The 144,179-nt window shown below is 32.4% G+C and overlaps 5 protein-coding genes and 1 long non-coding RNA gene across 6 annotated transcripts; 3 read left to right on the top strand and 3 right to left on the bottom strand.

The window, feature by feature from the left end:
• Positions 1 to 2,700: 2,700 nt before the first annotated feature.
• LOC133186097 (uncharacterized) lies at positions 2,701 to 4,510 on the bottom strand. The gene is made up of 3 exons (XR_009721001.1): positions 4,416 to 4,510; positions 3,604 to 3,705; positions 2,701 to 2,880 (listed from the first exon to the last, which is right to left on the bottom strand). It is a non-coding gene; the product is annotated as an uncharacterized LOC133186097 (long non-coding RNA).
• A 15,797-nt stretch (positions 4,511 to 20,307) lies between these two features.
• On the bottom strand, positions 20,308 to 23,526 carry LOC133185629 (uncharacterized). The gene is made up of 4 exons (XM_061320941.1): positions 23,488 to 23,526; positions 21,658 to 21,789; positions 21,189 to 21,290; positions 20,308 to 20,447 (listed from the first exon to the last, which is right to left on the bottom strand). The coding sequence occupies exons 1-4, from the start codon at positions 23,524 to 23,526 to the stop codon at positions 20,313 to 20,315; spliced, it is 408 nt and encodes a 135-aa protein (XP_061176925.1). The 3' UTR covers positions 20,308 to 20,312.
• A 7,835-nt stretch (positions 23,527 to 31,361) lies between these two features.
• On the bottom strand, positions 31,362 to 35,680 carry LOC133185628 (uncharacterized). The gene is made up of 4 exons (XM_061320940.1): positions 35,669 to 35,680; positions 33,278 to 33,409; positions 32,882 to 32,983; positions 31,362 to 31,505 (listed from the first exon to the last, which is right to left on the bottom strand). Exons 1-4 carry the CDS (start codon positions 35,678 to 35,680, stop codon positions 31,371 to 31,373), a joined length of 381 nt encoding a protein of 126 aa, XP_061176924.1. The 3' UTR covers positions 31,362 to 31,370.
• A 3,343-nt stretch (positions 35,681 to 39,023) lies between these two features.
• Positions 39,024 to 50,118, top strand: LOC133185512 (thymidine phosphorylase-like). Its single transcript, XM_061320790.1, has 8 exons — positions 39,024 to 39,181; positions 42,015 to 42,220; positions 42,425 to 42,653; positions 43,359 to 43,477; positions 44,783 to 44,945; positions 46,481 to 46,708; positions 46,802 to 46,942; positions 49,747 to 50,118. Exons 1-8 carry the CDS (start codon positions 39,052 to 39,054, stop codon positions 49,881 to 49,883), a joined length of 1,353 nt encoding a protein of 450 aa, XP_061176774.1. The 5' UTR covers positions 39,024 to 39,051; the 3' UTR covers positions 49,884 to 50,118.
• A 32,442-nt stretch (positions 50,119 to 82,560) lies between these two features.
• Positions 82,561 to 100,463, top strand: LOC133185627 (thymidine phosphorylase-like; the record flags this gene model as incomplete). Its single annotated transcript, XM_061320939.1, has 8 exons — positions 82,561 to 82,747; positions 96,028 to 96,233; positions 96,327 to 96,555; positions 97,555 to 97,673; positions 97,980 to 98,142; positions 98,374 to 98,601; positions 98,702 to 98,842; positions 99,625 to 100,463. Coding segments are annotated over 8 exons (1,410 nt in total), but the record flags the coding sequence as incomplete, so codon positions are not given.
• A 12,230-nt stretch (positions 100,464 to 112,693) lies between these two features.
• LOC133185626 (uncharacterized) lies at positions 112,694 to 128,412 on the top strand. Its single transcript, XM_061320937.1, has 6 exons — positions 112,694 to 112,701; positions 114,146 to 114,288; positions 116,087 to 116,122; positions 116,331 to 116,387; positions 124,683 to 124,749; positions 127,410 to 128,412. The coding sequence occupies exons 1-6, from the start codon at positions 112,694 to 112,696 to the stop codon at positions 127,828 to 127,830; spliced, it is 732 nt and encodes a 243-aa protein (XP_061176921.1). The 3' UTR covers positions 127,831 to 128,412.
• The last annotated feature ends 15,767 nt before the right edge of the window (positions 128,413 to 144,179 follow it).

The raw sequence follows: 144,179 nt of genomic DNA, 5'->3' as shown, positions 1-144,179 counted from the left end.
TCTTCATAAATGTATTTGTTGCTATGTGGACAAGTTCTGTTGCTATGGATGAATTAATTTAAAAATACTTTTTTAAAAAACCAGTTTGACAATGCCTATTCTGGGCAATAGCGATTCAATTATTAGAATCAGATAATCTTTTAAAAACTTAGATGAATATGTGCTAAAAATAACTTTCAATGCTCCATTGCTTAGAAAAATTTGCTGTTGCCATGGAGATAGCTTATTGTAAAATAGTCTGTAGTATACAAGGAAGAATATTTCATATTTTTATTATTTTAAAATTTGTTTTTGGTACTCAATAATTACAATTTATCCGATTTTTCTTCCAATGCTTTACATTTTCCCCTTTTTAAATTTTTTAAACCATCCATTTTTGTTGCTCAGCAACAGATAGAAATTTTAAATTTGCAAAACTTTTTACTTCAAATTCTTAGAGAGGCTTTCATGTGGTTTTACATGAAATAGATGAAACAATTGTATTAAGATGGTGAAATAAATAATATCGACTTGAATTTTGCTAAAATCAAGCAAAATGCTGAATCAGCAAAAAATTTGAAACATGTATCTTTACCTGTGTCTATAGCAAATATATTAGAGAATGTAATTTCTTTTTATTACATTGACAGATCCCTTTAAACGTGTATCTTTCTTATTACACTAAATAAGAATAAAAATACTTTATTTACATTTCGTATAAAACCTTCAAAATGATTGAAATTTCGTTAATCTTTAAAGGAGAATTGCCCAGTTGCTAGGGAAATTTCTTTGTCCAGGTTTCCATAGTAACAATAACCCAAAATATTTCTCCTTCCACATACATGGTTTATAGCCCAAGAAAAAAATTTGAGTGAAAAATCATTAATTTCTAAGAACCCCGTGTATCACTTACTGCCTGATTGCTACGTGGTCCTGTACTTAAATTCTAGTCTTGAACATTATTTTTCCATGCAAAACCTGGAGCCACTCACCCAACCGATTTAAACAAATGTGAGTCTACATTACCTGAGAATGCTTGTATATTAGTCCTCTTAATAGTTCTTGAAAAGATAATTTGGATTTTCTAAGTAAAACAAAACCTGGGACCAACATGTATATATCAGGCACGTAGCATCATTTTTTGTTGCTGTATGTTCAAATAAGGATTATGTAGGAGTGTATGAATAAAAATTGTAACTGAAAAAAGTTGGGACCCTATCACACACGCACGCACGCGAAATAAGTTTCTCGAGTTTGGACAATTTTCCTTTTCTTTCTGGTAAGTTGAAATTTTTTCTCTGACTGCCCCCCCCCCCCATTTCAAAAACGTTGCTATATCCCCATATATAGTTTGAACCTTTAGCCATTGAGGAAGCCTTCATTTAGGTTTTGTCTTTTTTGCGTCAATAGTTCCCATTTTCACGGTTTTTCCTTTAATGAGGGCTTTTTTCTTTTTACCCTCCGAAAAATAGGAATATTTTATGCCATGTTAGTTGATGTTAGTTGAAGTTAACCCAGTGGTTTTGAGCAATTGAAAATATAAGAAAGTTTAATTGTAAATGACAGCAGGCGAAAGAAAAAACATGAATAAAATAACACGTGAGCAGAGAAGCCCTATGAATGCTCAGGTGAGCTAAAACGTGATCTAGCATATGTATGTAGCAAAAGGAATTCGAACATAATATGGTAAGAACTCAGTACCTTACTGGCTACTCTCTTTAGAGAAGTGGACAGGCTCTAGCCTACAAAGGTGAAAGCCTGTCCACTTCTCTAAAAAGAATACCTTCCGGGCCAGGTTAGTTGCAGTTAACTCCGAATAAGACAATTGACCATGATCTTTTGTGAAATCGAAACATTATTATTGGCTGTGTGACCGATCAGTTTGGGAATGTCAACAATTTGGCTTTCTACAATAACTTGCAACCCTTAAATTTAAAATCCAGTGCTCTGCCCATCTTCGCTAGCCAAGGTTTCTTAGTGCTCTGCCCATCTTCGCTAGCCAAGGGTTTCTAATACGCTACTCTCTTCATAAGTTTATGAGGAGAGTAGCTTATCAGAAACCCTTGGCTAGCGAAGATGTGCTCTGCCGAGCTAAATGATTTAAACCCACAAGATAGTGCTCATAGGAGCTTGGCCTCACTATGTACTTTTAAATGTACACCTTTTTAAACTCTTTCGTGAGATTTGTAACCCCTAAGAAATCTTACACACGAGGTACCACATCTCATGTTAGTTTCGATACTTCAGCAACAATCTGACCGATTTACTAGGGTTGTCCACAATGTGTCTTGAACCTACAAACCTCAGATATAAAATCCAATGTCCTTCCAACTGAGCTTAATGGTGACCCACAAGATAGTTCTAGTAGATTTTTTTCAATATGTAATTTAATTCTGTTACATTTCCCCCCTTTTTCTTGAGATTTCTTACCACTAAGAAAGCTTTGCACACGAGATTCTACAAACGTCACATTTTATGTAGCTTTCTGTACTTGTGTGCAGCAATATGACCGACTAGCTAGGGGGCGTCTAAATGTGGATTTAACCTAAAACTTATCTAAAAATCTGAGTTAAAGGTTTATCCTACTAACTAGTGCTAGTAGGAATGTGGCCTCACTATATCCAACAAATAATGTATTTATCTCTGTTACAGTTTGTTCTTTACTTTATAGATATGAAAAACAAAACATGATTTGTTGGAACTTTTATATCATGAATCATTTATTAACAAATAAATGAGTAGAGTCCACTTATTTGCTGTAGCGAACTAGTTAATCTGATAGATATTGGTGTAGTGCTTCGGGTTACATATGTGTCCAAGTACTGCATGCATGGCAACCAGAGCATCGTGTGTTATGGAGACCATAGTTGGATTGGAGTCGATGATATCAATGACATTTTTCTGAGGAAAATAAAAATGTAAAACATTTAAACAAGATGGATTCCTTCAAGCGTATTAAGTTATGAGTCTCATGCAAGTTTTTAAAGACAAAAAATATAATTTTTCCCTTTCTTTTATGTTGATGATCGGTTGCGGCGAATCTTTATTATGTGTTACACACGTACATAATGTACGAAACATTTTTTTTTATCTGTGTCATATAAATGTTTAATTTCATTTTCGAGTTAAAAGTGGGAGTTATTTTACATTTTGTAAAAAAAAAAAATCTTATTACAGGTTTTAAACAACCAAAAAGGTCTAGGTTTTCCAAATAAGTCGTTTACAGTTTTATGTTCTAAAAAAATGAATATTTTTACGTGGTATATTATTATTTGTTTTTTAAACTGTTCATGAAAAAAGATGTTTGTGAAACATTGAGTCATTCCAGTGAAGCCAATTTCGAATTTTAAATACTCTGGTAAAAATGTAAAAGGGTTATTTAGTCGAGGACTTTCTCTGTTTTGTGTCGTTTGCAAAGCAGAGAGACAATCCTGAAACAATTTGTTTGACTCTTTTTATCTATCTGTAAATCCATTAAAGCCCAAGTTACCAATTACGTAACTCAGTTCTCCAATAGTGTCTTCACTTTTTTCTCACCAAAGGAAAAAGCATCGCGCTTTTGGATAAAAACTAAGTCGTTCATTAACATGATATCATTTTTTTTTATTTTATTATTTTTTTTACCTCAATTGTATGAAGTCCATGTGAAGAATGAACGTCCATCTGTTCCTGTGGACTTGTTTTATACAGATAACACGTATGTCCAGATCTTACTGACAAAATATGCTACAATGAAAATGAACAAAAAAGATACATCATATATTTGTATATTTCACTACCTATTATACGTGTATCAGGAAAAAGAGTTCACTCCAAATATATGATAAACTTGTCTCGCAACCTAGTCTCTCTACTTCATTCAGTATAGTTTTCTTTTCTGCTTGAACTTTCAGTAAGGCGTGACATTCTCGGCGATACGTAATAAGCGTTTCTCAAATGGTGACCTACATTCTCATTGGTTATAAAATGAATAACATTAATTAGCAACCTTAGATTGTTGTTAACAAACGATGAGATGACATAAACCACACCTCTTTATTGTAAGAAACGATGTAATTGGTTCCTTGCGTCACTCGTTGACGCCACTTTTATCCAATATGCATTTCATCCGTGAATGAAAGCTGTGTAAATTTCAGTATTGATGAGCTAATCTGGCAATCAATGAAAATCTAGTTCACTACTTGAGAGACGCTAATTACATGTATGTATAGCCGAGAATGTCACGCCTTACTGATAATTCAAGCAAAAAAAGAGAATTGTACTAAATCACGTCTTGTCAAAGTAAGCAACTTACATCATACTTGAAATAGCAGTAAATGTGCTTGCAAGATATGAAAATAAAACGTGGTTTGCTTCAAACTCTTGCAAAAATTACCTGCAGGTCATTAAACAAAATCATTTTGTTATTTGGGTTAGTAGTAAAGAAATTTATTTACCGTGTGATAGTCGTAGTAGAATGAGAATGATTCTCCCACTGATGCCTCGTGAGTTGGGCGCGTTCCATGAGAGTGTGGACGGTGGGCATGGGTGGAATGCTGCGGTCGGTTTGTTGTTGTTGCAGCCATAGCCTTGAAAAAAATATTTTTACCGAAATGATGCACAAGTGAATTGTGAAATTCTGGTGATAGTAAATCAGTTTGTACAGAGATGAACTTCTAAAACTCATCTTTTAATTTTTTTTCCAAATTACACTAAATTGAAAGTTTGAGGATTTTTTGATATCGTGAACCAAAGGGTCCAGTATAACTGATCACTAGGAGTACACAATATTATCGTTTCTTAATTTGTACCGCATATACATTTATTTTATTATTAGATTTTGAAAACTTTCACTTTTGCAAATAAGACAGAACTTTATTGAAAAGCATTAGCATGATTCAATGCGTCATTGTCACAAGTGGAGTACGAGTTCATTTCGAGCACCTGTCAATTGCATTTAATTTCGTAGACTGTACACATGTACATGTAAGTAGACTTAGTAACATATTATCCAACAAACAATTTCTAAACTCGAAATAAATGAAAGTATTTTTGAAATGTATTTCAATGCTGTTCATATTTGTGATGATCTTTGTTGATAGCATGATGATATCGTTACATATTTGTGGGCTCCAAATATTCTTGAAGAATTCCCCTAAACTCAAAATAATTTTTTGTAAGATTTTTGTACTCGCTCGTTATTCAATACGCTTGCTTATTGCATCATGTATAAAATGACCTTTAATTCTGTTACACCGTATTAACATGACATAACTTTGTCTGGAATACTATTTCCAAGCAGAAATTTTTCAATCAAGTATTGTGATAGAATAGTTAATGAAGGTTACTGATCAGAGAATCCAAGGAATTTAAAAAAGTGGAAACTTGAAATCTGTTTAAGAAACACAAATTAGATTACTCTAAGAAGCAACTCAGAAGAAAGAAATATTTTTATGAACATGACATTTTGAAAGAAACACTATTTTCAGCGGATTTAATTCGATTAGAAATAAAATATAACAAATTTTCCAAATTCATTATATCTTGAATTTTCCCAACCAATATTAATCAATTGCAAAGTACTCATCCAATATATATAGTTTTGATATGGTTATTAGATATTTTGGATACTTGGTCTATTCTACAAAGTATGAAATGTAAAAAATCCTTAGAGTGTTTATTTTACAGAACAATCTTATTTAAAAAATATGTAATAATTAAAATTAGATTATTGGTGAAAATTACATTCACAATCATAACAAAAGAGAGAATTCAAAATCATTATTTGAATGACTTCATCAATGATCAACAATTTATTTGAAATAGAAGAGGATAACACACAATCAATGTCAAATTTAATGATACCTTTTTTACAAAACAATCTACAAGCTAGCAACAAAGATCATCCCAGATCAGGTATATCTATCAAAGATTATTTTATTTTTTTAATTTGCTTTGTATTTAGAAATAATTTGGTTAATGAGATCTAACTCCGAAACAGTTTTAGAAAATCATAAACTCGACTCGTAATGACGTCTAAATGACGCTGATGCATTGATTTATATCAATAAATATATAATTATATATTTCGATCATTAAAATTTTTTATCTTTAAAATAAAAAAATGCGTTAACATGCAAATTTAATAAGACACTGTGTAGTTTACAGGTAGTACTCAATTCTTTAGAGGACCTTTCATTCACAATATGATTAGAACTAATTTTAGATATCCTATCTAACTCGTTATTATTTAATCGCTCAATTATATCTTAAATAAAATGTTTATCTCATAAAATTTGATAAAGCATTACCAGAGAAGTTGAACTCTGTTTACCAACAATTCAATTACAAAATCTTCAGATAAAATGTTTCCTTCCACATACTTTGTCCACGGCAATGTAATGCATTAAATTACAATTACTTTGAAATTTTTACCATTACAATTATACCATTACCATTACTCTCATTCAGAAAAGTAATTAATTAAATTACAATTACTTTGTAAAAACATTACACATTACATTTTATAAGAGAAAAACACAAATTTTATGACCACACAATTTATATCTATTCTTTTCACACTTTGTGCTTTCCCTCAGGTTTATAAGTCAGAGTGGTATTTGGATTTTGGATTCATCTATCATGTTCACGTAGTTTACCAATCTACAGTTGACAAAGAAAGAAACAGCTAGAACACTTTTAATGTTGTAGGTCTGTTCAGTCTCTGATGTTAGTTCCTCGGTTGGTATTTTTTAAATAAATGATAAACATATCATACTACATGTTTTATGTAAAGTGATATTTAATTAACAGATACTGCTGTAATTGTAAAATGAGTAGTTTTTAATAATTTGATGAATTAATCAGTACTTGTAATTAGCTGAGCAGGCAAAATAAATGAAGCTATAAATTGTAAATAGATGAAGATTTGAATTTTGAGGTGACTCTTAAGCTACCAAAAATGAATGATGGACAATATATCAATATTTATATTTGACCTAAGTTTCCCTTCATGTCTTAAAGTAGATCATACTGATCTTGTATCTTGTTACCAAGTCAATTTTACCAAAATGAACTTTGTGAAAAAAAAAAAAAACCAACAAGTTGAAAAATATAGTTTGTATCTTAATTGGTAGACTCAGTATACATGTATTAATGTCATTTGTTTTGCGGCTTTCTTTGAAACCTAATTATTTCTTTAAAAAAATAAATTCTGGCTCTCTTCAATTGATTTTATAACTGTCTTGTCAAGAAGTTTTCTATTAACACAATTATTTAGTATGTCTATCAATCACCATTTAATAAACTTTTTTTTTAAAAGTAAGATGTAGGATTTTGATTTTAAGACTTTAACATCATAAATAAGAAAAAAATCTCTAAGTGACCTTTATATGTTTCAGATTCAATAATAAAGAGAGATTAAAAACCAAAATGTAATTGAAACGTAATTGAAAAGTAATGGTCATTACTGTCATTTTTTTGAAAGTAATACACTACATTACAATTACTTGTAATTGAAAGATGAATCCATTACACATTACATCCAAGTACTTTGAAAAAATGTAATGATTACAATGCATTACCATTACACATTACCATTATCCCAGGTCTGATCTGAAAATTCATATACTTTAACCTAATTGAAGTTGCATAGGGAAACAATGTGACCATGTCTTTTTATGTGAAAGGTGAAAATAGAGATCAGGGATCAATCTCGTGAATCTAATAAAGAATACAAATCGGAAACAGGGCAAAAGAATGGATCCCTGGAACCATCACAAGTGGGATCAAGTGCAATGGAGGAGAAAGCATCCCCTGTCATCGGTCAAACCCACCGTGAGCCCTATGTATTGATCATGTAGACCAAGTAAGCTTTTTATTTTTGAAAAAAAGTTTGAGGTTTTAAATTTGCCAAAATTTCTTTGGAAATTTTCAGAATTCACACTGAATCTACGCCACGTCTTAAATATGTTGTATCACAATTCGTCTCAAGTTTCTCATTAACAGCAGTTAATATTTTAGTGAGGAATAAGGATAGGGGTTTGTTGAACATTTAATGGACGTTGCAAAATATCTTTGTTTGTAAGATTTTGGAATCCAGTATAGGTACAGTATATCATACAGACTTCCATTATCTAGAATGATAAAAATAATAAAACTAGTACTGCATGAAATGTGATTTTGAAGAATTTCATCTTTTGAAAGGGAAATGTTGGTATAATTTGGATTACTAGAGGTGGAATTAAAACCGAGTTCTTCTAAAATGCAGTTGTAAAACTGTGCCTCACAAAGGCAGTATTGTAATATATTATATGAAATATGGAGATAACGAACAGTATTCAAGCTCAAACTCCATAAAAACAATACAAATCGAGAGCAAAACCACAGACCTTAAAAAATATCAGAGGTAGGATAAGGTGCCATGGAGGAGTGAGCCTCCCCTGCCGACCACCGGTCACACCCGCCGTGTAGTCCTTTTCATGATCGGGAAACAACGGAAAAATCCGTCGACAATTCAATGTGTAAATAATGGCCTAACAATTGACATGAAATTGTCAGTCAGCAAATGACTTAATGATAGATTGTATTTGCTAACAAGATGATTGTATCGACCATAGAACTTACAAAATGATGACTTTAAACCAAACTATTGATATTCTTGTTTCATCAACTTGTTTGTCAATTATATGAGATGTTATAATATCAGAAGATTCAAAACATAATTTTCAAGCAGTTTTCATATTTTCGCATACATGGAGTTTGCATGTTTCCCTTTTATTTTTGTAATGCGATTCTTTAATATATTTCTAAGACGTTTCATCCATTCTGACAACCTTTTCATTTTTAGCCCATTGTCCAGGATACTAGTAATCTTCGACGTAATGGAAGTGATTTTGAAGTACACTTACATCACAAGTAATTATATTCCAAGCTGGAATATACATGTAGCTAAAGGAAGAGGAAGAATAAGAAAACGTTTGAGGATTTTGGTTAAACTGGCCAATATCTAGGTAGCGTAGACTTTTTGTTTACGAGTGATTTAAATTACCTCCAGTTATCAATAATTATATTATAAAATTGAAGTTCCAAACAATTTTGTCTTCCTTTCAGTATCAATATCAAGCTTTGATTACGCCTTTGCTTGGGATATCTATCCCATTAGGACACTTTAATTATATTTGTTGAAAAATTTGATTCAGAATAAGGACAAATCGATATGTGAAACTTTACAGAGAACATAATCAGGAAACCGCCAGCACTTTAAGGTGGAGCACTTAATGACTGCCAGGATAAGAAATTTGTAGTAAGTCTAAATGTACTCATATAAAACAAGGACCTGGTCAACCACGATTCACACATTTCTAGAGAATTTTAGAAGAAACAAATAGAAAAAAAAAATACAAACTTTGATTCGGTTTACTTTCATATGGATAAAGAATAAATGTATGTCAGTTAGAATATCTGTAAAGTATTGAAGTCTTTTCACGATAACTGTGGTATTACTCTTTTGCAGGGGAAATAAATAACTTTAGGCGATTTTTTGGACAGATAATTAAAGACATACAACACACTGGGGGAGATAACTCTTGCGATTTCAATTAAACGTTTAACATAACGTAAAATTTGACGTTAAGGAGGTTGGATCCTGCCATAAAAAGTAATGAGAATTTTTTATCAAGTATATTTTTAGAATTTATACACATAGCTTAATTAAAAATCAAAACAAAAAATGGGGGTCAATGCGCTTCTTTTGGCGCTACAAAGCATTTAGTTTTACCTTTTTGCACTGTAAATACGTCTTACACATAAATCAATTTTTAAAGTTTTTCCTCCAATATTTTTTATTCAAATAAGTTATGGGAACAAACACAGTCTTATTGCATCTTGAATAGACCCATTAGAATTTTTGACAACGAAAAAATTTTCAAATTACTCCGCATGTTCAATTATTTGACCTTTTTGCACTCAAAAAATTTCATTTTGCTAGCATTAATAATTTAACAAGCAAAAAAAAAAAAAAAAAAAAAAAAAAAAAAAAAAAAAAAAAAAAACACATTAAAAAGTAGTGACAGTTTACTGAATTTAAGAAGAATGGTTAAAAGTATCTTATATATTCAGAAAAAAAAAGTTAAAAGTGGGGGTCAGTGATGTTAATTTTTAGATATTACTAAAATAGTGCTAATTTTAAGCTTAAATTACTCTAGAGCCATTCTTTTTTCTTGATTTTCACAATATATTTGCTATATTTATCAAATATGATGATAGAATTCATGACAGTTTATTAAATATATAATTTAGGACCAGTATAAAACAGTTCACTGCACAAAATAACTCTGTGTGCAGACTGCATGTAAAAATAGGAATCCAAACTTAACATATTTTAAATACTTCGAAAGAGAAAAAAATGATCATTTTCTTCTAAAAAAAACCCTTCCGCCACAAACTATAGTTCCTCACTTAATACCTTTGGTATGGAATTAAATCATGGAGTTTTAACTGAATATAGTTTATTTGGCATTGTAGAATCCAAATTTATTGTAAGAATTAAAACATTATCCAGAATTTCTTCAATATAGGTAAAAATAAAAATCTGCGCTCAAAAGCTCAGGAGCGAACCTCGTTAATTACGAAGCGTCAAAATGATGATCGATATGATCCCGATGTAATTAATGTAAAAAAAAAAAAAATAGAATAGAGATTTTTATTGTGGTTTCTTTAGGAATACCAATTCCTTTCCTTGATCATTTGCGCAATTTCAATAAATTGCACAATTGCAATAAATCTCCACCCCCTTCATAAAAAGGAAAAAAAAAGACAGGTTCCTAAAACTTCTTTAATTTAAATTTAGTTAATTAATTCTTTAATATTGTATTTATGATATACACAAAGGCAATGTTTTAATCTAAAAATGTTAATACTCTACATTGCTTTTTCCCGTTACAATCGGCCGCATAACGTTGAGAATAAATATTACCGGTATATCTCAATACTATCATATTACGAAAATAAATATTTTCTTGCTTTTCTTTTCTTTGAAAAAAAAATGAAAAAGATTAACCGTTTTCAGAAGGTCACTGATCAAAGAGAAACAACTCTAAAAATGTAGAGGTGTATTTCTTTCCTCCCCTTAGCTGGGTTATTCCTCCTGTTTTCCGTAGAATTATGTTTTTCCCCTCACAAATACACAGATACATTTACAGTGTGTTGCAAGGAACACAAGAACTGAAAACCAAAGTTTATACAAATTAAAGTATCAACAATAAAAAATTATTTACTGAAATTAATATCACGGTTGCATCCCACTGAGAAAATCTTTTACTGTAAACAGTTTCAGTTCGCATTTCCTCGAATAAAAACAAACCGATTGATAACAATGTAGATGATACCATTGTAGATGATTCAGACACATGGATAATTGTAATATAGTCACTGAAAAAACACATAGAATAAGGTGTTTTTTTTTTTATTCCAGGACATTAGTAGATAAACGAAATTTAGAGATAATAGACTGTTTCACGATAACTGCAGTTCTGCTCTTTTGCAGGACAAAATGATATATTTTGGTGAAATATGACATAAAATCAATTGTTTAAAATACGTTATTTTTTCAGTGACACATTTTTTTGAGTAATTTATCACTATTACTGACAAAATATATTTTGAGTATTATTCCGTATCTAAAATACTGTATTGATTTGGAGGGGTTAAACCGGATGCCATGGGCTTACTTCAGGCTACGCATGCGCGAGAATGCTAGAGAGTTCGCTTCTAAGACATCTTGCCCTTAGAACAATTCGCCCCTTTCGAATTAGAATATGCCAATTATTGGCAAACCTCGCTCTAAAATCTGCACATCGTTTATTCTTTGGCGTAACCAAGATCTGAATTTCTCTTTAATACATGTATCCTTATATACAAACTAAATTCTATGGTACAAGCATTTTAAATAAGTAGGGAAAACTTATATAGATAGCTTAACAGCTTGAACATGTTTAATTAAAAACTTAATTCAACTACTAAGTTTTAAAAGATTTACCGGCATTCATTTTGTGCATTAAGGTTCGCAAAATAATTTGATTGACAGCAATCCAAATATAGCTTGATAGAGGCCTGTAGTGCTCAACGTTTTTCCATGTGGGGGAGAGGGAGAAACATCAAAAAAAAAAAATCTGCGTACTACAGATCTTTCCAATGATAGGATATCTTCCGTATAAATCTAGTGCAGATGTCAAGTCCCTTACATGTATCGAAATAGCACGATTTTTTAAAATGATAAAACTATAGGCCAATCGGGAATAAAATTTTAACAACTTTGCTATGAAAGTACAATCACTCAAAATAGGCAGTCCATTGTAGAAAATGTTAACGAAAGGTTGACCTGTGTCACCTTTCAGAGTAAGCAATGAACTCGTCCATGGATACATTGACGGTTGTTGTAACAAGAATAGATATGGGTTACCCCATATCCAAGATATTCGACTTTTAATTTACTCCAATTTTCACTAAAAACTAGAACCCCCCCTCCCCTTTCCTGGATCCGCTAACGGAATTGCAATTCAACCATTACAACACCTGCACACTTAGGCCTCTTTTAATTCTGTTGTTAATTTTAAAGGATACTTTACCAGTGTTTACAATTGTGATAGATACCTGGATCAACATTTCACAATCTAACTAAAATTAGATGTTCCGAATCCGCTACTGCTTCTTTTGAGATTCGGAACATCTAATTTTAATTAATTAGATTGAACATTTCATATTCACATAGTTTCAAGGTCATGGTTTTTTATCATTACAGCATAACTAAGCAGACTTAAATAGCGATGAAAATTACAACATGCACGTAAAAAAATTAAATTTAATTACACCTTTGTAAAATCACTAAATCTAGAAATTTTCTTTGAATTTTGTGTAGAAACACATGCATATGGTCCACGTATTGCAGTCCTTTTTTAAAGGACAGCAACTTGTCTGTTACAATACGAGGGTTGTCCCAGAAAAACGCAAACATTTTCAATATCTTTTGTTTCACTAATACTATAAAGTTAAAAACAGGCATACACCATAATCAACATTTTTTTTTAATAATGCATACAAATATCAATAAGATATCTCTATAGATAAGATTTTTCTCTTAGGTAAACGAATCTTACGGAATAGCTGTCGGCGCAACACTGACGACGTCAAAACGTAACTAGTGGCGTTTGTGAATTTATTATTGAATCATGCTTCTGATTAAATTCGTCTGGAGCATAAATTCGACACTGTATTTAACCTCTTTTAATTACCAAGTTATCAATATAAGATATTAGCGTTACCAAAAGATCGTGGAATTAATTCCTTTAATCTATTAGAAAGTTTCCCAACCCCGATCATAAATCTAACTGCTCGTTTAGTTGAAAGGGGGTCGCCTTGTATGACGTTCAGCTCCTGACTATTCAGTTTGTGTTCATTTCTATTCTATCAAATGCTTCTTCCATTGAATAACCAGTCAAGCCATCCTCGAACCTCTGCAACTAGGTATAAATCTGTGTCCGAGACATACGTTTGTGTCGTTCCGGCGTTAACATCTCTTTTCCCGCTCACTACAGTACTGCTTGATAATATGGTGCTCCACATTATCGCCCGACGTCATAATTTTTGACAATATCGAACTAAAAGTGATTGGGAATTTAACGTCAAATTTTTGTCACTAATGATGCCAAATTAATGATTTTTTACTTAATGTAATGAGTACTCCAGATCATAGAGTTTCTAAGGAGTTAATTTTTTTCATATTATATTTACGTATAGTTGGTATTAAAGACAGTTTCATTGACAATGATATTTCCTAAGCTAAAGAAAATTGCAATGCGCCGACCACCGATGTTTGACACACTTTAAATGCTGTTGTTACATGATCATGACATTACAACAAAAATATTCTGTCAAAATAACGAAAATATCACTTCCCAACAAAGTGCAAAAAATTGTTAATTTTGGCTGAATAGTTTTTGAAATATTTAAAAAGTTCACGTTTTCTGGGGCAACCCTCGTACAAATAAATAAAAAAATGCATAGAAAAATAAACTTAGATAAATGTCAAATACGTTCTATTTCCATTAGTGAACTCTTCAAAATTAGAGGCGCGTTTGGTCGTGGGACTGGGACAGCATGGCGTTGCGGATAATACAAAACGTGCCAATCTCAATCCAATTTTAAATGTTAAATGTATTTGTCATTCCAGTTAAAGAATAGAAGAACTAAAAGACATATGTAAGAGAGCGAGAACCCTAAATTTATCATCCATTAATAAAAAATACGACATTTCCGAGGCATGTGTATTGTATTTAGATGTACCATACGATATATAGATACGATCAACAATAGATACAAATTGTTATCGTTGTCATTCCTACTCTTGATGTTTATGAAGTCCACAATAATAAAATATTTCATTTGCATTTTCTTAGGATTTGTTCATCGACATTCAACATATTGTTTACATGTTTATGTTACGTTTGTCCCAGAAATCCCGCGAGATTTGTACATCTTCCGACTTTTTCACAAAAGAGCGCACTAAGAAGTATAACTCTTCCATAGTAGAAATAGAACGTATTGACAAACAAATGTGCCCAAAGCCTATAATTCGCATTTTTGAAGTAAATGATTCATGACTGTTCAATTTTGTTTACGGGAATTTGATGCTGTGTCGCACAACGTCAAAGTTTGAGCCTGTAATCCTGGACGTAGCGAGGATGGCTGTTTCTGCTTATTAATGACATTCCAAACGAGTTCATGAATCGCTGAAAGAACAAAAATTACGTAGCGTATTGCTGAATTCCTCCCGAACTAAACCTAGCGCCCTATCTGTGTACCCATAGGTTGTTGAAACAGAAAATGTTACCGGTCGGCAGGGGACGCTCATTCCTCAATGGCACCTGATCCCACCTCTGATATTTTCTGAGGTCCATGTATGCCCTGTTCCCGATTTGTATTGTTTAAATGGACTTTGAGCTTGAATACTGTTTGTTGTCTCCATATTTCATTAATCAGCGACTTTCGTCGAACAACATCTTTTCTCCTTTACAAAGACCAAAAACACAGGTGGATAACTCTCATTTCATTCCTTGCAATTAAAATACGAATTCACTGTTTTCAATATTTTTTTCAGTATAATAATATGCTTTGCATAATATTGTCTGTTTTAGTTATATGACATAAACCACACCACACTTGTGTTTTGATCTCGGCCCTGGTATCAGTCCAAGCCCGGAGTGTGATATTCTATATTTATCGAATAATTGATTCTTAATTGTTCCTAACAACGTATTAGTTATTTTAAATCTTTCTTTATTTCTCATTGACAACATTTATATAGTCTTTGGAGACCAGATCTTCCAGAAACTGTTTGAATTCTGATGAGCTCGTTTATTAACCGACCTGATTTGTATTCTTTTGAAGCAAAATTTATTCAAAAACTTCTACATGAGAAGGAGAAAACTATTTGATTGGCCTTCAACTCGACATTCAGATATGTGTATATAGACGACGTTTGATCATAATCAATAATTACTTCCATTCAGATGTAGATATATCCTAACGAACTAACTCGTTTTAAAACACAAGAATCTGCCACATCTGTTTTATATTTGGATGTTATACTGACTTTAAACGATAAGGGGCGACTAACAATTAAATTGTATGACAAATAAGATGATTTCAGCGATTCCTTCTAAATTTCTTACTTGAGTAGTAATATTCCACCTTCACCTACATATGGTGTTTTCTTTTTCCACTTATTCGATACTCAAAGCATGTTCTGAGTTAGATCAATTTTTAAACCGAGACAGGCTACTTATAGATAAATTGATGCTACAGAGATTTCAACAACCTCATTTATTGTCAACATTTTGTGAATTCGATGGTCGTTATAATGACCTCGTTAGAAATATAATCTTTCATTGGGTCGTAATTTGGATGAGCCTTCGTTTTCAGACTGAATTTCAATACGGAATGTTCAGTCTACCTGACTTATACATAGCGCACACAGCGGGTTTGACCAGTCAACAGGGATTGCTTACTTCTCCTAAGCAACTAATCCCATCTCTGGAATTTGCAGGGATCCGTTTTTATGCCCTGTTTACGTATTTGTATTGTTTATAGATTTTTTCTAGATCGATCAGTGTTCGTTATCTTCACCTTTTTCATGAAATATGTGGAGATAACGAACAGTATTTAAGCTTAAAAGTCCATTTAACATTACAAAATAGGAGTAGAGCAAACACGGACCTCTAAGACATCAGAGGTGTGGAACAGCTGCCATGGAGGCTCCTTGTCATGATCGGGAAATAACTGGAAAATCCGCCGACAATTCATAGAGGAGTAATACAAAAATATATGGGGTTCTTGAAAAAATACACATTGGGCTCTGCTTATGCCTCGCCCAATATGCATTTTTTCAAGGACCCCATACATTTCCGTATTATCCCTCTAAGTATCTACATAACTAATATTGAGGGCTCGGCAAGCCTCACCCTCTATCACATTTTCTTACCCTCGCCCAAATATAGCTTATATTTAAACACAGTAACCATGTATTTCATTTATAACCTGGGTTGGAACAGTTTATGCTTTTTTATTAACTGCTTCGCGATTTATAAAGCGTAAACTGTCTCAACCCAGGTTATACAGTACAACCAGCTATTAAATTCATTCCTTAAATGATGAATTAGTTACCCCCATTAGAATGGACTTCTTATCTTGTTTTTATAACAAGTTAGTATCATATTATAATATTTTTTTAATCTCATTCTCCAAGAGTTAATAGTCTCTTTACAACAAGTTTGATATCATATTAAAACGTTTCAATTAGTAAGTCGTCTTTTTATCATTATAATTAATTAGCTATCTTGTTCACGACTTAGTATCTCACGATAATATGTTACATATGTAGCTATTTCATCAAAATAGGTCTTTTTTATCTCGTTCTTCAGGAGACAGTAGTCTCGCTAGAAAGAGTTTGTTTAATTGGGGTTTCCGTCTTGGCCAATCTTGATAGCTTTGCTTACATTTTTATTAGCTAGTCAAATTGCAGACTCCAGTATCAAACTGTCCAAACTCCTTATAAGTAAATGGATAATTTATTGTTTTAATAATATTTATTTGAATATTTATTCTTTTAACATATTTTCTCCCACCTTTGTTAAACAGTTTAAACTGTTGAAATATAATTATATCTTGCTACAAAACAAAATACTAAGTATATTATGGTCATTTATATATTTGATGGAGAAAATAGGTGAATTCTGAAAAAAAAAAGTTAGAATTCCTGATAATTTAGAATACAGTTTTTGAGTTCTGAATTCTGCCTACTTGATACTATACGGACTTTGTCAGGAACTGATTAGCCTCAGCCTTTGGCCTCGGTCAATCAATTCCTCACCATGTCTGCATTCTCACAAGTTGACCTCATCAAAAGTAATTTTTTTTTCTTAACGAGATTACTGTATTTTTAAAACTTGACAGAAATTAGACTATCCAGTTTTCGTTGCAAATATTGGTCATGATGCAAAATTTTCAGAAATTCGAGTCTCAATAAGCCACTAGTATGAATAGTAGGTAATTGATTTACCATTTAAAAGTGTAAAAATACCACAGTCATAAGTCAAGTAAATGATTTTTCATTTCCGTAAGTAGAATGTTTTTGCCTAGTTAACATCCTAAAAGACACTGATTTTTGTTGAGGAATTGCTACATACTGATTCTTCATAAATGCATTTGTTGCTATGTGGACAAGTTCTGTTGCTATGGATGAATTAATTTAAAAATACTTTTAAAAAAAAACCCAGTTTGACAATGCCTATTCTGGGCAATAGCGATTCAATTATTAGAATCAGATAATCTTTTAAAAACTTAGATGAATATGTGCTAAAAATAACTTTCAATGCTTCATTGCTAAGAAAAATTTGCTGTTGCCATGGAGATAGCTTATTGTAAAATAGTCTTTAGTATACAAGGAGGAATATTTTATATTTTTATTATTTTAAAATTTGTTTTGGGTACTCAATAATTACAATTTATCCGATTTTTCTTCCAATGCTTTACATTTTCCCCTTTTTAAATTTTTCAAACCATCCATTTTTGTTGCTTAGCAACAGACAGGAATTTTAAATTTGCAAAACTTTTCACTTCAAATTCTTAGAGAGGCTTTCCTGTGGTTTTACATGAAATAGATGACACAATTGTATTAAGATGGTGAAATGAATAATATCGACTTGAATTTTGCTAAAATCAAGCAAAATGCTGAATCAGCAAAAAATTTGAAACAGGTATCTTTACCTGTGTCTATAGCAAATGTATTAGAGAATGTAATTTCTTTTTATTACATTGAAAGAACACTTTCTTATTACACTAAATAAGAATAAAAATACTTTATTAACATTTCGTATAAAACCTCCAAAATGAGTGAAATTTCGTTAATCTTCAAAGGAAAATTGCCCAGTTGTTAGGGAAATTTCTTTATCCAGGTTTCCATAGTAACAATGACCCAAAATATTTTTCCTTCCACATACCTGGCTTATAGACCAAGAAAAAAACTGTGAGTGAAAAATCATTAATTTCTGAGAACCCCGTGTATCACCTCCTGCCTGATTGTTACTGGGACCTGTACTTAAATTCTAGTCTTGAACATTATTTTTCCATGCAAAACCTGGAGCCACTCACCCAACCGATTTAAACAAATGTGAGTCTACATTACCTGAGAATGCTTGTATATTAGTCCTCTTAATAGTTCTTGGAAAGATAATTTGGATTTTCTAAGTAAAACAAAACCTGGGACCAACATGTATATATCAGGCACGTAGCATCATTTTTTGTTGCTGTATGTTCAAATAGATTATGTAGGAGTGTATGAATAAAAATTGTAACTGAAAAAAGTTGGGACCCTATCACACACGCGAAATAAGTTTATCGAGTTAGGACAATTTTCCTTTTCTTTCTGGTAAGTTGAAATTTTTTCTCTGACTGCCCGCCCCCCATTTCAAAAACGATGCTATATCCCCATGTATATAGTCCGAACCTTTAGCCATTGAGGAAGCCTTCATTAAGGTTTTGTCTTTTTTGCGTCAATAGTTCCCATTTTCCCGATTTTTCCTTTAATGAGGACTTTTTTTCTTTTTAACCTCTGAAACATATGAATATTTTATGCCATGTTAGTTGATGTTAGTTGAAGTTAGCCCAGTGCACGTGGTTTTGAGCAATTGAAAATATAGGAGAGTTTAATTGTAAATGACAGCAGGCGAAAGAAAAAAACACGAATAAAATAACACGTGTGCCGAGAAGCCCCTTTGAATGCTCAGGTGAGCTAAAACATGATCTAGCATATGTATGTAGCAAACAGAATTCGAATATAATATTGTAAGAACTCAGTACCTTCCTGGCTATTCTCTTTAGAGAAGTGGACAGGCTCTTGCCTACAAAGGCGAAAGCCTGTTCACTTCTCTAAAAAGAATACTCAGTACCTTCCGGACCAGGTTGGTTGCAGTGAACACCGAATTAGACAATTGACCATGACCTTATGCGAAATAGAAACATTCTTATTGGCTTTGTGACCGATCAGTTTGGGATTGTCAACAATTTGGCTTTCTACAATAACTTGCAACTCTTAAATTTAAAACCCAGAGCTCTGCTGAGCTAGATTGTTAAAACCCACAAGATAATGCTTATAGGAGCTTGGTCTCGCTATGTACCTTTAAATCTGTTACACATTTTTAAAACTCTTTCGTGAGATTTGTTACCCCTAAGAAATCTCACACACGAGGTACCACATCTCATGTTAGTTTCGATACTTCAGCAACAATCTGACCGATTTACTAGGTTTGTCCACAATGTGGCTTGAACCTAAGACCTCAGATATAAAATCCGATGTCCTTCCAACTGAGCTTAATGGTGACCCACAAGATAATTCTAGTAGAATTTCGCCCCAATATGTAATTTAATTCTGTTATTTAACCCATTTTTCTTGAGATTACTTACCTCTAAGAAAGCTTTGCACACGAGATTCTACAAACGTCACATTTCATGTAGCTTTCTGTACTTGTGCAGCAATATGACCGACTAGCTAGGGGGCGTCTAAATGTGGCTTTAACCCCAAAACTTATCTAAAAATCTGAGTTAAAGGTTTAACCTACTATCTAGTGCTAGTAGGAATGTGGCCTCACTATATACAACAAATAATGTATTTATCTCTGTTACAGTTTGTTCCTTACTTTATAGATATGAAAAACAAAACATGATTTGTTGGAACTTTTATATCATGAATCATTCATTAACAAATAAATGATTGGAGTCCACTTATTATTTGCTGTAGCGAACTAGTTAATCTGATAGATATTGGTGTAGCGCTTCGGGTTACATATGTGTCCAAGTGCTGCATGCATGGCAACCAGAGCATCGTGTGTTATGGAGACCATAGTTGGATTGGAGTCGATGATATCAATGACATTTTTCTGAGGAAAATAAAAATGTAAAACATTTAAACAAGATGAATTCCTTCAAGCGTATTAAGTTATGAATCTCATGCAAGTTTTTAAAGACAAAAAAATATAATTTTTCCCTTTCTTTTATGTTGATGATCGGTTGCGGCGAATCTTTATCATGTGTTACACACGTACATAATGTACGAAACATTTTTTTATCTATGTAATATAAATGTTTAATTTCATTTTCGAGTTAAAAGTGGGAGTTATTTTACATTTTGTAAAAAAAAAAAAAAAAAAAAAAAAAAAAAAAAAAAAAAAAATATTACAGGTTTTAAACAACCAAAAAAGTCTAGGTTTTCCAAATAAGTCGTTTACAGTTTTATGTTCTAAAAAAATGAATATTTTACGTGGTATATTATTATTTGTTTTTTTAAACTGTTCATGAAAAAATATGTTTGTGAAACATTGAGTCATTCCAGTGAATCCAATTTCAAATACTCTGGTAAAAATGTAAAAGGGTTATTTAGTCGAGGACTTTCTCCGTTTTGTGTCGTTTGCAAAGCAGAGAGACAATCCTGAAACAATTTGTTCGACTCTTTTTGTCTTTCTGTAAATCCATTAAAGCCCAAGTTACCAATCACGTAACTCAGTTCTCCAATAGTGTCTTCACTTTTTTCTCATCAAAGGAAGAAAGCATCGCGCTTTTGGATAAAAACTAAGTCGATCATTAACATGATATCATTTTTTTTTATTTTATTATTTTTTTACCTCAATTGAATGAAGTCCATGTGAAGAATGAACGTCCATCTGTTCCTGTGGACTTGTTTTATACAGATAACACGTATGTCCAGATCTTACTGACAAAATATGCTACAATGATAATGACAAAAAAGATAATCATATATTTGTATATTTCACTACCTATTATACGTGTATCAGGAAAAGGAATTCACTCCAAATATATGATAAACTTGTCTCGCAACCTAGTCTCTCTACTTCATTAAGTATAATTTTCTTTTCTGCTTGAACTTTCAGTAATTCAAGCAAATTCAAGCAAAAAAGAGAAATCACGTCTTGTCAAAGTAAGCAACTTACACTATACTTGAAATAGCAGTAAATGTGCTTGCAAGATATGAAAATAAAAAGTGGTTTGCTTCAAACCCTTGCAAGAATTACCTGCAGGTCATTAAACAAAATGATTTTGTTATTTGGGTTAGTAGTAAAGGAATTTATTTACCGTGTGATAGTCGTAGTAGAATGAGAACGATTCTCCCACTGATGCCTCGTGAGTGGGGCGCGTTCCGTGAGAGTGTGGACGATGGGTATGGGTGGAATGCTGCGGTCGGTTTGTTGTTGTTGCAGCCGTAGCCTTGAAAGAAATATTTTTATCGAAATGATGCACCAGTGAATTGTGAAATTCTGGTGATAGTAAATCAGTTTATGAGATGAACTTCTAAAACTCATCTTTTAATTATTTTTCAAATTACACTATACTAAAAGTTTAAGGATTTTTTGATATCGTGAACCAAAGAGTCCTGTATAATTGATCACTAGGAGTACACAATATCATCCTTTCTTAATTTGTACAGCATATAAATTTATTTTATTATGAGATTTTGAAAACTTTCACTTTTGCAAATAAGACAGAACTTTATTGAAAAGCATTGACATGATTCAATGCGTCATTGTCACAAGTGAAGTACGAGTTCGTTTCGAACACCTGTCAATTGCATTTAATTTTGTAGACTGTACACATGTACATGTAAGTAGACTTAGTAATATATTATCCAACAAACAATTTCTAAACTCGAAATAAATGAAAGTATTTTTGAAATGTATTTCAATGCTGTACATATTTGTGATGATCTTTGTTGATAGCATGATGATATCGTTACATATTTGTGGTCTCCAAATACTCTTGAAGAATTCCCCTAGACTCATAATAATTTTTTTGTAAGATTTTTGTACACGCTCATTATTCAATACGCTTGCTTATTGCATCATGTATAAAATGACCATTAATTTTGTGTACACCGTATTAACATGACATAACTTTGTCTGGAATACCATTTCCAAGCAGAAATTTTTCAATCAAGGATTGTAATTGAATAGTTAATGAAGGTTACTGATCAGAGAATCCAAGGAATTTAAAAAAAGGGGAACTTCAAATCTGTTTAAGAAACACAAATTTGATTACTTTAAGAATCAACTCAGAAGAAAGAAATATTCTTATGAACATGAGACATTTTGAAAGAAACACTATTTTTGGCGGATTTAATTCGATAAGAAATAAAATGTAACAAATTTTCCAAATTCATTATATCTTGAATTTTCCCGACCAATATTAATCAATTGCAAAGTACTCATCCGATATATAATCTTTTGAAATAATTATTAGATATTTTGTATACTTGGTCTATTCTACAAAGTATGAAATGTAAAAATCCTTAGAGTGTTTATTTTACAGAACAATCTTATTTGAAAAAAAATGTAATAATTAAAATTAGATTATTGGTGAAAATTACATTCACAATCATAACAAAAGAGAGAATTCAAAATCATTATTTGAATGACTTCATCAATGATCAACAATTTATTTGAAATAATAATAAGATAACAAACACAATCAATGTCAAATTTAATGATACCTTAGGTACAGTACATCTTAATTAGCTTCATTAAAATTTTCAATATATACGTTGGAAAAATGTTAAAAATTCTTTTCGGGGATTATAGTATTTTTTTTTTATAGTTGTTGTTCCTAGGCACTGATTCTTCTTTTCAATCTCTATAATAATTTGTTTGATCAAATAATGACAACAGCACATCCTTTTGACTTTGTAATTCATAATGAATGAAGCTGTTGACATTTTTATCATTGATGCAATCTATAAAAGGAAATGGTTTACTATTTAGTTTTTGTGAATTACAATTCTTTATAGAAATTACTAATAATCTCCATTTCTTTCTTAAACAAATGAACATAAAACTAAATATGCCTGATTTAGAAAATGATCCCCTACTAAAATGCATTTTATTCTTCAAATTATTCATTCGATTTACTCACCATATAAACGCAGCAAACAAGTAGTAACACTCTCTGCATTTTTGTTTCTTCTGCAGTTCTCTGTAGAAATGTGAAACGTGATAGTACATGTACTTGTCCTATATATATATATGCTTAAACTTATCATAAATTTCTTATCCTGACAGTCAATAAGTACTCACCAAGAAAGTGCTCAAGAAACATATGTTCTCCGTGAACTTTCACATATCAATTTGTCCTTTCTAACCAGAAAGTTGCCCTAGAGGAACCTATATCTTCAGAAAGGGCAAAATCAAAACATTACAATGACATGAAATTCAGAAATGAGACAAGATTGCTAAGAAACTTTAATTTCACAAATATGATCGAACTTGCATCAATGAAAGATGACTTGATGCCTCTATTTTCCTTGCACTGTTCTAAAGATAACTAGCTAATCTGATAAATTTTTAGTGTTGTACTTCTCATTGCAGACGACGTCCCTATATGAGTGAAAAATTCTCGAACGGACGTTAAACACCATACAATCAATCAATCAATCTCATTGCAGACTTCTCCAAGTGTGATATACATAAACAAAGTGTCATGTCTTGTGGAGACCATACTGGGATTGGAGTGAATGACATCAAATTAAGTTTTGTTTTAAAATTGAAATTTATAAAAAAAATAATGATAATGAAAACAAAATTATTCATTTCATTGCCTGTTATAGAGCCCATTTTTTTTACAAAACAATCCACAAGCTAGCAACAAAGGTCATCCCAGAAGAAGTATATCTATCAAAGATTATTTTATTTTATTTTTTAATTTGCTTTGAATTTAGAAATAATTTGGTTAATGAGATCTAACCACGAGTTTACTCCAAAACAGTTTAAGAAAATCATAAAGACGTCTAAATGACGCTGATGCATTGTCGATACATATACATGTATAATTATATATTTCGATCATTAAATTTTTTTATCTTTAAAATAAAAAAGTGAGTTAACATGCAAATTTAATAAGACACTGTGTAGTTTACAGGTAGTACTCAATTCTATAGAGGACCTTTCATTCACAATATGACTAGAACTAATTTTAGATATCCTACAATGTATCTTACTCGTTATTATTTAATCGCTCAATCATGTCTTAAATAAAATGTTTATTTCACAAAGTTTGATAAAGCATTACCAGAAAAGTTGAGCACTGTTTATCAACAATTCAATGAGAAAATTAGAATATTCAGATAAAAATATTTCTTTCTATGCTGTCCACAGCAATAACAAAACAATGTTTTTTACACATGCCCACCAACATCACTCTAAATGACCCGAGGTGTCAGTGCATGGAACATATTTTTGGATTCTCTTCAGTATTGCAACCACCATACTGTGCTTCGAATTCTTATATTTCCACATGAACGTAAATATTGAAAATTTAATGAGCTCTAAATGTCTGTTTTGGGACATTCGCAGGAGATCATATTTTGTTGTTTGTAATTGACAATTATTGATTGTGAAAAAAAAATATTTTAATCTTAAACACCCTTTTAATTATTCTGATTTAAATGAAATAATAATACATGTACTATGGAATCAATTTAATTCGCGCGCGCGCGCGCGCGCGCGTGTGTGTCTGTGTGTGTGTGTGTGTTTGGGGGGGGGGGGGGGTATGTGTTCTTGGGCAATCCAAATTCTTACTGTTGATAAGGACGTGGTTTCTTGGGTAACTGATTTATACAGGAGATTCAATAAACTGACACGTTGATAGAGTTGTGTTGGGTCATATTTTGGCTTACTTGATATATACCAATTGTTAGGCTTTTGTTTTTGTACTGAATAGACTACGGATAGTCCCCTCTACCTGATCTATACATAGGGCACATGGAAAGTGTGACGGATAAACAGGGGATGATTACTCCTCCTAGGCACTTGATCCCACCTCTGGAATTTCCAGGGGTCCGTGTTTTATGCCCCCTTCACAAATTTGTATTGTTTGTAGATTTTTTTTAATATCAATCACTCTTTGTTATCTTTACCTTTTACATTTGTAAGGATAGGAATCAGCGAACAATGCACCACCAGGAACAATGATGACTCCACATTAATTTATTAGCAATTACCTTATATTTTTGAGGCAACTTGATTTCAGGTTTATGATCTGAAAAAGTAAATCCCACTCTATAATATGCTTAGTTTACCCAATATTGTTTCGAAATATGGTATTATGGAGAAAGATTAAGTGTCCTTGAGAACGGTTTGTAAAGTTTTCAACAATTAATTAAGTAATAACACACTGAATCGGAAAGATCTTATGCACAGCCTGCTTTAGGCTGATCCCAGTTTTCGGGTAGAAACATCTCTGAAAATTCATAGACTTAAGCCTATTTGAAGTTGCAAAGGGAAACAAAGGTGACAATATCTTTTTATGTGAAAGGTGAAAATAGAGATCAGTTATCAATCTCATGAATCTAATAAAGAAAACAAATCGTGAACCGGGCAAAAGAACGGATCCCTGGAACCATCAGAAGTGGGATCAAGTGCAATGGAGGAGAAAACACTCCCTGTCATCGGTCAAACCCAAAAGTAAGCTTTTTATTTTTGAAAAGATTTTAGGTTTAAAATTTGCAAAATTTCTTTGGAAATTTTAGAACTCACACTTGATTTACGCCACGTCTTAAATATGTTGTAGCACAATTCGTCTCAAGTTTCTCATTTACAGCAGTTAATATTTTGGTGAGGAATAAGGATAGAGGTTTGTTGAACATTTAATGGACGTTGTAAAATATCTTTGTAAGGTAATGGAATCCAGTATAGGTAGAATATATCATACAGACTTCCATTGTCTAGAATGATAAAAATAATAAAACTAGTACTGCATAAAATGTGATTTAGAAGAATTTCATCTTTTGAAAGGGAACTATTGGTACAATTTGGATTACTAGAGGTGGAATTAAAACCGAGTTCTTCTAAAATGCAGTTGTAAAACTGAGCCTCACAAAGACAGTATTGTAATATATTATATACATTGTATATTATATGAAATATGGAGATAACGAACAGTATTCAAGCTCAAACTCCATTAAAACAATACAAATCAGGAGCAGAGCTAACACAGACCTTTAAAAAAGATCAGAGGTGGGATAAGGTGCCATGGAGGAGTGAGCATCCCCTGCCGACCGTGTGCTCCTTTTCATGATCGGGAAATAATGGAAAAATTCGTCGACAATTCAGTGTAAATAATGGCCTAACAATTATCATGAAATTGTTAGTCAGCAAATGACTTAATGATAGAATGTATATGCTATCAAGGTCACTGTGTCGACCATACAACTTACAAAATGATAACTTTAAACCTAACTGTTGATATTCTTGTTTCATCAACTTGTTCGTCACTTATATGATATGTTATAATATCAGCAGAATCAAAACATAATTTTCATGCAGTTTTCATATTGCAAATACATGGAGTTTGCATGTTGCCCTTTTATTTTTGTAATGCGATTCTTTAATATATTTCTAAGACGCTTCATCCATTCTGACAATCTTTTCATTTTTAGCCTATTGCCTAGCATACTAGTAATCCTCGAAGTAATGGAAATGAAGTTCTGTCACCATTTGAAAGTTCTTTTGGGGTCTATGAATTTAGGGCTTTAAAAAATTAGCTTTAAGGTTGTGATTTTGAAGTACACCTACATTACAGCTAATGATATTCCAAGCTGGAATATAGCTAAAACAAGAGGAAAAATAAGAAAACGTGTGAGGATTTTGATTAAGGTGGCCAGGGTAGACTTTGAAATTGAAAATTTTGGATGCAACGGTTGTGTAATATCTTTAGGAGATGCAAGGTGTAGAATTCTAGTTAAAATATGGTTGAATACAAGACTAAATTATTTTATGATTAAGAATGTTGCTAATGTTTAAAGAGTGCAAGTGATTTAAATTGCCTCCAGTTATTTATTTAATTAAACATGATTAATAATATTTATAAAATTAATAATTCCAAAAATTCTTGTCTTCCTTTCAATATCAATATCAGGTTTTGATTACGCCTTTGCTTGGGATATCTGTCCCATTAGGACACTTTAATTATATTTGTTGAAAAATTTGATTCACAATAAGGTCAAATTGATACGTGAAAGTTTACAGAGAACATAATCAGGAAACCGTGAGCACTTTAAGGTAAGCACTTACTGACTGCCAGGACAAGAGATTTGTAGTAAGTCTAAATGTACTCATAAAACAAGCACCTGGTCAATCACGATTCACATATTTCTAGAGAATTTTAGAAGAAATAAATAAAAAAATAATAAATAAAATCAGAATCTTTGCATCAGATTGCTGCATATGCATTTATAAGGCAAAGAGATTAAAAACAGAATTTGAAAACATTTTGTATTATAAGATTTATAAGATTTTCTCTTAGGGAAACGAGTCTTAAAAAAGCTGTCGGTGCAACACTGACGGCGTCGAAACGTAGCTTGTGGCGTTTGTGCATTTATTATGGAATCGTGCTTCTGATTAAATTCGTCTGAAGCATAAATTCGACACTGTATTTAATCTCTTTTAGTTACTAAGTTATCCATATAAGATATTAGCCTTACCAAAAGATCGTGGAATTAATTCCTTTAATTTATTAGAAAATTTCCCAACCCCGATCATAAATCTAACTGCCCGTATAGTTGAAAGGCGATCGCCTTGTATGACGTTCAGCTCCTGACTTTTCAGTTTGTGTTCATTTCTATTCTACGAAATGCTTCTTCCATTGAATAACCAGTCAAGCCATCCTCGAACCTCTTCAACTAGGTATAGATATGTGTCCGTGATATACGTTTGAGTCGTTCCGTCGTTAACATCTCTTTTCCCGCTCAGTACAGTACTACTTGATAATTTGGTGCTCCACATTATAGCCCAAAGTCACAATTTTTGACAATATCTAACTAAAAGTGTTTAGGCATTTAACGTCACATTCTTGTCACTTATGATGCCAAATTAATGAATTTTTACACATGAGTACTCCAGATCATAGAGTTTCTACGGAGGTAATTTTTTTTCATATTATATTTCCGTATAGCTTGGTAATAAAGACAACTTCATTAACAATGATATTTCCTAAACTAAATAAAAATTGCCGTGCGCCGACCACCGATGTTTGACACACTTTAAATGCTGTTGTTACATGATCATGACATTACAACATAAAAATATTTTGTCAAAATAACGAAAATATCACTTTCCAACAAAGTGCAAAAAATTATTAATTTTGATTGAATAGTTTTTGAAATACTTAAAAAAAGTTCGCGTTTTCTGGGGCAACCCTCGTACAGATAAATAAGAAAAAAATGCATATAAAAATAAACTAAAAACAATACTGATTTTAACCCTAATTCCTTGCAACTAGATAGTATTGTAAAATCAAATACTTCTTTGATGTGTTACATCTTTCTGACCACCTACAAATATCTAAATCTTCGTCATTTAGTTATTTATACATGATTAATCATATTAACAAAATAAAAAGTTCCAAACAATCTTTTCTTTTAAATTCCATAACCATGCTTTGATTTTGAAATTGCTTGGGGTATCTATTCCGTTAGGACACTTTATTTATATTTGCTAAAAAATGATTCATAGTAAGGACAATTAAAATGCGAAAAGTTTAAAGAGGACATAACCGGTACTTAAAGCACTTTTAGGTGAGCACTAATTGACTTTCAGGATAAGATATTGTGATAAGTTTAGATGTACATATCATATATGGTCAATCCCGATTCACATTTTTTTCCCGAGAACTTTAAAGGAAATAAAAATATGCTCAGAATCTTTGCATCATTGTGCTGCATTTATATGGTTAGTAGATAAAAAACGATTTAAAAACATCTGTACTCTTTATTTTAAGTTAGTTACCAAAGTTATAAATAAAGGCATTAAAATTTTGATTCGGTTTACTTTCACATGGTCAAAGTCAAAAATGAATGTTGGTTTGAGCTTATCTGAATTTATCTATATATAGCACTTACATTTGATTTTTTTTTGTTACCCCGCTGTTTCTGTTTAAAGTGAGAAAATTGTAAAAGGAAAAAATCATGTAATCCCATATATAACTTGATAAGACTCAATATTGCCGCCCAACATTCCCCCCAGGATTCTAGCTTTAGCGGTTATGGTTTGAATAAAACTTGTTTCTTTTGCCTGGGAATTCTTGCAAATTAGCAAGCTTTTTTTTTGTTTATTTTACCCAGGTCAAACTTAGATCTCATAATGTTGCCCCAACCAAGCATACATTGTAAGCCTGTAAATGAGCACTGTCTGGTAACATTTATATATAAGTATTTAAGTATTTAAGTATCTAAGATTGTAACCCTGAACGTATTTCTTGAGAAGATCATCTTATTTTTCCTTATTTATTTCTATTTAAACTTTTTCGCATAGCGTTTTCCCCACCTTATCACGTTATGCTACAAACAGAATAAACTTTTAATGCGCAATCAATGAGAAAGCTTCTCTTTAAATTTCACTTTTGGTCTATTCTGACCTTAATTACATAAGCAAGAACAAGAAGGCATAAAACATATTTTCGTCAATTTAAGCCCAAGCCATAAAATACACTGAATTGAAATTCTTCACATCGCAATCTATACGTTGATTACTCTATTATAAGGGTTTCATTACTATATCATAAAATATAAGGATAACGAACAGCATTCAAGCTCATGGTCCATTTTAACAATTCCAATCGGGAGCAGAACAAACACGGACCTTCAAAAACATCATTTACCATGGAGGAGTAAGCGTCCCTGTGTCAATCGGTCACACCCACCGTGTGCTCCTTGTCATGATCGGAAAAAAACGGAAAAATCCTTACAATTTCAGTGTGTAAAAAATGGCCTTACAATTAGTATGAGAAATATCAGTGAGCATTTCGATTGAAAAATTGAAGTCATCACGTTTATCATAAAGCTTTGTTGTTAGATTACCATTAACGTCTTTTTCTAATTAAATATCCAAATATGAAACAGATGTGTCAGACTCTGAGGTATCTTTTATCTTAAGCTCACCGGGATATATCGTGTCGACATAAGAATGGAAATAACCATTGTTAATTGACAATACGTCGTCGATATATCTAAATGTCGAGTTGAAGGCCACAGCAAGTGTTTTCTTCTTTTCACGTAAAAGCTTTTGAACAAATTCTGCTTCATATGAATACAAAAATAGGTCTGCTAATAACGGGGCGCAATTGGTACCCATGGGAATTCCAATAGATTGTTGAAGACCTGGTCTCCAAAAACAACTTTGATATTGTCAATCAGAAACTCGAGCATCTTTTTAATGTCAACTTCAGAGTATTTGTGTTAACAATCAGATTGTTTTTTTAACAAATGATTTTGCAAATGACCAATGACAAGGTGAGTAAATTTACGAGTTCCATTTTTATTGAAAAAGCAGTTGTCAACGATGTCAAAAAGTCTGGACCTTAATTTATCGTGAGGAATAGTTGTATATAAAGTTGAAAAGTCGTAAGTTTTTATGTTGTTGATTTTGGTAAAATTTTGTGATTTCAAAAGTTCCAAAAGTTCCTGGAATTTTTTAGTATCCATATGTGATTTACACCACTTCTCAAATATATTGTTGCACAGTATTCTCGGAGTTTCTCCTTCACTACTGTTAATATCTTAGTGAGGAGTAAGGAAATAGTTCTTGCACAATTGTCGTTTTATTTGAATCAGATCACTGGCCCTAATTAATTACCTGGAGCAGCGAGGCCAAAATTTATTTGTATTGCTAGTGTATTTTATAAATTAAAAAAAAAGAAGACAAACTTTTTTGACACTTTAATTCTATATATGCATGCAATAACTAATGTGTTTACAAATAAATAACTGGAGGTCACTAAGTTGCTTTGCAGTGGTTTGTAGCAAATTAGTTAATCTGATAAATATGGGTGTAGTGCTTCACATTACAGAGCTGTCCAAGTCTTGCATTCATGGCCACCAGAGCATCGTGTGTTGTGGAGACCATAGTGGGGTTTGAGTCGATGATATCGATGACATTTTTCTGAGGAAATTCAGAATCAAAAACATATAGACAAAAACATGTAACTTTGATTTCAAGATCTTTCAATACCAAGAGAAAATATCTTGCAAAGGGGGGGGGGGGGGGGGGGTTACGACAAATCACAGTTGCTTCTTTTGGATGTATCTCCATGCATCGAAAAGAATATCGTATTCCAATATAAACATTGCACTATAAACTATAACTTAGAAATTTAGACAAATTACCAACTCTATGTTTGATTTGCACATTATTTTTTTTCTCTTTCGTAATAATGAACAAAGGGGAATGTTTAAATATATTATAATTTTATGCATATATCATGTGCTACAAAGGTACATGGTATATATAACAGTTGTTTTAATTTATGTTTTTGAAATGTTTCTTCACTTTTGCAGTAAAAGCGGAAGTTATTTTTCGCCTTGTAAAAGTAAGATTGTTCTTTTACAAAAGTGTTTTGAGAAAAGGTCACCCTCAAGAGGTTTCCTACTTTTTTGTACATTTGTAAGCAATTTATTTCAATCTAAAGGTTGAGGAGTAAATAGATTAAATATTACGATACCCCGACAATTCTAAAAAAGGAATTCATTTGCAGATTGTATACATGTACCACTACAAGAAACTTTACGTGTTTACTTGTTTTTTACTTGTTAATAAACTTGTAAATTGTTACTTGTGAACTTGTAAAAAAGTAAACTTTTAAGTTGCTAGTAAAACACTATTTCATTCCAGTTAAGCAGAATTCCAGATTTTTATAAATATTTCCCAGTAAAGTATATAACGTAGTAAGGAACCAATGTACTTGCTGTTTTCAGCAGATCGAGACTTATGTTTGTTCGGACTCTCTATATGTGCGTCTGTCATAAACTATACCTTATGAAATTTAAGATTCAAATATTTTGCACGTGCATTGGTTGGTATCGAAGAAAAGCAAAATAGCCGATTCCTTAAACTTGAGGGTTGACCTGCACATTGTAATGGTGTCTAACTATATATATTTCTTCAACGTGGAAGAGCAGGGTTTATTTTCTTATACATGTGCAGTGTTCGTTACAAGACCTTTTATAAAGTATTGAGTTTCATGACCTTGTTTTCTTGAAATTATCTATTTAAAGTATAAAGTTTTTATAATTTTTTGTCATTTACTCTTTTTTTCAAAAATTAGTTTCTTTTTTCTAATCTTTTCTACAAAAAAGCAAATGCACCTTTCAAGTAATTTATAAAAATATGTTGGGTTTCTTTAATTTTCTTTACATAGTAGAGACAGTGACAACATATTTAACTAACAAAAGATCCTGCTTTAACTAAATCTCATTTCATTTACCAATATTGATAAACCTTATCAACGATAATATCATTTTTATTTTAGTTTTACTTACCTCGACTGTATGAAGTCCATGTGACGAATGAACATCTATCTGTTCCTGTGGACTTGTTTTATATAGGTAACACGTATGTGCAGATCTTACTAACAAAATATGCTACAATGTAATGTTTATAAAAAAAATCCATCAGAATAGAATTCATCTTTATTAAAATACTTCAAGTTCACAAAATGCGAAAATGTCAGCAACTTTTTTTTCAATCAATTATAATAGGAAACGGTTAACTTAAAGTCAATATAACAAAAAATAACCCCTATTGAAATTTTATGGCGTCACAGAATCCTTCTACAAAGCACTTGCTTTCAATTTTTATTATCGTGTAATATTTGTAAAAGAATATTAATAACCGCCCATGCGATAGCCGTACTGTGTAGAAAAATATTTATTTACCGTGTGGTAGTCGTAAAAGAATGCGAAGAACTCTCCAACTGACGCCTCGTGTGTGGGATGCGTTCCATGAGAGTGTGTTTGGTGGGCATGTGTTGAGCGGTGAGGCCGATGTGTTGTACTTTCGGCTGCAGCCTTAGAAATAAAATTTTCCGTTTTTAAATTGCATCATTGGAAAAGAAACACAATTTATCTGATAATGGTAAAAGGGAAGCGGGACACACTTCATATGACACAAATGACTACGTCATAGTCCCTGTTAAGATGCTTAACATTATTAAATTCATGAAAAGTTGTGTAAGTTTTGTTCAATTTCTTGTGCTTCATCATCTAATATATAACTGAGGCAAGCTACTGACATATAAAATCATGCTACAGGGATTTCAACAACTTCGTTTAATATCAGCATTTCGTAAGTTCTATGATCGTTGTAATGACCTTGTCTGCAAATACAATTTATCAATCAATATGGGTCGTATTTTGGATAACATATTTCATACCAATTGTTAGGTAACTGGATTTTAAACTAAGCTTGACTGCAGATTATTCCGTCTTCCTGATCAATACACAGGGCTAATGTTAGATGTGATCGGTCATCAGGGAATACTTATTCCTGCTTGGCACCTGATCTCATCTCTGGAATTTCCAGGGGGCCTTGATTTTCTGCCCTGTTCACAGATTTGTATGATGTGTAGGTTTTTTGAGATTGTTCACTATTCGTTATCATCATGTTTGTCATAAAAATAGTTCAAATTTTTAAAGTTAATATTTATATTTACAAATTGTAAAGAAGATTTATTGCCATAGTCAGCTCATGGAGAGGTTTTATTGATAAAGGGAACACAATTAAAATTTTTGTGTACTACTAATTGCTAGCAGAGACTGTCTTTATATCTTATATCGCTTGTAAAACTTTCGTATGACGTCTTAGTTGTTTTTCCCATTCTCGGTAAATGTACACATTTAACTTATAATCAAGCTTACATGTACATCGTGTTCAACAATAACATCAGATACTGGCCATATGTACATGGGATAATCATCGCTCTATTCTATCACAATACCTTCGTTATATGTAACTGTCCTCCTGGCAACTGATCAGTTGAAACAAACAACATATACACACGACACTTGACGCTCTGACATCCAATCAAATTGCGGTAGAAGGAGCTTATTCCTTTATAGCAATTTACCAAGAAATTTAAATATAGGTTTTGAACTCTCTAAACGCCTATTACTTGTTATAATAGACACAATCACATTATTATTACGAACTGCTGCCAACTTGTAGTTGTTGATGTAAACCTGTAATATCAAGTGCTGTAAAGTTTCTTACAAAAACAACACCTATTTTGTGATTCTGTGCTTTTTAGCTTACCTGAGCCGAAAGCTCGAGTGAGTTTTTCTGAGAAAAGAGTGCCCGGCGTCCGTCTGTCGTCTGTAAACTTTTCGCATTTTCTACTTCTTCTCAAGAACCACTGGGCCAATTTCAACCAAACTTGTCACAAAGCATCCTTAAGTGACAGGGATTCTAGTTCTTTTTTTTTTTTTTGAATAAAGAGCCATGCCCTCTTTCAAAGGGGAGGGGGGTAATTAAGAATTCGTGAAAATTTGGTGGCATCTTTTAAAATCTTCTTCTCAGAAAAACACTTGGCAAAAAAAGATGGAACTTGCTTGAAAGCTTCATTACATGCTCCTCTAAATTTACGTTTGTTCATATCATAACCCACCGGTGGTAGGGCGGGGCCACAACAGGAGGTCAAAGTTTTACATAGGAATATATAGGAAATGTCTTTAAAAATCTTATCGAGAACAACAAAGCCATGATTAGTCCTATTTATAGACATATCCTCAGGTAGTGTAGATTCAGTTTTGTTCAAGTCATGATCCCCGAGGTAGGCGGGACCACAACAGTTGGTCAAAGTTTTACATAGGAATATATAGGAAATATATTTCAAAATCTTTTCAAGAAACACTAAACCATTATTAGTCATATTTATACAGAAGAAACGTTAGATATTGTAGAATCAAGTTTGTTCAAAATTATGACCCACAGGGTTCAAAGTTTTACATAAGAGTATATTGGAATTATCTTGAAAAATTTTCTGTTCAGCCAATGATCATGCCAATGTGCTCAGGTGAGCGATGTGGCCCATGGGCCTTTTGTTTGATTCGACTCCGTTCCTCAACCAATCAGCTGAACGCCAAAGCCAATGAAGAACAGAAAGAAGTTAACGTTATTGAAATGAGTCGTATTAAAATATTGAGTGAAATATTTTCAATTGATAAATTGATTCCTCGATAAATATACAGTGTTTCTTGAAAAGATTTTAAAAGATATTTTCTATATTTTCCTATGTAAAACCTTGACCAACTGTTGTGGCCCCGCCCTACCTCGTGGGTCATGGCTTGAACAATACTGAATCTACACTACCTGAGGATACGTCTATAATAATATGACTAATCATAACTTTGTTGTTCTCGATTAGATTTTTAAAGACATTTCCTGTAGAATCAATTTATAAATCAAAGGCATAGAGCATATAATTATACATGTATATATATGTACCGCATAGCATATTCTTCGGGGGGGGGGGGGGGGGTTGCTTGTTTAAAGGTATGCCAGAAAGTTTTGTCGGACACATACATGTAGTTCCAGGACGTTGTGAAAGGAAGTTCATCTTCTAGATGAGTTTCCAGTACGTTTAATATACGTTTGAATGCGACTTAGGCAAGAGTTTGAAGAAAAACCAATACCAAATGAAAGATATATTGTTTAACAAAGACTGATCAAAGTTATATTTCTTGTATGCAGTATTTATACACAAAGTTGCATATTTAGCGTGTAAAATTTTAACAGGCTACTTCAAAACCACTAAAGTTAGCACCCCGCTTAGAATTCCCGCTATACAGTATATAAATCTGGTTTTGTTTTTTATCCCACTTCTTATGCTTTCCGTGTTTCCTCTACTCACAATTTGTATTGTACTTTTAAGCATGAATACTGTTCTTTATCTTAAAATGTTATACATATTTTATCGCATGGTTTACAGTGTTTTTATAAATATATTAATTCACATTATTTGACCTCATCATTTTTCCGCAAAAAGCTATTGTCACGTCACAACTGTTGATATAAAAACGATATCATATGATCGGTATCCACTGTATAAAGTATTAAACATATGATAAAAAGGAATACAAAGTGTTTCCAAATTGTCTCTGATCTACTCACCAAATAAACGAAACACAAGGACAAAAAGATTCTCAGCATTATTTCTGTCAAGTAAAGTTCTCAAAAGAAATGTGAATCGTGATTGACAAGGTCCCTATTTTATTTCCAGATGAATATGCCTAATCTCTTATCCTGACAGTCAGTAAGTACTCACTAAATAGTCCCCATGATATTCTATTTATGTTATACTGATTTCTCTGTTAACGTTCAAGTACATTTGTACTAGTAAAGGGCCCTCTATACACTAATGAAAACTGTTTTTGGACATTAAGAACAATTATTTTAAAAATAATAACAAGACTTAAAGATCACGTGGAGATGGCTTTGGTTGGTCATGCATATGTGATCAAATGCGTCCCTAGAAACCCGAGGGGGCTATTCGTTAAATTTGATTACGTACAAACCAAGTAAACTATTTTACTTTCAGTGCAATATATTTGATTCGTTTATTTTGGCCTAATAAAGTGGGGGAAAACATTTACAACGAAACAAAACAATACAAAACTAAATACAAAACAAACCCAAACAACAAAATGCTTGCGTTGATGACAAAAGGAGTAATGCACAGTATACATCTTTCAATTTTATATCAGATCTGAAGAGCAGTTCTCTCTACAAACAAACAAACAAACAAAAAAAAAAAAAAAAAAAAAAAAAAACTCTTTATTGTGTGGTGTATTGAGAATCCTTGAATAAACCCGTTGTATATAAAGATATTTCATGTTTTTGAGGGTTACGTGAAATCATTATCCTGCGAAAAATCATTGTTGACCGAAGCAAAGCCCTAAAACATACAGCATACATTTTTCGGTATATTGAATTTTTTAGAATGCTGTCACTGTGAACAGTTGCATTTTTTTTTTACACAGTTACATATGCAAAATTTTCAACCGAGCCTATGTAATATTGTACGGAGGGCTTTGCTTAGGGTGGGGCCAAATCTTTAAAAGAACAGCAAATCCATGATAAGTCATATCAATATGGAAGCATCCTCACATATTTTAGATTCAAGTTAATTCAAATCATGACACCTAGGGTAGGGTGTGGTCACAACAGGGAATCAAAGTTTTACATAGGGATATAAAAGGGAAAAATCTACTGATAAAGAACAGTAGGGTCATATTGACTCAGGTGAGGACTTTTGTTTTATATTGGGATGTTTATTTTTTTTCATAATCTCAACAAAATTTGTAAACTTTTACGACTGCAAAAGGATCACTCTACTGAGTAGTTGTAGAATGTAGAAGTTAAGAAACTTTCATCCTGTTTAACTGTGGTCTAAAGTATTCAAGAATTATATTATTCTTGTAAAAAAAATTTATTAACCGCAGATCTGTACCTCGCTGCGATCTCCAGTCTGTCAATTTTTTTTTTAAAAATTCTGAAGTTATAATATATTATAAGATATGCATAAATCATGTTTAACAAACGTGTCTAATTCGAACACAAGATAAACTATGTACTACTTTGGGGTCAATATTTAATGAATAGGGTCCATTTTCAACGCGTTGAGGTCATCAATGCTGAGAAAAAATACCAATCCGTAGAATCATGACTATTGATTTAATACATTTTGAGCTCTATTGATTTAAAAAAGATTTAAATTGTTTAATTGTTGATTTATTATTTAATGCCATATTAAGGACACGACTGATATTGATTTTAACCCAGGTATTAATTGCACGATTTTTGGTCTCAATTTTGAATATTAAGCGAGGTTCAATAATCAAAGTTGAAAAATGAACCTCATCGACGACAGGAACTGATGAACAAAGAGATATGTATTAATAGAAGTTGACTATAGTCCCGTAGGCAGTAATTTCAATTTGGAGGGGGGGGGGCACAATCATGCATTTTACAGTTGCAATTCCTTGACAAGCAAAATAAAAAAAAAAAGAAAAAAAAAGTCATCAGAGGTTATTATTGAGAGGCACAAGCATATAGTAGCCATATTTTCTATATCATTCTATATACTAGTATCGGCAAAATTATTCGGGGTGGGGTGGGGGCGGCCCCAGTGCCTCCCCCCCCCCCCCGGTTCCTACGGCAATGACGACAATACAATATGTGCAGGACAACAATATGTATAAACAGTCAAAAAAGATAAACTAGTCATAATATATACTTCTTTTATGCATAGAATAATAGAGTTTTGGTTTCAGTATTTTAACTTTCATCTTACTTTTTTCATCAGATACGATAATTCAGTATTTTAGCATTCCATTCGTGATATTGAATAAATTCTTATATAACTTGCTATACATTATGAACTTGCATAAAGGTTTTTAATTTTAAATGTTCATATAATTTATCTTTATTTCAACTTTTTGAACAAAATATGAAAACAATATTAGTTTATTTTATCACAAGAAGTAATTATTTTCTGTTAATTTAAACACCTGATGCAAAACTGAATGTTATCAAGTGTCATTGCTAATAACCCTTTCTGTGCCTCAACCTGCATCCATATAAACGCACATGGAAGGAAACGCAGTGGATTTACACGTGCCTTGCTTGACGATCGAAGTCACGGTGACCTGCGATGGCCTCAGCGAGTTTCCGAATCCCCGATTTGCTCATTAAAAAGAGGGACGGGAATGCCCTCAGCCCCGAGGAAATTAAATATTTTGTCAGGGAGGTGGTCAATGGAGGAGTGCAGGAATGTCAGCTTGGTAAGAGAATACGTAATACGTACAATTCTTAGTTTATGTGAAGTTATAGCTGTGACGTTTTTTATTAATTATCTAGGAACCAGCAGTGTGAGAGGGAGCCTTCCCCCTATTCTCTTTAGAGAAATGGACAGGCTTTCGCCTGGATGAAGACGAAAACCTGTCCACTTCTCTAAAGAGAATCCCCCCCGCACTACAAGGAATTCACGACTAATTAATCATTAAAGCTACTGGCAAAAAACTCTTTTGACCTTTCCGATAGACAACACGATGAGGCCATGTTGACATCTATATAGAAAAAAAACTGCATCCTCTTGAAAAATCCTGGACCAAACCTTGCAGAGAGAGAGAGAGAGAGAGAGAGAGAGAGAGAGAATGAGCTACATGTGGTACATGACAGTAATTTTTCATGACTCTGTCAAATTGCATTACACACGTGTGTGCTACGTTTTAAACACATATTTTCACCTGCATATCAACAAAATACATAAATAAAAATAAATATAGTAGGCCTGTAACTGTTTACAGAGACACGAACGCACACTGTTCACATTTATCTGATGCTAATTAGAGTTCTACCAGGCTCCAAGAAATGGCTTGGCATATTCTGATATCTCTCATATATTGTTGATCTTGTGGTGAATTATATCGACAATCAATTATGTATTAAATACCACTGCAAATCTAAACGCTACTTCTACAATGCTTACAAGTATTTCCGGGGCGAATTGAAGGAATTTAACCAGATATATAAGATAAATGTAAAATAATAAATCTGCTTGAAATACTTCCAACAGAAACAGGTCATTCAGGAAAAAAGAACAAAAGAATTGTTTATAATGTGACCTACAGCATAAACTTGTTTAAATTAGTGAAGACACTAAAAACTTTACATGCAACTCCCTTTTAAAATCGCTTGCCTAAAAATCCCTTCAGTGAATTAAGAATTGATTCAAATTCACGTACAATAAAATTCCTTTGTGGCAATTCTCAGATGGATGTCGATTTCACCACCTATACAATTCGATAGGTAGCTCCGTGGTTTGTTTTCACTTAATCAGGTAATCGAAAGGGTTCTACATAGATGGCGATCGTGTAAAAAAAATTATCTCAACGTGTCGGTCAAATGATAAACAACAAGGCATGTCCTAATGTAAAGCAAGAACTGAAATATATCTATTATCATAACCTGTTGGTCACAAGGTAAACCAACATAAAAAAATCAAAATGTAGTGATAATTTCCCCTCTCACTTCAGTCAGCATGATAAAGAATATGTACTTAAATGAACACCCGATATCTGAAGCAAATTGGATCGATAGAAAATTTAGTTCTGGTGTGGTTTGTTTATCGTTTTCAACATTGAACAAAGCTCCCAAAAGTGAAACGTCGATAATAAAGTTATTTTTTATAAACTGTTTTAATTTTTGGCAGTGCAATTGTCATGATTGATTTCAAGAAAAAAGAACCTTTGGTGGGGGGAAATGCTGCTTTTGCCATACGTGTGAGTTTTGAAAATAAAAGAATTAAACGAATATCGTTCTAAGGGCTCAAAAGTTCAATTTGGTCAGAAAAACATGCCAAAAAATATATATATTTTTTAAAAATTTTGTGTTTTACCTTGTCGACCCCGTTCATTTCTGCGTACAGATGCATTTATATAGACTGTCACAATCTGTGATTGCTCCTATAGGTTAAAATCAATATACATCTAACTATTGCACATCTGTCCGCGTATATATATATCGATGACCTTTGGTGAGGTCGTTCCATGTAAATATACGGAGAATGAATAATCAATGAAAGTCAAATATTTAAATGTTTGCCTGGACGTTAAGTCGATAAAACACGGGTTTTCCAGGTTCAAGTTCTAGGCAGACCAAAGACTTTTCATGATGCAAACTAAAGACAATATATTAAATGGAGTTTGACCTATATTACTATATGATGCATGAAGTATTACAAACCTATAAAATTGAATCTGTAGTGTTAAGTTTGTACTGTGACAGACTGAAGGTATGTCTATAATGTGTCTATCTTTTGTCTATTATTTTTGTATTATAAGCTGATAACTGTCATGTGCGCATATGATAATTCGCATTAATTAGTAATTACTGCAAGTCCAGCTTAGTTGGTTCTCATCCTCATAATTAAACCCCCATAATAGGAATATTTACATTTTTATTTCACAGTTATATCCCTACTAGAAACAAAACGGATATCATATATTGCTAGGTATGTTTCCAAGATTAAAACTATCATTATAAACTTTATTATATTTGTATTCCCCACTCTCTTAAAGATCTTATTTAGATACATGTATGGGTCAATCCTTCTGACGTGAAGCACAATGAAAATAGCCCAGAGGTCACACAAGAGACGATGTCGTTATGATTCAAATAGAAGGTTTTTTGACAGAACGTTGCTAAATGTAAATAATTATTTAAAATTGCCTTACATTTAACAAAAATTTGCATATAAAACAATGAAGTTCAGAGGGCAAAGGATTGAATTATAATTTAAAAAAAAAAAAAAAAATTAAATCTTAAGGTAATAGATTAATAGCAACATCGTATTTTGTGTGGCTACTAAATTATATCTTTGTATTTTTATTGGTTGCCCAAAAATCAGAAGGCGGAGCTTATAATTCAATGAGATTTTTTCCCCATTTTTCCATACAGACCAGATTGACGATTTTTTAGATAAAATGTCGGAGATGTTTAAAGTATACTCTTTTGTTGAGAATTATTAAACTTTAACTTTTCTTTTTTTTAAAATTAAATTCATCAATTCTAAAAAGACAAAGTTTTACAGGGGCTAGAGCAATTATATTGCAGGAGCCATGCTGATGGCAGTTTACCTAAAAGGTCTCACAGATGAAGAAATAGTATGCTTTACTGGAGCAATGAAGAACTCTGGAGATGTTCTGGGTCCCTGGCCAGCGGAGTGGGAGGGGAAAATTGTAGATAAACACAGTACAGGTGGCGTGGGAGACAAGATCAGCCTCATTCTGGCACCAGCTTTAGCTGCTTGTGGAATGAAGGTAAGGGTAGCGAGAAAATGTATTATAAAAACATCATCATCTATAATTTATCATCTTCGTCATCAGATTTTCATTTGACTGTCAACTTGAGTGGAATCCAATAAGGAAGACCTATATAACAAAACTACCATAAATGTATTGCACTAACAAATACTGCAATCGCATCGGTAGAAGAATAAAACTGATTTAAATGTTTTTTTTCAGGTCCCTATGGTATCAGGCCGTGGCCTCGGTCATACTGGTGGAACCCTAGATAAACTAGAGTCCATCGAAGGTCTGTCCGTCTCAGCGTCTAAGGATAAAATGCTGCAGATTTTGACGAAGGTCGGCTGTTGCATTGTAGGTCAAACAGACAATCTGGTTCCCGCCGACAAGAAAATGTACGCCATCCGTGACGTCACTGGAACAGTCGACAATATTGGACTCATAGCAGGTTTTGAAGCATTGTAACTTTTGCTGTGTACTGAAAAAGTGCTATTTTATTTTTTTATTTAGCTAATTTTATCGTCATTCTATAGACTGAACTAATGAAACTATCACAAAATTCAAGTTTAGACTGTCTTTTTGGTGCTATACCTTTTCACGTACTTTACGGCATTATCAGAATTATGTAGAAAATGACGCATTTTCTTGGAATTCAATTTGAAATCATGTCAAATGGAACCCCGATACCTATATTTTATTTAATATCATTTTTAAAGAAGATGTCAAAAAGATATGAAAATCCGTTTTCTGGGAGTTGTCTTAGATGGAGAAAACTCTCATTTTTATACCCGAATTTCTCCTTTTTTCAATGAAAAGGAGAGTTTAAAATATATTTTTTCATTGAGTTTATCTAAAAATTATCTCCCAGTACACCTTAATTTATTAAGCTATAATTGTAATGGATTATTAGAGGAATATGTTTCTCAAATTTGAGAAATCTGTAGGCACTCTTCATTTACTAGATCTTGACCTTAAAAATGAGTACAGTAAAGAAAAACTTTTTATATCCTGCTGTCTACTTCAGATTAAGAAAAAATCTGTTATATTGTATTTGAAAAAAGAAAGAGATATCGTTACATGTACATACATTTCCCAACAAACTTAAAACTCTAACAGTATTTAGGAAATGATATACGTTTCGCAATTATTTCAGGTTCCATAATTTCAAAGAAGGCCGCTGAACAGCTAAACGCCCTCGTTTTGGATGTGAAATTTGGTGTCGGTGCTATGATGGTGAATGAAGTCAAGTCCAGAGAACTGGGTAAAAAGATGGTAAGACAGACAGAACACATACATGTAGTACTGTAGAGTATTTAGAATCTGTGCCTCACAAATTAACAGCTTTGGTAAATAAATGTATTTTCAGTATAAATAATCAACATGTTTACTATTAACTGTCAGTTTCTGAATATGTTTTGACATGACTAGTCAGCATGCAATAAATGTTAAGTGCACTCTTTTTATCATAAATTATCATGAATTCAGTCAGACTGTTTTTCAGCAGCTAGTTCAATAGAAAAAAAAATAATTTAAAAATCTAAGAGAAACTTTTGAAATCTTTTCATTTAAGTCAACTTGAAGCTTTAACTAATTCAAAACAGATACTGAAAATTTCGTTTTTAACTTGTTGATCATTTTCTTAATCTTTGATATTAATTTAATTATTTTACTCTCAGTGTCGTGACAGACTGTACATGTACAGGGTGTTTCAGAAAATATGCAACCATTTTGATTGATTATATTTTACTGGTGCTTCAACCAATACCATGCACCAACATATCAAATTAAAAGTCACAATTTCAAGATTAATCCTTATGAAAATAATGTTAATCTGGCAAATAGATAATGAATTACAGAAGAAAAAAGAAACTTGTAAAATTTTACTTAGTAACAAAATAATTGTGGAGGCCCAATTTAATGGATTTGAAAGAGTTGAACGGTCCTCAGAGCATTTGTTCTAACCAGTCAGATTGAAAACATATTTCAGCATCCGATATACACTTGACTTGCTCAATTTTGAGTCGCATTTCTTCACAAGCTCAGTTATTTTACGAAAGGGTTTCATGTGAGTCTCTGGAACAATGCCTCTTAAGTAACATTCTAAATGTTTTCATGTGTTCTCATTCTTTTTCTTCCAATTTTTCCTTTTCTTTGATCATGCATTAACTCTTCCATTAGCTTCAAAATTTTACAGATTTATACAACTTCCACTTTATATTACTAAGTAAGTTCTCTGCTTTCTGTAAACCTTATTTTCATTGTCCTAATCACAGGAAATGGTGACATGCTTTGATAACAGTATCGGAACTTCTGATGATTGCTTCTTAAAGAATGAAAATACCTGTTTTTTAGTGATGTCAAATATGACGTCATTATTAATTCAAATTATACTGATTTCGTAAATTTTTGTTATTAGTGTCAAAACTTAAGCCTTTTTAGCAAAATTGTACATAAAAATTTCGTATGTTTCTGTTTGCGTATCAATAAAGTGAGGAAAGTAAATGGTTGCTTGTTTTCTGAAACACCCTGTATGTGCGTATATAAATAAAGAAATGTACCGATAAATGCTGTTCACAGGTTGACATTGGGAATGGTTTAGGGATAAAGACAGTGGCCCTAATGACGGATATGAACAACCCAATAGGAAAAATGATTGGAAATGCACTTGAAGTAGCTGAATCTGTAAACTGTCTCCATGGAAACGGACCAACTGAATTGGAGGATCTCGTTCTTAGACTTGGTAATAAAAATTACTCAATTTTCAGTAATTTATAATTACAGCTTGAATGAGATAAAAATTAATGAATTATATTATTGGGTCTATTCAACACTAAGTATTTACATTCCATTTGTACGAGGGTTGTTCGGAAAGTTCGTGGACTTCTGTCATATCTTTTTTATTTAACGTCATATTATATCCAAATTTGGTAGAAATATTTTAACAATAAATTCAAATGATTTGTATTAAAAGAAATTTAAATATCTTGATTTATTTCAAACTAATTAGGAATTAAAAACTGCGAAAATTGGTTCGCGGAGCAAGTCAAAATTTAGTAACCTACAAACAATATGTGGTCATTGCCTCTGTAAAATGGCTCAAAACCAAACAAAATCTAGACGATCAAATTAAGAATTGTTACATCGTTTCATATTCCAAATTATGAATGAATAATTTGCTTCATGGAAAAGAAATCAATTTCTGAAAATAGGTAGTCCTCAATGAAAAAAGCAAAAAAAGGTGACGTCGTAGAACGTCACTGAGCAGCAGTTTACAATACAATTTTCTTTTTTACTCGGAGAAACGTCAGAATAAAATCTTTAAATGTTGTAGGAAGCATGAAATATCTCAAAAGCGAGTCATGCATGTGTGTTTATGCAAATGGCCCAGGCGGTATTTGAATGATACGAACTTTGTATCAGACGAGGGCGATCTGCAAGGAAACGGATTATCTGTAAAAATCTAACCAAAACGTTCAGTTAGTAAGGTCTTGGAAAGAGAAAGGCGCGTCACGGTTGCTGATCTTGTGAAAGCATAGTTGAGCGGTAAAAAAGGAAAACATTGACAAACAAAATTATGCATAGGAACAATTGTTAACAAAATAAATTTCAATTGTAACGTCAAATTCAAATGCTCGCGTTGAAGAGTAGTCCGAAATATCTGACGTTTTCCTGGCTTTTTTATGATTTGATATTTTACGTACCAGGTAAACGTCAGAACCGGCGCCATTACGAAAACTGGAAATTTCGCCGTCTGCAACCGGTTGGAGGCGGCGAATTCCCAGTTTTCGTAATGGCGCCGTTTCTGGCGTTTTCCTTACACGTAAAATATCAAATCGTAAAAAAGACAGGAAAACGTCAGATATTTCGGACTAGTTGAAGAGTAACGACTACTCTTCTCAATCTAGCTATAAAAGTGCAGGGTGTTTCATTTAAACAGAAAAAAAATATATTCAAAGAGGCGAATTTTATCAATCTACGATTATATTATTAAATGTAAATATAAGTATTGAAAACTTAGGATGTTCATCATGTCATAACACGGACGGCTTTGCAAACAAATTTTCCCCAGGCCTAACGCGCGATAATCAATTAGTAAGCACCTTCGTCCATGATATGTTTTAGAACGTACATTTCAATGCTTAAATGAAATCTCCGTTTGTTGTTGATGAGCAATCTGATATATGAGAATAGTAGTCAGTTGACACTGGACTCAGCATGTTTTTAATCTGCTGCTGTCATTTTACAATTATTTTAGCTGTTTTATACTTTTTTCAGGTGGACAGTTGTTGTTCCTTAGTGGTAATGCTAGTTCTACAGACGAGGGACAAATGAAACTCAAAGAAACTCTGATTAATGGAGGAGCAGCAAGAAAGTTTAAGGAAATGATAATTGCACAGGGAGCAAATCCAGAAGAAGCCGAAGTCTTGTGTACAAACGGGGCTGATGTATGGAGTGTGCTCCCAAAAGCCAAGTTTGTTACTCCGATCAAGAGCAAATACTCCGGTAATTTGATTCTTTGAAAGGTTTCATTTTATATCTTCTTCACTTTTATTCATTTTTGCAATAAATAATTTGATGTTAATGTCTGTCTTATAGGTTTTGTCTTTGCTGTAAATTCACGGACATGTGCAGAGTGCTCTTTGAAACTTGGTGCTGGGCGACAGGCCAGTAGTGACAAAATTAATCATTCTGTTGGTTTGGAATTATGTGTGGATATTGGGGACAGCATTAAAGAGGGTAAGTCTATCTATACTAAAGGCTGATCTCAGAGTATTTAAAGACTCAGAGTGTGTGTTTAATGCCCCCCCCCCCCCCCTTAAATTCCTCATCCTTTAAATTCAAATCAATGCATCTTATATTCAATTTTTACATTGCTCTTCAGAAAAGGAAAGTAATCAACAAGACAGTTGAGAAAAAAAAACCCTTTACTTTATCATCTCAACAGAATTTTACACGATTGTTGAACACGTTATACATTGAAACGTAGTTTAAAACGTTCGCATTCCTGCATATTTAAACAAGAGGCCCATGGGCCACATCGCTCACCTGAGCACAGTGGATAGGCAAAAGCACAAATCAGTTCAGTATTGAAAAGATTCCGGGGGGGGGGGGGGGGAGGGGGGGGCTTGAATTTTAAACTACCTGATGATGCTTCCATGTCAAAATAACAAATTGCTTTGTTGTACTTGAGAAGATTTTTAAAAAAATTTCTGATATATTCCTTTGTAAAAATTTGATCCCCCCTTGTGGCTCCTCCCTATCCCAGGGGTCATCATTTGAACAAACTGGAATCTACACTACCTGAGGATGCTTCCATATCAATATGACTAAACATAGCTTTCTGTTCTTGAGAAGAAATATTTTTTCTATATGTTCTTATGTAACATTCGATCCTCCACTGGGCCCCGTCCTACTCTCGGGGGTCATCATTTGAACAAACTTGAATCTACACTACCTGAAGATGCTTCCATATCAATATGACTAAACATAGCTTTTCTGTTCTTGAGAAGAAATATTTTTTCTATCCCCCTATTTCTATCCCCCCATTTGGCCCCAACCTACCCTCGGGGGTCATCATTTGAACAAAATTGAATTTACACTACCTGATGATGCTTCCATATCAAAATGACTAATCATGGCTTTGCAGTTCTTCATCAGAAGAAATCTTCCTATATATTTTTATTTCAGACTTTGATCCTCCATTGTGGCCCCACCCAACCCCAGGGGGGCAACATCGAACAAACTTGAATCTACACTACCTGAGTATACTTCCACATAAATATGATCAATCAGGGCTTTGCTGTTCTTGAGAAGAAGATTTTTAAAGATTTTTCCTATATATCTCTATGTAAAACTTTGATCCTCCTTTGGGGCCCCACCCTACCCCCAGGGGTCATGATTTGGACATACTTAAATCTAAACTACCTTAGGTTGCTTCCATATAAATATGACCAATCATGGCTTTGCTGTTCTTGAGAAGAAGATTTTTAAAGGTTTTTCCCATATATTTCTATGTAAAACTTTGATCCTCCTTTGGGGCCCCGCCCTACCCCCAGGGGTCATGATTTGAACAAACTTGAATCTACACTACCTGAGGATGCTTCCGTATAAATATGACTCATCATGGCTTTGCTGTTCTTGAGGAGAAGATTTTTAAAGGTTTTTCCCATATATTTCTATGTAAAACTTTGATCCTCCATTGTGGCCCCGCCCTACCCCCGGGGGTCATGATTTGAACAAAATTGAATTTACACTACCTGAGGATGCTTCCATATAAATATGACTCATCATGGCTTTGCTGTTCTTGAGGAGAAGATTTTTAAAGGTTTTTCCCATATATTTCTATGTAAAACTTTGATCCTCCATTGTGGCCCCGCCCTACCCCCGGGGGTCATGATTTGAACAAACTTGAATCTACACTATCTGAGGATGCTTCCATATAAATATGACTCATCATGGCTTTGCTGTTCTTGAGGAGAAGATTTTTAAAGGTTTTTCCCATATATTTCTATGTAAAACTTTGATCCTCCATTGTGGCCCCGCCCTACCCCCAGGGGTCATGATTTGAACAAAATTGAATTTACACTACCTGAGGATGCTTCCATATAAATATGACTCATCATGGCTTTGCTGTTCTTGAGGAGAAGATTTTTAAAGGTTTTTCCCATATATTTCTATGTAAAATTTTGATCCTCCATTGTGGCCCCGCCCTACCCCCGGGGGTCATGATTTGAACAAAATTGAATTTACACTACCTGAGGATGCTTCCATATAAATATGACTCATCATGGCTTTGCTGTTCTTAAGAAGAAGATTTTTAAAGATTTTTCCCATGTATTTCTATGTAAAACTTTGATCCTCCATTGTGGCCCCGCCCTACCCCCGGGGGTCATGATTTGAACAAACTTGAATCTACACTACCTGAGGATGCTTCCATATAAATATGACTCATCATGGCTTTGCTGTTCTTGAGGAGAAGATTTTTAAAGGTTTTTCCCATATATTTCTATGTAAAACTTTGATCCTCCATTGTGGCCCCGCCCTACCCCCGGGGGTCATGATTTGAACAAACCTGAATCTACACTACCTGAGGATGCTTCCACATGAGTTTCATCTTCCCTGGCTTTGTGGTTCTTGAGAAGAAGATTTTTAAAAGATGCTATTAATTTTTCACTAATTCTTTATTATCTCCCCTTGAAAGAGGGCGTGGCCCTTCATTTGAACAAACTTGAATCCCCTTCATCCAAGGATACTTTGTGGCAAGTTTGGTTGAAATTGGCCCAGTGGTTCTTGAGAAGAAGTCGAAAATGTGAAAAGTTTACAGACAGACGGACGGACAGACGGACAGACGGACTACAGACAAAATGTGATCAGAAAAGCTCACTTGAGCCTTCGGCTCAGGTGAGCTAAAAATTAATTTTCTAAAACTTAAGTTACATATGCTGATTTTTTAAAAATAATTTGATGAACATATTTAAAAGACAAAAGATGAAATTGAAGTGGTATATCAATAAGATAGGTTCTGTTTGTTGACTTGGCAGGTGATGTTTGGATCAAAGTTCATCATGATTGTGACGTCATTCCTAATGATATAAGGGCGCTCTTAAACGATGCCATTGAGGTGCAGTCCTCACAACCAGTTATCCTGCCTACACGTGTCAAGGACATCATATCATAAAAGTCTTAGAAAAGAAACACAGCGTGGTCGTTCAAACTTTTTTTTAAAATTCAGGGATGCATTATACGTGTACTTTACTTTTCTAAAATCTTTATCAAGTCTGTGACTTTTTTGTCAATTTTATTCTTGAAGTCTGATATTGAATTGAAGGCAGCATTTTATTTCTTAATCAAATAAAATCTTGAATATTTTTTAAACGGTCGATCATATTTTTTAATTATATACACCGTTGAGAGTTTTTTATAATTACAAATTTTTGAAGATCTTATGTACGTACATATTTTTTTTTCTATCAAATACTGTTCTTTGTTGATTTTGCAAAAGTACGACCATATCCTTCTCACAAACAACAGTGCTTTATTGATAAGTTTGTTATAAATTCCTCTTGGTACCTGTTAATTTTGTGACGAATGTTTTTGTTTTCATGACAATCCTAGCAGAATCTTTTAAATGCCATTCCTTACGTATATATCACACAACCTTTGGCATGACATCTTTTCTCACCTGGCCCAGAGGATCAAGTAAGGGTTTGCCATCACTAAGTCTTTGCTCCTCTGAAAATAGCGAACAGATTTCTTTTAGACTTCACAGTATTAATTTGGGGTACGCCCTCTACAAAATATCAATTATTTCTTTTTGTGTAAATGAAAACAAGATGGCTGCTACTATAAATAGAACATATGTTGATATAATGTGTATAGTTATAGCTTTGAAACATAAATGAATACAGGTGAAATCAGACAGAAATGGAAATAATCTGGATAGCAGGACCGAGGATTTAGCTACATAGTTCCTCAAAAATCAGTACACCTCCGATGGAGTTATTGCTCCTGCAATGTCCAATTGCGATGTTTGCAGGTTTCGACTATCACGTCGAAAATTATGGGAAATATAAGGTCTTTTTGTATCTAATTTCATATTTTTTCATCTCAGATATATGAGTTCAAGCATCTTATGTATGGAAATTTAGTTGTTGTGTAGTTTTTGACCATTAATTTGAAATTATATGAAATGGAATGAAAATGTAAGAAGCAAAAAATAGTCAAGCAGACAAATCCATTATGCATGTAAATGTATTTAGTGACTTCTATAACTGATTTGATCATCCATTTCTTGAATAGTTTCCCCTGAATTGTCAAAGAAATGTTTGTTTGTTTTTTTTTTTAATTTTATCCTATTGCAATGTTATCTTTTAAACTGTTGGAGATTTTTAAGATTGTAAGTAATAAAATTAATCAGCAAAAGAAGGTCTGACAAAGACACAGTGTACTGGTGTGTGTTGGTTTCATAACTGTTTAAATTGTTATCAGTAAAGATGGGAAATAAATTGAAGGATTAACTCAGTATTTGTGAGACTTTATTTAGTGTTTGTGATGCTTTACTTAGTGTTCATGTATATAAAGCTTCACTAAGTGTTTGTGATTTCTAGAAAATAGCATTTTGTGCCTTTATCTCCTTCTTGAAGTCACAACTGATCTGATATCAAATTAGAATATTTTTTGAAAATTTTGCAAGTAATGTATTCATTTACAGATACATGCTTGGATAGGACGAGGTAGCTTTCCACGAATTTACTTATAACAAAATTGTATTATTTTGCCAAAAACTGCGAAATTCGAGTCCAACGAATAGTTATGAAACGACATATGTAATTGTCTCCTTTAATATTTTTAAAACGCAAAAAACTAATCCTGGAATGGTTAAACTATTTTAACTTCTAATGGCAAAATTTGACCTGCAGGTGATGCAGAATAAGAAAAGTTGACTGTGGAAAAGCTGAAGTCATCTCGTTTGTCGTACAATTTAGTTATTAGTTGGCCCTTATGGACTTTAGAAAGTAAAACTTCCAAACATAAGTTTTTTCATCGTCAACTTTCATTATTTATGTAGTAATATTCTACCATCACCCTTTTATGGTGTCTAGATCTTCCAATTTATTAAATACTCAAGAGCATGTTCTGAGTATGGAAGGATAGATGGTTTCCATATTGCCTTTTAAATTTATAAAGTTCTTTAATATATTTTTAAAACACGTAATCCATTCTGAAAAGGTGTTCAGGTCTTCCTTTTCAAATTTAGTCCAATGTCTCGCATAATCTGAGACCGTATAAACCGAGGTCCCGTGTCGCAGTAGGTGCTGGCACGAAAAAGATCCCTCACTGCTCAATGAGTCCATATGAGTGAAAAATTCTCGAGATGGACGTTAAACAACAAACAATACAAAACTTCCAGGTCTTCTTTTTCAACTAGGTTGTCTTCACCTGTAATGACGTGTCCAGCAGGACTGTAGTTTGAAGAAAAACAATAACAAGAACACTTTAGAATGTTTTTTTTTTGATGTTCAATATCTAGGCACAGTAAGGGGTTTTTTTTATAATTGAAAAGTTTTGAAGCAGCAGTATGGGAATATCTGTAGGAAAAGAAGGGCGTAGACTTCAACTTATAAAACTTCAACAATATTATAGTGGAATGTAAGACTAAACTTTTTTTTATGATTAAGAATGTTAGTAATGTTCAAAGGATCCATTCTTTTGTAGGGAAATTTAAGTTTAAGAACAGAAGGGTTGAGTCAGAATTATTTTCTGACACACGTTGTGGCTTAAAGAGCCTGTTTTGGGTAACAAACACAAAAACTAGCTTGTATTCTGCAGTTAAAGAATCTAAGGACGGACTTGCTACAGCAAGTCCATTAAAAAATTTCAAGGGTGCCGAGTTTTGTGCGAATGTGATGAAGACCTAACTGTTCATTGATTTAATGACGTAAGGCAAAAGTGAATCAAAAGAGACATCTTGTATATTTGGTCTATTCTATGATCGAAGTCCATGACTAAGCCTATTTCTAGATGTTGAAAAGTCCTATCACATTAACATTTGCACATTGTGGGCTTGAAAAATTCCTTTAATTATTTATATGGTCGTTGCGACCATACGAAAAGGTCGTGCCTAGTTTCCTGATCCAGTATTCTTCTCGTTGTCTACGGAATGGAATACTTGAAGTGGGACTATAAGTTGGATGATATATTTTTTCCAAAATTCTAACCCTTATTTAAGAATAGAGTGATCAGGCGAAATGAAATGATTAAAAAAATGTTGATGGCCCCATTATTTATTTCAGACCATTTTCCCGACATTCTCTTATTGAGTGAACCCTTTGTTTCCCCAATATAAATCAGTTCGCATAGAGTACATTCAATTCCGTAGACAACCTTTAAAGTTTTACAATGAAAAAGTGTGAAGATAACGAACAGTGATCGATCATAAAAACTTCAAACAATACAAATCTGTGAACAGGGAATAAACACGGACTCCTGGAAATTCCAGAAGTGGGATCAGGTGCCTAGGAGGAGTAAGGATCCCTTGTTGACCGGTCACACCCGCCGTGAGCCCTATGTAATTATCAGGTAGACGGAACATTCCGTAGTCAAATTTAGTATAAAACAATTGGTAGGAAAAAAGTCAGCCAAAAGTCGACCCAGTGATAGGTTATATTTGCTTACAAAAGTCATTATAACGACCATAGAATTTATGGAATGCTGACTTTAACGAGGTTGTTGAAATCCCTGTAACATCTACGTATGTGTAAGTAGCCTGCCTCTATTTAAAAAACGCAGAGCATACTCTGAGTAGCGAATTAGTTGGGAGACATAAACACTATATACATGTGATAGCGGAAAATTACTACATAAATAAGGAATCTTGACGATGGAAAAACTGAAGTCATCTCGTTTGTTATACAACGTAGTTGTTAGTTTGTATAGCCAGTAAAACATCCAAATATGAAGCAGATTTGGCAGATCTTGTGGTGTCTTTTGCTTCAAGTTCACTGGGATAAATTGAGTCGACATATAAATGGAAATAACTATTGTTAATTGACAAAACTTCGTCGATATATCTGAATGTCGAATTGAAGTCCATGGCAAGTATTTTCTTCTTCTCGTGTAGAGGTTTTTGAATAAATTCTGCTTCATGCGAATATAAAAACAGGTCGCCTAAAAAGGAGGACAATAAGTGTCCATTGGAATTCTAACAGTTTGCTGGAAGACTTGGTCTCCGAAGACTACATGTTTTCAATGTTTTCAATAAGGAACTCCAGCATCTTTTTAATATCAACTTCTGAGTACATATGTATAGAATCAGAGTGATTTTTAACAAAGTAATTTTGTTGATGACCAATCACAAGATGAGAAAATTTCCGAGTTCCATTTTTATTGAAGAAGCAGTTTTGTATGATATCGATAAGCCTAGTTTGAAATTGTTGTATAAAGTATAGAAAAGTCGTATTCATGATGTAAACTTTAAAAGAAATGTGATTACAAATTTTCTAAAATTTTTATAGAGTTTTTGTGGATCCACATCTGATTTACACATCTGCAGAATATGCTGTAGTACAGTGCGTATGAAATTATGAAGTTTCTCCTTAACAACAGTTAATATTTTGATAAGGAATAAAGTTAGGGACTTAGTAGAGCATTAGCTGGACCCGGCAATATATCTTTGTTTGAAAAAAATTAAGTTTAGGATTTCAGTATAGGTAGGGCAGATCGACCTCACCTTGGTTGACTGGAGTGTTAAAAGTATGAAACTCTAAGATGTGTTTTTGAAGAATTTCATCCTTAGAAAGTGAGCTGCGGGTATATGTAGGATTTCCAGACGTAGAATTAGTACAAATATTTTTTCTGCTTGAACTTTCAGTAAGGCGTGATATTCTCGGCTATAACGTAATTAGCGTCTCTCAAATAGTGACCTACATCCTCATTGGTTGCCAGATTAGCTCATCAATACTGAAATTTACACAGCTTTTCATTCACGGGTGAAATACACATGGAATAAAAATGGTTCAGACGTCAACGAGTGACACAAGGAACCAATTACATCGTTTCTTACAGTAAAGAGGTGTAGCTTATGTCATCTCATTGTGTGTTAACAACAATCTAAAGTTGCTAATGTTATTAATTTCTTAACCAATGAGAATCTAGGTCACCATTTGAGAGACACTAATTATGTATCGCCGAGATTGTCACGTCTTACTGAAATTTCAAGCAGAAATGATATCTGTACTAAAACCAAGTTCTTCCAAAATACAATTATAATAATGAATTTTACAAACAAAGACGATATTGTTACAAGCCTAGTCTGCTGGAACCAGTACATATTGTTCATGTAGGCAGTCTAATTCTTTTAACACCTCCGATTTATTGAAAACGGAAGGATAGATTGCTCGCATTTTGCAATTTAATTTTCGTATACGAGTCAAATTTTCACCAATCGTGGTATAAAATATCTTTCTTTAGTAATGTCGCCATGTATTTAAACTATTTTTTATATTTAAACTAGTCATGGCCTGAGTTTACTTGTTATTAATCTTCTGCTATTAAAATATATGAGGCCAATAATCAAATTTTTTAGATATTGTCGAGAATGGCTTTTGTTTATATTTAAGATTTTTTTTTCATTGCACGCCATCCAATAATTTGAAATAATAATAAGCCTTAACAGCAAATTAAAAAGAAAACAAAACAGAAATCTTTCAGAATAATATTGTAAGAAAAAAAGGATTAAAACTATAAATGAAAAAACAAATCAAGACCGAATTTTGCACATGAGTGCACCCTTGTAATTGCATATTTTCTTTAAATCGTAAAAAAATAAATCTTTTAATTGAGATTGATTTATTACACGGTTATTAAATCCGTTTTGGAGAATTTTCGATTTAAGGTATTGTACTTTATTGCAATCCGTTTCTGACCGATAAAGCCCTGTGTAAACGTCCTTAAGATTATATAACTTGCACTAGTTGAATTATTATCAGTAAGATACTTTTAAAAATGGTTTGCTGTAAATGTTATTAACACATGCATTTGCAGCTTGCTCATAATTAAAACTTTCAATTTTGATTTACAAATAGAAGTTGTAAAGGAATTGATAATAAAAAATTATTACCGTGTAGAATGCAAAATACTCTACCACTGGCGCCTCATGTATGAAGTGCGTTTCTTGAGATTGCGGATGTTTTGCATGTGTGGAATGCGTATTATTGTCGTGTCGATTTGATGTTGTTGCTGCCAAAGCCCCTGAAGAATTATTTCTCTCTAAATGTTTTTTTCATATGAGCTTTTTCATACTTATACCACTGCACCATTGAACGATCAACAAATAACAGTGATTCTGACAAAATCTAAAACCTCATACTATGAAAGGATCCTGTAAATTGACATGACTCTAAAACACAGTGTCAATAAAATATGACACTTTCGTATGCTGATTCATTTTACTGTAAATTTTGAGAAATAACGGTGAGATTCCTGTCAGGTTTCTTTGTAATTAAGGTAATCAGAGCATATTTTCATAAATATCCTTTAAATATATTGAAATGTTAAAACATTTAAAAGATCATCCTTTTTATCCATTCTACAATTTCTTATAGATATGGTAAAACAAATTCAAAATCTATTTTTTTATTTTGGCGGAATAGTAGCTTAGGAAAATATCACATGTTTTGCCTTTAAAAATTCCTGCAGAATAAATAAATTAGCTTACACTTCTTAAAAATCAAAGTTTTGAATGATTTTTTAGCTCACCTGAGCTGAAAGCTCAAGTGAGCTTTTCTGATCACCCGTTGTCCGTCGTCCGTCCGTCTGTCCGTCCGTCTGTCCGTCTGTCCGTCCGTCCGTCTGTAAACTTTTCACATTTTCAACTTCTTCTCAAGAAGCAATGGGCCAATTTTAACCAAACTTGGTACAAAGTACCCTTAGGTGAAGGGGAGTTTAAATTGTTAAAATAAAGGGCCAAGTCCCCTTACAAGGGGAGATAATCAAAAAAAAGACAAAAATAGGGTGGGTTCATTAAAAAAATCTTCTTTTCAAGAACCACTGGGCCAGAAAAGATGAGACTTATGTGGAAGCATCCTGGGATAGTGTAGATTCTAAATTGTTAAAATCATGCCCCCGGGGGTAGGGCGGGGCCACAATAGGGAATCCAAGTTTTACATTGAAATATATAGGAAAAATCTTTAAAAATTTTCTTCTCAAGAACCACTGAGCCAGAAAAGCTGAAACTTATGTGGAAGCATCTTGGGATAGTGTAGATTCTAAATTGTTAAAATCATGACCCCTGGGGGTAGGGCGAGGCCAAAATAGGGAATCCATGTTTTACATTGAAATATATAGGAAAAATCTTTAAAAATCTTCTTCTCAAGAACCACTGAGCCAGAAAAACTGAAACTTATGTGGAAGCATCCTGGGATAGTGTAGATTCTAAATTGTTAAAATCATGACCCCTGGGGGTAGGGCGAGGCCAAAATAGGGAATCCAAGTTTTACATTGAAATATATAGGAAAAATCTTTAAAATTCTCTTCTCAAGAACCACTGAGCCATAAAAGCTGAAACTTATGTGGAAACATCCTGGGGTAGTGTAGATTCTAAATTGTTCAAATCATGACCCCGGGGATAGGGTGGGGCCACAATAGGGAAACATTGAAATATATAGGAAAAATCTTTAAAAATCTTCTCAAGAACCACTGGACCAGAAAAACTGAAACTTATGTGGAAGCATCCTGGGGTAGTGTAGATTCTAAATTGTTCAAATCATGGCCCCCGGGGGGTAGGGCGGGGCCACAATAGGTATTACAAGGGGGGAAGTCTGGTAATGAACAGCATGGCCAAAGTTACTCAGGTGAGCGATGTGGCCCATGGGCCTCTTGTTTCATTTGGAACTTAAGTTTTAGAATACTGGTAATAATAAAATAAATATGATTCCTGTAACAAACTACAATTGTAGCTTTTGTAAGACTTCAATCTATATATAAAAACCAATTTGAGTACAAAATAATTGAACGGTCATTTTTTTTTGTCTTTTGTGTATTTTGTATATCTATATCACTTTTCATCATAAGTGAAAATTAAGAAAAAAATATATGAACCATGGAAAAATAACTAATATTCCTTGTTTATTTACTTATTTATTTATTTATTTATTTATTTTTTTTGAAAATTAGAGGAATTTTAGGTTAGCTGATAATCAATTTTAGTTAATATATTATTCATTTCCGCTTTGTTATCTGACAATTATAGCTTTTTTCTCGAAAGCTTACCGTCTTTGGCAAGAACCTTAATAAACAGTAAACTGAAATTCATATATCAGGTAATATTATTTTTTAGTAGTTCTTGCTTTGTATTTCTTTAACAGATCTATACAGACATAAGCCCTACCATATAGAAGACAAACAAAGCTTGAAAAAATAATAATACAAATGCATTCAATTTCTGTTAACCATGAATATAAAGAAACACTTTTTAATAGTTGCTATAAAACAAATAAATTGTCAGTTTCATTTATTACATTTTTTTTCTTTTGAAAGTTGTGTTGCTTTTTTTAAAGATTGGAAATCTAGAAAATTTGTTCAGTCACCAGAGAATTATTTCCCTTGTCTTGAACAGCATTTCAACCAGTGAAAAAATTAAAAATTTTCACTTCGTGTATTTTGTACCAATCAAAGAAGAGAAGAGTGCATAGATTGAAGAATGTAAAATACTTCAGCTCTGTATATCAGCTTCCAAGGAAGACGGAATTAAAGTTCATGTGACATAAATTTTTTATGCAAAAAGAATTTTTAAAAAGTGTAAAATTTCTATAACAGAAGTATTTATACTTAGTAGGCATTAGTAAATTTTTATCCTATCAAAGGAAAAGTTATTTATGACAATAATCTAAGATGGCTACTTAAACAATGAGGTGAAATTAAATTTAATTTATACCATCAATGAGTGATATTGTCATCTGAAATTTGTTAAAAATTCATTTTAAATTTTAAATACAATAAATATGAGAGGAATTCGTCCTAAAAATATTGTGAACAAATAGAGATGTGTTGCCATCATTGTCATTCAGACATCAGTTATATGTCGAGCATCATTAAAAAAAAAATTATAAAATGGTTCGAATAATCTTTGTTGATAGCAGAATGATGAATGATTGTTACTACAAATATTTAAAGATTTCATCCAGTGTTTTTTTTTTTTTTTTTTTTTTTTTTTTTTTTGCATTTTCATCTTTTTTGTGAAAAAATTTTTGTATATACAGATTCATGGCAAATGAAAAATGTGAAAACGTTATTGTTTTACAGCAGTGTATTTTGTTTGTTATGTTTGTTCATTTTTTAGATTTTAGCTTGTTTTTGAAATTCATTGATTATGAGTGAAATATTTGAATGATAATTTGCTAGAAATCATTCATACAAGCACAAAGAGCTGTAGCCTACAGGAGTAAAGTTAGAAATTCATTCTAATTTATGCCTATTTTATTCATGATTGACTATTAAAAAACGTCTGTATAACTCACATTCCTTTGAATTATAAATTGATCCATATCATGGGCCACATCGCTCAACTGAGCACTTTTGGCAAGGAAAACACAGACACAAGTTCAGATGATATGGTCCCAACCTATAATTAAAGAGGGTTGGGGGTTGGCATGATTTGAACAAACTTAAATTTACAGAATGCTTCAATATTTCTTTGACTATTAATGGCTTAAGAAGATTTTTAAAGATCAGATTTTTATAAGTTTTATCGTCTCTCGCCAAGGGTTATTGATTGATTTGAACAATCATGATTCTACACTCTGAGAATGATTCTGTATTGACTAATCATGGCTTTGTTGTTCTCGAGAAAAGGATTTTTAATGATCTTTCCTATATATTCCCCTGTAAAACCTTGATCCCGAATTGTGGCCCCACCCAAGAGGAAGTTTTTTAAAAAGATTTTGTATTCCTATTAAAACTATTATCGTCCATTGTGGCACCACCCTAACCCGGGGATCATAATTTTAACAAATTAAATCTACATTACTTGAGAATGATCCTTCATAAATGTGACCAATCATAGCTTTGCTGTTCTTGAGAAGATTTTTAAACATTTTTCTTTTGAATTCCTTTGTAAAACTGATCACCATTGTGGTCCCACCCTACCCCCCGGGGTCATGTTTTGAACAAACTTGAATCTTCACTACCTGAGGATGCCTCCATATAGATATAACTAATCATGGCTTTGTTGTACTTAGGAAGAAGATTTTTTGAAGATTTTTTCCTATGTATTGTATGTGAAACATTCATATTCCATTGTGGCCCCACCCTGTCACCGGGGGTCATGATTCGAACACACTTGAGTCTACACTACCTGAGAATACTTCCATATAAAGATGACCAATCATGGCTTTGCTGTTCTTGAAAAGAAGATTTTTAAACAATTTCCTATATGTTTCTTTGTAAAACTTTGATCGCCCATTGCACGCCCCGCCCTAACCCCGGGGGTTATGATTTTACAAATTTGAATCTACGCTACCCGAGAATACCTCCAAATAAAGATGACCAATCATGTCTTTATTGTTTTTAGAAGATTTTAAAAGATTTCTCCTATGTATTCCCTTGTAAATCTTTAATCACCCATCGCAACCCCGCTCTACCCTTGGGGTCATGATTTAAACAAACCTAAAACTCAAAAGTCCATTAAACAATACAAAATAGGAGAAGAGCAAACACGTACCTCCAAAACATCAGAGGTGGGATCAGGTGCCATGGAGGAGCGAGCTTCCGGTCAAACCCGCCGTGTGCTCCTTGTCATGATCGGGAAATAACGGAAAAATCCGTCGACAATTCATTGTGTAAATAATGGCCTAACAATTAGTATAAAAAACGTCAGTCAGCATTTGACTCAATGATAAATTGTATTTGCTGACAAGGTTATTGTATCGACCATAAAACTTACGAAATGATGACTTTAAACGAGACTGCTGATATTCCTGTTTCATCATCTTGTTTGTCAATAATTTACTTCGTTTTAGAAATTCTACATACGTAGAGCATCACTTGCGTATCGAATCAACTGAGAGATATAAACCCCGTATGCAGGTGGTGAAGGTATATTGCTACATAAGTAAGGGAAGTTGACGATTGAAAAGTTAAAGTCATCATGTTTATCATAAAGCTTTGTTGTTAGATTACCATTAACGTAATTTTCCAGTAAAATATCCAAATATGAAACAGAAGTGTCAGACTCTATAGTATCTTTTATCTCAAGCTCACCGGGATATATCGTATCGATATAAGAATGGAAATAACCATTGTGAATTGACAATATATCTAAATGTCGAGTTGAAGGCCACAGCAAGTGTTTTCTTCTTTTCACGTATAAGATTTTGGACAAATTCTGCTTCATATGAATACAAGAAAAGGTCTGCTAATAACGAGGCGCTATTGGTACCCATGGAAATTCCAATAGATTGTTGGAAGACCTGGTCTCCAAAAACCACATAGAAATTGTCGATCAGAAACTCAAGCATCTTTTTAATGTCAACTTCAGAGTACTTGTGTGTACAACCAGAATGTTTTTCACAAAATGATTTTGCAAATGACCAATGACAAGGTAAGTAAAGAACGAGTGCACTTATGGGCCCCAGTAAAATGTGAAAAAAAATGAAGAATCAAATTAAGCATAATTTTTCATCTCAAATCATTAATTGATATCTAAACCATAAGATTCAACAAATTTTATCGGTGAAATTCATGAATATACAAAGAACAAAGCCATACAATGTGGTAGGGGTCAGCCGACATTCTTGATTTTCTATAGTAAATTGAGGACGGTCATTTATTTCAAAGATTTTGTTTACTGTCAGTCTAACGTTGTACAAACTTGTGCGAATGACAAAAAACGCATTATACATTTATAACACTTGTGTGAAAGTAGGAAATTTGTACAAGATTAGGCTTGTACTTAAAATATTAGAAATGTATGAAAAGCTCAATGTTTTTCCTAGAGCAAGCGAGAGCTATTTACCTGTATGACCTACGTTGAACCCACCTGTGGAATAAATTATTTAAAATACCGGTAGTCACGTGAGTTCTACCCAGGTAAACATTCCTCAAATGTGCTCACTGTAGAAGATAGATTTTATCAAAGTCGTACCGCATAGAGATGTTTGTAAGTACATGTATTTGGTTTTAGGAACACGTTAGGGTTAGGGAGAGTTTAGTGTCGTTTAAATGTCATTATACATAAAAGCGTCAAACATTTTTAACATTCATGCAAGACAATGGTACCGGTATTGAAAGCCACCTAAATACACTTTTTTTTTCATTTGAAATTAAGAAACTAATGTTAATACTTATTGTATTATATCAAATACAAGCGTGCAAATTTCTTGGTTTGATCACTATGGCTATAGGTATCTATACAACTTCATTTGATTTTTTTCACAGGTAAAATAGCGCAAGAAGTATCATTCGGCAAACGCACCCGTCAATGATCCAACATCAGATTGTTCATGTCTCCTCCCCTTGATTTAAATAAACGAAACTCAAAATAAGTTCTGTACGACTTTTCCGGATTTGGGGTATCTATAGTCATTTAAAAAATCTTCATTTGTTTCAAATCCATGCTGATTAAGGTGATTTTTAACGTGATTTTAATTAGAAATATCCACTTGTGTTTAACTATTACCAAAAGAGAACGATTTGGTAACATATTCTTAAGTAAAACCGCACTGAAAAAGGGCCCATTAAGCATTGCTTAAGTGCACTTGTCCTTTACGAGTTTATTGAAAAAGCAGCTGTCAATGATATCAAAAAGCCTGGACTTTAATTTATCGTGGGGAATGGTTGTGTATAAAGTCGAAAAGTTGTAAGTTTTTAAGCTTTTGATTTTGGTAAAATCTTGTTAGATCAACTGCATCAAAGTCACAGTATTCGATGATGTGTCATTTATATTTAACTATGAATAAGAAAAAATACATATTTGTTTCAAACTGTAGTAAGTTTTAACCAAAGTAATGAAATTTCAAACTTTATAATGAAGTTTGATTGTCTGTAGCTAAGATTTATTACATCGAATAATTCTTAATAATCTATATGGAACATAAGAGGGGATTTTAAAAGTTCTGACAGCTGTTCTGAGTTCTGAGAATTGTTAAGCATTTAGCGGAATTTGATGATCTTGATATCACTTCAAAAAGTGGGAAAATATGCACATATTGTGAAGCCACTTTAAATTTATGTGACGTAATAACCCCAAAAATGACGTCTAAATATCTCGGAAATCCACATTTCTTATCACCTGAGAACTATAAAGAGCTACTTTAAAAAAAGAAGCTTTTCAAACAAAATTCTTATGGAGCTAGATATTGACTGTAGAAAAATACTGTAAATCAGCAATGCCATATTTCATTTTGTGGTTATAAAGTTTATGATGTTTACTTTATCATAGCCATTTATTTGAGAATTCTATTTAAAGGGTAAAGCTGGAAGTTTGGTCAGTTATTTAGCTTTCCACCAATCAAACAAATGTATTATGTTTAAAACTAACGAGTATCCTTTATAGTGTTTTACAAATGAAACTGAGAAACATGGCTCTTACTTTTTGTAATAATATGTAGTACATACGTCCTGGATCATACTTTATTCTGTATCTATTTTTTCCCATTATTTCAAATTTGGCCATCCAATTAATGCTTCTTTCTACTAGAAACTTTTTTTACCAAGGTTATAAGTACATAGGTGCCATTGTGGTTTCATGAGAAGATAGGAATTCTCCTGAGCTTTCATCGTTTTCCACGACTAGGTAAAAACACCTGGCGAATTAATGGCAAGAAATTCTGCATTATCGTCGATTGATCTCCTGTCATTGTCAAGCTTTTAACGTTTCACAGCAACGATTTATCCCCAAATGTTTATTAAGTTTTCGATGAAATTATGCCATTAAATGTTTTATACCGGCTTAAAACTGTAATAGCTCCTGACTGTTACTGTATAAGACAGACTTTAGTCTATTTAAACCTTTTCCCACATGTTGCATCACGTTGTGTCAGTGAACGTGCATCAAATTTAAAATGCACAAATGACTTTCAAATTTTTACTTCGCTAAAATTGTTGTCTCTAGTAACCTGATCTTAATTGTCATTATTCATCAACACACTGAATTATGACCCCGTTTGGCACATTTTTCAGCTCTTCCAAGTCTTTTTTATTTTGTTTTCCAACGTTTCGGCTTGAGCATCACTGAAGAGACATAATTTGTCGAAAAATGCGCATCTGGTGCATCAAAATTGATACCGTATATGATTTACATTATGATCCCTGGGTCGAGACCTCTGCTGGTGGACTATTAGTCCCCGTGGGTGTCTACAGCCCAGTAACCTAGTTCTTCGGTACTAGCTTGAAAATACGGATATATATTTAATTGCTGTGGTAAAATTTAGAAATTGATTTCAAAACTAAGGATTATCTCCCTCATGCATAGCTCTGATCCTTCGACGTTTTTGGCTCCAGTCTTTGGCACATTTTTTCAGGTCTTCTAAGTCTTTTTTTATTTTGGATTTCCAACGTTTCGGCTTGAGCATCACTGAAGAGACATAATTTGTCGAAATGCGCATCTGGTGCATCAAAATTGGTACCGTATATGATTTACACGATAGGGAACCTTCACCGCTCAATGGCCCTGAGTGCTGAGTAAAGGTCTAAATTTGAAGCCCTTCACTTTTATATGGTGACGTCTCTATATGAGTGAAAAATTGTCGAACGGGACGTAAAACAACGTTCAATCAATCATCAATCAAAGCTGTCTCATATTTACCTTTATTTACAAATACATGGCCTAAGAGAATTCGTGATACCCTTTTCTGTGACATATACATATATAGGTATATAGGCCGAATTGATTGATTGATTGAATGTTTTTTAACGTCTCATTCGAGAATTTTCCACCTGTATAGGGACCTCAGTATATGCCGGTGAGGAGCTTCAAATTTAGACCTATACTCGGCACTCAAGGCCTTTGAGCAGTGAGGGTTCTTTATCGAGCCAATGCCTTCTGTGACATGGGACCTCGGTTTTTAATCAAACTGAAATGAATCGAATGAACGTAAGCTATACGAACTTTACTTGGTTTAAGTGTTTTTCTTTAGAAAATGGAAGTTAATTAAATTTTTGTGAGGTTTTAAGTACACTCAAGCTTAAAAATCAAATGTGTTCTTTAAAAATAGTTTTATTATCTAACTTTGCCTGACATAATGTCCTATCAACTGAAAGAAATCTTAATTAATTAAACGAAAAGTACAGGCATGAATGACTTTGTAAGTCATCTTTCGTAAGGAATAAGCTATTCATAAATAAAATACCATTTTCACCATCATGAAAATAATACCTTTATTTTTCCATTCACAAAAATCCATATAATTCAATTTAATAAGACCCATCATTTGAAAAAAGTAATCGAACAAGACATTTCTTTAAGTATGACACTACAAGTTTTGTATTATCAGATTTAACTATTGCAGCAACAAAACAGTGTCGTTCAGTAATGCTGCTACTAATGCAGTTATTAAGCGAGGAAGCACGTTGATGTAAATTTCATCAAACACCAAATTTTTCACTTAATATCGTCAATTATCTTGCCATATAGCCAATATATTAAAAACTTTTTAAAAAATGTAATTTTTCATTAGTCCTCTCGTCTATAATCAGTAAAACATCAAAATATGAAACAGATGTGGCAGACTCTGAGGTGTCTTTTTTTTCAAGCTCACTGGCTTTTATCGAGTCGACATATGAATGGAAGTAATGAAATATGTGGAGATAACGTACAGTATTCAAGCTCAAAAGTCAATTAAACAATGCACATTTTGGAGCAGAGCAACCTCGAAAACATTAGATGTGGGATCAGGTGCCATGGAGAAGTATGCATCCTCTGCCGACTGGTCACACCCGCCGTGTGCTCCTTGTCATGATCGGGAAATAACGGAAAATCCGTCGACAATTCATTGTGTAAATAATAGCCTAACAACGACAGTCATCATATGCCTTCATGATAAATTGTATTTGCTGACAATGTCATTGTGTCGACCATAGAACTTACGAAATGATGACTTTAAACGAGACTGCTGATATTCTTGTTTCATCAACTTGTTTGTCAATAATTTACCTTGTTTAGAAATTGTTCATACGTAGAACATGCTCTTGCGAATCGAATCAACTGAGAAATATAAAATTTGTATGCAGGTGATGAAGGGATATTGCTGCATAAGTAAGGGAACTTGACGATTGAAAAGTTAAAGTTATCACGTTTTTCATAAAGCTTGCTTGTTAGATTACCATTAACGTCTTTTTCCAGTAAAATATCCAAATGTGAATAGATGTATCAGACTCTTTGGCATCTTTTATTTCAAGCTCACTGCGATATATCGTATCGACAAAAGAATGGATACAACCATAGTAATTGACAATACATCGTCTATATATCTAAATGTCGAGTTGAAGGTCACAGCAAGTGTTTTCTTCTTTTCACTTATAAGATTTTTAACATATTCAGCTTTATATGAATACAAAAATAGGTCTGCTAATAACGGGGCGGCATTGGTACCCATGGGAATTCCAATAGATTGTTGGTAGACCTACTCTGCAAAAACCACATATTGTCGATCCGAAACTCACGCATCTTTTTGGTATCAGCTTCAGAGTACTTGTGCGTACAATCATTTTTTTCACGTTTTTCACAGAATGATTTTGCAAATGACCAATGACAGGGTAAGTAAATTTACGTGTTCCATTTTTATTAAAAAAGCAGCTTTCAATGAAATCAAAAAGCCTGGACTTTATTTTATCGTGGGAAATCGTTGTATATTAAGTTTAAAATGTCGTAAGTTTTAATGGTGTTGATTTTGGTAAAATTTTGTGATTTAAATTTTTCCAAAAGTTGCTTGGAATTTTTAAGTATCCACATCTGATTTACACCACTTATATTGTTGCACAGTACTCCTGAAGTTTCTCCTTCACTACTATTAATATCTTAGTGAGGAGTAAAGAAAGAGGCTTGGTAGAACATTTACAATTTACAATAGTTACATTATAAATATTATGCATTCTGTGGAAGATTAAACCAGGCGATGGGCCAGACATGAAAAAGAAGACCTTGACCCGTTATCAGAATAGATTAAATGTATCAGATGTATGTTTAAATCTCGCATTAAGCGATTGAGGGGCAAAATGAAAACCAACTATCCTTCTGTGTTCAATAATTCAGAAGTGAATAACACGATTAGTATGCACTTGTCCCTGCTGACAAAGCAGGTAACAACATTATCTTTTTTGAAAGGCTCATTATTTAAATTGTATTTTAGAGGAACTGGGATTTAATTCTACAAGCAGTAATCCAAGTATTACCCATAGCTCCTTTTCTAAGGAGGAAATTCTTCAAAATCATCTGTCAGTTTTGAATATTTTTAATATTCCCAACAACCAACATGAATTTGAATGACCATATCTAAACTGGATTCTGTAACTTCATAAAAATCCTTAAAAAGATATATGTACATACATCTTTTTAAGGATTTTTATGAAGTTACGGAATCTGTCTCCTAGCAGTACAGGAACAGCGCGCTAGACCGCTCGGCTATCTAGGAGACAGATTCCGTATTTCGAGAGTTCAACCCCGGGCTGGGGCGGAAGTGGGTATCCTTATAAAAGTGAATTTCTTTTTGCTTTCTATATTAATATTTCTTCACTTAGGGCAGTTATGTTAGTTTAAACCCAGGCCTGGAGTATAAAAGGAAATGGGAGGAGCTTAAATTTGAAAATCACATATTCTCCTACATGTTCAGCTGAGCAGAGATGTTTTGAAAAGTAATCACATCTTAATATGTTGTACTGGCTCAAAAATTGGCACAGTAGTACATTTCCTTTTCAGTTATTCCAGTATGTAAAAATATTCATTGATTGATTATTTTATATGCCAAAATATACATCAAAACATCTGAAGTGAACAGATTTCAAATTTACCTCTGCTCTATATATGGCAAGTTGACCCCTGGTCATATTGAATTGTAATGAACAAAGCAGAGATGAAAATAAACAGAGCCATGTGGATTCATAAACAAGTTTATTAGCCACTTACTGCATTGAAATTCCTTGCTGAATTGAATAAATCCATATACACAATCAATATTCAAAACAAAAATATTATATTTGTCATACTTATTATTGAAAATAAAGGTTTTAATGCACATTAGTTGCATAATATTTAGAGTATTATAACCACTTGTGTCCCATGTATGGCCTTCCTGAAGGATTAGGATATAAATTCCTAACTAAAGATAATACACATTCAGGCATTATTTCTCTGAGTGTCCACACTATATTCTCACAGTCACCTTGATTAAGTTTTTCAGCCTTCTTAGCAATGTATCGCGGATGATTCCACGCATATCTTCTTGACATCATTGTCCAGAATTTCTTGTATTTGGTTTTCCTGATTGCGGGGTTCCTAACATGAGGTGGTGAAGCATTTCCAAGCCAACTCTGTCTGTTTGTAGTTACACATGGATGACAAAAACAATACATGCATTCCTGGTCATTCACCTGTGGTGTTTCATCATCATCTCCATGTCCAGGATTACCACCCGCTGGTTGCTGCTCCTCATTCTGGCCAGGATTTTCACTTGTGTTGCAGACTATTACCTCCTGGTTTACAGCAGGTCTTATCTCTTCATCGGTATTTCCCTCTGACCAGTTATTAAAAACAACACAAGAATCAAAATCCCATTCACTGTGTGAAAACAAAGCTTGGACAGAATTGAGTTCAACTTCTGTAAGATTCAAACAAACTTGTCTCCTTGTTTCAGACATAACAAAAAAATAGCAAAAACACGATAACTCCTTCACTGATATGGCTTCCAATGGAATGGTCAAGACAAAGAAAATTGATTGACCACTGAAAAATCTTCCCGCCAAACTTCACAGCATGTACTGTGGAAGAGTTGAATAAGTCAAGGGTATGATAGCATCAAAATGTAGTGCATAATGCTGTCCATAAAGTTTTTTTTGAAAATGATTTTTAAATATTTTAATTTTTTTGTACTGCTGTTCGATTTTTATTAAAATGTAATGTTCAAATTGTTAATAACATTGTCTAAATCATGTAATGTACCCCCTTACATTACCCTCTATCTAATGAAGTAAACATGTCTATGGTCAGAGATGCAGAGTAATATAAAGGAGGCCACAATTTTGTTTTACCAAGTTGCACATTCTCATAGTTATATAATTAGTAAGTTATAAAAATAAAAGGGCACAAGGCAAAATTAAAGAAAACATTATAAGAAAATTAAATAAGAAACAAATATGATAGCATATGATAATGAGTTCTTAATACAGAAATCATTCTGACTACCCTATGGCACCCCCACTGACCATAGTAGGGCTGGTAATACCACCTGCTGACTTGACAGACAATTTACTTACATATTCACAAAGTCTGTTATTACATGATAAAGAAGTAAGTAAAGATGGATGAACAAGTACCAAAGAGAATACGAGATGAGAATAGAGAACAACAAGGGAGAAAGAAACGAAGATCTGATGCTGGAGAAGAAATGAAAGTACGGAATGAAAGGCGCAAAGTACAAGAAAAATCACTTGTTACTGGATGTATTAGATTTTATGTTAAATCTGAAGAAGAAAAGGTTACTGTTTACAACAAAATGGACAAAATCAAACTTTGTTTGGCCGAAAAAGTGTCATCTGTAACAAATGAGCAGTTACTGAACAGTGTGTTTGACTTTTTCATCCAAATGCATGGATTAACAGATAATGCACCTCAAGAGGAAAAACTGAACTTTCAGCCTTATTTACCATGTGACCAAAAAACAACAGATGAGGATATGTTTTTAACATCTTATTCAGCAATGAGAAACATTTGCTCTGGAATTCAACATCATGGCCAAACTTGTCAGGAGTTTTTGGATATAAAGAAATTGCAAAGGTTTGGTCATACTGCTAAGGTGACATTTGCCTGCAAGGAAAACCACTTGATTTCGGCAGATTCATCACAACATTTGCCAGGTGGAATGTTTCTCGTAAATTTGAGAATGGTGCATTCTGTCTATGCAACAGGATTACGCTACAGTCAATACAAGAGACTGTGTGATGCTGGAAATATAGGGGTTATACCAGAGAGTGCATTTGAAAGCCAACATGATCTATACTGTTCTGTTACTAGAGATATGGCTGAGGAATCAGTAACTGAGGCAATCAATGAAGAAGTAGCAACAGAAATTCTTAAATCAGAAGAAAATGAAACCCAGTATAATGGAATAAATATCATGACAGATGCCCGCCATGGTTGGAGAAGAAATGCAGCCCAATCAGATGTTGTTGCATTAGGCCAAACACACCATCGAGTTGTTGGATTGGAGGTTGTAACAAGACAAGACAATCTTGTAAGTCAGAGACATGAAATGAAAGGAGTTGAACTTCTTTACAACCATTTTGATGAGAAGGATGTTTCTGTCAACCTTCATGGTCATGACAGAAATGCAAGTGTTAACAAATATTTGTCCGAGAATAAGCCTTCCGTAACAAATGCAAATGATACATGGCACGCAAGCAAGAATGTCAGCAAGGAAATGAAGAAAATTGCAAATGGTCCACTGAAATACAGAGGCATCACTTGGCATCCGGATCTTTCAGATAAAGTTGCATCTATTAAAACACATACTTATTATGCCATGAAAAACTGCCAAGGATCATCAAAGAAACTCCGAGAATTTCTGGACAACATAGTTGAACATTATAAAAATAATCATGAAAATTGTTCCACAGAGTCAAGATTTAAATGTGATCCCAACTATGAACCATCCAAACACGTTCTTAAGGATTCAGATGCAGAGAAAATTTTGAGAAATGAAATAAGAAAACTTCAAATTTACAAAACACCAGATGATTATGTCAACTGTATTGACACTCATTATGTTGAATCCTTTAATAACGCTCTTCTTATTTATCACGATAAACGGATTAAATTTGGTGATGAGGAATACAAACGCAGATCTCATATGGCTGTTCTAGACTGGAATGAGAATGTTGATCGCGAGTATACTTCAATAAGTAATTATGAGGATGCTAGACGACCAAGAGCAAGATCTGGACATAAAAACCTTGTGCCTAAAACAAATAAATTTACACTTATCTTGTGGGATAAAATTATTAGTGCATTCTACAAAAAGTGACATTCTGTTTGTGTTGTAACAGTGAAAACTTATTCAAAAAGGTATAATTAATTGTTACAAATACTAGTAATACAATAAAAATATACTTTATCAGATGGTAGCTTTTTTAAATTTGTAATTTTGTATGAGTCATTTATCAGAAAATCGTTTCACTACTATATTTAATTATTTGAAAGCTATTAAATAAAACATATGTTAACCTTCACACATTCTTAAACTGGTAAATTGTAGAAAGCAATGGTCAACAGATTATAAGATTAGCCATGTGCTTATCAGCTGATAAGGGAAAGTGATGCTAAATATAACCAGCTGCTCTGTGTTATCTTGATAAGCTCCTCCTATAGAAAATGCGGTAGTGACTACCGCTGCCTGGGGTTTAAGAGTTTTTGTAAAATGTGCTTTATAAATAAAAATTAATTTCATTACAACGTGTATTGGTAACGATCCTCTAATAAAACTAATGTCCAAATAACTGTATCTCACTTCCATTCTCAATGACCGTGTAGTGTAGGGCAGCGCCGCGAGAATTCCATCGGCATCGAAAGCAAGTTTTTTTCGACTTGCCTAGATAGCCGAGCGGTCTAGCGCGCTGTTCCTGTACTGCTAGGAGACAGATTCCGTAGGTCGAGAGTTCAACCCCGGGCTGGGGCGGAAGTGGGTATCCTTATAAAAGTGAATTTCTTTGTGCTTTCTATATATATATATATATATATATATATATATATATATATATATATATATATATAGATAGATAGATAGATAGATAGATAGATAGATATATACTAGATCGTTTTTACTGACATTTTTTCATACCAATGCTTGAACCTTTGTTTTTATAAAAATTTGCATCTTCCGTCACCTGATCAATACAAAGTGCTCAAGGTGGATTTGACAGGTTGACAGGGGATGCTTACTCCTCTTTGGCACCTGATCCAACCTCTGGTGTTTCGAGGAGTCTGTATTTTTGCCCTGTTAACGATTTTTTTCGCTTACAGTATTTATGAGATTGATAACCGTTCGTTATCTTTACATTTTTTATTCTAGATTTAAACGTGCACGTAGGTCACCTTGACTGTTGTACTTTTTATCACTGTTAATACTGAATGGCTTACGTGCAGGTTTATAAATCCCAAATTGTAAGCAAGCAATTCATTTTCGTTCAAATGATGGCTGGAGTGACATAATTTTTTATCTAAACAGAAGTGCCTTTTACAATTTCATTGTATGAAGAAAGCCTACACTTTACTGCTGTTAATCCCAAATTGTATTAATATTTCTGTACAAATTCGAACGGGTTTATATCAATATAAGTTGAAAAATGTACTTTCTCCGGACTATTTACTTGCCTTCAGTGAAATTGTTACTGAAATGTTCAGAAATGCTTTAAGGGTACAAAATTTGATTTTTTTGTCCCTTATTCTATACTATTTATTTTCTTAAACCATAAAATTGATATATATATATATATATATATATATATATATATATATATATATATATATATATATATATATATATATATATTAAATGTTCAAAAGATATAATTAAGGAAACAACTAATCTGAAAAAAATCTCTGTTTGTTTTCAGAGCAAAAACTTAAGGCTGAAAATATAGGATAAATAACATAACCAAACGCCATATTCAGGATCTGAGTATCTGATTAATTCTATACTCATACCTTTTTAACCGGGTACAGTGTTTCTAATTCAATAAAAATATCACATTACACCAATACCCATACTCTCTTTGCAGAACATGGCTTTAAATGAATTATTTTTTTTTCTCTCTATGTTGAACATCACATTTACAACAAAACAAAATTAGTTTGAGGTCAATTTTTAATTTATAATGCAAAATTGTTCAAACTTTATTTGCCTAAGATGTTAGGCAAAATGTGATTTTTCATTTAGAAAAATGCTCACTCCTCCGTGGCACCTGATCCCACCTCTGATGTTTGGAGGTCCGTGTTTGCTGTGCTCCTATTTTGTATTGTTTAATGGACTTTTGAGCTTGAATATTGTTCGTTATTTCCATATATTTCATTATTTCTTACCAGCAAATTTTCTAACTTGAAATACTATTCTCTCTTTTCTCCAATAATTTTCTAGACGTAGAAATTGACACATTCTCTCAGATGAAGATTTATCTCGAACAATCTCGAAAACAAGGCACACTATTGACAAGTTGATGAAACAAGAATATCAACTGTCTCGTTTAACAGGTACTAGATTTTTTGACGTCAGCATAAATTTGCATGTAAATTAGTCATCTGTTTACCAACTGTTGAACGAGTCGCAATGCATTATGGTCTACTACAAGTATCAATACGAACTCAGTTGTGTTGAGAATAAAGGGCAACTTGAATTTTCTCTTGGACACTCATTTTTAATCCTTTTTTGATATTTATGAAAGAAATATTGAAAATGATGTATAATTTTCTATGCTCACAACCGTTCAGGCTAGCTCTGTCGGTAGAGCGCTCGCTTCGTGATCGGGAGGTCGTGAGTTCGAATCTCGGCCGCGACTGACCTAAGTCGATAAAAAATGGGTAGCACTGTTCCTTCGCCATGCGCTCGGCACTTTGAAGTGAAAGTTGCAGGTCCTTCATATGAGACTTTAATAATCGAGGCCCCGTGTCACGGCAGGCGTTGGCACGATAAAGATCCCTCAATGCTCAATGGTCCTGAGTGCCGAGTAAAGGTCAAAATTTAAAGCCCTTCACCGGTATATGGTGACGTCTCTATATGAGTGGAAAATTCTCGAATGGGACGTAAAAAAACATACAATCAATCAATCAATCTATGCCCACATTTCCAAAATTTGCTTCATGAAGCTTTACATCAACTTGTAATACATCGGCGTTTACCATTGTTCACAGAGACGTAGGTGCTATTGTGTCGATAAAACATTGGGTGTGTTTTTTTTCCCACGTGACATACATGTACATAGATTTAGACAGCAGTACAAGGTGCTCAATTATCATTTAACTCCTCGATATCATCAAAACATTTCCATATACACTCAAACATCAAAGCGTTTGTACGGTATTTGAAGCAACTATTAATCATCTAAAACAACTCAGATATTAAATGTGAGCTTGGGACAGTGTCTTCGAAATATAATCTTTCAGTTTTAGCCTTATAAAGTAAAAAAAAAAAGCTTTACGGTTTTTCGGTGACCAAGTAAATATTTTGCAGTAAACCGACGAAAACCACATGTCGCTATTGAATCGTAAACTCTTAGTGGACTGTCATGCTTTGCAACTCATTTAATTGATCGGAGAATGGGTTTGACGAAAACATCGTCACATTTTGAAAAGTATCTTCCATAAAAGGTAGTGTACCCGACCTGTTTAAAGTCAACAATTCGCAATTTCTATGGTCGATGGACCTTGTCAACAAATACAATCTATCATTAAGTCGAATGCTATCTGACGTTTTTCATACTTATTGTTGGGCTGTTGTTTACACACTGAATGTCTACGGATTTTCCCGTTTGCCCGATCATGACAAGGAGCATACGACGGATGTGACCTGTCGATATGGGATGCTTACTCCTCCATGGCATTTGATCCCACCTCTGATGTTTTAAGAGGACTGTGTTTGCTCTGCTCCCGATTTGTATTGTTTCAATGGATTTTGAGCTTGAGAACTCTTCATCATCTCTATATTTCTAGAAAAAAAGAGGATGTCCGTTGCCAATAATTGTTAATATATTGATTAATTAGAGGCATGTAATAGTTAGTCTGCCCCAAACTCTGCGCAAGGTAACCTAGGTGTCTGAATTCAATTTCCACACTTTAATTCATACTATTCAATGTGGCATAATTTAATGGATAGGGTTACTAACTCTCAAGCTTGAAGAACCAAGTTCGACCCAATGATGGCTTGGGGTAAAAAGCTGAGTTGAGTGGAGTGGAGTCTTGTGGAGTCATGGAGTGGAGTCTGTATCATAACAGTACAGAAAGTTATAAAAACAATTTGATTTCCCTAACATACAATCATTTCCTTGCAATGTGATTTTGGATTTGTGTAAAAAGAATGAAATAAGAAACAAAAGATTCATTAAGAAAAACAAACAAAAAAATTATGACCTTTAAATGTCAGCAGAGGATCACCTAAAAATGTTCTCATAACAAAGACTAGGTGATGCATAAACGACATGAAACTAGGCTTAAATCCTATCCCAAACCAACAAACCTATTTAGAGGTGTTGACAGCTTTAATATCAGACAGATAAATAGCGATCATTAGAGTTTTTTTTTAGCAAACAGCTGCACTGAGAAGTGAATTATTAAGAAGCATGATTAATTTTTAACTATCACATATTTGGATATGGAAGGGGCAGGATTTTCATTTATTGAATTTCTATTAAAAAATTTCTTTAAACTCCAACCTACCCTACCCTCTGGAAACACATGGACCCCTCCTAAATAGTAAAGAAGAAATGGAGTCATTTAATTTCCATGTTTGACATTTTGTTAGAGTTGATGTGGGAATCACCCTGGAAATAAATCCAGGATCTGTGCATGTGCGAGGATTATTTAATAAATGATTCAACATACAGTATATCATAATATAGAAGTATTAAATTTTATTTTTTCACAGTTGAAAAGTTCTATTAAAGAGCTCCCAATCATGGAAATGTGAAAACCTCATGATTTTTCCTATTATCCTTGCAAAGAAATTCTCTTTCAAATAAAGCATGGTCACTAACTGTTTAAAAATGTTCTCTTATATAGACATTGCTTAGACACTAAACATTTTATCATCACGACATTTGATAAAATTCTGACAACGGAAATGAATGTAATAATATTTTTATCAGATAGGTGCCTTATTTTCTTACAAATGCCAAACAAAAACATGCGTTAAATGTGCCAACGGTTTATTTAGAAAAGAATATTTAACAAATTGAAGATTTGTTAAACTTGTGTGATTGATGACAAAACATAGGAGTACTTTTTTTAACCAAAAAGGAAGATAAGTATTAAAATGTGAAATCAAAGAAAAATCTGTGGTCTTATTATTGTAAAGAGAAGCAAGAGCTCCAAACATGTTTTATTAATTTTCATTTTTTTTCAAGATGTCCACTAAGACATACACAAACACTCCAAGAAAGGACTATCAGTGGTAACTTTAATGTTCCAATTGTACTAAGGAAAGTTAAACAGATTTCCTGCAAATGAATTAAGTCTAAATATTGGTATCCAGGGTAATTTTCTTTTACCTGACAATGCTGTTGCAAATTAGCATAGAGAAATAAATGAAATCCTGAAGAAAAGAAAGTTTACAGAACTGTGTCATCCCCCATATTGGCTAGGTCTCAGCCATTGTGAGATCTCTTTATTCCAAAAATGTATGAAAACAATAAAAGGAAGATTGTACAATATCAGATATGTTATAAGAAGTTGATTTTATCAGTGTCTTTGGGGCATCCCTAAAGATAAGTATGCTGAGGTTTTCTGGCCATGGGTACAAAGACCTTAGACATGTGTAAAGGATAAAAGGGAATGCTTTGAAGGATTTGATATATTGAGAGTAATGTATTAAGTACTTTTCTTACTTTAAGATGACCTTTTGCATTATTTATTGAATGACCCTCGTACATTTTTTTTTTACTTTCAAAGTGCAAGGCATCCTCCTTGTTGATATTTGATGAATTGATTGTCATTTTATAGTATTTATTACTCATTTTGTGTAAATTTTTTACATCACCCCTTTTCTGGTTAAATTTGGGGAAATGCTATAAAAAAAATTTAGAGTGGCATGGAGTCATGGAATTGTAACGGATTAGAGCTGAAAAGATTCATTTTCTGTCACTGTCCACAATTCTCCCTCCTTCCCTTTCTTATTTCTGTCTGCAAGAGTTACAGTTATTTCTGTGATCACTCAGATTTTAATGCACTTTTAATCTGTATGACCCATATTGACAACCGAATAAGTGAGGGAAGAGCAAACGACCTTCAAATGTCAACAATGGGAATGGCTTGTGTGTTTTGGCTTTTTGTTTTAGAAAACAGACTGAGTGAACTGTGCACGCACTTTTATCCTAATAGGCGAAAAGTCTTGACAGATTTTATTACTGCATTTGAAATGCTTACTCAGTAAAAAAAAACTTGCTATGAAACATAACTGGTTTTGTTTCTGTAAGCAGAAAAGTTCACCTGGGCATGAGTAATAAAAAAAAATTGTTAACAATCTGGTTTCAATAAATTGGAAATAAAAAAAATACTTTATAAATACATGTGTATATACTTTTCACAGGATCTGTATCATTTATTTGCAATTTTTTGTTCTAAAATCACTAATAACATTATATATAAATTTATCATATCACTTAAATAATAAATGTTCCTTAAAAGTTACAATACTTAATAGAGAAAAGATAAATTAAGAGAAAAAAAATCTTTTACAATGTGTTAAAATATAACACACACAAAATAGAATCACAAATTCAGCACAATTAAAGTTACTTTTTCAACTTTGACATGGCTGTCTCAATATGTTCATATTACCTAATGTATCATATTCAAGAGTGTCCATTGATTATAATTCTATCAACAAATATGGATTTTGGTAAAAATGCTTATTTATATTGTAAATTCTAAAGGATGAAAACTGTATTTTAGATAAAGCAAAACACTTTATTCACTTTTTTCAGTGTTCAGTGTACAAGTATGTCCATTTTACTGAAGGGATACATTTAACTTTTGTAACACATCTTTATGGTCTGCAGTTAACTGAGACATGATTTCTCTATGTACAATGACGTCTCTAGAAATTTCAAACAAAGGACATTTTCTTCTACAACAGTCTGAATTTAAATGATAATATGTATTTTGCAATGTTGGTGTTGTTTTATAGGTTTTAGAGTTTGGACTTAAATATTTTCTATGATCAAAGCGTTTTAATATAAGATCATTTGGTGGTGACCTTTGTCTATCAGAAAAACACCGTCCACATCCATAACATTTCTTCACAATTCCAGCCAAAAATGTGAGATGAAAGGGTTGATCAAGCGAAGGTGTATGTGGTGTTTTAAATTCAATAATTTCAGTACTACATTTATTAATCTGACCCTTTCGTACTGAGGTTCCTTTTGGCTTTTGACCTCTACTTTTTGGCATATTTGCTAGCGCCATTTTAGTTAGACTAGTACCTAAAGATTTATACTTTTCATTGTAAATTTTGATAAAGTCTTTAAGAATGTCACAGTAGTTTGCAGCAGCAATCGTATGACTGCACAATTTAAAACTGGAAAACCGATGACATCTATTTTCGCAGGTAAAAAAGCTTGTAGTTTTCAGTTTGCATACTTTATATGGATCCTTCGGATGTGCAACGTTCAATATAAATAAAGATTATCTGTCTTTGTATCCTGGCATTTCAACAATTCCGTTCACAGAATTTATAATAGTTTGAGCTTCCTCAAATATATTTTTCAAAATTTGAAATGGAATATTTGTAATTTGGCTGTTCTCTGCTGAAATGGGAAGTGATGAATTTTCTTGAAGATCTTCTAATTCACCAGTATGGCATGTGAAGTCCTCTCCCAGAGCTAGTAATGGCTCTTTCAGCATCCTGTTAATATTAAGTAAAAATGTTTTTTTAAGAAAGAGGAATGATAAATATGACAGATTATCGAGACAAAATACATATTAAATATTATACTAACTTTGAAAAAACTGCCTCTCTTTGTAGTGGTGTTTTTCTCCAATATATGTTGTCTGGTACTTGAAGATGTTGGTATTCTTTCTTTAAACGATACTCCCCCTTTCCAATTAAAGACAATTTGACTTCTGCCTCTTGCCTTTTCACAGTTTTCTCCAAGGCTAAAACGACTTCCTTTTCATTGATTTTTGAGTGATGACCATCCTTTTTTAGGTCACTTTTGATGACCGAGTTCATGCATTCATTGGCATTTTGGTTATAGGGTTTTGGTGGAAAACCTAGTCCTGAAAGACTTCGCAACTCTGCAGACATACAATTTCTTATCAAATCTGCTTTGAATTCAACAAAATATTTTAAGAATAAGTTTCCATTTTGGTGTAATGACTTCCATTTTTCATATAGATTTTGCAATTTATGGTCAAATTCTTCAGAACTCATGCAGTCCACTAATCCCTTTATTTTGACTTCCCCAGTTCTTTTTCCAAAAATATCATCAATATACTCCCTGGCTTTGCTTTTTGTTATTCCTAGATCTTTAAGTTTTCTCTCTATGTTATCTTGCATGTGGATGTCACACAATAAATGTTTTGAGGATGTGAAACAAACTTCAAAGGCATCGGACAAATTTTTATCTCCATCAGTTCCAAACGCCTTTAAATTTTTCATTTCTGGGCATATTTGCAGAATTGAGGAAGAAAGCTTAAAATAACTATCAAAGTTTTTCTTCTGGTGTATCAAAATTGGTCCAATCATGACTGGTTCATTTCCATTTTTACTCATTAACATTGGATTTCGATAAGTTGTTACTGTGACATAAAAAGCACCTATATTAAAGGTAGTGTCAATGCCCAGTTTTGAAAAATTCTTTGCATTCGTACAATATTTCTCCATTTCTTTAAGCTGGCGATTTGAAGCTAAAAACACAGTAAATTCAGGAGCACATCTTACTTCACGTACAAATACATCTTTTATTTGCTCCTGTGATTTTGCAAAGTCCATTAGTTCTGCAAGTGAATCGAAATTGCTTGTACTTGATTTTTTCATTTTTGAAATATTTTTGATTTGTTGTCTATCTCGAGGAAGAAATAATCCACCTGGTGTGTGTTCTATGCCTCCTTGCTCTTCTATTATGGTATGAAAAATGTCTTTTGTTGATTTTCATCAACTAAAGTTTGAATCCTCATTTTAGTGCTCTCACTAGTTCGCTGATATTTTTCCAGCTGTTTGCTGTTTTTGTGTGGATTTGGTATAAAAGAATGTGGTTCATTTTCAAAGTAGTATTGTGCAAAAACGAGGTCTAGCACAGTCCCATCTTCTGTTTCCATGTGTAAAATTACCCTGTGTAGGTCAGGGGATGTATTATTCACATATTTATGTCGAATGGATTTTAGCACCACATTTTCTTTCAAAACTTCTTTCACATCATGTGAAATTTCAAAATCAATTTTAGAAATATTTATAAGTGAAACTTGTTTTCCCATTTGTTTCCAAGAGCCCATTCCGTCACACAGAGTATTCTTCCAGTGACCGATGAATTTGACACTGTATAAAAAGGAGACATTTTCATTTATTTGTGAGGGAATGTTCTTGGCTATAGAATTTTCATCCCAATGCTGTAGTAACACTTTATTCACTTCTTTTGTTTTGAATACCTTTTGAAAGTCTTTTGTAAATAGGCATTAATGGATCACTTTGATAAAAATCCTCAACTGAACCAGATAATGGAACTTCAGACCTTTCATCTATGTCAGGAAGAGAGTTGGAATCTGAATCAACACTAGTATGCTTCCTCTTTGCTGATGCTATGGAAATGCTTGAAACAGGTTTCTCTGGAGACTTTTCATTGTCAGATGAGGAAGACAAAATGTGAACATCATTGTGGCTTTCCTCTGTGTCTGGATGAGTAAGCCTCCTTCTTGCTGTTTTCAAAGGTGAACAAGCAGTTTTTCTTGGTGACTTTTCTGGAGAAGAATCTGAGATTTCAATTATGTCATCTCGAAAACAGATCTTCTTTGAAGGACTTCCATGTTTTTTCCCTTTTCTTTTTAATGATTTTTTGCTCTTGACCAGGACTGGCAAATCTTCTGATGATCCTGAACTGCTAAGATTGGTGTATGAAAAGCACATATACTTTGGTTTCAATACACCTTCCCCCGGAAATCCATCACTTTCCAAAGCATTTTCTTCTGACACGTGTGAACCTGAAATAATAAAAATTAATATATATTTCAATAGTTTCAGATACAGAGTATATCATATCATATTAAAATAATCATCTTTGAATCAATAGATAGATAGATAGTTTGAAGGATAAATAAATAATTTAATAAATTAATTAATTAATAACTAACTAACTAAATGAATTGATAAACATTTTAAATAAAAAACAAAATTTTATTTTTAATACAAAAACAAAATTATTTGCTTGCCCTTACCTCGCACAGCATCAGCATAGGATTTTTGCAGGAAAAACTTCTTCGACATTTTTTTTTCAAAATTGTAACAAAAATTGCCGTAAGACTGCTATCATATGTTGTAAGGGTTTTTTTTGGAATGAAGCTTTAGTTTATTAAGGTACTTATATATTGTACCAAGTATGGGGAATATTCGCTGCCTCAGCAACATCAAAGACAAACTTAAATAAATTTTAATGTAATTATAAAGAGGCATTGAAAGATGTGTCCATTGCAGATAACTATGTGATTGTAATACTAGAACCAAGTTGACAGCATCCTGCTTTAGTATCCTTTTTAAAACAATGAGTAACCAAAACCTTTCAGCACATCATTATGGGGATTGACATTTTTTAACATTCCCATTCTCCAATTAAATAAATTCCATCAGTGAACCCACACCAGTGAACCTACATCATTGTTTTCAGTGGTTGATAGACTGCATGTGATACAGACTGCATGTGATACAGTACATTGATGTAATATACAAATACAGCAATACCTCAACATATATATCTCTTTTGAGTAACATTTATTAAATAAGCCTATGTTTGTTCAGATATTGGTGAAACTAATCATAGACAGGAATTAAAGCATTAAACCCTACCAAACACAGAAAGATAAAAATTCAAGTTAGTGAATCCTGCATCACTAGTTATACTAAAGTACAATGTGTACTTTACAAAGTTTTAGATACATTTATAACAATAGGAGTAGTTGAGTATATTTCAATAAATATTTTCCTTTATATATTTTATAATTAGTCTTGGATTCCATTAACTGCTAAATCTGATGGACATTGAATCTTCTGTAGCCCCCCCCCCCCGCCCCACCACCACACACACCCTTAATTTAAACAGGGAAATAAAATACAAACAATGTAATGATATACAGGAAAAATAAATAATAACATCAAATATCAACAAAGAGGTCACTTTGCACTTTAGTAGTAAAAGTTCATAAAAAAAATCAACCAGTAATTGCTGTTTATCAGTTTAATATGAAAGCTGTCAACAAGACATAGCTTTGTCTATGTGCATTGTTATTGAATGGCAGAGTCTTTGTCCCTGTGTGACATTTAAAGGTCATTATTTACTTTTTTTTCATTCTTCACACACTAACCCAAATCCATGTAATAAGGGAATGATTGTATGTAAGAGAAATCAAATTGTTTTTATAACTTTCTGAACTTTCTGTACTGTTATGATACAGACTCCACTCCATGACTCCACAAGACTCCACTCCACTCCACTCCATGGCCAAGCATTTTTAATGTTCACTTTTATATATTTTTTATTCGAAAATAAACTTACTACATTATGACCTTTAATGACTTTTCAGCGGGCATTCATTTACCATTCCCTGGACTGAATGATTTAATCCTGTGAAAAGAATTTTTGCGTAGATCCAAATAAAATGAATAAACAAGTAGCGAAAGTGAAACTGAAACTGATTAAGAGGAATATTAACCCTTTCCGTGCCTCATCCTATATTCATTTAAAAAGACTTGTACAGAACAAGATTGATTTACACGCGCGTTGATTATAGGATCGAAACGTGGCAGCTTACAATGTTCAGAATCCCAGATTTGCTTACCAAAAAGAGGGACGGAATGGCCCTTACCTCAGAGGAAATTAGATATTTTGTCCAGGAGGTGGTCAGTGGAGGGGTGCAGGAATGTCAGCTCGGTAAGACAAAAACTGTAGTGAGAGAAATAGGAGGGAGAGATGGATGTGATATTACTTACTTGTGTATTGGTGTACAATAACAAATATTCCAATTATTTTGTCAAAAGATTATGTAGTAAGTTAAAAATAAATATTTGAAAGCAGATGTACATCTGAAACAATTCAGGAATAATACGTGTAGAGAGGCTTGTCATTCATTATCTGATTGGTCGACAGGCTACACACCCACTCTGGTATTAGATCTTCAGGCGAGTATGTAAAATATTCTTGCAAACATCGGCAATTTTGATAGAAATTTAGTGTAAAGAGTGCAGTTTTTCTGACACCTCGCCATTATGATGTGTTTGTGATTAAATTAGTATCAATATCCAATCATATATTTCATACAAAATGTCACTTTTCATATTTAATTCTTATGGTGGCATATTTTTGCCATCCAAATAATTTTTTTTACATAAGATATCGGGTCAAGTCAAGATAACTATCACGTCAAGTCAAGTTGCTGTTTTTTTTCGAGATAGACCAACTTCTATCTCGTCTAGTCAAGATAAGGTATCACATTTTTTGCAATAGCTATCTCGACATGGCGAGATTATTTATCTTGTTTCATGACTAAAATTGTTGCGTTGACAAGTACTGCCTCTTCTATGGTGGCATATTTGTGGATGGCATAAATATGCCACCATATTCTTCGTAATTGCTGTCACGATAACTGTATATTCGTTATATGTATGTATGTATTTATCATAGATGAAGTGTTACAGGTGTCTCAGTCGTTTTCCAGTGTATGCGGACCTCCTTTTATTAAAATTATTCTTCACATTCATCACTGCTATTGAATCAATTTAATTTTTGTATTTGTCTATTGGAGGAATTTAATTTTCAAAGATAAAGATTTTTTAATATAAACCGTCCCATAAACTCTCTCCGTTAAATATGAAACAAAACAACCCATTACTTAATTCATAATTTCCATTTTTGGTCTTTTCTTAGTTACTGGCATGGCATAAGTAAAATAATTAATGCAAAGAGTCAATAATTATTAAAACTACCGATAATAATATTATAGCCAAGTATTGATCTCTGATAAAAAAAAATTGAATGGCAAATTTATTGAATTAATAATTGCAAATACATTTATTACATGCAAGTAAGTAAAAAGCTCATTGGTTTGGTTCATACGTACTTGTATTTTATTTTACTGAAAACAAGGACGCAGTATGAACACACATTGGTTCAGACTGAATTCCTTCGAAATTATGCGTGCAACCCGTAGCACGTTATCTATTTATATACTAGTACATGTACATATACAGTTATCGTGACTGCAATTATGAAGAGGCAGTACTTGTCAACGCAACAATTTTAGTCACGATACATGATAAATTATCCCGTTATGTCGAGATAGCTTTCACAACAAAATGTGATAGATTGTCTTGACTAGAAGAGATAGAAGTTGGTGTATCTCGACAAAACCAGCAACTTATCTTGAGTCGACGAGATAGCTATCTTGACATGACGGGCTATCTTATGTTGACAAAAAATTATGTGGATGGCATAAATATGCCACCATAAATTCTTTAGTAATTAATAATCTACATTTAAAAAAATGCAATCTTACATTCGAAAAAAGATCTTTCAAAAAGAGAAATATATTTAGTTTGGTAATAATTTATAATTACAATCATTTGAATTCACAATCATGAAATTCATTTCACTTTTTGATACTCCTTTACGGAAGACCGTTGAGGCCAGTTCAGAGAAAGAAATATTTTTTATTGCGTTTAAACGCAATAAATATTGCAATAATCATTGCGTTTAAATGCAAAAGATTGCGATTAATCGCAATGTATATTGAGTTTAAACGCAAAACACTTTGCGTTTAAACGCAAAAGATTGCGATTAAACGCAATCTTTGGCGTTTAAACGCAATAACTTTGCGATTAAACGCAATACTTTTTGCGTTTAAACGCAATGATTTGCGATTAAACGCAATAGTATTGCGATTAAACGCAATAATTTTTGCAATTTAACGCAATAATTTTTGCGATTAAACGCAATAATCATTGCGTTTAATCGCAATAATCCTTCCTTATAAGGATCTGTTTTGCATTTAAACACAATGATACTGTAGTTTCAAAATCAAACATGAATTAGTCAAAGCTTATAATTACATGTACATGTAATAGGATTCGATGCCATATCTGACTTTGTCGGAACTGATCGGATTTGACAAAATTTTACCCAGCTACGAGATTTTAAAAGTTAACCTGATTTGTGTGTGTGTGTGTGTGTGTGTGTGTGTGTGTGTGAGAGAGAGAGAGAGAGAGAGAGAGAGAGAGAGAGAGAGAGAGAGAGAGAGAGAGAGAGAGGGAGGTTTTAATGGAATGTGTACTGGATTTAACGCCTTGAATCTAAAGTACGAAACTAGTTTTATTCTTTTTTACTATATGTTTCATTAAAAATTGTTTGAAACAAAAAACATGTAACAGTATGTGAAGGTCTTTTATATTGACTATGTCTGTCATGTCAAAAATGATCCCAAATTATTCTAAATAATTTTTTTCAGAAGGGAATACAGTGATTTCTCATGTTAAATGCGATATTGAAATTTTACCACTCAAATTAGTTAAGAAATTATAGTATTTCAAGTTAAAACATTTGCTGGTAAGAAATAATAAATTATTCTAATTGAAAAATCAAATTTTACCCAACATCTAAGGCAAAAAAGTTTGAATAATTTTGAATAATAAATCAAAATTTGCCTCAAACTATTTTTTGTTGTTGTTGTAAATGTGATGTTCAATAGAGAGAGAAAAAAAATGATGATTCAATTAACGCCATGTTCTGTAAAGGGAGTATGGGTATGGGTATTGGTGTAATATGATATTTTTATTGAATTAGAAACACTGTACCCGGTTAAAAGGTATGAGTATAGAATTAATCAGACACTCAGATCCTGAATATGACATTGGTTATGTTATTTATCCTGTTTTCAACCTTATGTTTTTGCCCGAAAAACAAAACAAACACATATTTTTTTCAGAAATTTTTCCATAATTTTATCTTATGAACAGTTTTTTTTTTTTCAATATATGGTTTAAAAACGAAATTTAGAATGAGGGACAAACAAATCTAATTTTGTATCCAGGAAACATTTTTTGAACATTTCGGTAACAATTTCAATGAAGGCAAGTATATGAATTGTCTTTACAGGAAAGTTTAAACATTTGTGCCACCATATATAAATTTGGAGAGGGGTTAATCATGTAAGAATAATATCAACTTTTGATGATACCGTGAAAAAATATTGGGCCATATCAAGAAAGATACGAGGGTCGTTCAATAAATAATGCAACAAACAGTATATCATAGTAAATGTAGATCTACCTAATTTTATTTTTTCACAGTTGAAACGTTCAGTTAAAGAGCTCCTAATCACAGAATACCCCTTGATATTTCCTATTGTCCTCGCAAAGAAATTCACTTTTAAAGTAAGCATGGTCATTACACTAAGCTGAAAACTGTTTAAAATTATCTCTTCCAAGAAGATGAAAATGAGAGCGTATGTGAAAACTATGCTTCTTAACATATATCGCCGAAGAACTCATATTAAAGATATGATTTTTATATTTGAAAAGAATAGTATTTAACGTTGTTAGGTCACCTGAGTCACTCAGGTGACCTATTGCTATCCGTTCTCGTCCGTCGGTGTGCGTCGTGCGTCGTGTGTTAAGGTCAGACGACACGTTACTCAATTACATGTTTTGTATACCTTAGTATTATATCAAAAATTATTCATAATTGTCATTCTCTTGTGATTTCTTAATTGTTTTCAATATGTTTTAAAAAATAAGTACACCAGAAATTGTAACATTGGCAATTCAAAAGATTACCAATATGGATTATATAGGAAATATCACCCTCTGGTATCTTGCCCAAATGCCTGGTAGGGTACCTCAATTTTTCTTGAGGAAACTTGTTTAAGTAGCAATACTTCAACGACAAATTCTTGGGAAAAATTATATATTTTTGAGGAACGTTTCGTCTGACCTTAACCGCTTAACCAATTTCAACCAAATTCGGCATATAGCATCTATGGGTGAAGGGGAACAAAAATTGTGAATTTCATGGTCCCTGCACCCCTGGAGCCTGAGGGGTGGGGCTAAAACCACCAAAAATAATGCAATCTTTAAAAATCTTCTTCTTTACTCCTGGACATCAAGCACTCAAACTGTTGGCATCATTGTAATAAGCATTGAGCCCTCTACCAAAATTGTGAAATTCATGGCCCCAGGGTCAGGGGTTCTGGTGCTAGGATGGGGCTATATAGATCATATAGTGTAAGTGCATTATTTCTTTGAAAATCTTCTCATCTCCTGAATATTAAATAAACTAAGTTCATAGTTATGAAGAGCAAGAGTGCCTCTTCCAAAATTGTGAAATTCATGGCCCCAGGGTCAGGGGTTCTGGTGTTAAGGCGGGGCTCTATTGATTATATAGTGAAAATGCATTAATTCTTTGAAAATCTTCTTCTCTGCTCCTGGGTATTAAATAAAGTAACTAAGTACATAGTTATAATGAGCAAGAGTGCCTCTTCCAAAATTATGAATTTCATGGCCCCAAGGTCAGGGGTTCTGGTGTAAGGGGGGGGGGGTCTATTGATTATATAGTGAAAATGCATTAATTCTTTGAAAATCTTCTTCTCTGCTCCTGGGTATTAAATAAAGTAACTAAGAACATAGTTATGATTAGCATGGCTGCCTCTTCAGAAATTGTGAATTTTATGGCTCCTGGGTCTGGGGTTCTGGTGTTAGGGCGGGGCTCTATTGATTATATAGTGAAAATGCATTAGTTCTTTGAAAATCTTCTCTGCTCCTTGGTATTATTCAAACAAAGGAAGTGCATGGTTATGATAAAGAAGAATGCCTCTTCCAAATTGTGAAATTCATGGCCCCTGGGTCAAGAGTTAGGTGAAGAGTGCGGGAGACTCTATGGATTTTATAGTGAAAATGCATAATTTCTTTCAAAATATTTTTTATATTACTGGTTATAAACTAAAGAAACAAGTGTATAGTTATGATGAGCAAGGGTGCTTCTTCCAGAATTGTGATTTCATGGCCCCTGAGTCAGATGTTCTGGTGTAAGGGTGGGGCTTTATTTATTTAATGATATAGTGAAAATGCATTTCTTTGAAAATCTTCTATGCTTCTGGGCATATTCGAGGCAAACAGAGTAGAAGTTTTAATATGCAATTGTATTTTTACCAGAATTTTGAACACCTGGACCATTTGGTCAAGTATTCTGGTCCTGCCCAGTGTTCTATTAACTTGTATTCTGCTGAGCAAAGTTATTCCCCTTTGCCATTCACCTTTGATAATTAATCACTGTAATCAATGTATTTGAAAGGTTAATAGAATACGAGAATAATGCAAGAATATTTATTGTAAAATACAAAAAGTACTTTCACAGTTTTACTGATCAGGTAGACTTGGAAATAATAGATTGAGACAAAAATAACTTATCTTTTATATTTAAATGTTCTTCAAAGGCCAAAAGAGCCCAATGTGAGAAGTAATAATATGGGGTTAAAACATAGACATTTTGTTAAATAGTCTGCTTGGTAATAGTGATAAATGGGGGACAGATTAGATACTAGTCCAATTATTTTGTTGATGCTTATCATACTATAGTTCTTGCTTTTGGGCAACAGAGCTTCATTTATCAGTTTATGGATCCTCTAAATTGTTGTATTGTACTCAGGTGACCGTTAAGGCTCTTGGGCCTCTTGTACAGATTTCAGATTGTTTCAGAAATTCAAAAGTAAAAAAGGAGAGTTAAAATGTAACAGTCAAACTGGTCGATTGAAATTTGTAGGGACATAAAAAATTATCGATGCTATCTGCAACATGATTTCTGAATATGTCCGATTCACATCGAAAGACATGGCTAAGACAATAAGCATTTCATCATCACAACATTTTATAGAATTATGAGAACAGAAATGAATATAATAATATTTCTATCATATATATGCCTTATTTTCTTAAAATTGCCTAATAGAAAACACGCATCAAATGTGCCAACGGTCTATTTAAAAACAAATATTTTAACAAAATAGAAGACATGTTAAATTTGCCTGATGGATGACGAAACATTGGAAACTTTTGAGCTTGAATACTGTTCTTTATCTCCATATGTTTCATTGCTGCACTTTTTATAGCCAAATAGGAAGATCAGTAATGAAATGTGGAATCATAGGAAAAACTATCGTTCTTATTATTGTAAAGAGAAACAAGGGCTCCAAGCATGTTTTATAAGTTTTCATTTTTTTTCAAGATGTCCAGTAAAACATGTACTTGCACCCAAAGGAACTTTTATGTTCAAATTGCACTGAGGAGATGTAAACAGATTTCCTGCAAAGGAAGTCCAAATTCCGCCCCAGGGAAACTTTCTTGCACCTTGCAACGCTGCTGCAAATAAGCAGAGAGAAATAAAAGAAATTTTGAAGAAAAGAAAGTTTACAGAGCTTTGCCATCCCCTATATTTGTTAGATCTCAGCTTTTTTGAGATCTTTTTATTCCAAAAACGTATGAAAACAATCATCAAAGGAAGATTGTACAATATTAGATATGTCATGGGAAGTGATATTCATCAGTGTCTTTGGGGCATCCCTACAGATGAGTATGCTGAGGTTTTCTGGTCATGGGTACAAAGACTTCAGACATGTGTAAAGGATAACAGGGAATGCTTTGAGGGATTGAAATGTTTAGAATATGTAGTATGAATTTTTAGATGACCTATTGCATTATTTATTGAACGACCCTCGTAGATAAGATAGAAAAAAGATACAGAAGTAAATGAACTCGTTCAATGGGATATTTCATAGACACACAACTGAAAATATTATTACTGCGTTTTTTCATTTAAACGTTTTTTGATTTTTCCATAGACACGTCTTATTCAATTACGATTAATTGTTCGATTAATCTTCTACGCCCCAAGCTCATGTGTGTGTATATAGAATGTCAAAAATCTTTCGTAAAATTAAACTATACCACTGAGGAAATGATCGTCAGTAATATGGCCATGTTATTAACCATATATGGGAAACTGTATATATACACACCAAATCTGAGTATATAGGATTAAAAAAAAAACATTGGGAGTTGCCGCTGCAATACTCAATTGGTATTAATTAGAGCGTTAATGATTGACAATCTAAAAATGTGATTGCAATACAAGCACAACGTAAATCCTTAGCACAATGTAGAACAAGGAAATAGGTACAAAGTTAACTGTATATCAACTTAATTAATTACAGGAAAATATATCTAGATAAAACATTGTTATATCCTGTTACAACAATAAATAACTTGACATTTAATTGTTTTTTTTTATTGTTTTTTTTTGGGGGGTGGGTGGGTGGGTGGGGTGGGGTGGGGTTATATATATATATATATATATATATATATATATATATATATATATATATATATATATATATATATATATATATATATATTATATATATATACTTTAAATAGTTTGGAAATTCAAATTTTATTTTGAAAAAGTACCTAAATCTGGAAATGTTGAAATTTATCTGGGTTTTTTTTTCTGCACAAAATGAAAGTCATGTATTAAAACATTATCATTACGTCTTTTTAAAAGAAAATCACCTAATTGAAATTATCAATGCAAATATTTTTTTTTTACATATTACATATATTAAAGACTGGCTTCTTAAGATAACTGGAAAAAATCCTATAATTTCCAAAATGAAGAAAAATTACAGTAAATACTTGTTATTTAATACTTTGCGGAACCAATAGTAAAATTACATTATATGCGTAGATTTATGATGTTGAGATTTAAACATAAAAAGATAAAATGGTTTATACTTCTAAGTTCCAACTCACTTTGACATTTCATTGGATTCGAAATATTAAGCTATACTGTTATAACAAAGTCATAAGGATTCGTTTTCATAGAACGTTCTGACTAACTTTGTAGCAACGATAAAAAGATCTGCACGTGTTAAACTTAAAAATCGAGTATCTTATTTGATGACAACAAAAGGATACATATTAGTAGTGTATATTTCTTAGGTTAAATATCATTAAAATTGTAAAATTAACAAGCGTGTTCATCATATACAACATGTATGTTGTTCCAGATTATTCTGTAAAAGAGATGCTGCATTCCATTATGTAATGTACATCTAAGAAGCGTCTTGATTATTCTGTAACAGAGATATATGTATTTTAGTATGGAAAATAAGTTGTAAAATCGTTGGTTAGGGAAGGATATAATCCGAGTACTCAACAAATTGTTGTAAGACATATACATGTCACGAACAAAATGGATTATTTCTGTTTTTTAACTTAAAAAAAGATCATTAAGTTGGCAAGTCCTGGAATATTAATTGCTTTGATCTATTTCATATTGATGTCTTTTTCTCTCGTATGCTGGTTTTACTTGGCAAATTAATGAATACTTTAATATTAGATAATTGTTTTGTTTTACTATATCATATCTTAATTAATTCAACTTACGAAGAAATATTCAGAATAGGATTTTTATTTGGCACTCTCTCTCTCTCTCTTTTTTTTTTTTATCAAAATGTAACCGTTAATTGGGGGTTTGTCTCCCGTTGAATTTACGATGATTTGATACTTAAGTATTCAGAGAGCTATATTATATGATAATTTTAAGGAATTTATCTATAATATTAAAAATGAGTATTTAACAATATTTTTAGTAAATGGGTTAAAATAACCCCTAATGTCATATGCATACATGTACAATAAAATAGAGTTAATTGAAGTATCAGAATGTGAATAGTGGTTTCAATGTCTAACTTTGGTAAAATTATTTTTTTTTTCTGTATTTAAAAATAATTTTAATGCTTTTTGATAATTTTTTTAACAAAAAAGAAAGAGCATGAGACACAAAATGTTAAGCATAGGCATTTGTATTCAGACACGCTATATGACATAACAGTGCATCTAAATATATTTCGTTTGTTTATAAATTAAACCTTTTTTGCGTGGCATAATTCATTTTTAAATGAATCATTTTATTATTATTTTTTTTTACTTTTTGCTAAAATCTATATAAGATTTTAACGATGTGAAACATGTTATTACAGGTATTTTAAACCACAAAGCAATATATTCAGTTTTTGTTCGCAAAATATATACAAATCACATGGTTTTGTTTTATGGACTATATCAAGACCCAATTTCACTCCAAAAATACTCAATGCCCCAAATTAGCCAAAATCTAGATCTGGATCCTCTACTAATTCTATTCTATCAACACTGAACCAGTTGTTAAGACAATTTCATGCACAGCATTCCTGCAAAAATAAAAAATAGCAAACAAGCCCTATCAATTACACATCTAACTGAATTAAACATATTTTTTTGCAATATATGCTCAATGGGATTGGGCACAAGTTCACTAATCTAATCAAGTTCACACACATCTAATAAAAATCAATCCTTTGTATATTATCAATAATACTATCAATGCTATCAATAATTATCAATCCAGGCACAAAAGTAAAAAGCTGCTAAATTATTGGTTAAATTTGTCCAGTAGATCACTTGTGGAGTGTGGAGATGTTCTCTGCGACCTAAGAACTTTATACATATTAGAGATTCGGAAGCACATAATGCCTGCTGTGATAATCAGTCATACTCGCAAATGTACGCAAGCATTAAAGCGTTTGGAACTCGTAAATATACTTACCTTGTCATTGGTCATTTGCAAAATTATTTTGTTAAAAAACATTCTGATTGTACACACAAGTTCTCTGAAGTTGACATTAAAAAGATGCTTGAGTTTCTGATTGACAATATCTATGTGCTTTTTGGAGACCAGGTCTTCCAACAATCTATTGGAATTCCTATGGGAACCAATTGCGCCCCGTTATTAGCAGACCTTTTTTTGTATTCATATGAAGCAGAATGTGTCCAAAATTTTGTACGTGAAAAGAAAAAAACACTTGCTGTGGCGTTCAACTCGACATTTAGATATATCGACGACGTATTGTCAATTAACAATGGCTATTTTCATTCTTATGTCGATACGATATATTCTGGTGAACTTGAGATAAAAGATACCACAGAGTCTGACACATCTGTTTCATATTTGGATATTTTACTTGAAAAAGACGTTAATGGTAATCTAACAACCAAGCTTTATGATAAACGTGATGACTTGAACTTTTCAATCGTCAACTTCCCTTACTTATGCAGCAATATACCTTCATCACCTGCATACGGGGTATATATCTCTCAGTTGATTCGATACTCAAGAGCATGCTCTACGTATGTACAATTTCTAAAACGAGGTAAATTATTGACAAATAAGTTGATGAAACAAGAATATCAACTGTCTCGTTTAAAGTCATCATTTCGTAAGTTCTATGGTCGATACAATGACCTTGTCAGCAAATACAATTTATCATTGAGTCAAATGCTGACTGACGTTTTTCATATTAATTGTTAGGCCATTATTTACACACTGAATTGTCGACGGAGTTTTCCGTTATTTCCCGATCATGACAAGGAGCACACGGCGGGTGTGACCGGTCGGCAGGGGATGCTCACTCCTCCATGGCACCTGATCCCAACTCTAATGTTTGAGAGGTCCGTGTTTGCTCTGCTCCTATTTTGTATTATGTAATGGACTTTTGAGCTTGAATACTGTTCGTTATCTCCATATATTTCATCAATTGTCTGTATCAATCTGATATATTTGTGTTCTCTGTATATACCAACATGTATTTAAACGTGTTTAATTATTACTCCCGTTGTTATGGGACTATTATTTTGTCTAAGCATAGTACTACAGTTACTTGTTTATGCATTTTCATAAGCACAAGAATATCTTCAGACTTTCTCTAGAAACTGATGAAAATGGCCTATCTAAGATATTTAAGGAGCAAGTGTCCTGTCTTGAAATTAGAATATATGCACTATTTTCATATTCACAATACCTGCAAATCTATTTTCTTACATTAATAATTTTACCTGCTGTTTACTGAGATTATACATGACATTTTTAAATAATTACACCCTGCTCTACTCAGTAGGTTGGTTAAAACCGTAATTTTAATCTTTCTCCGATTTTCACAACAAACTTTATTTAATCGAGGATACCCTCTTGGCGGCCGTTTGCCAGTTGTATTTTTTTGTTAAAAACATTCTGATTGTACACTCAAGCACTCTGAAGTTGATATTAAAACGATGCTTGAGTTTCTGATTGACAATATCCATGTGGTTTTTGGAGACAGATAAATGTGGTTTTTGGAGACCAGGTCTTCCAACAATCTGTTGGAATTCCCATGGGTACCAATTGCGACCCATTGTTAGCAGACCTATTTTTGTGTTCATATGAAGCAGAATTTATTCAAAATCTTATACATGAGAAAAAGAAATCTCTTGCTGCGGTTTTCAACTCGACAGTTAGATATATCGACGACGTATTATCAATTAACAATAGTTATTTCCATTCATATGTCGAAACGATATATTCCCAGTGAACTTGAAATTGGGCTTGATATTTTACTAGAAAAAGACGTTAATGGCAATCTAACAACAAAGCTTTATGATAAACGTGATGAAATTTAACTTTTCAATCGTCAACTTCCTTTCCTTATGCAGCAATATACCCTTATCACCTGCATATGGGGTGTACACATCTGTATCTCTCAGTTGATTCGATCCAAGAGCATTCTCTACGTATGAACAATTTCTAAAAAGAGATAAGTTATTGACAAATAAGTTGGTGAAATAAGAATATCAACAGTCTCGTTTAAAATCATCATTTTGTAAGTTCTATGGTCGATACAATGACCTTGTCAGCAAATACAATATCATTAAGTCATATGCTGACTGACATTTTTCATACTAATTGTCATACCATTATTAACACACTGAAATGTCGACAAATTTTTCCGTTACTTTCCGATCATGACAAAGAGCACACGGAGGGTGTGACCGTTCGGCGGGGGATGCTCACTTCTCCATGGCACCTGATCCCACTTCTGATGTTTTTGGAGGTCCGTGTTTGCTCTGCTCCCGATTTGTATTGTTTTAATGGACTTTGAGCTTGACTACTGTTCGGTATCTCCATATTTCATTTCAGATTCTATAAGATAATATTTGTTTATTTATTAGTACGTATGTGTTGGGGGGTCTTTTTCACAATATACACATTTTGGAAACATCTTAATTTTTATTTTACACTATGCTAAGTCGATATTAATTAATTGGTTTTAGTATTAAATTTATTAATCAGTTTGCCAAATAATTAATGCCATTTGAGCATTAAACTATTGTTTCATAGGGGTTGTGGGTTTTTAATTTATTTCGTGATTCCTCTCCGAAATGACTGCGAATATTAACAATTCGCGTAAGTCTTGCGCCACAGTTTAATATGAAATGATGGTGAACCCTGCTTTCGAGGGACCCTTAAGGGCACTCTATATAAAGTTAACATAAATATACTGCCGACGAAGTTTTGCTAAAGATTGGTTTCAGAGTAATACCAGAGCAAGATATTCCAGAAAATCACTTGTAAGGATGGCTATCGAAACATGCAGCTAAATTCCAGTGCCTGACAAAGAACAAAGAAATTCTGTACAACATTCTTTCTGTAAACTTGCACGGTTATTGTACAGCATGGAGTCAAGAAGTGATAAAAAAGAATTACGACATTAATTTATGACACATCTTATCAAGCACTTCCTTTGTAATGAAATATCACAATATCAGGGCCAAATATTTGTGATTATTAACAGCAAAAATGAACGTCTATCTGTCAGTAATAAAATGGTGCAATGTTTGTTGTAATAGAATTTCATTTTTTAAAAGTGAAATTATTAAAGTGTAACGTAAAAGATATACTAGTTTTGTAGTCTTTGATTAATATTAAAGTACGAAGAGCACAAATTGCGAAACATATTGGTGTTTCAAAAATAAGGAGGGTTATTTTTCCTGCTTTTTTTCAGCCTAACAACATTCAATTTTGCAAGCTCATTCATTGAAGATTCATCTTATTTATACATAGTTTTATCCATAAAGAAAAATGGGATTTGACAAAAGGCATACCTATTTTAGCCCTGTCATTGAAATATATAAGCAGAGTAGAAAATTTTTATCTAATTTTAAAAAATGACTGACATGTTTTCATCGAGAAATTTCTTTTCCTATAAATATGAATTTGTGAAGAAATGATATCAAAGTCAAACTTTTGCATTACAGGAGCTATGTTGATGGCAATATACCTGAAGGGTCTCACAGACGAAGAGACGGTTTGCCTTACAGGGGCTATGAAGGACTCGGGAGATGTGCTGGGTCCCTGGCCAGCGGAGTGGGAGGGCAAAATCGTAGATAAACACAGTACAGGTGGCGTGGGTGACAAGATCAGCCTCATTTTAGTGCCAGCTCTGGCAGCATGTGGAATGAAGGTAACATAATATATAATGATCTGTAAATTATGGTGCATAAGTAATCAACCACAAAATACCCTATAAAAATAGTAGGTTGTTTAAATCTTGCAGGTTCCGATGGTATCGGGCCGTGGCCTAGGTCATACTGGTGGAACCTTAGATAAACTAGAGTCTATTGAAGGTCTGTCCGTCGCAGCGTCTAAGAATGACATTTTGCGGATTTTGACGAATGTCGGCTGCTGCATTGTGGGTCAAACAGACAATCTTGTTCCCGCCGACAAGGAAATGTACGCCATTCGTGACGTCACTGGAACAGTCGATAACATGGGGCTTATTGCAGGTTTCAAAATATTTCCTGCAAACTGAACCTAGTTAGCACAAAGTGTTACTTATTTTGCAATCTTTTTTAAATAGTAATGTACAAAATCAATATACGTACATAATTAAGATTGATTGTAGGTGAAGAAAAGTTACTGAAATCAATGAGAAAAAAACCATTTTAAAAGCCTTTTAGCATATCTTACAGCAAGAAGGCAGTCCAGTTGCAAATGAACAGTGACGAGAAATGTCATATTTAAACAATGAACTCAAGGATATCCGATCCTCAGCCAGGAAGGATAACTCTTAAATTTATTAATTTATTTAAAAAGTCTCAAAATTAAGCTTGAAATTGAAATCTTCTCGTGCACAATTTTCATTTTATGCATCTCATCATGATTCAAGGTGATTTGATGTCTTAGAAAGGTTTTGTAAAAAGTTGACATTTGTACCCCATAAAAAGAAAAAAAGTAAATTCATTTTTAGAGAAATCGAATTTCCTTTAATCTAGCATTAGATACCAATGCTTATTAGCAAGATATGAAATTAGACGTGATATGTGATGCCTAGCAATGATAGCACAAGCTTTTTACACTATGTATTGCATGAAAATTGAAGCAAATAGAAGGACTAATAAACTGTTTAAGCATACAAAAATGGAATTTTCCTCAAATGCCTGGATATATATATATTTTTTTATCCTAAAATATATTGTTTGATCAATTTTCAATTAGAAAATGCATAGCTGGTGCTTTTATTCGCATTTCCTGAAAATATATTTTAGATATGATAATTTCCCCTATATATAATATGATTAACTATAATAATGAACTTTGAAGAAATACCATGGGTAAATTCATGTTACTCTGTGAAATCAGAGACATTTTTGTGAGCATTTTCAATTACTTAAAAGCTGATTTTCAGAATCTGAGGATCTGACTACCTTAATATACATATAAATGATAAAGAACCTCTGACAAAGTTAAGGAATAATTCATCTTAAAATATGCTTTTATCTCAGGTTCCATAATATCAAAGAAAGCAGCGGAACACCTAAACGCACTTGTGTTGGATGTCAAATTCGGTGTAGGGGCTGTTATGGTAGATGAAGTGAAATCGAGAGAACTGGCGAAAAAGATGGTAACGCGTGCAAAAAATCATCATTTAAAAACAGTCACTCATTATTTTGAGTAAAAATAGTGTCAGACTCTGAAATGCGTCACAAAAAATTAATATCTTAAGATAGAAGGTATCGACTTTTGCCATTGTTGTAAGATACACATATGTTATGTTACTTATGACCTAAAGTAACATTCCTGTGAAAAACTTTCCTCTGTAATGTGTTGGTAAAGAACAAGTCAATGAAAACGAAACAACTGAAATTCTAACGCTATAAAATTTAAACATGAAATATTAATTTACATCTTTTTATGTACATGTGCACAGGTAGACATCGGAAATGGTTTAGGGATAAAAACAGCGGCCTTAATAACTGATATGAATAACCCAATAGGAAAGATGATAGGTAATGCTCTAGAAGTTGCAGAATCTGTGAACTGTCTCTTTGGGAATGGACCAATCGAATTAGAGGATCTTGTTCTCAGTCTGGGTAATTATCATTTTGAAAGGGACAGATACTGATGTCTACAATTCTATCAAGAAACTGAAATGTTGGTGCAATTGCAAACATGCGATATGCTGTAAGAGATCAGGTGTAATGTGACATTTAATAGATAATTTTCTTTTTATCTTTTTCGATTTTTTATTGTACTATACACTTTTTGCTACTTTTAGTCGCTATATACTATTAGTCATTGTTTTACATGTCACCTTATTTCAGGTGGGCAATTGATGCTTCTTAGCGGGAATGCAAGTTCTGTAGATGAAGGACGAACGAAACTCAAAGAAACTCTTTCCAATGGAGAAGCAGCAAAGAAATTTAAGGAAATGATAATTGCCCAGGGAGCCGATCCAGAAAAAGCCGAGATCTTGTGTACAAAGGGAGCTGATGTATGGAGTGTACTCCCAGAAGCCAAACACGTGACCTCACTGAAAAGCAAATGTTCTGGTAAAATTTGTTTTTTTTTATTGTTCATGATATGTTGTTTCAACGTTTTTTTTTTAGATACTGTGTTTTTTAATAATACAAATTTCATTTTTAATGGTAGGTTATGTCTACACCATAAATTCACGTACCTGTGCAGAGTGTTCTCTAAAGCTTGGTGCTGGGCGCCAAGCAAGTACAGACAAAATAAATTATGCTGTCGGCTTAGAATTATGTGTTGATATTGGCTCCAGCATCAAAGAGGGTAAGTCTATTAATATTGAAGGCCCGTTTTAAGAAAAATCTGTAAGACCAAGTATTGAACGGAGTCTTTTGTTCCTTGTCATTTGAATTCAATTTTGAAAATTCAAGCTATAATAATTATCGAGTAGAATGTTTTCTGAAATGGGTCTCTTTTTAAATTTTTATATATCGGAAGAGAGAGAGGAGTAAATTATTGATTGATTAATTTTATATTGTTGTACTCCCATTCGAGAACTTTCACACAAATACGAACGTCACCATATATCGATGAAGGGCTTCAAATTTAGGCGTACATTCGGCACTCAGGGCCATTGAGCAGTGAGGGTTCATCATCAAGGTTTCGTTCGAAAGACACACGACTTTCACTTTTAGTGCCGGGCGCTTGATGAAGGTACATTTACGTCATAGGTTTGACTCAACGCGGCGAACGAGAATCGAACCGGGGCCTCCCGATCACGAAGCGAATGCCCTACCACTAGGCTACTGTGACCGATGGGAGTAAAGTAAAAAATAGAATTATTACCTCAGCTCAGAAGAGATATCGGATGCATATTTTTATCAGTTTTCGTATCTATGTTTGCTTGAGTATGGTCATGGTTTAAATCATTCATATTCTGGCGTTTTAGAAAACACACACGACATGGTATTCTAAATATTAAATTTTTTTATAACTATGTAAAATAAAACTTTCATATATACTAGACACGAGAAAATTTCTTTTTGAGACATAGGTTTTAAAATACATTTCTGTCTTGTTTTAAAAAAAAAACTGTTGTCTTTCAGGTGACACTTGGATCAAAGTTCATCATGACTGTGACGTCATTCCTGATGACATAATGAGGCTTCTTAGTGGGGCTATTAATGTTCAAACCTCAAAACCAGAAATCCTTCTTACTCGTGTCAAAGATACCATATCTTAAAGCCTATAAAAGGAAATACAATGCTGAACTTTGATGATTTAATATTTTTTATGATGATTTTTTTTATCTTAAGTTCAATTGTGATTTTCAGTTTCATTGTTAAAGAGTATTGTTTGGTTTTGCAGCGAAGCCTTTAAAGACATTAAAATCATTTAAGCGCTTTACCAATTCCTGTTAAAATACGGATCTTATCTATCCATCTAAAGATCTAAAGGCAGCATGTATACAAATTGATCAATATAAAACTGTTTTAGAACAATTTTTTCTATTATTATCTTGAATATGCACTTTAGAGTATTTTTTTTTTGCATGTGTGTTTGCTTTTTTTTCATTTTCAATTTTTTTCCCGTCAGGTGATGTATTTTGCTAGATATAAATCTAGATTTATACATTTGTATATATCATAATTATACAATGAAATTGTAAACGAGACCCTGTATCTAGATCTGTGATTATCAATAGTTAAAAATGTTTAATTTTAATATATTTTTTAAAACTTTCTTTGGTTTTATACTTAAGTAATTTTTATTTTATTTTACAAAAGGCTTAAAAAGATAGATAATTTTTAAATTATATTGTAGGTGAACCCATAGATTTGGTAGGAAATACGTGTATTACTCCATGCTTCCTACATTACTTTTGCCTTTGACATATTAATACTTATGAACAATATAGAGATATAATAAAACATTATTAATTATATTGATAATTCTAAAGTTGTGATGTTAAAGGACGCGGATTTTTGAAAACAATCATTAACAAAAGATTTTAATGTAATACTTTACGTTTATTTATCATAATGTCCATATTTTGTAAATTTCTTATAAATTTTAACAGTATTTTACAATACGTTGATGTTCATATGGTTTACAAGTATTTGAGCAAGGATTATGATAATTGTTGAATGTTGATCCCTTTAAACAATAAAATTCTAGCAAAAATTATAATAAGTTCTGTCAACACATTGTGTGCCCAGTTTGATGGGCCTTTATAACAAATCTCGTTGACATGAAAATTGTCATTTATTAATGTATGAATGACAGATAATATGCAATGGTAAAACCAATCAATAATAATCAAGATATATGTGAGAAATCACAATCAAAATACATTTAATATCCATTATAAAATGGCCAATCGAAGGTGGGGAACTTAATGTATGTCCCCATATCAAAATAAATATTCTTCAGAATCATTCTTTAAAGAGAAGAATCTCTCAGCTGCCAACTAAACTATTTGCAAACAAATCAAAATTTCAATATCTAATATCATAATATGCGTCAGAGTGGAAGGTGGGAAAACTTTTTTTTATCTGGACTTGACCTTTAATAGGAGAAATTTCTAGAAAACGCCGATGTGCACCTGTACATGACACAAAAAGATTTACCTCCCCTACTCTACACTTGAATGGTAAAGGATATAAACCTCTAAGAAGATAAACAGATCTACAGTTTGCTGAAAATGAGTTTATTACAATAACTACAGTTTAATATTTTGGTCAGATTTTTTTTTTTGATCAATCGAAGGCGTGTATGCATAAAATTATCACGCGAGTAAACTGATTGATCATCATCATAAAAGAAAAAAAAATATTATTAAGTTTCTCTTTATGTTTTTTCGTGACTCAATAAAAAATAGAAATTTTGTTGTGAATTAATAAATAATATTAAAACTATAATCCAGAAAATTCAGAGTAGAAATACGAGAAAGCAAAACCTACTCACCAGTATTATCAGTTCGTGCTCAGTGCTGTGTGCAGAGTTTAACACATTGAACACACCCGGTGAAACGGAACATTAACAATAACAGAGCTTGTGCCCTGTTTACAAAAATAGATGTTCTATGTGATGTAAAGAAGAATTATTGTCATTGAATTCTAGGAATATTTATGTAAGTTCCATTCATTTATCTGTTTTTTTTTGCTTTTTAAATAAGCACAGAATTTTAAAATGTAAACAATGCAACTGTGTCCAAGACCCTTTAAAATCTGTAGATGCGTAATAACTAAAGCTCCATAAAACTAAAGCTCTCCATTGCAACGTAACGTCATCAAACGCCGCAATTTTTCGCTGTTGTTGTTGACCACTTCCCATTTAAATTCTCGGTAAACTGCCCAAATCTAGGCATATGCCTTGAAATTTTAAATATGACGACATAATAGAAAGTGACTTAAAATATGATATTTTACCCAACCTAACCTATTCATTGCTTTCATTTCGAAATTCGTTCAATAAAATAGATATGCTAAAATTTGATATTTGACGTTTTTGAAAATTTCAGCTCAACGCGTTGTTCACAATTTTACCGAACATCCTTCGGAAAAAAAACTGATCGTCATATGATTGATTTGCTAATCTGGATACTTTTATGCTTTTTATTAGTACTGTTCATTAAGTTAATTTGGAACACTATTTTTGAGATATTTGTTTCTTTAAATAAAAACTGTTGTTTGTTTGAATTTTTACAAACATTTTCATTAAAATTTACTAGGCCATTATTTTCATACTGTTTTGTGATAGGGAGGTCATGAGTTCGAATCTCGGCCGCGACTGACCTAAGTCGGTAAAAAATGGGTAGCAACTGTTCCTTCGCCATATGCTCGGCACTTTGATGTGAAAGTTGCAGGTCCTTCTGATGAGACCTAAAAAACTGAGGCCCCGTGTCACGACAGGCGTTGGCACGATAAAGATCCCTCACTACTCAATGGCCCTGAGTGCCGAGTAAAGGTCAAAATTTGAAGCCCTTCACCGGTATATGGTGACGTCTCTAAATGAGTGAAAAATTCTCGAATGGGACGTTAAACAATATACAATCAATCAATCATACTGTTTTGTCTAAGGATTACTTAATGAACAGTATATATTGTGAGCAGAGCAAGCACGGATCTCTGGAAACACCCGAGGTTGGATCAAGTGCTAAGGAAGAGAATTCATCCCCTGTGAACGAATCACACTTGCACAGAGCCGCTTGTACCTATCGGGAGAATCCTTAGACAATTCAGTCAGAAAAAATGGCCTAACAATTAGAATAAAGAAGTCAGTAAACCTTAGTAGATATATTTTTTGCAATTTGCAGACTTTGGCTGTAAACGAGATTGCTGTTACCCTTGCAGCATCGACTTATTTGTCACTAGCCTGCTTCTTTTTAAAAATTGTTCGTATGTTCTATACGACTAAATATGAACAATTTACAATACGACATTTTTTATCCGTCTTCGATATTAACAAAATCAAGACAATAACTTCATAATGTCCCCATCTAAATCACATCTGAAATGTACTATCCCGTCACTTCATGTTGAAATTAAAAAATATAACAACATCGATTTTCACCAGAATGTGTTATTTTTAAATTTCGTAAAGTATTTCTAAAATGCATGCCTCAATATTGCATTTTACAAGTACTATCTAATTATTTAACCGTCTAGATAAATACACAATAGAACCTTTCCCATGTGTAATTTGACATAGCGCTCCTACATGTACTCTCTAGTCATACCAAATTAAATAGGAAGTATGTTAACCTCGTGATATCCCCATTAAACCGTTTAAGATTTTTTTTATATGTCTTTATTTAGTCAATGCTTAACCATCTCAGGAAATACGTGATGGCTTTTTATATTTTGTTCATTGGAGGTGTTTATTATTCCCAAACAGGTATGTAGATGCTGTAGTATATCTTATGCTTATACTTATTTCACGGTTGCTTTGTTCTGCAATTCGGGATAAAGAAGAAACATAGCTGTCTCATTCTCAACAAATACTGCAAACTACATTGGAGAGTTTGTGGAAAGATAGATTGATTGATTGATTGTATGTTGTTTAACGTCCCTCTCGAAAGCTGCAAATTTTGTCCTATACTCGACACTTACGGCCATTGAGCAGTGAGGATCTTTTTCGTGCCAGCACCTACTGCGATACGGGACCTCAGTTTATACGGTCTCATCCGAAGGACAGGTCTCCACGTCCCACAGTGGGATTCGAACCCGCGACGTAAAGATCAACTCCTTACTACGCGACTCTAGAGCAGACGCTCTAACCACTGCACCACGCGGGCGACCGGAAACATAGATATAATTGATGAATAACATATTGTCAATAACTCAATTAATCAGATTGCTCGTCATTTCTTAATTCATATATAAAATCTAAAAGAATTTGCTATTTGCCACATTTATCAAGCTTTTTAACCGTCAATTTTATAGAAGTATACCATATTTCATTGAAAAAGAAATAAATAAAATACATTAGAGGTCTTCTGAAATAAACACTCTATTGAAGCTTTTAAAGAAATGTGCAAATCACTTTCTAAAGAGGGATTGAAAGTTGTGTTTTTGTTGGAGCAGACTTAATAATAAGAACTTAATTAAACGCAAGTTATGCATATAGTACAGGCTGCATTATTATTTTTTTTCAAAGAAACACAAAGTGAGCTAAATAAGCGATTATTGAAATTAGCTGTTCATATCTATATAAAACACACTGATTAATTCAGTTTTATAATTGGTACGTTTTCTTCATTCAGAGCAATAAGGAATTTTCTTCTGGTCTTCGTATCATGATAAATGAAAAAAAAAAAAGAAATTGAATTAGTATCATCTCAATTGGATTCATAAATTTCTTATATATCATATAATAATTCTACATGTTGGCTCGTATTCATCCAATCAGTATAATGATTATACTGATTTTTGTTATATTGATGATAAAAAATTGTATAAATGATCCTTCGAAAAACAAGACTTTAGATAAAACCCATATATATATATAGTAACTGACGCATCCTAAAACATATATTGTCTATCCTTTGGACTTATTAGTCACCTCTCTCTCTTTCATGTGTAAGACTGCTTCATTTTATTACTAGAAATATTTAATCCCTGGACAGATCATATCAAATGACTGAATAGCCTACATTGTGTTTGGCTCATACTGCTTTCAGATATAACAATGTGAAATTGTTACTCATCTATAAATATCTACATTACCTCGCAAGACCTTGCGTAGTACTGTGCACTTATAAGGGAAAATTCTTCTTCATAAAATAATGTATCATACTTCAACTTATAAAATATAGAGTTAAGAAAGTTCCTCATGTGGCAATGAAAAGAAAATCGTATTTTACTTTTGTAAAAAAGTTTAAATTTTATTTATAAAAATGTTAAATTTTCCTTTCTAGTGTCAATTACAAGTATATACAAGAGGAACTGATGCAAAAGTCAAATATTCGCCGAAATTTCAATCTTGATACAGATTTTCCTAGCATGGATTATATTTTTGGCAGTAATGTAGGGAAAACAGAATCATTTAAGATTTTCTGAGGGAGCTTTGTTACATGCCGAAAGTTATCGTGAGTTTATAGTATTATTTAATTGTGTTTTTAAAAATGAAATTACACCACTGTTCGATTTTATGAAGCATATTTTACATGAAAATATGAACATATTTTTATTTGTCTAAAAAAATAAGGTGAGGGTAATAATGATCAATCCATCAATCCCATTAACGATACAATAGTGAACAGGGCAAAGACACGAACCCTTGGAGACACCATCCCCTGTCGACTTGTCAAACCTACATATAACATGAATAAGGGATATTGACGATGGAAAAGAACTCCATCCTGTTTGCCATATAGTATAGTTGTTAGTTTCTCCTGAACATCTATAAACTCAGACGTCCAAATATGAAACAAATGTGACAAATGTTATGGTGTCTTTGACTACAGATATTTCCGTCTGTGTGATCAAGAGACATGGGGCTCACTGTGGGTGTGACCGGTCGACAGGGGATGCTTACTCCTTCTAGACACCTGATCCCACCTTTACAATTACTATTGTCTCTGCCCTGAATTGTATTGTTAAGGGTTTTTCTTTGCTCAATCTCTGTTCTTTATCTTCCTTTTTTTTCATTTTGAATATTATGTCTACATGTGAATTAATGAAAATGAATATTATTCATTGATGAAACGTATTTAATATTGAAGGCCACGGCGAAATTATTTTCTTTTCATGTGGGAATTCTGTTTCAAAAGAACATATTATAAAGGAGATTAATTTGTGCCTATCGAAAGAAACGCAAGAATATACAAAATTCTGTGTTCTTGTACCAAAATACAGTTTTGTATAAATAAAGTGTCGTATATGTTTAAGTTTAAGTAAACATACCTTTTTAACAATATGTATTTGTATACGTATTTCTATAATTCTGCAGATGTAACAGAGTTTTCAACAAGCTTGAATAGCATAACCATAGACAGGAATATAAACACATATGATTTAACTACAACAGGTATAAAATATATAATTCAAAAATAAAGTCAAATTGTAATCATTCTTTCTAGGTTTAAATCTATTTTTTTTATTCACCAGATATTTTCATTACATTCTCTATCTTAACATCTGTTTAAAGGTGACATAAGTTCATCAGATGATTCCGAAGGAGTGGGGTTTTCCACTACTCTCAGGACGGTAACTTCTTTAAGCACAGGATTTACAAATGTCAAAAGTACGTGACTTAGAAATGTATCCAACTTAAATGTTTTCAAGTAATTATTTATAATATGTGCTTTCAAGTAAATTTATCTTGTACTGCCTAATTTCTATCGATAAGTATTGTACTGAATGGAATACTCGCAAAACTGAAATATAAATATTCAGGAAAAGGCATTGAGATTTATCTAAGAAGATTATAAAAATTCATATAAAAGATAAGAAAATATAAAAACTTCTTTAAAAATTCTCCAAAGTTAGTTCTTTTTCATGATTGTGTTTTACGTGTTTCTTTGTTTAAATATTTATAATGTGTTTAATGTTACAAGACAGTTAAAGAGTTTCATTGATCATGTTTCCTGTTATCTGGAAATAGTCCGACTATAAATAGAATTTATTTATTTACAAAAATTTAATATTAATTATATAACAAGGTGATAATTTCTTAATTTAAATAAAAGAAAAGTCACCTAATTGTCGATTTCCGGGAGTATTGTACAGAGGAACTAAAAACGTAACGCTAACAGGACGGGTGTGCCAGAGATGGGCTGAGCAGAGTCCACATAAACACAATTATGATGTCATCAGTCTGGCACAAGAGAACTATTGTCGGAACTTTGATCGAGAGGAGCCGTGGTGCTACACTAATGACCCAAATGTACGCTGGGAACTCTGTGACGTAGATGTTTGTGGTTAGTTCAGAAATGTCATAAATATTCTGATATTGTACTAATAATTATAGAATCAAATCTTTAGCAGAGTGAGTATCTTATTGGCGTTTTTAAAAAATATCATTGAATGCTTTACTACAAACATTTTAATTTTTCATCGTTTCAGTGACTCCATGTCTCAACCAGTCTTTTTATAGCAATGACATCATTAGACAGTGTTACTCAATCAATATTCAGCAGACAGACTGCGGGTAATTATTTTAGCCTTCTTTTTTTCAGATAAATGATAATGTTTTACATTAAATTTTACGACTTTATGTTTTTTATCCTTTGATAACTAGATATTGACGAACACACATGAGATATTCCCTGGATAAATAAACTAGTAAAACTCATCTAGGATGATTTTCTTTGGTATATCAATTACCGTAAATAACTACTAGTCAAATTTGTACAATACATGCATTCTAGTATCTCATCAGTATTAAATGAACAAAAAAGCTTTTACAATGTGAAGAAGTCAAAACTGAATTCTCAATGATCTATATTATGGGTTTTTTTTTTTCATTTAATTAACTGGGGTTTTCAATGTGCAGTATTTCGCGCAGTATAGTGAAATACTGCAGTTTAAAGAAATTATTTTAATATTCTTCATCAAATAAACAGAAATAAGGCATAATATATCAGAAAAATCTAAGATGTTAAATAATTGTTTTAACTGATAGGTTGATGGACACAGTTGTGTGTTTGTAATTTGTGATGGTATGTTTTACTAAATGCTCATAGGGAGGAAATAATAACAATTGATAGAATAGAAAAAGTGTAAAAAATATGCTTCTGACGCTTTACGCAAAGAGTTTGTATTAAATCTCGAGTATTTTTTTAAATGAATCCTTAGCATCTATAATATTTCGTAGAACTTCAAAAAATGTACAAAAGTTTTGTAAATATTTTACATTTTGAGATGTCTTATTTGGAAGTCCAGATGGCTAATTTTTCTACTTTTTTTTTCTTTCTTGTTTTACATATAATGTACAATGTAGTATTACGCTTCACAAACAGATATCAGAGAGGAAAAGTCTGTTAAAGAAATTTTAAATTTCCTGGAAAGTGCAAAAAATACGCTATTGCCCAATATCCGATAGTAAATGCATCTGTATTTTGGAGATGGTCCATAACAATATCCAGAAGATATACTTTCATGAAACTTGGCATGCTCACTGAAATTACTTAAGGTTACACATGATGATGAGAAAATGGTTTCTCTGTCGTAGTTTTATCGCAATAAAACCCCAGTCGGACTTCTTACGTTGGTACATATCTACTCACTTCATTTTAATGTAATTATTTTCCAAATATGACTGATTTTTTCCCCTCAAAACTGCAGAGCGAGCACCAAGCATACGGTGAAAGTTGGTTAAAATAACGATTTGTGAGTAATCTAATAAGTTCTATAAGCAAAACAAATAGCATACAGGCTAAAAGGATGGACCTCCTGAAAGTAACATTTAATAGCAAAACATTAGACATTTTCTGAAAATGCATCACCTTTTCTCTAGGGTCATTCCAACACAAGATTTGAATTGTGAGTATTTTTTGTGATCATGACTTACATAGTTAATTGGATAGTCAGAAAGGTTTTTTTTTTTCGTCTTGGTTCAATCCCCATTGATATATTAAGCTTCAATAATTTAACACGAAAACTCAGATTGGAGCTATAGTGTACTGTATTAATGTTTAGTATAAGAAAACTAAATAGACAATTTTCAATTTTATTGTAATTTGAAAATTTGCCTGAAATTACAGAAGAGAAACTTTTCCAGATTAATTTCAACATTTGGTCTTTGCTTGAAGAATCAAATAGAAACTTCCTCTGGTGTGAAGTGTCCTGAAGTGAAATCGAGATCTATTCTTCTGCAAATGCAAAGCAAAATAGAGAGGTCAATAGGAAAGTCTTTGTCTGAGTGTAAGTATTAATATTTCATTAAGAAAATCAGGGACATTACAATTGTGTGTTTAACCGATATTTACATTTTTTAAAAAGGAAAACAATCAAACAATCAAACATTAACCCTTTTTCGAAAAAACAAAACAGCAGGTCAACATGACCATAGGTTATACTGAAGATTGAATCTTTAAGATGAGTCCATTAATACAATGTACAGACTGCAGAAAGTTGTTCTGAGAGGGGTAAAAATGGACTTTTTTAATACCAATATGTCATGAGATTCTAAATTTTTGATCTCACTTTTATCGTTGTCGTTTTAATAGAATCGGTACTCTATCAACAAAGCAGTGAAAAATATACCGAAAAAAATAATAACACTGTTAACAATTGACTTTGAATGAAAAATTTCATCAGCAGATGTTGTCAATATTGTTTTTTAACAGAATGTTTTTTATTGTTTACGTCCGAGGTTCATTAAAAAATTTTGTAGATTTTTGTCATCACAATTTTTTATTTAATTCGTTTTGTAACAAAATTTGAAAGACGTACTTTAACAATAAGTCCATGTAATTTGAATTTAAAATTCCAACTAATGATAAATATTCAAATTATTTAATATTCAAATCTGCGAAACCAGAATTGCGGAGCACGGTCAAAATTGAGTAATTTTCTAACAATACACTTAATTATGTCTATAACTATATTTCTAACAAACGGCGCTTAAACGAAATAAAATTAAAACGTTCAAATACACTTTTGTTTTATAATAAAAGTGATGTTAAAAGACATCACGGAGCTGCGAGTAGCGACATTTTTTTCGCACTCGGGGAACCTCTAAAACAAACTCAAAAAATGATGGAGGAACCAAGAAATATACCAGAAGTGAGTCGTACATCTGTATATTAATGGTAAAACAGTGTTCTAAGGGTAGAGACGTTGAATAAGACGATATATAGTCTGAGGAAACAGATTTTCATTTTTAAAAAAATGGTCAAAAGACTAAGTAACGTCATGGAAAGTGATATGTGGCTTATAAAGGCAGAGTTATGCGGCAAAATTGTGTTAAGTATTTTGGAGATCTTTTAGTGAGTTAATTAAGGCGCTACAAACCGTGTGAGAAAATGATTGTGAGAAACTTTCATGACGTTGATTTGACGTTAAAATATAATTAAGTGTTCCGAGGTGACGAAACACATGTTTAATTTAAGATAAAGTATTATGGGTTCCATTTAATCAAGTGCAAAGAAATTTCACACAATTAACAAAATATGTTTAAGTTCATTGAAGATGTGGTGGTCATAATTCTTGTGAAAATAATATCATGAAGAGCGATATTTTCTACATATTTTTGGATGACTCTCGTAATAATATTTAATTTTTAAATTTCTTTTGTCTTAACAGGTGTTAAGTCCCCATGTACTGATCCTAATTACGCCGATGCTGTTAAGTTGATTAAATATGCGGGTCCTTGTTTGCAAATATTTCCCATTATTAATTTGACCATGGACACACCAATGGATATCCTCTGCCGGTAAGTCCTTTTTTTTCTTTTCTTTTTTTAAAAACTATAATGAAAGAACCTATTCAATGTAATTTAAATTACCATATTTGTCCCGGATTCATAATATACATCAAAATCCTTACATTCAAAGAAATAAAGCGGGATCTAGTCTGATCTAATGCTCTACCGAGCCTCTTTGCTTTTTCAATAAAAATTTCATATTTTGTCATTGGTCACCTGCAAAATTATTTTGTTAAAATACATTCTGATTCTACACATAAATACCCAAGATGAAATTAAAGAGATGTTTGAGTTTCTGAATAATAATATCTATGTAGTTGTTGGAGATCGGGTCTTCCAACAAGCTGTTGGAATTCCCATAAGTACTAATTGCGCTCCTTTATAAGCAGAATGTTTATAGGGATCATTATTAAAAACACAAGAATTGATAGTAATGCCAGAATGAGTATGCTTTCAACACGCACAGTCAAGACCTACCAGAAATGCAAGAATAGTGAAATATTTAAGCGCAATTTGACGTCATTTTAACTGTGACGTTACTGTATTCAATTGTTACGGCAATTAAGGTTACTGTGACACGTCTGAAACAACGCTGCGTGAAAACGAATGCGCAAACCAAGTAGATTGGGCCTCGTTAATGGGAATGCTGTACATATCTTCACAGCCTTGTGTGTTTTTGTAAAAAAAAAAATAAATAAAAGAGAATTAGGGATAAATGGTCCATTTATTTCTTTTTTTTTCAATTTCTATATTTTTCATTTTTTTTTTAAAAAGCTACTTCTAAACCTGTACATTCTAAAATTTTTTTTTTACAATTAGATTTGTGAGGTACTCAAGGCTTACAAATTTTCCATCAGAGTACTAGTCAAGCAGATCTCTTATAAAAACAAAGCTTGCATCAAAATAATAATATAGAAGAGTTGTTCATTTTAATTCTTTGATTAAACCATAGATGTTCATGAAGAATTTGCATATTATTTTGGCTACCAGAGTCAATGATTTTGACCCAATCAAGTAAAACCTCTTTCCAATACTTGTTACTTTTATTACACAAGTTAACAGTTAAGTCTAAACCCTTTACCCATATCATAGAGATTCAATTTTCATTCCTAATTCTGATTCAATGAATTTAGCCAATTTCTATCCGAGTGAATCAATCTTCGGATCCATGTTGATTTTAATGCACATAAAAAATCCATATATTCAATCATTTTCAACTCTCCATTTCTCTAGTCTTGAATTATAATGTTTTTCTTAAACATATGAATTCTACTTCCCCATAGAAAGTAGAAAAGGTCTTTCTCAAATTCTTCTAGAAGTTCCTTATTAGGGTTCGGAATAGTTTATATCAAATGGTTCATCTTGGGTGACGACTTTTCTAATTTATATAGCAATATACATTACCACCTGCATATCGAGTTTATGTCATCATATCGCAAATCCTTTGGTCAATAAAATAAGCTTGTTAGCAATCTATCGTTAAATCGAATGTTGACTGACGTTTTCCATATACATTAGTAGACCATTATTTTCACACTGAATTGTGAACGGATTTTTTCGTTTACCAGATCATTACAAGGAGCACAAGCCGGGTGTGACCGACAGGGGATGCCTACTCCTCCATGGCATCTGATGTTTTTAGAGGTCCGTGTTTGCTGTGCTCCCTATATGTGTATTGTCTCAATGGACTTTTGAGCTTAATTACTGTTCGTTATCTTCATTTTTAATATTTCATATAACAAGAATAAAGTAGTAGCTTTAAAAAGCAAGTTATAGAAAAATTATTTGAAATGATTTCCCACAAAAGTAATTTGTATCAATCAAGAAAGTTTTGTCTTTGAAATTTGTTATTAGAAATGGTTATTAATTTGACGAAATGTTCAAGAATCGTTAAAGGATTTAATTTACTAGCTACCCATAAAATAGCTTTCGATCGTTTTTATATGATGTGCTGTTTTAACAAAAAATCATTAATTTCCAATGACAAACTGATTTTTTTTTTTTTTTAAAAAATACTTTTATTATTTTTTTTTACAGAGAAAAATTTCAAAAACTGTGTCAAAATCTGAATTAACAATCAGAATTTTCAATTCTAGACCGGTAAGGAATACTAACACAAAAAGGCTCATGGGTCCAAATGATATTTTGCCAAATTAGATGTGTGTATGTTTAAATATTTTAATGTAGATAATAAAATCACTATTATGGCTTTTTCATTATCCTGATACAAGGGTATTACTACTTTATGACTGCATCTCGTTATTATTTAAATCAACCTAAAAAGACGTCTTTTTGTTGAGTATGGAAAGGTAAAAGGTTTTTAAATATCTGGCACGAATCTGATATTATATTAAAATTTTGGGAAAACAATCGTTACGGAAGTTTATCATTATGGAAGTTAGTTTTCAGCGATAAAAGTTATCATTATCGGTAATAGCTATAAGTAATGTTTGTTTTATGATGTTAATCAAAAGATTCAGGTATTTCGTTTGTTTTCAAAATGATAAACCGTTTTACACCTTAAATGCAAAACCCTGCAGTACCGTTATGGAATTTAAATTCTTAAGAGATACAACAATTTTTGTTATGTCGGAAAATTTATGGTCTTAATAATTTGACTCACAAATATAATCAGCAACATCAGGTTCCGTGGTCACTTTTAGGTTGGTTCCAATTTATTGTCAGATCTGCATAGTTTGTATACAATTAAAAAAAAATTATAATTTATTTTCAGCTGCATGAAATAATTTCGTATGATACAGTATCCATGCATTTATCTGTGATAGGAGTTTTTTTCCCTTTAATTAAGGAAAAAATATTCAATATTCCATGGAATTTATTCTAAAAGATTATGCGAGTGAAATGTTCATCTTCAAAGTTGTGAATGAGTAAAGTGACATAAATATTTGCGATGGAGCAGGTTTTTATACATTATGTTATGTTCATGATAAAACTCAAACTGCATATAGATAAATATGTACGAAACCACATATTAGTTTTAGCATTAAAATTGATGATCTTTTAAATTTGTTAACGACACAAAACAAAATAACGCTTGCTCTGTGATCAGAAGATCGTCGTTTTAAACCCTGACTAACCCTAATCGATAAAAAGTGGTAGAAACTGTTCTGTCACCAACGCTCGGCAATTTGAAGTGAAAGTTGTGGGTCTTTCGGACGAGACCTTAAAAACCTAGTTCCGACAGGCATCGGCACAATAAAGATCACTCACTGCTCAATGGTCCTGAGTGCCGACTAAAGGTCTAAATTTGAAGTCCTTCATCGTTATATTATTTCGTCTCTATATGAGTGAAAAATTTTTGAAACGGACTTAAAGCAACATACAATCAATCAATTAACAAAACAATTTATTATTTGTTTACGTTTTTGTAGAATGACTGATATCACTAATGGAATAATACGATAACAAACTTGTAATATCTCAGGTGCTTTTTTCTCTCTGTGGTTTTTCCCTATTTGAAAATGGGACAATTCTGAAAAAAAAATTCTAGCACATATCCTATTGATCATGGTTAACTTCTGCACCTGAATACTATATGCAACAAAAATAACATATTTCATTTTCTTTGCTAGATGCTATTGAGTGTAATTCATACTGCATGTTTTACATCAAATGTGACTCGAATTTCTAAAGTATTTCAAAAAGATCCAACCAAAAGTGATAATATATTTCATGTTAAACTTTTTCAATACAACCCAGTATGTCTAATGTCTTTTTTTTCCCTTCTTATAGAACTGCAGTAGGATTAGCTAATTGTGTGTTAGCAAGGGTAACTAATGAAACGGACTCCACCTGTTTGACCAAAGACAAAATAAGCATCGCCAATAGTTTTATGAATTTGATTCCAAAACAATTTTGGACCAGAATCAACTTTTGTAAGCAATTTTCTTTTCTCATTTCTTTAGAAAAGAATATGACGCAATCTGGTTCTTAGACCTTCTAAATCTTAGATGAACTTTCTTTAAACTAAAGTGTCACTAAAGAAAATAATTTAATTTAGCATTTTCTTATTGCCTACAATAATTAAGGTCATACGACACTTTCCTAAAATATATATAACTTTTCCCAAAAATTTGTGATTGATATATTGCTACATTTAGAAGTTTCTTCGCCAAAAATTGGGGTATATTTCCGGGCATTTGTGTAAGATTCCGGAGGATATCTCCTATATCATTCTATACTTCAAATTACTTGAACTGCTGATATCACGATTTTTGGTTTAAATATTTTTCAGACGTTTTGAAAATAGATAAGAAATGATCAGATAATGATTATTATAAAGATTTTTTATATATTACAAAGGAATGCAAAAACAGATATTCAAGGAACGTGTCGTCAGACCTTAAATTGAAGAAACAAAATCGGTCAGTTGGCTTAGTTTTGATTTTTGTCATATTGTCATGTTTTAAATAAAATCAGCAAGGTAGCAAGGCAAGAAAGTATGGATAATTTAAGTCATGTTCATGTATCTGACACTCATGAAAATGAAAACGAATTTAATTTTGTTCTTCGATACCCTATATATTTGAATTTAAGAGAGAAAAATAAATATTTCTTGATTCACGAATTACATTTGAAATCCTTCAGTTATTTTGTTTACATTACATATCTAGCCTGGTCACCTCTGAGAAAATATCCATCCTGTTCTTCTGTCACGTCATGCTGAATTATGAGATATCTAGTATATACTTGACTATATTTGATTTAGGTTGATTTAATCTTCTACACATGCTTATATTAGTATATGAAAGTATAATATATTAGTATAAAAGAGCATTGCTACCTATTTTTAAACAATTTTAGTGTACCATTTAAGGTGTTGTATCAATAGCATACATCCTTCATTCTTTATATATTGATGGAACTACAAGTATGGAACAAGGAATTGATCTGGTGTCTCCCCCTTTCAAGTTAGACTCCTTTACAAACTTGATTATTGTTATATATGTACATATGTTTAATTAATTATTATATACTGATAGGCAAAATTGAGTTGACAAATTTTTTCTTGATATAAATTTGAATAATATTACTCAAGAGTCAGTTGCCATAAACATTCCTCTACTACTACAATGAATAAACAAATTAAAAAAAATCAATCATAAGAAAAGCTATCCAGAAACTTTTTTGAAACATTGAAGAAAAATGTGATTTTCCATTATAGTCTATGGGTCATTTGTAGTGAACAACTATAACATATAATTGTCTTAATAACTACAGTCCTCTTTCAGATTGTGTTGAAAAAATGTTAACCAAACAGAAATTGGTTCATTCGAACACGAGAGTTATGGTTTCATTGTGTGAAAATACACATTATATGTCTAAAACATGTAATAGCTATCATTTGTATCATAAAACGTTAAAGAATAGTTGGTCCTAAGATGGTGATATAGATTTTCTTTAGTAACACTACTGTTTAAAAAATAACCTAAAAGATGCAACAATTGAGGGATCAATACTGGAAGATCAACACAACAGCTCTTTAATAACAATGGTTGCCATCATAAGCAGGCATATTTCTCAATAAATGCATATCTATAACTTACAACTGTAATAGCTTGGGCTGTGTTTTAATCGTATTGTACATGAATATGAAATAATTTGATAATATACAGTGTATATGTTTTATATACAAATCACTGTTTCTTTTTTTTTTTTTTTTTCATTTTTTAGGCATAGAGAATAACTTTACTGAGTTTTTTTCACCAGGTACTGTAGTCAGTAGGAAAAAAAATAAAATAATGTTCTATATTTTAACCAAAAACAGAAAAATAATAATAATAATAAACGTATCAGTTTCATTAATTTTAAGAAAATGTACATTTACTTAAGTTTTACATAAAATCTAAGGTAATAATTTTATTGATTACAGTTCCTCATCATGTTGAATTAAATTGCATTATATTTTTCCATTTAGATGTAGAAAGCGCAATTCAAGACTCAACGACGAGTATAAATCAGACTCTGCTTTTCTGTAAGTTGAAAATGAAATAGTTTTGTGAATTCAAGTCCTACTAATATCAATTGGTCATTAAGATACAGAATTAAGTTATTGCTTTTCAAAAATGAATAAGTATGCCCTTGCAGGATGTTAACAATTTTTTTCAAGGAAAATATATCAACTTATTAAGGACTAAAGTGATCAGTATCATGTTCAGAACAATTAAAAATAAAGTCAAACAGATTAAACAACATCATTGCGATGAACTATAAATTGAAGTCATTCATAATTTCATGAATAAATATACCGATACTTAAATTTTTAAGATGTACAGTTCCAACCAGACCCAACCTGATACAAAGCAGCAGTCCCAGAGCAGTCCGGGGGACTGCTTTCTGGGACTGCTAAAGCGGTCCCAGAGCAGTCCCACAGCGGTCCTAGAGCAGTCCCACAGCGGTCCCAGCAGTCCTAGCGGTCCCAGAAAGCAGTCCCAGCAGTCCCGGTGGGCGGGGTTAATTAACTTAATGGGCGGAGCTTACTCAGAATGAGATTACCAATAAACAATGTAACTATAAAATGCAGTTGAAATTGATGATCATTTCTTTCTGAGTAGTATCAATAAATATTTACAATTATTACGCGACAGTCATTTCTGAACTGTTAAGAAAATCACAGTACGCGTGTAGAAACAAATTATAATAAATTATTGAACGAAGAAGATGTTCACATCTATTAAAAACATGAATATTTAAAGACAATTATTTGGTATATTTATTTTTCACCAAAATAAATCAGTTTCTTTATTTTCTGTGATTGATATTGGTTTTAATATTTATTTATTTTTTATATAGAAAATTAAACTTGAATTGTTTATTTTCTACCAGAGTTAGTTTTAAATAGATCTTATAATTATAGAGCAAGGCCGATTCCCATACTATACCCTGAATGCATTTTTCTTAAGTATTGGAGCTTTTGAAAAATTCTTAGTCAAATATTGCCGAGTATTATATATTTCAGTCATAATTATTTTCAATGACTTGCCAATTTAATTAACGTTAGATTCTCAGTTTTAAGTGTTTTATTATATAAATGTTCGAGTGTACATCTGTAAATGACGCGAATGGAACCCTCAGATTATGTTCAAAATTAATTCATCCCGAAATAAATTTATACACAATTATTGAAACAAAGATTTTTTTTATGCAGTACATAGATTGAAATTAGTGTCATTGTTGACCAGCGTGTTCAGTGATGTGTAACACTGATACTCAAATAACATGCATTGACTTTCTGCTAATTATGTCCAAAGGCGATTGAAACCTCAGGTGTTAACACAATTTTATATCATTGTATTGCTCTTTATTAATCGGCAAGGTAAACACAAACAAAACAAGTACGAAATAAGTCACAATTCCCGATATTTTCAAATGTTTATTTTTAAATATATATAAATGTACTCTTTTAATAACTTGTTTATAAATTAATCGGATTTATGAAGTGAATGCGTTATAAATCCATTTATCACAGCGCACCACGTGGAATGATGCGCGCGCAATATATGCGCAAGCATTTGTACATTCCATTCTCACACCATTTCCAAATGTTACACGCTTAGGGTTTGCTGTGAATTTTTAAGAAAATTTAGAATATTGCACAATGACATTGTCAAAAGACTGTGGCGTACAAAGACGAGGTTTTACTGTTTGTTTGTACTAAATGTACCGTTAGTGTACTTCAACATGCTAGAGTTTTTGACTTTGAGCCGAAGGGCTGTAAGGAGCGTATGGACGTTAGCCGAGGCTCTTACTTGTAGGAGTATCGTTGCTGTAAATATTGACCAAGATGTCCACAACATCTATAGTCGCCAAAGCCAAACAAGGCATTACAAAATGAAGTGAGAGAATAACGGCAATACCAGCATGCAATGAGGAGGACATGCATAATACTACTACACACAACACAAACGGTATGTCATCTTGTATGCCTACATCAATTATTAGTATAATATTTTCACTGTTGTATCAATTACATTTTTAAAAAATGCACAAGAAAATACTAAATGGACAGTTAACCGATCATTCTGTTAAAATCAGTGGGAAAAGGCAAAGAATAAGCTAATCATCACAATTGGTCTGTATTGCATTTAGTAGAATCTAAATTTAAGCACACCCCCTTCAACCACAGAGTTTAGAGCAATATAAATATAATTATGCACACGATAAGATCGGGTTCCATAAAACTCCCAGTGAATTGAATTACGCGTGCTCGGCATCGTCGGTCATTGTTCCGATGTTGTAAGCGCCCGAGTATGTACTTCTTGGAGCCTTAATGTTATCGATATATGAGGCTATAATAATAAGACTAATTTATTTATTCACCAACCAATGAGCTTGAAAGAGGGGCATGTATTATTTATAAAAACAAATCAATTAAGTTTATAGCAAGTAATGGCTGCATTACGTGCAATATTAACCTGATCCTCACTTGTAATATTTAACTGTCCTCGCTAGCATCCCTTATACAATTTAAAGAGTAGTGTTTTGATGTCAACTGTCGTTACTTATTGTGTATATATGTGCATATTGTTATAAAATACGTATTTTAAGCTTGTTCTCCCTTCGATTAACATCTTCGTGTCCGTCCTCAACAAATCAGCAACCCCGGCCTGAGGAAACACTTTTTCAAACAGAAAACCTTAAATTTCGTTACTCCTAGGCATGCATTCAATTAATAAACATCGGTCATTCTTAAGTAAATATTAAACTACTTTCAATATTTATGCATGTCATGTTCCACCAAAGCAAGAATTAGGCGATGAGTTGAGAAATGGTTTTAAATTTAATTTAGAGAGTGAAGAGCAAATTAATTAATTAATTAATTGAAATCAATTTCAGCAGATCTGTATCAAGACAAATTCAGTATATGTTGCTGAGTGAAATCCCTATGGGCGAATGGCTGTTCTTTTTCTTAACATCTCTATCAAAAACTAGGCCCGTAAATCAGGGAGGGGGGATCAATATCCACATAACAATAAACCCAAAATTTTATAGATGGAGGGCCATAATCGGTATGATAGCACCATTGATAAGATCTTTACCTGGCAAATGGATACAAAAAATCGTTTTTAGACTATTGTCAAGAAAACCAGATGATTTTTTTGCGTACTTGGCTTCGAATAACTACTATGTCAAACGCCTTCCATTTGTTGTTACACATCGTCACAAATAAATAAGTAAATAAAGTGATTAATAAATTAATTAAACACAAATGAAATATTATATTTTTTCAATGGGCCGTCAGGTCAAAGTCTGGTTCGAAATATGATACGCATTTATTTATCTTGATGTCTTTCTGTTTTGCAAGTTCAGCCAACTCCGACATCCGCTCAAAATTGATGACACGTTTGGCGATTTTTGTCAGCATTGGGAATTCTTCAATGCGTAGAACATTTGCTCCCGTCACAAAATTAATTCATCTGGGTTTGGAAATTGATACATGTCAAGTTTGTATTCTGACGAAAAGCTAATTAAACCTAAGATTTTGCTGATAGGAAGGGCATATAAATCTTAAAAGTCACTTCAAATGAAATGCAATTCTTTCAGTGCCGTCTTCCCGCGCTGTTAACAGCGTTCCCACGATGCAATGATTGGCATAAAAATGCAGCAACTTTTCATTTGTATGAAGACCATTTGTTTTTATGTCATTTAAAATTTTGAATCACTTTATATTTATTTCTTTCCGATATGGCTGATTAAGCAGTAATATTCTTTAGCTGAGCACGGTAAGCGCAGACGTACTGGCTGCGGGAAAGCCACATATGATTATACACCTATATAGTTGTAGTAAAGTTATTTTGGTTACGATTAGATCACACAACTTTATAAACAGACGTCAAAATATGTAAGATCTATACAGTTTGGTTTGGTGTTTAGTATATTTATAAATGGCTTATACACGTTTTTAGATTTACCTTGTTAAATTGAGATCTCCATCTTAGAATTACTTGATCACACTTCACATGTTATCATCACGGAAGTACTATTTCATTTATCAACATAACTTACATATACAGTGTCAAATTTTACAATATAAAAATACATGTACTGTAGATTATTTAGTATTCACATAAATTGTCTGTACTGTTTGTAATTGTAGAAATCATGCTTGTTGTTTGTGATGCTTGAAAGGGCCCTGATTTGAAAATAAAGAATCTTATCTATCATACTATCATCATCAATTTATAAATAAATAGTGTATTCCATCTCATGTTTTGATTAATGTTAATATGTATCCAACAGTAGATAATTGCCTATCTTTAGTAAGAAACCCTTTTTATACTAAGCACTTTAAGTTCAAACTCGGCATTGCATAAGTAGGACCTCGTTATAAACGAGTACTTTCACCACGTAGACGTTAAACTGCAGGGGGGTGGCCAGTAAGGTAAAGAGGCACAGTTACTCTCTGTATTGTTAATTATTAGTCATGCACCATTATTTACGAATCAGAGCAAACGTTCCTCGTAATTTATTATTTATATAACCTTAAACCACATGTGTTGTGCCTCAATATAACTATATGCACTATACATGTAAATTATATTCTTTTAGAACTTGAAAAGCTACTTACTTTCATGCGAATCAATTAAATTATTAGGAAGAGAACAATTCAAATGTTATCATTCATAGATTATAAACCTTGCAGTTCAATAAAACAAGAAAGACATCTGAACTTTTTCTCGAGATATTTGGTTCATCTGTTCATTTTAATCACAGGCTTCTATAGCAGTAAATTTTAGCATGATGTAACAAAGCGAGAGAGGAATGTGCTAGAATGGGGTTCCTAATCTGATATTCTATTGCGGGGCAAATGACCTTGGCTGTGTAAAGATATGTATTCATTTGATAAAACTGCCGAATCCTTAAACAGTTCAGTATCGTTTCCAGTTGTGATGGTGAAGTTCGATCAGGAAAAAGATCGCAAAAGTAATTAACTCAGTAACCAAGCATCATTAATCTAGTTACAACAGAGGATATTTTATATATTCAATTCGTCTGGCAGTAAGCTAAAATTTTTAAAAGCGGTCTTAAAAACATAATGAACTGCCAACTTGATTTAATATTATCATTTATAGTAGAAGTAGTATCATTGATATATATGGTTGGGGTCACGGCTGGTTTTGTGAGTAGGGTGTTAAGCTACCTCCACGTTTGTGGCGGCGTGCATATTACATGAGTAACTATGCACGTTTGGCGGATTTAGCTTAACACAATTCATCTCGACTAGCGCCGCTGTGAACAGGGCGCGGCTGCAACATAATTATTTTGATAACTGGTCAAAGGAAAACAATTGACAGAACATTGATTAATTGAAATATTGTTTGGCTTAAACATAAACTTACTACAATTCATTGAATTGAGTGAGTATTAATTGATTGAACATTGATTGATTGAATATTGATTGATTGATTTGATTGAACATTGATTGATTGAACATTGATTGATTGAATATTGATTGATTGATTTAATATTGATTGATATTATTGAAAATGGATTGATTCATTGGACTTAAACTTTTTGATTGATTCAACTGAATATTCATTAATTGATTGGATATTCATTAATTGAATTGATAAATTTATTGATTGATTGATTGAACTTGATATTGATTGATTCAATTGAATATTGATTGATTGATTGAATATTGTTTTATAAGGCTGGCGCACCGCAAAAGTTGGAAAGCAAACGCCAGTCTTATAGTGTAAAAAATGACATGTGTACAGTTAATATTGATTGATTGATTGATTGATTGTTTGCTTTGATTGAAGGTGTGCCAAAAACCAATTGGGTCGGCACCCACTGAACACATGTATCTTAAATAATTGATTTGCAACCAGCCGTGGCCATATGATGCCAAACTTAATAAATAAATTATTAAGAAATGGTGTCACTTGTTTTTAGTGGTAGTCTGTGATAATCGGATTTATGAAGTGAATGCGTTATAAATCCATTGATCACAGCGCACCACGTGGAATGATGCGCGCGCAATATATGCGCAAGCATTTGTACATTCCATTCTCACACCATTTCCAAATGTTACACGCTTAGGGTTTGCTAAGAATTTTTAAGAAAATTTACCCGCCCTTCCTCACCCCATATTACTTTTGAGTTGTTTTCTGCGCTGAGTTCTTTTCTTGATTTCAGAAAAAGAGGCCTAAGGAGCCAAGCTGTCAATCATTCTAAGACCTTGCCATAGTCACGACCGGTCAAAGCTGCCATTCCTTGCCATACAGTGATAAATGCTATCGTGATGGACACTTCCAAGTACCAGTAGGAAGGACTTCGCTCACCCAATCGTATTGGCTTATTGACTCTAAACAGGGTGAAGCTGCAACAGGATAATTATCGATCAAGGACTAGACAACACCCATTTATCGTCACGGCTGGTCATCTTATTATGCGGACAGTATTGTCTCTGTAATTGACAGAACGAAGAGCCAGTTGGAGTGATACATCATATAACGCTTAACACAAATCATCTTGACTCGCGTCGCTGTTAACAGGGTGCAAGTGCAACTTGATTATGTGGATGACTTATTGATGAAAAACAATTAATTGACTTGATGATTAACACAGAACATTGATTGATTAATTGAAATATTTTTTGGCTTAAACATAAACTTACTACAATTCATTGAATTGAGTGAGTATTGATTGATTGAACATTGATTGATTGAATATTGATTGATTGATTTGATTAAACATTGATTGATTGAACATTGATTGATTGAATATTGATTGATTGATTTAATATTGACTGATATTATTGAAAATGGATTGATTCATTGGACTGAAACTTTTTGATTGATTCAACTGAATATTCATTAAATGATTGGATATTCATTAATTGAATTGATAAATTTATTGATTGATTGATTGAACTTGATATTGATTGATTCAATTGAATATTGATTGATTGATTGAATATTGTTTTATAAGGCTGGCGCACCGCAAAAGTTGGAAAGCAAACGCCAGTCTTATAGTGTAAAAAATGACATGTGTACAGTTAATATTGATTGATTGATTGATTGATTGTTTGCTTTGATTGAAGGTGTGCCAAAAACCAATTGGGTCGGCACCCACTGAACACATGTATCTTAAATAATTGATTTGCAACCAGCCGTGGCCATATGATGCCAAACTTAATAAATAATTAAGAAATGGTGTCACTTGTTTTTAGTGGTAGTCTGTGATAAAAACTAATTCCTCAATAAATTCTCCAATAATTGGTCACATTGTTTATGTGACAGAAGAATGGTAGAATAAGTTTATTTTATGGTCATTTAATAAAGTATTAGGTTTTATTTGAGGGCGGTAAAACAAAAGCATGCATGGGGTGCTCTTTTATAAGCATGTATTAACTTTTTCAATTAAGAAAAAAAGTCCAGTACAGTACGTCACTCTGAATATCTTACTGAAATATAAGTTTGTTTGTTTGTTTGTTTGTTTTTTTTTTTTGTTTTTTTTTTTTTTTTTTTTGTTTTTTTTTTTGAAATTGTGCTTATGCAAACTTTGAATACATAATTTGACTGCATTAGTTTATTAAATAGGCCTAGATATTTTTTTTCAAACACCTGTATTGAAGTTTAATTTAAGGGATAAAAATCATCCCCTGACTTTCCTTTTTAACTACTTTCATTTTTAAAAATCAATTCTAGACTACAATTGTGTAAATTTACAGCCCCTGAAGAGAATTAGTAATTACGTGTATAACTATCTCTACTTATTTAATTTTTGTAAGAAATACTTGTTTTCTTTATATTTTTTATCACCTCTCTGCAGAAAACAACAACAGGGAGCTGCAAATTCAGAATACACAAGGGGCGGAGCTATCATGTCACTCAGAACCTTTTACACGCATGAGTGAACACAGCAGTCCCAGGGACTGCTGGGTCTGCTTTATAGAGCAGTCCCATAGCGATCCCATAGCAGTCCCAGAGCGGTCCCAAAGCAGTCCCGGGGACTGCTTTCTGGGACTGCTTAGGTGTCAGGTTGGGTATGGTTGGTACTGTACTTGTCATATCAGTGCTGTAAATTTTGTATTAATTGTCGGATGTGTTTTATATTTTAATTTATGAGAATTTGGTAAACTTTATTTCTATAGCTGTAGGATTTCTATATCTTTCATCTAAAGCTGATTTATTTAACTGGTCAAGGTTATGTTCTGCTTTTAATTTATTGTCTATTTGTTTTATTTTTATTTCAAAAGAGATAGGAATGCATGGTTGTTCTTATTTTTTTGACAGTAGGAGTTATGTAATATCTGTTTCAGTGCTCGTGGGATTTGGGTTTTTTCTTCTTTTTGTCGCCATCTTGGTAATCAGCTTATTGAAAATGAGGTCTGTATTCATTTTTTATATCAGAATATTAAGTGATACGCAATGCTACGACCCTTAAAAGAGCTTTATTGTTATTAATAAGAACACCTTAATAATTCAAAATTTTACCTTCAATTTAGTTGACAGTGATGATATTTTATTTGCTCACCGCATTCATTGCAGTTTTCATTTTTCTTTATCTCATCCTCCTAAACTGGCTCATATTGACCTGTTTCTGTAATCCCTAACAAAAACACTAAAGTTTACTATAGTTAACTATAGTGATAACTTTGACACTATGAAAACTATAGTGATAACTTTGACCCTTTGACTAACTATGGTGATAACTATGAAAACTTTGCTTTACTATAGTGATAAATTGACACTATGAAAACTTTGAAATACTACATGTATAGTGTTCACTATGAAAACTTTGAGTAATTAAAGTTATCCTTCAAATTTACTCGATATCATTGTATTTAAGATGGTTACTCCGTATGTCTTGTTAAATGCCTAATAACATTAAATTATGTTATTTACTAATATAAAAAAAGGTCACTTGAAATAAAAGCCAAACAATATTCATTTTAGAAATGTATTCCCGTAGAAGTCTTTGAAAACCATAGTTTCTTTTCAGAAAAGTATGAAATTAAAGATAAAATTGAATGCAAAAAGTGAATTGCATGCAAGGTACATTTAATTATTTGAAATAGAAGACATAAATAGATATCTTTTGGGAATTGAGATAATCTGCAAAACTGGGTAATACTAATGTTGTGAAATTAAATACCTTTTACATGTATCACAGAAAATTACGTACTGTGGAAACAAATTTTAAACTTTCAATTTTCATGCTTCATGTCTAAAACATTTATAAATCATAATGATTTTGAAACTTTGATTTACCATAGTTTAAACGTTGTACTTTAATTTACTATAATGATCACAATGAAAACTTTGATTTACTATAGTGATAACTTTGACACTATGGAAACTTTGATTTACTATTGTGATAACTTTGAAACTTTGATTTACTTTAGTTAACTATAGTAAACTTTAGTTAACTATAGTGTTTTTCTTGAGATGGACAGGAAGAGTCTTGCAATTTCTCTCACTGATTAGCAGTATTTATTCATTTCTTTTTTTTTTTATGTTAACTCCTTTATAATGTGAATTTAGATATGAAATCGTTTTCATGTTTAACACTTATCTTAAGAAATGAATCCGCTTTGTTTGGTATCATTGCTTTAACACTATATATATATATATATATATATATATATATATATATATATATATATATATATATATATATATATATATATATATATATATATATATATATATATATATATATATATATATATATATATATATATATATATATATATATATCACATGCCTACGTTATCATTCGCAGCTCTGTTAAGGCTGCATAAAGGGGGCGGGGCTTAAATTATAAGGGAATTGCTTACTGTGACATCACACAAAAATAGCAATTCCTCACAATAATAGAAAATGAAATAATGTGCAATTTTAAACTGCATAAGAGTAATGAACTACGTCAAAACTTACCACTGCATTCATTTTTATCGCTAGTTAAATCATACACAGCAAGATGTTAACAAGCCACTGATCGTAATGCACTTGTCTACATGACGTCATCATGGTAAAATTTGACGCATATTTGGTGCAGTGAGAGGCGAATCAAATACTTTTTTTCACAGTGAAAAATTGCATTTTACTATTAAAGAGAACATTATTTACAAATGTTAGATAGACCATTAATACAAATCTGAAACCTTTGTTAAGTGTCATTATTTAAAAACTATCATGAGAATGTATTGTTTTAATTCTACCGTGTTTTTTGTACAGGATTTACATGTTTCACGAAGAGGTGCTTCATCAAATCGCCTTTTCGCAAGGGCATACACTTTATAGATCTTGACCATTTAATAAACATACATAACGGAAACATTCATTAACTTGAAAAGGGATGCTCCTTTCCTAAAGTTGAGAGCATTATTTAATAAACACATAAAATACTTGGATTATTTCACACATATTTGGAATAGAGCTAGATAACATGAAATTTCAACTAATAAAATGCGAATTCTATTTAAAGCAGCAACACTTTCCATTGACTACAAGATATGTAGAAACAATTTATTACTTAATTTTTTTTTTTAATTTTAACTAGAGTATGCCCTTGCGATATTGAAATTTGTTCATGACCTACATACAGTAATATGTAGCAAACATTGCAAATATTTGTCACGTAGATTTACAAAAATAAATTCAGTTAAAGATACCTGTATTTATGCGCATTCATATTCCGTTGGTTTCTTCGTAGTAAGCATTTTCAGTGATGCGTTTCCCTTTGGTCATACTTATGTCTTCTTTTTCTTTAAAAGCAAAGTCTCAACAATAGGTATCGTGTCACCTTCAAACCAATGCCATCTTGCTTTTTTTTTATTCTATTCAAAATTGAACATAAATTTCTTGAATCTACCCATTTTCACCATTCATTGTTACAAATGTTTTATTGAGTCTGTATATTTATTTTTTATTAAAATATTCATTAGATTAAGAAATTTCAAAGTTTCAACGTCCAACGAATTGCTAATTTGTAGCCTTGAAGACACTTGAACAGAAAGAGAATTCATTTTTTTTAATCACAGAACAATGTTATTGAAGAAAAGAAGAAAAGACTTAATGCGCCTTCCCAGCATTCCAAAAACAGGAAGTCCTCAGTACGAAGCCACTTTTGTTGTATCAAATGGTCCTTACCTTGATCCCGATTATGACATCATAGAAGAGATGGACGAGGGTTATGAACGCTTACCCGAACCAAGAATAGAGAGCACAACACAGGCATTTTCAGAACAGAGAAATTTCAATACTGAGGGACCATATATTGTACCTAACAATGCGGATGGATCCTATCTAGATGCAGTGCATGTTAGGAAAACAATCATTGATTACATAAATATCCATCCTTATACAGAATTAGTGGATGATTCAGGGGATCATACCATTGATGACCAGTTTTTCCAAAGCAGGAATGGAGAAAATCTGGGAAACCCAAACAGCATCGAGTGATGAAAAAAAGTAACAAACGATTGTAAAAAAAAAAAAAAATCAATTTTGATTCATATATTAGACCTATTTTACACTAAATATACTGTCAATATAATAACAAATACTCAATCAATGAGAAATTTAATAAAATAATGGAATTAAATATCTTAATAAAAGTAAAATTACCGACAACAAAATTTTTGAAGAATATAATTTTTTAATGAACTGAAAATTTTGTCCTAAAGGGGAAATTGTCTCCTTCATTCATCATGCTGAGAAAAAATATTGCTGAGGTAAAGATCTTAGCTTAGAGTTGAATGGAATAGGCTGTGATACGTAAATGACATACCTGTTCTATCGACCTGTTGTCATTGTATTCAGTTGTTCATCACTCTCTTTCAAATAAATTATCAAAATAATTTTGTTTTTCCAATTTTGAACAATCAGAAGCTAATATTCATCAAGCGGACAATCCTCGTGTTTCATAGAAATTGCTTGAGATAGACCTTGATTTAAGCATATTTTATTGTAATAAATATACAATAGGATTGTGCATAGTTCTTAAATTTAAAATGTTACGGTAATGTTTAATTGATGCTTATACTTGTATATGTTTCTATGTAGATAAAAGAAAATAAAGACAAGCATGATAAATGTGATTTTGTAGATAAATTATGATGCCAGTGCATTTTCTCTGAGAGTGTAGATGACTGCGATTCTGTAAAAGAGAGGTGGGGGTTAATATAATTCGGAGTTAGATACTTTGTGTTAACATTGTACTATGGTTTAAAAACTATTACAGAAACAAGTGCCTGTGCTTTAGCTATATGGTTTTAATTTGGTGATATATGTTATTTTCCCTGTAAGAAAACGAACAGGTTCTCTATTTTTACTTCTAACAATGACAAACTCATTTTTTTTTCACGTGTAGATGTGGAGAATACTCATCCTATGCAATTGTTTAAATATATAAACTCTGCTATACGTCAGGAAATATATTTAAAATCCACATATTACGAAAAACAGAGAAGAGCATCGAGTAGAGTCAGATTATCCTCGTACATGTATTGATAGCGCACAGAGTTTGGAGATAGGAGAAAATTTTTCCCGTAAAAAAAATAGAATAGGAATTCCATTTTGTTTGAATTTGAAATTTTTATAATAAATAAAGGGGAAATTATTTAAAAATATTTATGTACGACATAGTATGGCGAAGTGCATTGAACTGCTTAATTTTGACTAAGAGATTATACTTATACTTGGGAAGTGTGTTTACTTTTGTTATAGCACCTGTCCAACACTGTTTATGAATGTGAAAAGCTCTTGTTACAGTATTATTTGTTGCAATATTTATAATGTATGTATGTAATTATACGCTAGTGAAGATTTACTCGATAAGCTATCATTATAATTCATTACAATTTTTAATAACAATTAATTTCTCCATATAATCACTCATGGATATGAGTGCATCAGAAATGCATTTAAGGCAGTAAACTTATACCAAGAGTTTCATTACGTACCGGTATTCTGAAATATGAAAATAAAAAAACAGAAATCAAGCTCAAAGTTCCGAAGGAACAACAATAAATTGAGCAGAGTCTGAAAACACCAAAGATGGGATAAGGTGCAATGGTAGAGAAAGAAACCCAGACCGGCCACAACCGCTGTTTATCATCATCCGGCAAAGGAAAAATTCCGCAGCCAATTCAGTGCGAAAATAATGGTTAAACAATTTGTATGAAAAAAAAAAAAAAACAAACATTCGGTTTAATAATAGATCTTCTAACAAGGTACTTGCATCGACATTATAATTTGCGAAATGTTGACTTCAAACAACTGTTCATATCCTTGAATCATCAACTTATTTGTCAATAGCTTGTGTCCTTTTAAAAAATGTTCGTATGTAGAATATGCTCTTGCGTAATGAATCAACTGGCATACATAAACTCCATATATGCAGGTGATAATGGTATGCTGCTTTATAAATAAGGAAAGTTGACGATAGAAAAGTTGAAGTCGTCACGTTTAGCATAAAGTTTTGTTAATTTGTCATTTATGTCTTTCTTTAGTGAAATATCCAAATATGAAGTAAATTTATATTACGAGTTCAGAAGAATATATCGAATCAACAAAAGAATGAATATGAATAAAAGTCGTCTATATATCTAAATGTAGCCCACAACAAGACACTTCTTCATTCATGTAGAAGTTTTTGAATAAATTCTACTTCATATGAATACAAGCATATTTGTGCATTTATACCTAGATATTAAATTACAATATGTATATTTTCTTCAGAAATTATCAAACATTTCCCACTTCAGGATCAGTGAAATAGATTTAATCAGCCTTGACATATAAAACAACAAGCAGATGATCAATCAAGATTCACTTTCTCCAAGGACCTGAAACTAATAATGGTCGGACTGCTGAAATTCCATTTTTTACAGGTTAGCTGAAAACAAATTAATATTAAAGATATTGCTATTAAAGCGGTTCTTCATACCGTTGCATTCTATATTGTATACTTCTTAAAATATTCTTTTTATTTATGCATTAATTTTTTTTAGTTAGGAGGAATGATAAATGAATCTGAAGAGAAAATAGATAAATGAATAAAATGCTGTAAACCTAATCTATCAATTCAAATAGGATTTTTGGTGTTTTTGCATCCGTCATTTGCCTCAAAATTATCTGGAAAAAATTGGTTTTCCACGTAAAAGATGACGATAACAACAGTGATGAATCTCATGAATCCTATAAACAAAACTAATCGTGCACAGGGCAAAAAATGATCCCCTGGACACACCAGAGGTGGGATCAGGTGCCTAGGAGGAGTAAGCATCCCCTGTCGACCGGTCATACCCACTATGGGCCCTATGCATTACTCAGATAGAGTAATCTGTAGTTAAATTTAGTATTAAAGCATTAAGCATTGCCCTAACAAATCGTATGAAACATGTCAGACAAAATACGATCGAACGAAAGGTTACATGTACAAATAAGAGTAATATATCGTCTTTAGAATTTGCGAAAAAGCTGAATTACAATAGGGTTGTTGAAATCCTTGTGACGTCAACTTATTAGTCAGTGCCTTGCCTGGGTTTAAGATTCTAGAAGAACGTACCTTTTAGATAGGGAAAATCATTAAGCATAAGAAAAAAATCAGAATGTAGATTCATGTTTCCTTTCATTCTGTAAAGCTTTGAAAAGGGTAATATTATATAATGAAAACAGGGATATTTCTATTTTCTGCAATGTCTACTGGCAATCATACGTACTCTTAAAGTACTTCCTAAATGGGCAGAACCACTGAAACAGACGTTTTGCTTACTGTTGCGGTGATTGGTGGTGTCCTGTTTCAGAATTTTGATTTTCATCATGGGGTCCAAATGGGGGTAAAAATGAAGTTTTTTATTTATTTATTTACATAAACCTTGTTTCCTGAACTAATTGTGCACAGTAGCCCAATCATATTTCGGAATTTGTCTGGTTGGTCCTGTAGATGTGCATTTATGCAACGGAATTCCGATTTACAAATAAGGTTTCATCCTGGAGGCGATTTGGGGTCGAAAACGGACTTTTTTGCAAATTATAGAATTGTTGTGGATTCTTCCCTTGCTACTCATGTAGTTAAAACTGTTTTATAACAGCATTTATTCATTTCTTTAACTCTTTGATCATTTGAAGAAAATGTCTTTTTTAAATTTTTATATCGATTTTATTATCATCTTTCTGCATCTTTAATTTGGTTGTATTGTTTATGGAAACGCGTCATGCAGTTAGGTTTAAATCTTTAACATTCCGCTCATTTTACTAATGTTGAACAATTTTCGTTGCTAACATGAATCAAAAAACTTTTGAAGTTTAATTTCTAAGTATAATCTCACATATTTTTGCTAATCTTTATTTTCTTAGAAACCGCTCAGAGTCGCCTTCTTGTAGGTCATTCGCTTCGTGATCGGTATGTCCATGTTCGATTCTCGTTTGCCGTGCCGCCTCAAGCCTTAGACGTAAACATAGTTAGTGATTATTAATTCGCCAAGCGCCTGGTAGGCTTTAGCACGGTAAGATCTCTCATTGCTGATCAGCCCTTAGTGATGCATATCGATCTTAAGATCCATCACTGTTCGTTATCTTACATATTTCATTTAAAGCCCTTCACCGGCATATGGTTACGTTCTTATATGAATGAAAATTTTTCGAATGTGGCTTCAAACAACATACAACCAGTCAATCAGTCATTCTTAAGAAGTAGAGACAAATCTATCTAGACAAAACACTTCTGTATAAGTGTCAAGGCTCCGAATTTGTTTCTCTTAGCAGAATTGGTAATTCCTACATATTGCATTGGAAAATCCTGAAATACGACATCAGATCTCGCATTAGTCTGGTTATCTTTACTGTTAACATCAAATGTGAGGATTACAAACAGTAATCATGCTCAAAGTAAAATTAAACAACACGTGGGCAGGGCTTACAAAGACCTTTGACAACGTAAGAGGTTGGAACCAGATGCAATGGACGAGTGATTCCCCTGTCATGATTGGATAAATGGAGAAAACCCACGGGAAGTTTATATCATGGAAACAAAAGGCAAATAATTTTTACAAAACACGTAAGTCAACATCCGACCTAACGACAGATTGTATTAGCAATACAATTGTATCGACTGTAGAATTTTCGAAAAATATAAACTTGTTCATTAGGTTTTGTTTGTTTTGCCTATTCCTTAAACGGTTTCGATCCAATTGCAGAGCCCTAGGGAAAATGAAGTGATGAAGGTCTTTTTTGCTTTGTTTACAATTTAAATTGTTTCAAAGGACTTTTGAGCATGAATACTGTTCTTATCTCCATAAATCATTGTCTTTTCTCAAAAGGTACATCAGGTTGAAATAAACACATCACCATATAAGGTCCTAATAATTATGATACTATCACAATGAAATGTAAAGATAGTAAATAGTAATCATGCTCTAAGCAATAAAAATTGTGAGCAGAGCAGACGAGTACATTTGAAAACTGAAATGGGATCAGGTATCAAAAATGAGTAAGCATCCCTATCGACCAATAACACCGGCTGTGTGCAACTTGATACGATCGGGTAAATGGAAAAATCCATAGATAATTCATTAAGAAAAGAATGACCGAACAATTTGAATGAAAGAAGTCGGGAAAGATTCTAGCTATCAGAAGAGAGGTAATATTTGCAGCGAGGTCATCGTGCCTACCATTTATTTTTCAAAATGATGACTTTAAACGAGAATTTGATACCGTTTATCATCATTATTTGTCTGTAGCTTACTTAGTTTTAGAAATTGGTCGTACGTAGAATATGCAACTGACAAATGGACAAAATATAATGTTACGTGTTTTATCTGTCTTAAATTAAAACCTATACTATAACTTCATGAACTTTCTATCTGAATAATATACTGAAACGCAAAAGAAAAGCAACAAGCAGTAATCAGCAAATATTTGAATTTTTTATTTGATAATTTTCAAAAATCAATACGGTTTGGTAAAACTCGATTAAAAAACATCAGAGATTTGATAAATATGTTAAAGGATTATCTTAATTTTAACTTAAGAAAGTAACACATCACTGTTAAAACACCCCCACCCCGACCATTCAATTACAGCTTGCAAGACTGTCATGCACAACAATTGAAGCTTGATTTCTACGATGCAGTAGGTTCATCATTCTCGAGATCTAAGCGAAAGAAATATTCTCTGCCATTTTTAAATGCCTGATTTTCAGATGATTAGGTCGAATTTTCTCTAGCCTAGTGCAGTGTAGTAACCCCTGGACTTCCGGTCCAAGGACTGGACATTCATGCTAATGATACGTAAGCGCCTGTTTAGGCGTGATGTAGTGCATGTTTGCATCTGCAACTCTCTTTTACCTTTATTTTGGATTTCCAAGCTAGAGCAATGGAAATGTGTACTTAAGTCATTATCAGGAAGCCTTGGCAATTCTTACAGAAAAGGAAGCGGAGTTTATTTTTCGGAATATTCCTGCATTACTTATGATACAAACCCTTAAACCCCTATATTATTGTCAATTGTTTTTTTAAACATGCATTTTTTTTTTAATTTTTGTTAAGCGGACTCAAACTTAACTTCCGGTAAATGGCATGAAAATCATTCAACCGTTAAATTACCGATATTTACTCATTGCAGATATCCTTACTTTTTAGATACAAAATTATATTCTTTATATAAAATTTTCTCCTAAAATAGGATGTTGCGTTTCTTTTGCGTTTCAGTATATTTGAATGCCCTACCCGTTCACTTCAGAATCTATACTTATAAATTAATAAATTTTGCAGATAATCTCCGAAACGGGTGCTCCAGAGTTCTTACTAACTCCTCTTTGAATACACTAGATACAAGATGATGTCCATGAACTATATTCAGATTTCACTCGCATTGTAAGTATCGTACATTAAATTAAAAGTCTACTTTCATTTTCTATAAACAGCAATGAAATAGCAAAACCGTGAGTACGGTGGCGGTTCTGGTTGGTGGATCTAAGTTACTGGCAAATTTTAATGAAACTGACAACAAGTAATCGTTTATTTATTTCATAAAAGTCATCAGTGAATTGTTCAATCAAAATGTGATTTAAATGGTATAAAAGAAATTAATAAGTTGTGATAACCGATTAAAAAGGGAAATGTGCAAATTATTTTCATCATTCACCGATCTTAACATTGACGGAAACTTCTAGAACATCATATAGCATCGATCCCGATGTTATAAAGAAAAAAACGAGGCGATTATATAGTTGCATGAACATAAAAATGCTTTTGTGTGAATGGTCATTGAAATAATGGCAAATCATTGATAACACTATAAGATGTGAATATATTTATTTATCGAAATACTATTAGTCGGTTTTCCTAATAAATTTATCTGTAAAATTTGTATATTCGTCACTAAGAGCATAGTGACAACGAACCCGAAGTACAGTTTGTTAAATTTGCTTACAAAAAAAAAAAAAAAAAAAAAAAAAAAAAAAAAAAAAAATTAATGAAAAAGGTGTTGTTTAAATACAATTAAAGCTGTTAAAATTTTTGCTTTAATCACTACATTTCAGTCTTTTTTTCTTAATACAGTCTTTTGTATCAAATACTCGGCCTATTCATAGGGTGTTAAAAGCTAATGTTTTCTAAAAAAAAAATGATCATAAAAATTTGCATAGTCGGTGCTATTATCCTTGACGAAAATGAAATAAGAGCACCTGAAGTACACTATCCATAACATAGTATAAAATGTTTCTCAATTAACTTCAGTTAATGAAATTGTTAGTTTTCAAGTTTTTTCAAAAAGGGAAGGGGGGGGGGGGGGTTGGTGGTGGTGACGTACATCCACTTCTCTCCAAAGATATATGCGGCATTTTGAACAAGACATTTCTTCCTGCTATAAGCCTGTAGGCTGTCAGTAGAATCTAAAATATATATTATTGGATTTTTTTTTATGTCGGTAGTGGTATAAATTCAATTCCCCGCGCTTACGCGGGATTTCATCCAGTTCAATAAATAAATCATCTTTTTTCATTCAAAATTGTACTCGGTTTCCGCTTTCAACACAGTATATTTGATGCTCCTCTTTTGAATATTGAATACTGTGCTATCTGTTTATTTGTCTTTTTAAATAAATAAACAATAGATACCTAACCTTGTGTAATTTGAGCTAGCACTGCTACATGTACTTTCTCGACATACCAAAAAAAAAAAAAAAAAAAAAAAAAAAACAACAACAACAAAAACGGAAGTATGTTGTAACCTCGTGACATCCCCGTTGAACTTAGCTTTTAAAAGCTCTTTAATGTATCCTTATTTCGTCAATGCTAAACCCTCTCATAAAGACGTAATGGCGTTTTATATTTTCTTTATTGGGGGTGTTTATTATTCTCAAACAGGTAATGCAGATATTTTTGTAGCAAATCTTCTGCTTTTTGTTACATTGTATATCAAGGTCATGTTGGCCTGTAAAACGGGACAAGAATAAATTTTGCTACTATTTTATTGTAAATGAAATACAGCAAATTATGTGGAAAGGTTTGTCGAAATACGGACAAAATTAATGTTAGATATATTGTCAATGACTCAATTAGTCAAATTGCTCGTCATTGATTTGGACCAAAATTGAATTTAAATAGAATCAATATTTCCCTTCGCTAATAATCAAAGTGCCAAACCTTCAACTTTATTGGATTTTATTATCTTTCCTTGAAAAAAAGCCACATGGAATTCATGAAGAGTCTTCTGAAATATATACGCAGTTGAAGCCATAAAAATGTGCAAGCCTTTTCAAAAATAGGATTAAAAGAGTCGGTTTTTTTGGAGCAAATTTAGTGATTATACAAACTGAATTTTAACTAGTTTTCACCTCTATAAAATTACATGCAGTATTATTGTTTACAGACACAAGAAATGAGCAAAATTAAGCTATTACTGATATTTACGATATTTACTGCTCAAACCTACATAAAACAAGTATTGATTAATTTTGTTCTTGCAGCACGATTATTAATGATAGCTTCCGTCCGGACCTCCTATCATGACAAATCTTTTAAGTGTAGCTAAACGAAATTGTATAGGTATAATTTTAGTACGTTTTAACAATTTTAAATGAAAACTATGTATAAAAAAAATTATATTCCTTGGAATCATCTTAATTCGTGGGAGGCAATGTTCGTGGGCAGGCAAAGGTTTACTTGTTCGCTGGGACGCAATTTTGTGGGTTACTCGTTTATACATGTACGGTAGATTCAATGAATCATTATGTTTACAAAGTAAATATTCGTGGGGATGTAAAATGTAAAAATAAGGTAGAGCAACGAAATCCACGAAGAATGGTCCCGAGTATATATATATATATATATATATATATATATATATATATATATATATATATATATATATATATATATATATATATATAGAAAGCACAAAGAAATTCACTTTTATAAGGATACCCACTTCCGCCCCAGCCCGGGGTTGAACTCTCGACCTAGGGAATCTGTCTCCTAGCAGTACAGGAACAGCGCGCTAGACCTTAACTTGGATTAAAATCTGCAAAATTTTGGATATAATCTTTGGAGAAAATCTGTACAACTGGATATTATCTATGTTGTGCAATTAATCTGAAATGAATTGAAACGTCTATCACAGAACGTTATATACCGTTATGATAAATCTTTAACATTGATTTACCATAGTGACTACTTTGACACTTTGATTCACAATTGTAATAACTTTGAAAACTTTGATTACTATAGTGATCACTGTGACACTACAGTGATAACATTGAAAACTTTGATTACTATAGTGATCACTGTGACACTACAGTGATAACATTGAAAACTTTGATTACTATAGTGATCACTATTACACTGTAGTGATAATTTTGAAAACTTTGAATCACTATAGTGATAACTTTGATTTACTATTGTAAACTATAGTTTACTATAGATTTTTTTTTCTTCTGGGAGCATTAAAATATATCTCGGAAGATTATAAAAGCTCATATAAAAGATTATCAAACATGTAAAAACTACTACCCTTTAAAACCAGAAAAATGCTTCCGATTGATCTGTAAAAATTGAACATTCTCCAAAAGTTTGTTCTTTTTTACGATTGTGTTTTATGTGGTTCTTCGCTTAAGTGACTATATGTGCGTAATGTTACCAGCCATTCAAAGAGTTCCATTGCTCGTGTCTTGTTATCTATAAATAGTCCGAATATAAATAGAGATTATTTACTTAAGAAAATATAATTAAATAAATTATAAATATTAATTATGTAATAGGGTAATATTTTTTTTAATTTAATCAAAGAGACGTCACCTGATTGTCGATTGCCGGGAGTATTATACAGAGGAACTAAAAACATAACGCTAACAGGACGGGTGTGCCAGAGATGGGCTGAGCAGAGTCCACATGAACATAATTATGATGTCATCAGTCTTGCACAAGAGAACTATTGTCGGAACTTTGATCGAGAGGAGCCGTGGTGCTTCACTACTGACCCGGATGTACGCTGGGAGCTCTGTGGTGTAGATGTTTGCGGTAAGTTCAGAAATATAATAAAATTCTTGATATTGTTCTAAATATTAATCAAATCTCTATCAGATGGAATCTTAATTGGTGTTTTTTAAACAAAATTTCTTTAAATAGTTTGAAATGACTTAAAATTTCTCTTCGTTTCAGCGACTCCATGTCTGAATCAGTCTTTTTATAGGAATGACGTCATTAAACAGTGCTACTCAGGCAATACTCAGGTGGCAGCTGCAGACTGCGAGTAATATTTTTCCTTTTATTTAGAATTGTGATAATCAATTTTCACATTAGATTTTCACAAACTTCATGGTTTTTATCCTTTGTAAACTGAATATGAACTTATATACAGGAGATATGCCCCAGCTAGATGAAAATGAAGAAAAATATTAAAACTCGGCTAAAATGATTTTCTGTGATATATCAATTAAAATCAATTCTACTTTTGAAATTTATACAATACATACATGTTACAATCTCATCAGTATTGATTGCAAAAAAAAAAAAAAAAAAAAAAAAAAAATATATATATATATATATAACGGTAAAAAAAGAGTCAAAACTAGACTCTTCATGATATGTTCTATATTTTTTTACCATTTCAGATTTAAAAGAAAATATTTTGATATTTTTTTTTTATCAAATAACCAGAAATAAAACATATTAGATAAAAAAAAAAACGGAGGTCATAAAACTGATATTATGGAAAAAGTACAAAATATATGCCTTTGAAAATTCACAAAAAGAGTTTGCAAAGAGTTTGCAAATCTTACAGTTTTGATTTTTGATATTTTTTTCATGAACCCATAGTATCTATAAAATTTTGTATAACTCCATAAAAAAGGAAAGTATTGTAAATTTTTACATTTTGAGATGTCAATTTTAAATATCCAGCTGCGGACGGTACAATTTTGTGTTTCTTAAAATGATGTACAATAAAGTATTACTTACCACATACAAATATTTTGAGGTAAAAGTTTATTGAAGAATTTCTAAAATTTGCTTTAAAGTGTGAAAAAATTGGCAACCGTAATTTGAGATGGTCCCTAAAAATACCCATCGATGGATTTTCCTAAAACTTGGTATGTATACTGAAATCACTTTAGGTTAAACTCAGAGGAAAAAGTTTTTCTATCTTAGTTTTAACGCAATAAAACCCGAATCGGACCTCTTAAATGATACATAATTCTCATTCCATTTAAAGGTGCTTGGACACAGATTTGAAGTTAATATTTTCTCAGATTTTCTGTATAATATCATGACTTATATGTTGCTATAGCATTTCATACTAAACTATAATAAAAATCTTATTTCATCTCGAAGTTATTGAAAATTCAAATTTCTGGACGCGTTTGATTGACACATCCTTGAACTTTCATAATTTTTAATTTTATTCTTAATACTGAAGAAAAGTGGCAGTTTTGTTGTGTATTAATGAAAAGTATTAAAACTATTATCCAGAAAATTCAGAGTAGAAATGTTCGAAAGCAAAACCCACTCACAGTATTGTCAGTCCGTGCTCAGTGGTGTGTGCAGACTTTAACAATTGAACACACCCGGTGAATTGTAAACATTAACAATAACAGAGCTCGTGCCCTGTTTACAGAAACAGTTTACGTTTCACGGGTGTATTCAATTTGTTAAACTCTGTACACAACACTGAGCACGGGCTGACGATATTAGTGAGGGGGTTTGCTTTCGCACATTTCTACTCTGAATTTTTTTAAATATTAAGGATAAAGATAAAATTTGTGAAAGTGCAAGGATGTGTTAATCAAACGCGTCCAGGAATTCGTAGTTCCAATAATTTTCAGATAAAATAAGTTTTTAACTGTATTGTCGTGTGAAATGCTATTGCAATATATAAGTCGTGATATTGTACAGAAATTTTGCGAAAATATTAACTTCAAATCTGTGTCTAAGCACCTTTAAAAGAAAGTACTTTCCGCATTTGATTTTTAATCTATCAATATTATGAAATGAGCACCAACCACACGATGAAAAAGGTGAAGATATCGAACCGTGAGCGATCTCATTAAATTAATTCTTTAAGTAAAACGAATAGTGAATATGGCCAAAAAATAACCTCCTTAAAGTACCATTTAACGGCAAAACATTGGAATTATATTTATCTTCAACCGTTGAACATATAAACTCAAACTGGAATTACATTGTACATAGACTAAGAAAACTTACTAAGCAATTTTCATTATTCATTTTTTTGTTATTTGAAAAAATCCTGAAATTACAAAGAACTACTTTTCCAGATTGATTTCTACATTTGGTTTTTGTCTAAAGAAACAAATAGAAATTTCCTCTGGCGTGAAGTGTCCTGAAGTAAAATTGAGATCAATTCTTCTACAAATGAAAAGCAAAATAGAGAGGTCAATAGGGAAGTCTATATCTAATTGTAAGTACAAATATTTTATTACAAAAATCAGGAAAATATCAACCCTTACTTGGAAAAACAGCTGTTCAACATTACAATAGGGTATAGAGGGGATTAGAATTTTAAGAACAGTCCATTGATACAAACTGCATGGATTTGTTTTGAGGATGGGTCAAAAATAGACTCTTTCAAACACAAATATGTAATAAAATTTTAATTGTTTATATCAATTGTGTTGTTGTGCTTGTCATAGAATTGATATCCCAACAACAAAAGCAATAAAAAATATACCTGAAATATTAAACTAACAATTAAAAATTGACTTCAAATGAAAAAAATTGTTGTCAGATGTTGCCAAAATTATTGGAGGGGTTTTTAAACGCAGATTTTTTTTATAATTTACGTAATCTTTTATTTTATTGGTGTTTTTTGGTTTTTTAACAGATTTTAAGTCACTTTTTGTACTGTTTTCTTTTTTCTCTCCTTTAATTTTAAACACAGTATTCTTTTTATAGTGTACATAACAAACTTTTCTTTGGTTGTTTTCACAGGTGTTAAGTCCCCATGTACTGATCCTACTTACGCCGATTCCCTCAGATTGATTAGATATGCGGAACCTTGCATTCAAATATTTCCCGTTATTGATTTGACATTGGACACACCAATGGATAGCCTCTGCCGGTACGTAGTTCTTTTAATTAGGTTACCTGAGTCATTCAAGTTCAAGGCAGCGATGTTAAAAGCATACTAATTAGTACCCGAAGCTTATAGGCAAAAGGTAAGAAAATATAGAAAATTTGATAATCAAACATTAGTTGAATTTTCACCAGAGAAAAAAAGATTTATTTGATCACTGGTTTAGATCTAAGAAACTTGAAAATTTTTTTGCTAATTTGCGTCAATTCATCCTGGTAGAAGAGTTTAAGGAATGTGTTCCTCAAGATTTGAAAACACATCTAGAAGATAAGAATGTGAAAACTCTTGAAGAGGCAGCAGTCATATCTGATACTTATTCTCTGTCTCATAAAAAGAATTTTGTTACAAGATCTCAGACTAGCAATAATTCTACAAATTCAGACATATATAAAAAGATGGTTCAGGGTATCAGTCTTTCACAAGTCCCTAATCTCCATTGCAAGGTGGTTCTAAGTCCGGTCCAGGACGTTTTGAAGGTTCCCCTGGAATATGGTCGCTTCCTACTTGTAGTTATCGTAAGAAAAAAGGTCATTTGATCAGCAAATGCTTTAAACTTAAGAGAAAAATATCCTTGATAAAACTCAGCCACACGCTTGTGCGGCAGTTAGGGTGATAGGGAAGCCTTAGTTTCGATATTTTCTGACAATCCTAATGTTCAGGGCTCAAAGTCCAGTTCTGTTGATTCTATGGAGGATTATAAGCCCTTTATGTCTCAGGGATTTGTTTAACTCGGTGACTCTAGCGAAATTAAACCTTTCCAGATTTTGAGAGATACTGGTGCTGAACAGACTTTGCTTTTAGAGGAAAATCCTGAAATACAACATCAGATCTCGCATTAGTCTGGTTATCTTTACTGTTAACATCAAATGTGAGGATTACAAACAGTAATCATGCTCAAAGTAAAATTAAACAACACGTGGGCAGGGCTTACAAAGACCTTTGACAACGTAAGAGGTTGGAACCAGATGCAATGGACGAGTGATTCCCCTGTCATAATTGGATAAATGGAGAAAACCCACGGGAAGTTTATATCATGGAAACAAAAGGCAAATAATTTTTACAAAACACGTAAGTCAACATCCGACCTAACGACAGATTGTATTAGCAATACAATTGTATCGACTGTAGAATTTTCGAAAAATATAAACTTGTTCATTAGGTTTTGTTTGTTTTGCCTATTCCTTAAACGGTTTCGATCCAATTGCAGAGCCCTAGGGAAAATGAAGTGATGAAGGTCTTTTTTGCTTTGTTTACAATTTAAATTGTTTCAAAGGACTTTTGAGCATGAATACTGTTCTTATCTCCATAAATCATTGTCTTTTCTCAAAAGGTACATCAGGTTGAAATAAACACATCACCATATAAAATCCTAATATGATATTATCACAATGAAATGTAAAAATAGCAAATAGTAATCATGCTCTAAGCAATAAAAATTGTGAGCAGAGCAGACGAGTACATTTGAAAACTGAAATGGGATCAGGTATCAAAAATGAGTATGCATCCCCATCGACCAATAACACCGGCTGTGTGCAACTTGATACGATCGGGTAAATGGAAAAATCCATAGATAATTCATTAAGAAAAGAATGACCGAACAATTTGAATGAAAGAAGTCGGGAAAGATTCTAGCTATCAGAAGAGAGGTAATATTTGCAGCGAGGTCATCGTGCCTACCATTTATTTTTCAAAATGATGACTTTAAACGAGAATTTGATACCGTTTATCATCATTATTTGTCTGTAGCTTACTTAGTTTTAGAAATTGGTCGTACGTAGAATATGCAACTGACAAATGGACAAAATATAATGTTACGTGTTTTATCTGTCTTAAATTAAAACCTATACTATAACTTCATGAACTTTCTATCTGAATAATATACTGAAACGCAAAAGAAAAGCAACAAGCAGTAATCTGCAAATATTTGAATTTTTTATATGATAATTTTCAAAAATCAATACGGTTTGGTAAAACTCGATTAAAAAACATCAGAGATATGATAAATATGTTAAAGGATTATCTTAATTTTAACTTTAGAAAGTAACACATGACTGTTAAAACACCCCCACCCCGACCATTCAATTACAGCTTGCAAGACTGTCATGCACAACAAATGAAGCTTGATTTCTACGATGCAGTAGGTTCATCATTTTCGAGATCTAAGCGAAAGAAATATTCTCTGCCATTTTTAAATGCCTGATTTTCAGATGATTAGGTCGAATTTTCTCTAGCCTAGTGCAGTGTAGTAACCCCTGGACTTCCGGTCCAAGGACTGGACATTCATGCTAATGATACGTAAGAGCCTGTTTAGGCGTGATGTAGTGCATGTTTGCATCTGCAACTCTCTTTTACCTTTATTTTGGATTTCCAAGCTAGAGCAATGGAAATGTGTACTTAAGTCATTATCAGGAAGCCTTGGCAATTCTTACAGAAAAGAAAGCGGAGTTTATTTTTCGGAATATTCCTGCATTACTTATGATACAAACCCTTAAACCCCTATATTATTGTCAATTGTTTTTTTAAACATGCATTTTTTTTTTAATTTTTGTTAAGCGGACTCAAACTTAACTTCCGGTAAATGGCATGAAAATCATTCAACCGTTAAATTACCGATATTTACTCATTGCAGATATCCTTACTTTTTAGATACAAAATTATATTCTTTATATAAAATTTTCTCCTAAAATAGGATGTTGCGTTTCTTTTGCGTTTCAGTATATTTGAATGCCCTACCCGTTCACTTCAGAATCTATACTTATAAATTAATAAATTTTGCAGATAATCTCCGAAACGGGTGCTCCAGAGTTCTTACTAACTCCTCTTTGAATACACTAGATACAAGATGATGTCCATGAACTATATTCAGATTTCACTCGCATTGTAAGTATCGTACATTAAATTAAAAGTCTACTTTCATTTTCTATAAACAGCAATGAAATAGCAAAACCGTGAGTACGGTGGCGGTTCTGGTTGGTGGATCTAAGTTACTGGCAAATTTTAATGAAACTGACAACAAGTAATCGTTTATTTATTTCATAAAAGTCATCAGTGAATTGTTCAATCAAAATGTGATTTAAATGGTACAAAAGAAATTAATAAGTTGTGATAACCGATTAAAAAGGGAAATGTGCAAATTATTTTCATCATTCACCGATCTTAACATTGACGGAAACTTCTAGAACATCATATAGCATCGATCCCGATGTTAAAAAGAAA

The sequence above is a fragment of the Saccostrea echinata genome, unplaced genomic scaffold (assembly GCF_033153115.1).
Source record: "Saccostrea echinata isolate AGI-Se365-2 ecotype Australia unplaced genomic scaffold, CSIRO_AGI_Sech_v1 ptg000012l, whole genome shotgun sequence".
Taxonomy (NCBI): Eukaryota; Metazoa; Mollusca; class Bivalvia; order Ostreida; family Ostreidae; genus Saccostrea; species Saccostrea echinata.
Note: the sequence above shows the minus strand (reverse complement) of the source record. Positions and strands in the feature narration are given on the sequence as shown.

Bases quoted from the DNA above. Each gene is read 5' to 3' on its own strand.
- LOC133185629 (XM_061320941.1), bottom strand. From the start codon at position 23,526: ATGCAGAGAGTGTTACTACTTGTTTGCTGCGTTTATATG. The intron at 21,291-21,657 runs GTAAATAAATTC...TTATCATTGTAG, and splicing joins TCTACTACGACTATCACACG to CATATTTTGTCAGTAAGATC. The intron at 20,448-21,188 runs GTAAAAAAATAA...TATTTTCCTCAG, and splicing joins ATGGACTTCATTCAATTGAG to AAAAATGTCATTGATATCAT.
- LOC133185628 (XM_061320940.1), bottom strand. The intron at 32,984-33,277 runs GTAAATAAATAT...ATTACATTGTAG, and splicing joins TCTTTTACGACTACCACACG to CATATTTTGTTAGTAAGATC. The intron at 31,506-32,881 runs GTAAGTAAAACT...GAATTTCCTCAG, and splicing joins ATGGACTTCATACAGTCGAG to AAAAATGTCATCGATATCAT.
- LOC133185512 (XM_061320790.1), top strand. From the start codon at position 39,052: ATGGCCTCAGCGAGTTTCCGAATCCCCGATTTGCTCATTAAAAAGAGG. The intron at 42,654-43,358 runs GTTTTGAAGCAT...CAATTATTTCAG, and splicing joins CAATATTGGACTCATAGCAG to GTTCCATAATTTCAAAGAAG. The intron at 44,946-46,480 runs GTAATAAAAATT...TACTTTTTTCAG, and splicing joins GGATCTCGTTCTTAGACTTG to GTGGACAGTTGTTGTTCCTT.
- LOC133185626 (XM_061320937.1), top strand. The intron at 114,289-116,086 runs GTAAGCAATTTT...TTCATTTTTTAG, and splicing joins TTGGACCAGAATCAACTTTT to GCATAGAGAATAACTTTACT. The intron at 116,388-124,682 runs GTAAGTTGAAAA...TATCTGTTTCAG, and splicing joins AAATCAGACTCTGCTTTTCT to TGCTCGTGGGATTTGGGTTT.